The sequence below is a fragment of the Vigna umbellata genome, chromosome 1 (genome assembly GCF_029865625.1).
Source record: "Vigna umbellata cultivar VRB3 chromosome 1, Vumbellata_1.0, whole genome shotgun sequence".
NCBI lineage: Eukaryota > Viridiplantae > Streptophyta > Magnoliopsida > Fabales > Fabaceae > Vigna > Vigna umbellata.
In genome coordinates, this window is record NC_142165.1 from 41,896,143 (window position 1) to 42,039,990 (window position 143,848).

General features: G+C 31.5%; 13 protein-coding genes across 24 annotated transcripts in view; 7 read left to right on the forward strand and 6 right to left on the reverse strand.

Annotated features, from left to right (window-relative positions):
* NAP7 (non-intrinsic ABC protein 7) overlaps window positions 1-1,924 on the forward strand; it is a 3,872-nt gene extending 1,948 nt beyond the window's left edge. The window contains exons 4-6 of one of the 6 annotated variants that reach the window (XM_088103160.1): window positions 489-592; window positions 1,026-1,114; window positions 1,609-1,924. In XM_088103160.1, coding sequence (XP_087959286.1) covers window positions 489-578 — 90 coding nt within the window. In that variant the 3' untranslated portion in view covers window positions 579-592; window positions 1,026-1,114; window positions 1,609-1,924. Of the gene's footprint in view, window positions 1-488; window positions 613-1,025; window positions 1,115-1,608 lie in introns of all 6 variants that reach the window. The other 5 variants (XM_088103157.1, XM_088103161.1, XM_088103156.1 and 2 more) reach the window with 5 other exon arrangements.
* Window positions 1,925-3,520: 1,596 nt separating this feature from the next.
* Window positions 3,521-13,047, reverse strand: LOC124846935 (Homeodomain-like transcriptional regulator). 2 transcript variants are annotated; one of them, XM_047324308.2, is made up of 17 exons: window positions 12,889-13,047; window positions 12,336-12,659; window positions 11,599-11,654; window positions 11,281-11,511; window positions 11,086-11,163; window positions 10,790-11,006; window positions 10,566-10,666; window positions 9,327-9,413; window positions 9,087-9,218; window positions 8,795-8,935; window positions 7,442-7,564; window positions 6,898-7,350; window positions 6,318-6,686; window positions 5,531-6,148; window positions 5,034-5,138; window positions 4,727-4,928; window positions 3,521-4,049 (listed from the first exon to the last, which is right to left on the reverse strand). In XM_047324308.2, the coding sequence occupies exons 2-17, from the start codon at window positions 12,631-12,633 to the stop codon at window positions 4,027-4,029; spliced, it is 3,234 nt and encodes a 1,077-aa protein (XP_047180264.1). In that variant the 5' UTR covers window positions 12,634-12,659; window positions 12,889-13,047; the 3' UTR covers window positions 3,521-4,026. The 2 variants fall into 2 exon arrangements, with proteins under 2 accessions (XP_047180264.1, XP_087959288.1); XM_088103162.1 differs by lacking the exon at window positions 11,086-11,163.
* Window positions 13,048-16,399: 3,352 nt separating this feature from the next.
* On the forward strand, window positions 16,400-16,917 carry LOC124846937 (mitochondrial import receptor subunit TOM7-1-like). Its single transcript, XM_047324310.2, has one exon. The coding sequence runs from the start codon at window positions 16,496-16,498 to the stop codon at window positions 16,712-16,714; it is 219 nt and encodes a 72-aa protein (XP_047180266.1). The 5' UTR covers window positions 16,400-16,495; the 3' UTR covers window positions 16,715-16,917.
* A 4,657-nt stretch (window positions 16,918-21,574) lies between these two features.
* HEN2 (RNA helicase, ATP-dependent, SK12/DOB1 protein) lies at window positions 21,575-33,494 on the forward strand. Its single transcript, XM_047324309.2, has 16 exons — window positions 21,575-22,677; window positions 23,916-24,230; window positions 24,311-24,415; window positions 24,506-24,574; window positions 27,395-27,562; window positions 27,651-27,722; window positions 27,816-27,932; window positions 28,187-28,369; window positions 28,476-28,634; window positions 29,557-29,646; window positions 29,744-29,836; window positions 30,152-30,305; window positions 30,396-30,544; window positions 30,622-30,717; window positions 32,647-32,739; window positions 33,058-33,494. Exons 1-16 carry the CDS (start codon window positions 21,706-21,708, stop codon window positions 33,166-33,168), a joined length of 2,946 nt encoding a protein of 981 aa, XP_047180265.1. The 5' UTR covers window positions 21,575-21,705; the 3' UTR covers window positions 33,169-33,494.
* Window positions 33,495-35,144: 1,650 nt separating this feature from the next.
* On the forward strand, window positions 35,145-44,414 carry CAC2 (acetyl Co-enzyme a carboxylase biotin carboxylase subunit). Its single transcript, XM_047324313.2, is given in 18 exon segments — window positions 35,145-35,352; window positions 35,456-35,515; window positions 35,671-35,999; window positions 36,101-36,242; window positions 36,791-36,889; window positions 36,992-37,048; window positions 38,447-38,518; window positions 39,146-39,235; window positions 40,310-40,369; window positions 40,821-41,006; window positions 41,110-41,202; window positions 41,271-41,352; window positions 41,581-41,687; window positions 42,271-42,346; window positions 43,115-43,161; window positions 43,280-43,342; window positions 44,034-44,054; window positions 44,056-44,414. Coding segments are annotated over 17 exon segments (1,620 nt in total). The 5' UTR covers window positions 35,145-35,352; window positions 35,456-35,458; the 3' UTR covers window positions 44,095-44,414.
* A 138-nt stretch (window positions 44,415-44,552) lies between these two features.
* LOC124846938 (U-box domain-containing protein 35-like) lies at window positions 44,553-49,720 on the reverse strand. The gene is made up of 10 exons (XM_047324312.2): window positions 48,559-49,720; window positions 48,231-48,349; window positions 47,950-48,071; window positions 47,495-47,706; window positions 47,338-47,398; window positions 46,676-46,970; window positions 46,469-46,567; window positions 45,938-46,345; window positions 45,021-45,800; window positions 44,553-44,943 (listed from the first exon to the last, which is right to left on the reverse strand). Exons 1-10 carry the CDS (start codon window positions 48,734-48,736, stop codon window positions 44,875-44,877), a joined length of 2,343 nt encoding a protein of 780 aa, XP_047180268.1. The 5' UTR covers window positions 48,737-49,720; the 3' UTR covers window positions 44,553-44,874.
* A 133-nt stretch (window positions 49,721-49,853) lies between these two features.
* LOC124846273 (Pseudouridine synthase family protein) lies at window positions 49,854-57,145 on the reverse strand. The gene is made up of 9 exons (XM_088103164.1): window positions 56,856-57,145; window positions 56,657-56,762; window positions 56,309-56,490; window positions 55,791-55,936; window positions 54,481-54,572; window positions 53,285-53,568; window positions 52,692-52,755; window positions 51,447-51,509; window positions 49,854-50,339 (listed from the first exon to the last, which is right to left on the reverse strand). Exons 1-9 carry the CDS (start codon window positions 57,047-57,049, stop codon window positions 50,148-50,150), a joined length of 1,323 nt encoding a protein of 440 aa, XP_087959290.1. The 5' UTR covers window positions 57,050-57,145; the 3' UTR covers window positions 49,854-50,147.
* Window positions 57,146-60,154: 3,009 nt separating this feature from the next.
* Window positions 60,155-66,534, forward strand: RPN13 (regulatory particle non-ATPase 13). 3 transcript variants are annotated; one of them, XM_088103170.1, is made up of 14 exons: window positions 60,155-60,344; window positions 60,521-60,580; window positions 60,944-61,036; window positions 61,123-61,182; window positions 61,699-61,737; window positions 61,817-61,891; window positions 61,982-62,048; window positions 63,284-63,362; window positions 64,561-64,676; window positions 64,767-64,790; window positions 65,279-65,373; window positions 65,448-65,525; window positions 65,613-65,695; window positions 66,223-66,430. In XM_088103170.1, the coding sequence occupies exons 2-13, from the start codon at window positions 60,542-60,544 to the stop codon at window positions 65,673-65,675; spliced, it is 828 nt and encodes a 275-aa protein (XP_087959296.1). In that variant the 5' UTR covers window positions 60,155-60,344; window positions 60,521-60,541; the 3' UTR covers window positions 65,676-65,695; window positions 66,223-66,430. The 3 variants fall into 3 exon arrangements, with proteins under 3 accessions (XP_087959296.1, XP_087959294.1, XP_087959295.1); XM_088103168.1 differs by having other exon boundaries at window positions 60,157-60,344; window positions 65,613-65,667; window positions 66,223-66,534; XM_088103169.1 differs by lacking the exon at window positions 60,155-60,344 and adding an exon at window positions 60,719-60,781 and having other exon boundaries at window positions 60,566-60,580; window positions 65,613-65,667; window positions 66,223-66,534.
* Window positions 66,535-67,379: 845 nt separating this feature from the next.
* LOC124848880 (Protein kinase superfamily protein) lies at window positions 67,380-72,954 on the reverse strand. 3 transcript variants are annotated; one of them, XM_088103165.1, is made up of 6 exons: window positions 72,581-72,954; window positions 72,229-72,515; window positions 71,035-71,170; window positions 69,995-70,131; window positions 69,263-69,386; window positions 67,380-68,313 (listed from the first exon to the last, which is right to left on the reverse strand). In XM_088103165.1, exons 1-6 carry the CDS (start codon window positions 72,654-72,656, stop codon window positions 67,913-67,915), a joined length of 1,161 nt encoding a protein of 386 aa, XP_087959291.1. In that variant the 5' UTR covers window positions 72,657-72,954; the 3' UTR covers window positions 67,380-67,912. The 3 variants fall into 3 exon arrangements, with proteins under 3 accessions (XP_087959291.1, XP_087959293.1, XP_087959292.1); XM_088103167.1 differs by having other exon boundaries at window positions 72,229-72,497; window positions 72,581-72,953; XM_088103166.1 differs by having other exon boundaries at window positions 72,229-72,503; window positions 72,581-72,948.
* A 1,297-nt stretch (window positions 72,955-74,251) lies between these two features.
* Window positions 74,252-79,638, reverse strand: LOC124848881 (lupeol synthase-like). Of its 2 annotated transcripts, XM_047326698.2 has the most exons (18): window positions 79,261-79,638; window positions 78,962-79,147; window positions 78,051-78,140; window positions 77,683-77,880; window positions 77,380-77,464; window positions 77,094-77,260; window positions 76,797-76,985; window positions 76,584-76,697; window positions 76,337-76,456; window positions 76,110-76,232; window positions 75,845-75,943; window positions 75,703-75,759; window positions 75,561-75,607; window positions 75,332-75,475; window positions 74,957-75,134; window positions 74,780-74,860; window positions 74,600-74,683; window positions 74,252-74,509 (listed from the first exon to the last, which is right to left on the reverse strand). In XM_047326698.2, the coding sequence occupies exons 1-18, from the start codon at window positions 79,453-79,455 to the stop codon at window positions 74,384-74,386; spliced, it is 2,283 nt and encodes a 760-aa protein (XP_047182654.2). In that variant the 5' UTR covers window positions 79,456-79,638; the 3' UTR covers window positions 74,252-74,383. The 2 variants fall into 2 exon arrangements, with proteins under 2 accessions (XP_047182654.2, XP_087959289.1); XM_088103163.1 differs by having other exon boundaries at window positions 74,600-74,860.
* Window positions 79,639-99,437: 19,799 nt separating this feature from the next.
* On the forward strand, window positions 99,438-102,564 carry CYP716A1 (cytochrome P450, family 716, subfamily A, polypeptide 1). The gene is made up of 4 exons (XM_047322291.2): window positions 99,438-100,031; window positions 100,283-100,701; window positions 101,322-101,509; window positions 101,907-102,564. The coding sequence occupies exons 1-4, from the start codon at window positions 99,496-99,498 to the stop codon at window positions 102,204-102,206; spliced, it is 1,443 nt and encodes a 480-aa protein (XP_047178247.2). The 5' UTR covers window positions 99,438-99,495; the 3' UTR covers window positions 102,207-102,564.
* A 5,359-nt stretch (window positions 102,565-107,923) lies between these two features.
* On the reverse strand, window positions 107,924-127,034 carry LOC124845222 (SH3 domain-containing protein). The gene is made up of 27 exons (XM_047322292.2): window positions 126,877-127,034; window positions 126,523-126,777; window positions 126,215-126,274; window positions 125,782-125,874; window positions 125,171-125,399; window positions 123,817-123,923; window positions 123,183-123,245; window positions 121,221-121,321; window positions 120,981-121,075; window positions 120,828-120,848; window positions 120,437-120,532; window positions 120,229-120,349; window positions 119,987-120,124; window positions 119,667-119,857; window positions 118,524-118,795; window positions 117,795-117,896; window positions 117,167-117,343; window positions 116,879-117,067; window positions 116,366-116,607; window positions 116,139-116,285; window positions 113,001-113,217; window positions 112,074-112,202; window positions 111,848-111,985; window positions 109,771-109,830; window positions 109,250-109,429; window positions 108,447-108,506; window positions 107,924-108,316 (listed from the first exon to the last, which is right to left on the reverse strand). The coding sequence occupies exons 1-27, from the start codon at window positions 126,880-126,882 to the stop codon at window positions 108,242-108,244; spliced, it is 3,564 nt and encodes a 1,187-aa protein (XP_047178248.1). The 5' UTR covers window positions 126,883-127,034; the 3' UTR covers window positions 107,924-108,241.
* A 12,241-nt stretch (window positions 127,035-139,275) lies between these two features.
* The window catches only part of LOC124845218 (serine/threonine-protein kinase STY13-like), a 6,065-nt gene continuing 1,492 nt past the window's right edge, over window positions 139,276-143,848 (forward strand). The window contains exons 1-2 of the mRNA XM_047322288.2: window positions 139,276-139,464; window positions 140,196-141,190. Of these exons, the coding sequence (XP_047178244.1) occupies window positions 140,280-141,190 (911 nt within the window). The 5' untranslated portion in view covers window positions 139,276-139,464; window positions 140,196-140,279. The remainder of the gene's footprint in view (window positions 139,465-140,195; window positions 141,191-143,848) is intronic.

The window sequence follows — 143,848 nt, forward strand, 5'->3', positions numbered from 1 at the left end:
ATGGTAATCATGAACTTTAAAAGGAATTTCTTTAAGCTGAAATCCCTTTTTTACCTAAAATTACCTCCACAAATGACCCTCTAATGTTAATTTTGGTGGGCAATCTTAGGATTGTGAACAGTTTTAACATAACGGTGCTATATAACTGCTACAGAAAGTGCAATGCCATGGTAGTGCATATGGCCTCTATGAGCTGTTATAGCATGCTATTGGCAACTCTTGACACTGTTAAGAAAAATATATTGTTAAATAGTTGTGATCTTGGGTATTTTGGTAGTTTAGAGCTGTTATTAAACATTTGATTTGTATCTTGTTTGAGTTTGCAAGTTAATAGACATTTACTTGTCTTCTTCTGATAGAATATTGTTTATCTTTCTTAGAAAACAGTTCTCAACCATGTATGAGAAACTGAATGTGCATTATGTTTATGCTGTATGCTTTGTGAAATAATATGAATGGACCTTTTCTTTCTTTTTCTCAAAAATCAGGACAATGGAAAAATTGCAAGAACAGGTGACATATCAATGGTAGAAACTATTGAGGCAGAGGGATATGAAACTGTCTCCACTTCAACATAATACAGTGTGTATCGGTATTTTATTTTACTTCAGTGTAAATTTCCTGATCCTATTTCAGTTTAAGTTCATTTTCATTTATAAATAGTTGAAGAATATCCCTTGCAAGAGCATAGTGGGGAATTGACAGTATATATTATTGTGAAATGAAGAAAACTTTCTTACCGGTTGTAGTGAGATACATAATAAGGTGAACTGATTTGTACTGAGTTTGGGAAATTTGTTTGTTTAACTGCTGCAAGTAGTTGAATACTACCTTGTCCTCCTATATATGAAAAACAGACATATAATTCATCAGGACCAATAAAAGTACTTAAGTTGACTAATCCTAATAGGGAGGCTTTTAGCAATAATCTTTTATTTCTGAGTACCTTAAAAATTCAAATTGTAATTGCTTCCAGATATGCCTTTCTCAGTAAGATAAGAAAATCTTTAAATGTTGAATTTCAGTGCATCTACATTAGTCTCAAATATCATCAGTTCTTGTAAGGAGCAGAAAAATATTTTCAACGCAGATGTGAGTTCGGGTGCACTACCAGGTAAAATTCATTCACGTTGTTTTTAAAGGTCTCGTCCAAGTGCTGAGCATTTCAAGTCATTAGTTTGATCATAATAATTTTCAAACCCATTAATATTTTTTAAATATTGTTTCAAATCCTTTATTATTTATTGATCACTGATATGGGTAAAATATATTTGAATTGACTGTAAGATAAATGACGAAACTTTGTAGTTGTTAGTCATTGATTGACCTTATCAAGCAACTTAGTATCAGGTTTTGTAGATTCATTTGCTATAGAAAAATTGTACATTTTACCATTCAACTTACTATGTTTTTGCACATTTTTCCATTTGATTTTTTAACTTCTACTCATGTTACCACTTTGTTGGTAACAAAATGATGCTTTGTTTACAAAAATTGGTAGAAAAAGCATACTAAGTAAAATTCGCAGAATAATAATATTTGAGCAGTAAAATGTACTTGTAATTCTTTCAATTAACATGACATGCTCGATAAACTTTCTTAAAATAGCTGTTTGTGTTGCAGATATGTATGCAGTTGCAGTAATGTTTTGATTGCTCCTTTCATCTTTCTTGTATCCATTTTCAAAACGAGGAAGCTTCTTGACTTGACTTGGGGACATTTTCTTCTGGGCATTATTTCCGTAGTCTTTGGTATAGAAATTTCGAAACTATTGAATGGGAGGTTTTGAAGTTATGCTTTCGCTTTTGTTTTAGATTTGAGCACTTTTGAATTGTTAAATACCTACTTTAGGATCACACAGCCAACAAGGATTGGAACATATGTCAATTCAACGTTAAATGCTAGCCAAATTTTAGTTCCGGTATTTGCAGTTTACCTTCCTTTTTCTTTGGTGGGCATATTAAAGAACTTAAATTATTGCATTTGGAATCATGTTTATCTGTACTCGTGCTTTGTGCTCTGAGAACATTTATGAAGAATTATTGACAAGTTTCATCAACATGCCCTTTTTAAAAGCTGGAATAAAACAGGGTAAAATGTAGCGTAGCATCTATGTCAGCAGACCAAACAATGGTCTTAATATTATAATTAAGTGTTCCTTTGTACCTTTTCTGTTTAAATTGTTGGAAAGGGGTAGTTAGGAACTATGTGATATGTATAAGAAGACAAGGATCACCATTAACATATGCTTTGGACTGAGACCAGGATACTGGGACTGTTTTTTCCTGCATCTCTATAATTTCTCCCTCACCTGCATATGAAAATAATTCTGATTTTATTGGATTATTGACATGTACATGTTTGTTTTAGAGGGACAAAAGAAAGACGTGGGTTAACATAAATGAAAAAATAAAAATGGATAAAAAGATAATAGAGAAGGAAACGTCAGTGAAGTACTAGGAAAAAAATTACATAGACATGTATAAAGGTGTGGAGATACACTTGTGAGAAAAATACATTACAAAATTTAAAGATACTGGAAGTATTAAAATTGCATTTTATGATAAATGTCGATAATGAAACTTTGATATTTTAACCGAGTTAAAACACCAAAATTAACCTTATAGCTGAAATTGCGATAAATACACGATGTTTTAAGTATGAACCTCAATGTCACTAATATATATATATATATATATATATATATATATATATATATATATATATATATATATATATATATATATAAATAAAAGGGTCATATAGTCTATATTATTATATATGATTGATAAATATTTTTTAAATTAATAACAAAGTTATTATTATTCGTATAAAAATGTGATGAGAAATAATTCACTATTGTATTTAATATATTTGTTATTCAGATGTTTTGAATAAGATAGCAAGTTTAAAATTTATAAAAAGAGAACAGTTAAAACATATTATTAAATGAAGATTAATCAACAAAATCAATGAGCATTTTATATAAAAAATGACTTTTCATGTTTTTCACTCCATTTTCGAATTTGCACATTATCATAAATTTAAATTTCTTTACCCCAAATTCTCACCCATTTGTTTATATGTTTTTCTTTCAATCATAGTGATGTTTTTTCCAATTTTATTTCAAAGATCTTTCATTCTCACTCATGTACATAACTTTCCTGCCAGTCATTTAAATAATTTTTAATTTTTATTCACTAACTTTGTTGCTTGTTTGCATAACTTTCTCACTTATTTTTAGTATTCTCATTCATCTGAATTTCTCGTCTGTATATTATTCTGTTTCTGGTGTTGTAATCATTACAGAAATTAAATTTCAAGAACTTTAGAAGCGTGTGGAATGTAAATAACAGGCCGGGTTGACGCCTTTAATAAATGTTATTTGTGAGAAAATATGAATATTACCCAAACATTAAATATAAAAATTCTTTCTGGTGTGTATTATACTAATAATTAAACTAGATCGCGATCAAACAATTTAAAAGGTTAATTTTTAAGAACTTTAAAGCAAAGAAAATTGCAGTGAAACTCGCATGTCGTTTTTACTTAATAAACGGCCTTAAACTCTGTAATCCTCTCATAATACAAATTATTTTCAACCAGTACGACATTATTATTCTGTAAGATACAGACAAAATTGATTTCTCAAACGAGAAGACCACAAACATGAAGCAATAAAAATGGGTGACCTTGTAGAAACCGAGTGGGACTACGCACCGAAAAACTAGAGCTACCTAGTAATTTTTTATATAAAAAAATATAAAGCTATACATGTGACCACTAAGATTGCTTGTATAAGGGAAAAAAGAGGGTAAAGGGGAGGATACAAGAAAAATGAAATTTGACGTGTGCTTAGCCTTGGCGAAACTGTTTGTATTGTAGTCAATCTAAAAATTCGGAACCAAAGGCAGCGCAAGAATGTTTGACAAGTAAGATGAATCCACCAGGGCGTCCAGGAGCGGAACAGCTAGTTTCTTCATTTCAATCACAATATACGAATGCATTAAACAAACGTAAGCACACCTATCGCCAAGGACCATGTTGACCTGAAAGAGAAACCCAATACATATCTTATGGCCACAGTACATAAAAACATCTGGAACAACCCCAAATAAACAAAAGGAGAAAACACTGAAAAATAAATTACATTCCATCCTTTTAAGTCGTCAAATGACACACTACCAAATTTTTTGATTAACGACCTACACTTGCATGTTTGTCTTGGTATTTGATAATATTTCTTTTGAATAAATTATTAACTAAAAAAGGGAGAGGGAACTTGAGCGGCCTGAGTTTGGCATATCCTACACCACCAATTTGCAGATCGAATATGCAAATTTCAATTCAACTATGCATCAGCAAGATGTTGGCACATCAGCACGCTTCATACGTGTGAAACTAAACTAGTTTTGGATATCTAATGATTGGTGGAACGAATAGATTTGAGGACATGAAGTTATATGAAATGAATTATCACACTGGGTATTTTATAATGCAACAGAATAAAAATCAGAAGACCGAAGGGAAAATATGATATACCCTCAATTATCAAGCAGATAACCAAGAATTTATTATTTCAAGTAACCAGATACCGTAGGGAAAATATATGATATACCCTCAAGTAAGAAAAATTGCAACCAAAACAAACTATAACAGCCAGAATAATTACATCATGTCATGTGATTTATTATTTCTAATAACATAGAAGTACTTTAAATCTCACCGGTTCCCTGCTTTTTCAGAGGATGGACTCTGTCCAGGTAGGGAGCAATTATGACATCTAGCTTCACTAACCACAAACCTAGGGCGGATGATGTACGGGGCATAGATGCAAACGATGAAATGATTTCTTCAAACACATCATCCGGAAATTTGCATTGAAACAACCAGTCCTTATTGATGGCACCAACAAAATCATCAAGAACCTATAACATAAAAAATTCATACGAAAATAGATTTAAGTTAATTTAAGACAAATAGAATTTCAGACACTCCAGAAATTCTATCAAACATAAAGTTAAAACAATAACCTGTAAAAGCTCCACTAAAGTTGAGGTGCGTCTGAGTCGTTTCACCCATAGTTTATGAGCAGATTTCCTCCAAGCACCAACCAGGGCATCCTCAGGCATAACAGACTGTACAAAAAGTCGGGTGAGAGTAATGGAAAAGATTATTAATCTTCAAAATGTCCACGTGCTTAAAATAAACAGTAAACCATGTCATGTTTTCAACACAGAACATCAGAAAGTTGGACAAGCAGATAAAAGTTAGGGCAACACGTTTGAAATTAATTTACTGTCATGCTTATCTAGGATTAGAAGTAACATAACTAAAATATTTTCTAGAATTGCAGCAATACTATTCAAACAAAACTAAGTAGCCCAAAGAATGAAATATCAATTTTCCCGCAGAAACCCCAACCAATTGCATGGAATTTGTGCCTTAAAAGGACCAATGTAACAAGACAAGACATCAATGCCAGTAAGAATAAAATGATCAAAATTGAAGGAAATGAATGCCAACTTACCTCAATAGCATAAACTGCAGCTTTCAGAGATTGAATCTGTGATGGCAGCACTTTGTGATTAGGAAATGTGTTGTTGTCTTCTTTCTCCCTGCATGTGGCTATGTGGATAGCATATTTTTCTTCTAGGTCAAAATCAAGCTCAAATGTCATATGGCAAATTTTACAGTGTCTCTCATCTCGCCAGTAAAGATCATGACAACTCTTGCATTTGGCAAGAGAGTCCATGTAAGACCTTCTACCATATTTTACAACATTGAGATCTGAGTAAAAAGAATTCCAAATCCAAGAATCGTATTCTTGAACACGGATCCATTTTTTAATTAGATCCTCTACTTTCTTTCCAGCTTCAATTACCACAGCCCCAGCTGAAGGAAAGGTGTCTTTAGCTGTCTCGGTCATGTTCAGGTTGTCTACATCAGATGCAGGAGAATAACTGTCATCTGTGACCATATCCAGTTCAGACTGATCAGAATGTGACATAGAACCCATTCCAGTACTATTAAGTTTAATCCTGGCCATAGATCGGCATAGTGATGTTTGTCTCCTTTCCAATGATTCAATAAGAAGAGCCTCCCGTTTTCCTCTATCGTCCAGAACTGACATCAATGCACATAACGCCTGCATAGATGCAGGTTAACCAAATGCAAGTAAGTAACACTAAAATAGTAATGCAAACAATAGACACACGAGACTATGAAACATATGCCTGTTTGGTTGTTTACTCCCATGTTTCCAATATGTGTAACTAAATATATTTTCTTACACACAAGAAACAAAAGAAATTCACCTCCACAGTATCAATAACCTCCCAGTGACCATCTTCAGAAGATTCAAAATATATCCTCCTGTGACCAGGATCATCTACATTACATGGGCCCAAGAAAAGCCAGTATCTATTGTACCGACGATCAGATCCCAAAAACACTGATTGAATGGGATGTGACATAGATGGACCGTTTCCCTTTTGGAAGTAAGCTTCATAACTGTGGAATCTTGAGAATAATGATGAGGAGTCTACACTACAGGGATCAGAATTCAAGTGTACTTTATGGTTCAAAAGGGACCCAGGTTTCTTTACTACTGATCTCTTTATTTTAGCTCCAGATCCTGGTAATTGGATGCTAGAATTGCAATCAGCTGAGACTTTAGAAAAATCCTGCATAAAACACATTCACAATACAACCTAACATGATAAGATTACTTCACAAAACATCTCAGAGGGCGGTTTTAAGTTGGGAAGGGATGTAAGAGAAATGGAGACAATACAAAGCCTGTAACTTCAATTTTATCAATTTAAAATTCAGGCTTAATTTGAAGGGAGGGGCAGACAATTGAATGAACCCTTTGCCTAGAAGTTAATTATTTACCTTCATCCTAACGCTGGATCCAGATGAAACAAGATCAGTTAAAGCTGCCAATGCATTCAATTTTTCTTCAATTTTTAAGTTCGAATATTCACTCTCCATCAGTCCTAACAACCATGCTTCTCCGGAACGGCTCTCATCAATTTCAGTGTATATTTTCCGCATATTATTTTTATGACTGTTTACACTCTTCAATTTTCTTATACTGGAATTAATTGAATCATTTTCAAAATCATCAGCACTGCTGCATGTATCAGTGTCATCAAGTTCATCATCAACACTACCAGAGTACTCCGTATCTGAATGAGATTCATCACTGTCCTTCGTAACTGTGCTCATTCGCAGTCGGTAAGCAGTCGATGAAATCTTTTCAAATAAAGTAATATCACTTGACAGAGTAGAACATATTAAAGACTCAAGTTCCTCTCTAGTGCTGGCAAGGTTTAATTCAACAATCTATATGATATCAAAATACAGATGAAATTCATCAGTAATATAGGTAAAGGATATAATTTTAAAAAAAATGAATTAGAAAACAGTTAGTTGCCTGCATTGACTTTGCCAGCTCAACCACTTTGCATCCAGTGTTTCCTCTCTCTGACAAAATATTAAACAACTCACTCTTCAGGGTGCCAGGGCATAGACCATAGTTTACAAGAAGATTCAATTCCTACAAAACAAAAGCGTAAGACTATACCTTAAAACCTACACATTCAATACTGAAAACTTGGATGACATCCAATAAAAGATTATTGACTGACTCAAACAGTTTTCTAACTATTGTAACTTAAAAAAGAAATAGGTGGCAATATATGTTTCACTGATAGTACATCTTTTACCCTATCAATGGATCAGAGTTAAATCCAGAGAGAAACACAGTAATCTAAAAGATAGGTTCAGATTAAGCACATGAAAAGGGTAATGCTTATTAAATAACAAAATTCACTGGACATTCAAGGCTTCTAGCCACAATGATAATTCACCCACTAACTCCTCTTCAAATGTATAGTAGCATGCCTTGTTTCTTCAAACTATCAAAGTTTAACTAACCGTCTAAGGCCCTAAATCAACAGATCTGTCATGATCCAAGCTATATCAATTGAAACTGCTAAAATTTCATATCTGAGATGCCAAAGTCAGTGGTTTATACATTTGAGAATCGAGCAGAATTTGTTGAAATTACTTAAAAGTTACTTTTAAGTTAATGTTGAAAATTATAACTTTTAACATTTGAGAACCTGAGAGATATCAGAGCCAGCTTATTTTTAACTTAAAAGTTACTTTTAAGTTAATGTTGAAAATTATAACTTATAAAATCAAGTATGAGGTTGTTTGTTAAATTCTATTTTTTAAGGGGAAAAAAGGTTAAAAAAATATGTACGGTCAAACACAACCAAAGTACATGCTAAACAACTTCATCACATAGTTTAGTAGTTTCTGATGATACTGAAGCTTTTCAACAAAGGTTACTAATACAGTCAAGGAGTGGCTAGTAATTAGTAAATCATAGAAGACGATGATGCTTTATTTTTTAGGGGAAGGGGCAGGGTACTCTCCCTCTCTTAGGGAAGCTGTGGGTGGAAGAAAGACAGGCATTTTTGAAACCTAATTTTTCCATGACTACGTGAACACCATGCATGTATTGCCTTCATCTACAACATATATGATATAATCTAAATATTATTTTACCTCAATCTGTCAAAGAAGACAACATACCATAAAACAGATGTTCACCATTTAGGATGTGTTGTAGTATGGCAGTTTATAAAAAAAAAAATACACACTAATAATAGTTAAAAGCATCTAGAATGTCTGATTTATGTAAAAGAACACATAATAACAAAAACATATTAAAGTCAGGTCAGATGGAGAATAGAGGTTCATTTGGACTTTGGAATACCTTGTTAAGGACATCTCTACGTAAGGACCCTTGTTTCGAACCAAATCCAGAAGCAACCAGCACTTGACGAAGTATTTCAATCCAAGTAAGAGAATTTAGAGATCTTCTCCAGAAGTCCAGGGAATATTCCTGACTTTCAACCTGCCAAATCATTATAAAAGTAAACATGTAATGAACTTGTACCTAAAACATTATAAAACAATAAGTCATTCTATAATTAAATTTTGCAAAACAATAAGTACTTAATAATCAATGACCTCCCAAAATGAGGTAAAGAAAATAAGCAACTCACCGAGTGAAGCAATGCAAGAAAGTTACATGATTTATTTAAATGAGGTGAAAATCCATTAGTTAGCTCCACTTCAATGTCAGATAGAAGAAGTGTGAGAAGGGCTACATGAATCTTGCCAAGTAACATTGAATCCTGGGAAACACATGCAGTAAAGAGATAGATACTTTGGATGCTAAAATTAGAATTAAACAATAACAATTGGAAATACTTCCAATGCATGGGTCAGAGATGGCTTATAACCTTGTCATGAAAAGCTTGAACAAGCTCGTCAAGAGTGAAGGGACAAATATCAACAATTATGGCATATGTATAAATGAAATGGAAAACCTGCCAAAATAAAGTTAGTTCCATGTCAATATCAAGTTAATCATAAAAAAAAATTCCAAAAAACTTAAAATGAAGCTATATAGTAACTTCAGTACACCTTAAAAATGACAATGATTAACTAATTAAAGAAAGAACATTTTGTCAAATACAAAATAAATCCAGCAGGCTGTAACTAATAAATCCAAAATTCAGCAATAGTTTATCCAAACTTAAACAAAAACCCATAATGATCTGTCTGAGAAATAACAAGGTACTAAAACCAGGAAGAATTTCCTTCACTTTCACATTATATAACCTATAATGTCCATCACATGTTTAAATTCCAGAAGCATAAACAAAATATGTACAGAAGAAAGAATGTTGACCTTCGAGACTTAGGTAGGTTCTGTTAAAACAATAATGGTAGAGGGATTCAAAAGAGAACTAGGTATGGTCTTAAATATAAAAAAAAAATAAAAATTATAAGATATTTTTTTATTTTCTCTCCTCTTGCCTCTTGTGTTCATCACCCTCTCTCTCTTCCATGTAGTCTTGTTTCTGAAGAAAAAAGGAAGTAAACACAAACTTATTCGTTATTTCTGCACTCATTTCTCATCTGTTCTAATTGGTTGCTTAATTCATCTTATTTTAACTCTTCCGGTTTATCCCGCTACAATAAAAAGATCATTTTTTGCAATAAAGATTATTAAAACAAGATTGCAAATTAAAATGAAAGATGAATTTCTTGCTGACAATATAGTTATAGTTATACTAAATTATGTGCTCCTTCTTGTTGTATTAATGATTAAATATATAATTTTAGCTCCCCCAAGATTATTGGTCAAGATTCTTCATGAGAGACAAATATATTCACGAGGAGAATCACATGGAGAGCACACCAGTACTGAGTAAATTTGATTGAAAACTTACTATATTCATAATTCTTGATATAAACTACTACATGTTTCCATTTACTTTTATGGCAATCTTGATTAAATTTGAAACTTTTCTAGCACGGCAATGTTTAGCGCTATTTGAGTAGTAAAGGTGCATTTTATAGCAGAGAAACGTTAGTGGATGAGAGTAGAAACACATCTGCAAGAAAGTACCAATAACAATACACGTCCATTAACATAAACATATCTGAAGTCAGAACTGATTGATTGTATGCACCTTAAATAATTTCTTCACAATTTCAGGAGAGGAGTCCCATGGTTGCAAATGGATAGGTTTCTTCATCTTGACAGTATCTGGTGGAAACTTCACTAGCGCATCTGTATAATGCCACGCATTAAATGAATTAAATTAATCAGAATCGGAACATTCCAACTCCATAACATCATTACTCATTTGAATATAACAAGGAATACTGGTCAATTTTTGTTCCTCCAAGTTACCTTTACAAAGTGAGCAGACAAGCATTCCACTGGCAGCAAGATGATTAGAACACCTAAACAGATCAGTTTCTACTTGTAACTCCCTCAGCTCTAGCTCTTCATCATCAATTAACATTGAAACTCGATCAACTCCCTCCTCGGATATTGCATTATCAAGAGCTAGTCCACAGCTTTTATTTGGTGACTGATTCTGAGTCACACCTAGGTTCAGTTCCCCCTGCCAGACAAGAAAAATAAAATCTTGCCAAACCATTCAACAGTAGTAAACACAAATTCACATTTAACTTTTTGGTTACCACTCTTGTTTGCATGGAAATTTTCCTCTTATCCTGTGATTTATTTCTCTTATTCTGCATTTTATTTTTTGGCATTACCTGTTCAGAAAAAAAAAAATCCAGACCTACTATTATAAACCAGAACTAACAAGCTTATTCATATATTGTATAGGAAGAAGACTAAGTGTGCATATATTGTGGGTTTATATAGCTTACATTCCTGTTTACTGTTTTCCGTGATCTGTTGTTTTCATGGATCAGCTTCGGTCCTATAGAATTTGAAAGTAAAGGAACTTCTTGGCCATCAACGCCAAAATTAATTGGAAGGTCTCCAGCATCAGGATTTGTTGCCCTCCAAACTGTCATCAGACCTTTGCCAATACCATGCTTCTTCACAGGTGCTGTCCTATTACAATCGGTGAGACTTCGAATTGCACTCTTGGAACCCTGATGAAAAAGGACTTGTGATAAATAAATGTAAAGGAGAGTGGCAAGAGAAACACCACAGATATTTCTTGGAATAATAGAAGTCACCTTCCTCTTTTTTGAGGATCCTTGGTCCTCTTGACAAGCAGAAGTGTGTCTGGGTCCTAATCAATCAAAGAGGAAACGGAAACAAGGCTCGTTATGAATACAATAGGTAGGTATAGAAGACTAAATAGATTTAAAGGTATACTTAGAATAACAATAGAAATGGCCAAATGGGAGAAGTAAAACAATGTTATTTGCTCAGTAAAAGTGCACAATGGAAGGAATTAAAAAGTAGGGTGTTTTACGACTCCATGTTGAATTGAGGCCAACAAATTTATTTCTTCTGTCAGAAAGAAAAAGTTACAGAACATTGCAGTGATTAATAATCAAATCAAAAATAATATTTTGTTTAACTTCATATTTCCTATGAATACAGATTCAAATACGATGCTTAACTAATGACTATTATTTACTCCCTTCAATGTTCACTCCAATCAACGAAAGGGATGGTGTTAATTTCGAAATCAAAGCCAATTCATCTAATACAAAGTTCTTTACTGAAATAATCATATTCCATCTATACCCCATTTTCTTCAAAAATTTAGTAAACTATCCACGCACTCATGTACCGAAATATACAGTATTTAACAACACAAATCCACTGAATCCGATCACCAAAAACCACTGCCTTATACTCCCATCTAATATCATTGCTCCACAACTACCGGATACAATAAAAAAAAAACAGAGCACTAAGCACTCGGCACACAGTAGAATAACTATGAATCGTTGAAACGCACCAGAAGGAAGAAAGTCAAACTCCTGACCAAGCGAAGGACCGTCCTTCCGCAACACTCTGTTCACAATGTAATCGGCTGTGAACAGCTCCTGAAGACCTTTACGCTTTTGTGTTTTCTTGACGTTCCGCGACACAGCCATGTCATAATTTGAAACAGAAGAACCGTTTCTAGCAGCCGCGACAACTCGCAATGATCCTTTTCCACCGCCAGACGCGCGAAATTCTTCTCCCGAGCAAGTGCAGGGTGGCACCGCCACTCCACTTCCACCATTATCCCTCCGTGTATCATAGTCTTCCATTACCCTCAGTATTCAGTGTTTCTCATCTGCGTCACACAACAAATGGAAGAGACTCGAATCAGAGTTCAGAAATGACGCTGAAACGCAACGCGAACCGAATTTGCGGAGAAGATGCAATTCGTTATTGCCCCGATCAAATGTTCGCATTCGTTGAATTCGTTTAAGACGGTTGAAATCAGTGTTATGGCGGTGTTTGAAGAGATAATGGAGGGAGAGAAAATGGAAGGAAAAAGAAGAGTGAGGCGTGAAACGTACCGCGATTGGAGCTTGCCAACTATGCTTGCATGGAATGAAATGAAAGAGAATAGGAAGTGAGTTGAAGAAGTGAAAAAAGAAGCAAAAGTGAGGATAATATGACAGGAGAAGTAGGGTTTTGGGTTTTATGGAAGAAGAGAAATATCTCTCTTGTTCAACCAAACAACCCCTTTCCAGCCATTACTCGAAAAATATCATAACAAAGCTGTTATTTCCTTTGGGCTCCGTTTCGGCCCATTCCATCCTCTGTCAAAAAAAAACATCAATTCACTTTTTTTTTTTATTTTGACATTTTTTATGTTTGAGAAAGTATGTTGTCAAAGTGACCGACCTCGCTTACGTTTACAACGTTTAATCTATCATGGATTTATTTAAAAATGTATTAGTTCAACTTTGTTATTTTTTATGAGTTAAATATTTTATAATCAGACTCAACCTCAGATGGATGGAATTGGTAAATTAATGAATTGATTTATTAAATATATTTGATTTTTTAAATTTATTTTATATATTTATTGTTATACAATAAAAAGTAATTAACTCGATTGATATTTTATAAGAGTATAATTAAAAAAATTATTGATTATTTTATCGAATATTATTGTAAACATCGAAGTTAAAAATTAATTGATTATTTGATGGAAATGATGGTTGTATAAGGATTCTGAATATTATGTGATATCAATGGTTACAAAGCTTGTCACTTATTATTCCACAAATGAGATATTTTTGTGATATAGTTAATTGTTGGTGATAGTGTTAAAATTAATTTTTAGAATGATTTATGGTGTTTAAGTATATGCATTTCTCTTTTTATAAGTGTTCCTTGTGTTGTCTTCTTACGCTTTTTTGCCATTGTTTGTTTGGATTATATCTCTTTTTTAGTTGGGATTTATGAATTGCAATTTACAGAGTCTTCCGATCATTTCCTTTAAATATGTTCTTAATTAAATTTTTTAAATATTATACGATTCTAAATCAAAAGGGAGCTACCTATAAAAATTTTCTTTATTGTTATTACTCAAAAGGATCAATAGAAGTTAATCTGGTTTGCTTTTATTCATCTCTCAAAATCCTTGTTTTATGAAAATTCTTACATAATAGCCTTTTGATGGATAAAAACGCATAAGGTACATGTGGAATTTATTCTCCATGTGTGTTTCTTACAAGGGACAAGAACAATCCATTCGACATATTTTTTTCGAAGATCAAATCGTTGTATACATTTGATTTTCATTGTGGGACATTTTTTTCTAGATCTTCAAAAATTGTCTACCACTCGTTTAATTGTTTTTGAGTAGAAATGTTTTGTTGAACTTATTCAATTATTTATCGTAATTTATATTATTTGAATGATTTGGAAAATGAAAATTTTCAAATGTTTTATTGCAAACTCTAATGCACGAGGTTAGAAGATATGCAATATTAGTGGTTAATTCTTTTATAAGACATGAAAAATTATATACATGATTTTCTAAATTTAAAACATTTGCATATAAACACTAGATTGGGAATATTTATACAAATCTTTTTGTAATTTTTCACGGTGACTAGATTAAGATGAATGTTGATGGTGTAACTTGTGAGAATCTTTATCTTAAAACTTGTATTGACTATTTCAGAAATAATATATTGATGGCTTTTTATTTTTTTGTAAGGATGCAAAATTCTTTATATTTCAAATTTATGGGAGCTCATTGAGTGACTTTATAGGTGTTTTATTAGAAAGTGATTTTGTAATGTTGTCAAACCTTTTTCTTTTCTCAAGTTGTTCTCTAATATATTGGAGGAAGATGAAAAACAAAATGTTTAAAAACATGTAAAATAATCGTGTTCAAGTGTTACCGTGTCTAACAGAGAGAAATCACATTAATTGACATTTTTTTTAAATTTAAAAATGAAACTCGTTATAAATGTTGTGATATTATGTTATATATTATTGTTCTTGATTTTTTTTTCAACTTTTTATGTTTAAAGTTTTTTTTTTAAGTTTGTAATTTTGTGTGTATAAGTTTGGTTTGATATTCCATATTTTTTTGTTATTATTATTATTAATAATAATTCTCTTGTGATTATAAATGATTTCAAATAACGTGATTATATCAATTTAAGCCAATCGTAAATTGATTTAGTGGTATAACCTTCTATACACACAAGTAGCATTATTAAAAACATGTTCATTCCATGCCCAATAGTCATTGATTTATAACCATTAAATTCACATATTATATGTTTACATCGTCTTCCAAATGTTGATAGAAGAAATTGTCTACCAAATAAAAAAAAAATGTAACCCCATATATCATCATAATCTCAGCCTTCCAAAATCTATGTAGTCTTAACGTATATGAAATCCACACGGAGGAAGAATTTCGGATAGGGTTAAATATGTTTTTAGTCCCTAAACTATTGGCCGTTTCTGGTTTTCGTCCCTCTTCCAAAGTAAGGTACAATTTGGTCTTCATTCTTTAGAAAAACGTTCGTTCTCAAAATTTTGTTTTTAGTCCTCGTTTTAGTCCTCAAAACGTTCGTTTTTTCGACTAAAAGGAACGTTTTTTAAAGATTGAGGACTAAATTGTACCTTACTTTGGAAGAGGGACGAAAACCAGAAACGGTCAATAGTTTAGGGACTAAAAACATATTTAACCCTTTCGGATATATAAATCATAAACAGAAAGTTTTATCATAAGTACCTTAAATAAATTTGTTGGAAATTATACTTGCCATACATATTTACTATTACCAACGTCATATTCATTTACATAGTGTTCCTAAAACCTAACCTCTAATACATTTTCTTCAAATATTGGTATTTTTCAACAATTTAATTATATTACGTAACACTTATACAACATAATTGAAATAATTTTAGTCATTTAAAATAATGTAAAAATAGTGAAAATGACATATATAATATATAACGTGTTCAAACCTTTTGCAAAATGTCATCTTATTATCAATAATCACAACATTAGCAGCAATATTAGTAATTAAAGTAATTTAAAGAAAATACGTGACAATAAATAACCATCAACAATATATTACCCACTTTAATATTAATTATAAGTTTTAAAAGTATTTCATAAGCACAAACAAATAAAATTAATTTTAGAGTGCCAATAATGTTAGTTTTACCAATCAAAATCAGTGTCTTAATATTTTGCTGGTCAAATTTTGGAGTGCAAATCATGTTAGCTTTACCAAAATTTAACTTTTTTTAACAAAAAAAAGTGTCTTCTTATTGAGTACGTCCAATCTACGATTATATTAAATATTTTTATTGTTTATAAATTCATAAATAAAAAAAGTAAAGATAGTTAATGTGTTAAAAATATAAAATATATACTCCTGCAAATATAAAGCCAGCAGATTGGTTAAAAAATATTCAGAATTACTATTTTATATAACAGTAACTTTTTGTAAGCCATTTTCATCTTAAACGACGCAACCCTTGTTGTCGTTTATAAGAAACTGATATGGTTGGTTCGACAAGTGTGCGAGCAATACGACAGGAACACTATAATTAGGGTTTATGGTATACCCCAAATAGACCAACTGGGAGGCAGAGAAACCGAGAGAACTATAGAGAAAAGGGTGTTTAGTTTCAATGGCGTCAAGGGTTTCTCTGAAAGCGAAGGGTAAGAGTTCGAAGGGATCGAAGGCACAAGAAGACCGATCCGTGTGCGAGTCTCTGAAGGAGTGGACGACATGGACGATGCGAAAAGCGAAGGTCATCACTCACTATGGTTTCATCCCTTTGGTCATCATCATTGGTATGAACTCTGACCCTAAGCCTGCACTTTCACAGCTTCTCAGCCCCGTCTGATCCACCTCTTGGATTCTCCATCATTAATGCGACGACGTTTCGTTCTTTTTTTTTTCTTTCCCCTTTTTCATATCTGTAACTTCATTGAATCAGTTTTCAGAATGGAGTAGTTTTTTTTGTTCGAGACAATTATCGAAGACGCGGTAGTAAATAATGGATCTTTTATTATAATTGCAATATTCAAATATCGTCCTTGCTTTTTATTTTGTTTTCATCTATTGAGGATTGTTTTTCTGATAGTTGGTAATGGTTTGATCAATGGAATTGAACTTGTTTTTTTTTGTTCTATTTAACTGGTATGTGGCTTCTATAGTATCGTGTTTGTCTTTGGTTGAGCAGGTGGGAAATCACTGTGTTTGTTTCTTTACTATATCTAGGGAATTGGATTTTGCAGTCATGTTTCATGCTTAGAGATTCACATGGTTTATTTGGGGGAAGCACTGTTCCTGTGGTTTTATAATGTCAATAGTTTGACGGTGTTTGATTTGTATCAAACCAAACCCTGTTTTCGCAATTTACTGCCAAATTAAGTTCATATGATATTTCAGGGCCAAATTTGGGGTTTTTTCAATTGTGCTACTTCTTCTGACTACCCGAAAGTGTTCAAATATTTTTTCATTTTGAACTTCGGTTTGGGTTGTGCCTCATAGCATTTTAGCAAGAAAGATTATAGGATTGAGAAAATTTTATGAAACTCTTTTGTAATAATTCTAGAGTCTACGATACTTTGTAAATTTTATGCTGTATTGCGTTGAATTTATGATCATGAGATTTCTTACTGGTGATATGAGAACCTTGTTTCCACAGTTAACAAATTGGTATATCTTTTTGTCATTTCCACTAAGAAAAAATTTAGTGAAACATTTCGAGCATTGTGACTTATTTTTTGTGTTTTTTATGTAGAAAAACAAGTTGTACCAAACAAACACCTCTGTTCAATTTATACATTTTGTTTTAGCTACAACAAGTCGTAAAAAACACACATCTCTGATTCAATTTATACATTGCTGTCAAATTTTAGAAGATATAAAGTTTGTTACCTTTTCTTATAACTCAATTTCGTTTGTAAACTTTGCCCGGTACTTAAATCATCTTATTGCTTCAGAAAACATAGACGTGATTAATTGTCTTGTCATGAAATTCTAGCTTTGCAGTAGCAGTTTCTATACCAAATTTTAAAATACGGTACTTGCACCTTAAAATATGATATTTCATAGTTATGGGCATTATTTTAAACACATTTGAAATTGATTCTTGTTCTAACGCAATGTTTCATCATGTTGTTCAAGCTCTGTCAAAATGACTGTCAACAGCTATGCATGCAAAGAATAAAACGTTAAACGATTAACTTTGTGTTTAGAACCAATCTTGATGAAGTTTGGCAACTTCTCAATAATCAGGTTTAATTCTTCTAGATGTAAAATATTAAAATAACTCTTTTAGTATGCCCATATTGTGTATGAAATTCATACAAAGATTTTAGGTAAACTTGTGAGAGGGAGAGTTAAGCAAAATATATTTTTTGTATTAGCATATTTGTTAGTTTTACCATGACTATAAACAAACTGTTTCTTCTTCCAATTTAACATTTTACGAACATTCCAATAATGAAAGGAGACATGTTAGATGTCACGGAATAAAACTTATATTATTGGGGTTGCATCTTCCTGCACCCTCCAAGTGGACTGATATACTTTTCATTAAATGGAAAAAGAAGGCAGGTAAAGAATAGGTACTGTCATTTAATTCCACTATTATATATTTACTGCATCCTGTATCCACAAGTTCATTTCGTTCTTATGCAAGTTTATTTTGTTCTTTTGATTCTCCTTCGTGGTCCCTCTTGTGGGTCTTCTGGTTTTGTTTGTAGTCCTTTTGTGTTGAGTTTTGGTGATGGTCTCTATCATTGTCCTCTTATGTCAAAATTAATCTTTTTCAAAAGTTAAGTAAAATTATTTTTTCGTGTGGTAAGAATGCTAAGGTTGTTGAGTCCTGAAGATGTTACTTCAATTATCTAAAAAAAACAACAATAGTTATTATTATAAAAAAACATTAAGTGCATTTAACAATTTTATTGTGTCAGAACGTGTTTAAAAGATATCACTTGTTACCTTAGATTTGTCGACAGCATTTACTTTAGTCTAATTGATGTACTTATCACGATCTAACGTAAGTTATTACAATTGACCATCTCAATTATCATTTGTAAGTATATCCTGCATGGTGTGTTTGTTTGATGGTAATGTGCATTATATGTTTGTTTGATGGTAATGATATTACCATAGTTGTTTTTTTTATAGTAAAATATTTGAATACTTTACTTGACTATTAGTCATGTTAACAAATAATGTCTTTTCAATGAGATTTAAACTTCCAATAAAACGATGAGCAACTAAATTTTGTAATTTTGTGTCAAATCATGGTTATGATACTCGTATATAACCTTTGATGATACGTACTCTCTTTATTAAAATTTGGTTTGCTCCTCAACTTAAAATAACTCACATTTTTTTTTGTGTTTGTTATAATCATGTTTGTATTTCTTGTATTTTCTACCACTTTTACACTTTAACAAGACAAACATCTTTTTTCCAAATTTATTAGTAACTTTATCAAATCTTATAGTTATAACAATAAATTCAATATGAAAAACAATTGTTCAAACTCACTCAAAGAATTTACATTTTTTTGTGTCGAACATCATGTTTATATTTCTTATACTTTTTGCCACTTTTATATAGTTTAATAAGACAAACGTTTTTCTTTTAGACTCCTTTGTAACTATGAAATCTTATAATTACAACAACAAACTCAAGATGAAAAACAATTTCTCAAAATCCATTCAATTAAGTTACCATGATTGATTAGATTTTGAAATTTAATGCCTTTTAAACTGAATTTTAAAATCTTATGATTTTTCTCACCAAATTTCAAAATTTGGTAGTCTTTTAAACAGGCTTTCGACATCCAATTTGCTTCCCAACAATTTAAAATATAGAGTAAATGAAAGAAACTTAAATGAATGATTATACATCATGCCAAACCAAGAGATGAATATAGACAACCTTGCACCACCATCAAAAAGTCATAGGATTATTCATTTAGATATTATTATTTACCCAATAGACATTCTTCATATTTTTTTTTACATTTATTTTATTTAAAGTCATAGGATTATAAGAAAAAGATATTAAACAAAAACTTCAAATCCTTCAATTGTAATGATTTTAAGAACTTTACTTAATGAAATAAAATGTGTCAAAAAGTGTGTTTATTTCATTTAAAATATATAATTTCAGTTTGATTTACATTATTAATGAAGTGTATTTAATATAAAAAGTGTTATAATTTATAAATTAATCTTATCCATATTTATTTGAGATAATACTTATATTTAAATTAACTCGATTTATCTCAAGCAATGGTGAAATCAAGTAAAATAAAATTAGTTAAAATTTATTTATTATAATTTTATGACATCCATTATTTTATTACATTATATTTTTGGGCCTCTCATTCCATTCCAAGCCCACAATCACAGTGAAGCAATTAAACTGAGAGTGTTTCATCCTACACCTCCAAGATCTCATCCTGCACCTCCAAAAATTTCACTTTTAACCTTCTGACATCTCATCATTATCCTACACCTTTAACTTTATAGAAAATTTTATTTTTAATTTTAATAAATATATTTTTATTTTCTTCTTTTTCTTGTTAAAAAGACTCTATATCACCTTAATAGTAACTAAATTTAAAATTCAAATATTATTTAATATAATTTCATATTTTAATAATTATTAAAATATGATTTATGTTATAATAATAATTATATTAAAAATATAAAAATAAAATAATTAAAAATAAAAATAATAACAAAAAAATAAATTATATTAAATAAAATATTTAATATATTCAAATATATTAAATTATATTAAAATATTAAATTAAATTAAATAATTATTAAAATTTAAATAATAAACAAAATTTTAAAACAGTTATTTAACAAATAAAATTATATTAAATAAAATATTTAAATATACTAAATTATATTAAAATATTAAATTAAATTAAATAATTATTAAAATTTATATATAAAATAAAATTTTAAAAACTCTTTATCGGATATGGATATCCGATTTATAACTTATCGGATATCTATATCCGATTAACAAATTTTTCAAAATTTTGTTTTTCTAAAATTTTAATAATTATTAAATTTAATTTAATATTTTAATATAATTTAATATATTTAAATATATTAAATATGATTTTAAATATTGTTTTTATTTTTATTTTTATTCTTATTTTAGTTATTATATTATAATTTTTATTTAAGTTTAATATTTATTAAATTTTAAATAAAAGGTAAAGTATTAACATATTTTATAGATTTTAATATATAAATAAACTTTTTAAAATTTTCATTTTTATTTAAAATTTAATAATTATTTAATTTATTTTAATATTTTATTATAATTTAATATATTTGAATATATTAAATCAAATTTATTTTTATTATTATTTATTATTGTTATTATTTTATTTTTATGTTTTTAATATAACTATTATTATAATATAAATTATATTTTAATAATTATTAAAATACAAAATTATTTTAAATAATATTTAATTTTTAAAATAAATTAAATTAAATTATTATTAAGGTAGTGAAGATTATTTTTAATAAAAAAGAAAAGAAAATGGAAAAATATTTATTAAAGTTAAAAATAAAGTTTTGAAAAAGTTGGAGGTGCAGGATGATGATGAGATGTCAGAAGGTTAAAAATAGAATTTTTGGAGGTGCAGGATGAAATCTTGGAGGTGTAGGATGAAACACTCTTAAACTGAACAGGCACAGAAAATACCAAAATTGTGGACACGCGCACAAGTTAGGGTTTCGGCCTGAAAATCAAACACAGTTACACTTCCCCGCGTGTTCACAGTTAGATTCAAACTTCGCCAGTAGCAGCACTCGCCCAAGCTCGAAGGAAATGGAGAACGAGAAGAAGGAATCACCGTCGTTGGGAAAGCGAAGAGAACCCGAACTACCAGTTACAGTCCCAGAAACGGCATCGAAGCCGAAACGAGCTCGCAGCGCTGAGCGCACGTGCGTGCACGAGGTCGCCGTTCCGAGCGGTTATGTCTCAAGCAAGGACTCCGAGCTCAGCGGAACTCTCTCGAATCCTCTCCACAAGGGTCCCATGGCGAAGTCGTATCCCTTCACACTCGACCCCTTCCAACAGGTCTCCATCGCGTGTTTGGAGCGCAACGAGTCCGTTCTCGTCTCCGCCCACACCTCTGCTGGCAAAACCGCCGTCGCCGAATACGCCATTGCCATGTCTTTCCGGGACCGGCAGCGTGTCATCTACACGTCTCCGCTCAAGGCCCTCAGCAACCAGAAGTATCGGGAGCTCAGCCAGGAGTTCACCGACGTCGGCCTCATGACTGGCGACGTCACGCTCTCGCCGAACGCCACGTGTCTCGTCATGACCACAGAGATTCTCCGCGGGATGCTCTACCGAGGTTCCGAAGTCCTGAAAGAAGTGGCGTGGGTTATATTCGATGAAATTCACTACATGAAGGATCGAGAACGAGGCGTTGTATGGGAAGAGAGTATAATTTTTCTGCCTCCGGCGATTAAGATGGTGTTTCTCTCCGCAACTATGTCTAATGCGACGGAATTTGCTGAGTGGATTTGTAATATCCACAAGCAGCCTTGTCACGTTGTGTACACTGATTTTAGGCCTACGCCGCTGCAACACTATGCGTTTCCCATCGGAGGGAGTGGGCTGTATTTGGTTGTAGATGAGAATGAACAGTTCAGGGAGGACAATTTTCTGAAGCTGCATGATACTTTCGGGAAGCAGAATTCGGCTGAAGGGAGGAGAGGTGGGAAAGGCGGTGGAAGAGGTGGGAGAGGTGGCAATACTTCTGGTGGTTCTGACATTTACAAGATTGTTAAGGTTAGTTTGACATTATTGTTTGTTGTTGTTTTTTATCAAATGATATGTTGTTCAGCATGACAATTTTATTAACCATAAATGAGTATATCTGCATGTTAAGTCTTGATATCCTCTGTTATGTTTTCATAGTTTTTTCTTTTTTTAACTTTTTTTATTTACGGTGACTTTGGAGAGGTCATTTACGACTTATTTGGGTTTGATGAAAGTTCTTGGTCGACTAGAGATAAAACTATAGTATACAAGGGGATGCAAATCTTACGGTTTTGTAGGGTTTAGTTACGCTTAAAGTCTATTTTTTAACATCATATCAGAGTCCGGATTAGAGTATATCATAGTGATATTTGTTGTTTGTTGGATATATCTTTTCACTTTCTATGTGAAAATTCCATATCAACTAAAAATAAGATTAGTTTAAAATATATAAGTGGATGCAAATCTCACCTTACAAGTTAATTTTGTGGGATTGGGTTGTGTTAAGAGAAGGAAGGAAATGGATTTTGACCAGAAATTATGTTTGGTTGAGTGGAGGATAGGGATACTAAGTAGGCATTTGCTTGTTTGGTTCTCAAGAAGAGGGTAGGAGATTTAAAAAATAATTTGCTTCTCTATCCGTACAATTTTAAATTGAAAACATCAGTAGGGATTTTTCTCCTATCCATTTCCCTCTCCTTTTACAAGTTGGACTTACGACAAAAGTTTTAAAAAATCCTTTCCCTCCCTTCTATTTCCCTCAAATGAAACACTGTAATTTAAACCAGTTTTTTTAAAAATAAAATGTGAAAGCCTTTATAACGTGTTATGCATAAGCTTATTTAACCCGTGAGAAATATTGATTCATTTAGGAAGTCTAAATCTCCCTCTAAAATTAATTGCATTCTTGAGAAAGCCTTTTTTAGTGTAAATAATTGTTTTTTATTTTCAAATTTCTCTTAGAACGATGTAACAGAATAAACATTTTGATTTTAAATAAACTATCCCAAACATGCAAGTGATTTAAGTGTCTGGCTTCCGGCCGTATGGTTTAAAGCACATGGCCTTTTCAAAGGAATGTTCTTCACAAAAATGTTGAGAGATTTAGTAGCTTTACTACAATGGTGCCTATTGTTCCTAGATGTATTGCGTTTCGTTTGGAGGACTTCTTATCCTCATTTCCCTATTTTTCTTGTCTCAATAAACTACTCAATTAAAAGAACTAGTGCTTGGTCTTTATTTGAGCTAGTGTGTTTCTTATTTTCCAGATGATAATGGAACGGAAATTCCAACCTGTTATCATCTTTAGCTTCAGTAGAAGAGAGTGTGAACAACATGCAATGTCTATGTCCAAGCTTGACTTCAACACCCCAGAAGAAAAGGAAACAGTGGAGCAAGTTTTTCGAAATGCAGTGCTATGTTTGAATGAGGAAGACAGGTGCTTACCTGCTATTGAGCTGATGTTGCCTCTTCTTCAGCGAGGGATTGCTGTCCATCATTCTGGACTTCTTCCTGTTATCAAAGAATTGGTTGAGCTTCTTTTCCAGGAAGGTCTTGTAAAAGCCCTATTTGCTACTGAAACTGTAAGATTTTACCCAGCTTCTGATTTCTTTCTTTCTTTTTCTGTTACTACTAGAATGAGTCTCTTGCATTTTTTTTTCAGTTTGCCATGGGTTTGAATATGCCAGCAAAAACAGTAGTATTCACTGCTGTTAAGAAGTGGGATGGTGATAGTCACCGATATATTGGATCTGGTGAATATATACAGGTGAGAGATGATATATTTTTGAGTGATGGTTGTTGTTAATATATTCATTCTGGTGCCCACGTTATTATTATTAGTGATTTGTTCCTTCAGATGAGTGGAAGGGCTGGGCGTCGAGGCAAAGATGAGCGGGGAATCTGTATCATAATGATTGATGAACAGGTGAGTATTTCGGTGATCAAATTTGTTCTGTTACCTAAACTCGAGAGCTTTTGCATGAGATTCCACTATTAGATCTCTTTCTCTTTGTTGCTGTTTTGAATCCTTCCTTCTTTTTTTTAGCCTTGTGGTGTGGTGTTGTGTTCTATCACCTAGTTTGGGATAAGGCTTTTGTTGTTGGTGTCCTAGCAAAAAAAGAAACAGTGTAGTTCCTGCTCCTCCGCCAACATCTGAAATCATACACATCTATTCTCTTATGTCCAACACAAGTTGGCTTACTTCAAGTATATTCTTGAAAGCCATCGTCCTTTCTTTTGTTGTGTAGGAGAAGGTTTAAAAAATAATGATGTTATGTAATAGGAAAAGGTTTAAAAAATAATGACATTGTGTAGGATTACGTTGATTGACTCACCTCTCAACTAGGACATGTGTCCAGTCAATGTTTTAAAACCCAGATAGCCACCTCCTCACATATTCCAGCTATATCTTCTCTCAAAAGCCTCCTTCAACCCTAGACATAGTACTGCAGAGTGGTTGTGTGCCACCAAAGATGACCACAAACTCACCACCATAGGTGTCAGGAAGATATTAGTTTGAGAGATGGGTCAAATCAGTCGCGGGTGACACATTTTCAGGATAAGGTGCTCTCCTGGCTGCTACAGCTGGCCACTACAGTGGCAACTGTGGGACTGCTATGGAAGCTCTCATCACAATGAGTGCGGGCCTCTCTCTGCCATGGTGCATTGTCAACCTGGTACTAGTTCTTGGTGTGTTCTTGTAGCAGTTTGTTTTTGCATATGAATTGTGAAACTCTGGAACTGGACACACATTTAGATCATTGGATTCATAACTTGGAGAGGAAGATACCGCATCTATGCAGCTGTTGCCTTGGTCATAAAATCTGGTGAAAAAAGATAATACTTAATCTGAATTAAAACCCTATCAATATGGCTTATAGTTATTGAGTTTTGGGTAGTGGGAGCAGTTTGAGGGTAGTTTCTGTGTTTGGTCCAATTAAATTCATTCCCAAGTATATGTAAGTTACAACTGGTTTGTATATTACTGAGAGCAATAGGTAATAGTTCCCAACTGCTGTAACAGTAAAGTAAATTAAAAGCAGAGTAAAACTACACCCTAATAGCTCTTAACAAAAGTTTCTCCTGTAATGGGAGGCGACAAAAAATCCATTAGATTCAATTTGCTCCATTACTGGACTGATCCAATCCATTATTATAAGAGCAAATAATTGGATTGGAATTTAATCCAAATGCATACTTTCTAAAATAAATCAATTTTGAATTTTTTTCGATCTAACTTCAAACAAATAAATGGACCGGAATCCACATCCATATTTTCTAAAAGAAATTATTTGAAAACTGTTACTTTTTCAAAATTTTATCCAAAATAATTTAAAATAAAAGATAAGTAAATATTGAGTATATTACAGATCAAATATGTGAAAACGCGCAGAAAGTTTAGTGGACTCCAAACTCTATTTAGCATAAGAATAGCTAATATGATATAATAAAAGAAAGTAATGATATTCAGTGTGGAACATCTTTAAATGAAACTCATGTATAGGTGAATAAAAGTCATTTGTTTAAATGAAGATTAGTCAAAAATTTATAAAGTATGCATTGGCAGAATATGCTCTCTATGTAGATTTCACATAATTTCATTATTATTAGCACTTTGAAATAGATACCAATAATAGTATGTGTGTCTATATATTTATATGTCGTTCAAGTATTGTACTCACTTTTTTTTACATAATATTACGTTTTGTATGTCTTTTGAGAATAAAGAAAATAAAATGAAATTATGCACACCATTGAATGTCTTTCTTGCCACTAGAATAGGATTTTTTATAATTGGGAACATGGTAAAAATAAAATTTGCTTAAACATTATCGCAAAATTAATGCAATTTTTATATTCAAAATGATAATTTGAGTTTGACCAAGTATGTTCTAGTGGTTTTATATTTTCATTTTTCATTACATTTAAAACCGGAATTAAGCTAACTTTTTTTTTAATTTGTATTAAGTATTAAGACTTTACAATAGCACACTGTGTCTACCCCTACATATCGCACATTGGACAGAGTAATGTACTGTGTACCCATAGCTGTATAAAAAAAATATTGCACACCGGGCAAACTATTGAATGGCCGAATGCATTTCATTTAGAAAATACCCTTTTTATTACAAATGCATATGCAGGAAGGTAAAAAGTTCTATCTATTAAGTTGGTCTGGTGTAGATTCAATGCATAGTTTGAATTCGTTTTGAACCAGCTTTCAATTGAGTGTTTAAAGCAACAATGCGATTAAATTGTTAAATGTGAAAGTTCTTCACAGAAACTAATTAGCTAGTAAAGTATTTTGAATAAATCAAGCCATTGGTTAGTTTGTTTGTTTTTTTTAAGGAAGTCATTTAAATCTAATTTAAGTCAAGTAGTTTATTTAATGTTATTTTTTTGAGATAGAACAGGGTACTATTTAGTTGTGTTATTTGTCACACCCTATGAACGAGGAAGTTACTGGGTTGGTTAGTTGTGACATGTATATTTTTGTTTCTCTTCTATTTTCCCTTCATACATTTATGAAAACAGAATCTGTTTATTTTTGGTATGAAAATCGATTAGTATAATTTGTGTTCTGTTTTGTTTATAACTCACTCATGTGGCATGCCAATGAGACTCTAAGTTTGTTGCTGTATATCTTCATTTTTTTCTTATCTGTTATCTATACAACAGTTCCTTATTTGATAACTAATTAGTTTTACGTTGACAACTTACATTTTTATATGATTATTTTATGTAGATGGAAATGAATAACCTCAAAGACATGGTTTTGGGTAAACCTGCTCCTTTAGTTAGTACTTTCAGGCTTAGCTATTACTCAATTTTAAATTTGATGAGCCGTGCTGAGGGTCAGTTCACTGCTGAACACGTAATACGAAATTCATTTCACCAATTTCAGTATGAAAAGGTTTATACTGAACCGTTTCCTTCAAAATCTTATTAGTATTTGTTGCACTGAGATATTTATCTTACTTGCATTTCTTATTCTTGTTCAGGCCTTACCAGATATAGAGAAAAGGGTGTCAAAGCTGGAGCAGGAGGTAAACTTGCTTGATGCTTCAGGGGAGGTAATTTCTGTTCCTCAGCATTCAGTTTAGTTTTCTTAATTATGTGTGGTTTCCTATTGATATTGGTATTTTGTTTTGTTATGATTTGTGTAGGCTGAAGTGTCTGAGTATCATAAGCTAAAATTGGAAATAGCACAGCTGGAGAAGAAGATGATGACAAAAATAATTAGGCCAGAAATAATCCTTTATTTTCTTGTCCCTGGTCGATTGGTACGTCATATTGTATTATTATGCATCAGCATGGAAATATTTTGAATTGTTTTATGCTTCTACAGTTTTCCTTTAGCAATAGTGTAAATTTGGTTTGTAGATATATTATATATTATATATCTGTTTTTTTTTTGCGCCCCTTTAATGTCTTTGCCTACAATTTGTCATTTGTTATGTTCTTGTTTACTTTGTCTTGTACTCCTTTTCCTTATCTTATGCTTTACTGAGTTAGAATGCACTTTGTAACCTTTTAGGTCAAAATCAGAGAAGGTGGAACTGATTGGGGCTGGGGTGTTGTAGTCAATGTTGTTAAAAAACCTTCTGGTGGTGGTTATATAGTTGATACTTTACTTCATTGTTCACCTTGTTCAACTGAAAACAATTCACGGCCAAAACCATGTCCACCTCGTCCCGGAGAGAAAGGTGAAATGCATGTGGTAAGTTGGTATTTCAAACTGTTGCATGATTTTTTAGTGTCTTATGAAACTTTTCTTTAATCTGAAAAACTTGTAATTTTTTTCTTGGTTTCTCCTTTTGTAATAGGTCCCTGTTCAATTACCATTAATATCCACTCTTGGTAAACTGAGGGTATCTATACCTTCTGATCTTCGACCCTTGGAAGCAAGGCAGAGTGTACTGCTTGCTGTACAGGAGCTTGTCAATCGTTTTCCGGGAGGTCTTCCAAAGCTTAACCCTGTAAAGGTAATTATTTTCCACACACAGACGCTGCTAGTTGATTGTATGATATTGTTTTGTTTTTTAATAAGAGTTAGAATAGTTAAATTATTCAGCAATGATCTTCAAAATTGTTCACTTGGTAATAGAATCATGCTATTTGCGTGAAATATGTCAGAGAAGCTTTTATTAATGTCAACTAAAGGGAAGAACGAGACATTAAGCTGAAACAATGTTTATGAGACAATAGAAATGCTTGATTTGTATTGGGAAAAAGAATCAATACAATAAATAGAGAGTTTGATATCCTAAAATAGGAAAGATATGATACTGAAATAAATAAAAATATGTGCTTAATAATACATATATATTCTAGATAATCTTGATTATATAGGATTTGCTATTATTTTTCCTATAATTATAACAATCCCATCTAGATGGAGTCTAGTAGAATGAACTTAGCTTGATGCAAATATGATTGATCCTTGGTCTCTTGGAGACTTGGTGAATACGTTAGTCAATTTTTCACAAGCGTTGACAAATCTAATGGTGATGTCTCTAGACTTCAGCCTTTTTCTTATGAAATGACAAGCTATCTCAATATGTTGTTTGGTCATCTTATGAAAGAAATAATTGGAGGCAATGTGAGCTTGTTTTTGTAGTTGATCTTGCCACAGAATAGCTAAGTACATTCTCTAAGAGTCTCCTTTATTGCATTTACCTTGTAACCTCTCTATTTCATTCTCCCTCTGAGAGGTTAAGATTCTTTAACCTCATGATTACTACTAAAATAAAATATAATATTTTTTTAATATCTACTCAAAGGTTTAATGGGTGCATTATTTTCAGATTATTATAGAAAGCAAGTCAGAGGCGTTGAGCTTCAGTGGTCTTTAACTCTACTGAATCAAATATTATTTATGTTGTTTCTTTAAAATAATATTTTTAGGACATGGACGTACGTGACTCAGAGATAGTTGAACTAGTTAATCAAATAGAGGAAATTGAGAAGAAAATGTTTGCTCATCCTATGCATAAGGTTTGCTAATGAGCTCCATTTTTCACTATCCTTTTTGTTATAAATATGATTTGCCTTTCCTTTGATTTTAATGTTACCTTAATGCTGTTACAAGTAGCGCCAAGATGTGGATCAAATTAAATGCTTTGAGAGGAAAGCAGAAGTGAATCATGAAATTCAGCAACTGAGGACAAAAATGCGGGATTCTCAGGTATTGACTTTGCGAAAGTGTCTTTCTTTGCTAGATTTACTTATTAATCCAGAACACATATTAGAAGTTTGGAACCGAATGTGAATTTACTCGATTGTGTCTCCTATCCATTTTTGTGTGTCCAGTATCCATGAGGCTCCATGCAGATTATCGGTTGGTGGATTGTTAATGAGAAGATTTTATTGATGACAAATTGAGTGGACTATTACTGATAACTATAGTCCTTCATTTAATTTTTTGAATCACCGTTTGCATGATTTAGTCGTTGTTTTGATGGGTTCAATGTTTATAGAAATAAAATTGTTAAATTTTCAGCTACAAAAATTTCGTGAAGAATTAAAGAATCGCTCCCGAGTCTTAAAGAAGCTTGGTCATATTGATGGTGATGGTGTAGTACAGTTGAAGGGACGGGCAGCCTGCTTGGTTGACACGGGGGATGAACTCCTTGTTACTGAATTGATGTTTAATGGTGAATTAATAGTTGTTTCCTCATTCTGCTTTCTGTATAATTTGTAGTTCATTATGTTTGTAATGCGTTTTTCTTCTTTTCCCCCATTAGGTACTTTTAATGACCTTGACCACCATCAAGTTGCTGCTCTTGCAAGTTGTTTCATCCCAGGAGATAAATCAAATGAGCAGATACAACTAAGAACAGAGCTTGCAAGGCCCTTGCAACAACTTCAAGATAGTGCAAGAAGGATAGCAGAAGTAGGTGTTTGATCACTTAACTTAAATCTTTCGGGAGTTCTGAACTAAAATATAAATGAGATTACCATTTGTCACAGATTCAACATGAATGCAAATTGGATATAAATGTGGATGAGTATGTTGAATCAACAGTAAGGCCATACTTGATGGATGTAATATACTCGTGGTCAAAGGTTAGTTATACCATATTTTTGGCTTGAATGCTTGCCTACTTTTAAGTCATTTACTTGGCTCCAAAGCCTCTTATGGTTCAAGTGGGAGTTTGATCCTGGTTGCCCCCTTCCTCTAGTGAAAAATAGTTTAATTTAAACACCGAATTGGTGGTTGTGTGTATTTTCCGTGTTTCAAACCCAAAGGTTTCCTGCATTTGGATTGATGGTTCGGCGAGAGTCTGTATTGTTGGATGTTATTGAATCTGTGCTTATTGTTGAAGTTATAATTAAGAGTTCTTTTCATGGAAGAATAAAGTTTGGGGTCAAAAGGCAATGTCACATGTAAATATGAAAAATTTAATTTTATTGTTATTATCATGCTTATTTAAGTTTTAAATATCTGATAAATTTGGATATTTTCAATTTAGTCCCTATTAATTTTTGTGGTATATTGAGTATTAAAACTTGTTATACTTTTATGTTGAGTCCCTGCCATTTAATTTTTCTATTAACTTGGTGATGTGATTGTTATCTTGTTCCATTACCTTAGTTATTTTGTCCCATTAGGTTTTCTGTTAACAAAATGTTATTTTGTTGAAAGAGAACCTAATGAATAGTATCTCTCTGGCGATTATTGTAGTCAGAACTTAATGTAAAGAGTCATGGAAATTGTTTTCAGTCTCACTTAAAATTATAAATTACAAATTATAAAATTTTATAATTTAATAATTTATAACTATAATTTTAAGTGACTCTGAAAATCATTTCCTTGACTCAACATTTAGTCCTCAACTACAACTAATGCGAGAGAGAAATATTGGTCATTAGGATCTCTTGCAACACAATTAACATGCAGAGATCTAACCAAGGTAACATGGTAAGATAGCATTCTTAATTGAAAAGTATAAATTTTTTTTACTAAATAAAATTGAACGATAGGGACTCAATTGGAAAGTATAAAAAAGATTTTGCTATTCAATAAACCATAAAAATTTAACAGGGACTCAATTAAAAATACCTAAAGTTATCAAGGACTTAAGATTTAATTAAGCCTTATTATTATTATTATTATGGTTGTTATTAAGATAAAATTTTCTTTCTGAATAAAAGTTGTCACTTTTGTTTCTTCAGTTTTTTTGCATTTAGTCTTTTCTGGTTTTGGGCATTTTCTTATTGTCCACTTGTGTATACTAAATATTTAACTTCAAGTTGTGCTGACGTTGATTTTGCCACTAAATAAACATTAATTTTGTTTAGGCTTTGTTGGGGTTTATGACCGTCGTTACATATTCGAGCATCATTAAATTGTTACATTTCTTCATTAATATGGATTTTAAGTTTCAAGAGTGAGAGCTTCAGGAAACTTGCCATTTAAATCTTTTCATAATATATCAAATTGTCACACAACTTGTCAAAAGCCTTGCCTAAGCCTGACCGGTTGCATTTGTTCTCTTTCTTGCTGCATGGTTGGATTTTCGTCTCTTGGTTTACAAAATGTGAGTATAGGACCTGTAACTATTTGTTGAGCATATCTTTATATATATATATATATATATATATATATATATATATATAGAGAGAGAGAGAGAGAGAGAGAGAGAGAGAGGGGGGGGGGGGGGGGGGGGGGATCTTCTAAGCTTGAACTTTTGATCTAACATTATTGAGTAAACAAATCCGCTGAATATGTTAGTGACAAACTCAATGGTCTACTACTAGTCCACCTTAGTGAAATACTAAGTATCTACAACATGAGCTCATCTGCATATATTGTGTCTCTAAAGTTCATTTTATACTGTAATGCAAGACATGCATGCACATCTCAGCTTAGTAAAAATAATGGTGGTTATGTTCTCTCTTGTATTAGTGGGAGAAACAAAAATGAAAGATTCACTTGTTTTGGGCATATTAATAATAATTTCTCTGGTATATCCTTTCAAAATTTTCTCTCAGGGAGTAAATTTTGCCGATATTATACAAATGACTGACATCTTTGAGGGAAGTATCATTCGGAGTGCTAGAAGGCTTGATGAGTTTTTGAACCAGGTAAACAAATGTCCAGCTAGAAATTGCCTCTTAAATATTTAGCAGTCTTTTTAAATTCTTTCACTATTGATAGCTTGGGCAGACACTATAATGTATGTATGTATTTGGGACAGAGGAAGTCATATTGCCCTGACGCAGTTCTTTAACTGTTTCAAAATATTCAAATTTTATCTTCATGGGCTTATAGAATATATAATTAGTATGCTGGATTATTCTCTAAGTTATCTGAACATATTTTTAGTCATTCAAATTTGGAAATCAAAGATAATACAGTGGCATGACGAATCTTAGAGTTCTGATTGTCTTGCTTCTTTCCAGTTGCGTGCTGCTGCAAATGCAGTTGGAGAGGCTGACTTGGAGAAGAAATTTGCAGCTGCAAGTGAAAGCCTTCGAAGAGGCATTATGTTTGCAAATTCTCTGTATTTATGACGTCGTTTTCCTATAGGCCATTCGTTCTATTCATGGTTATTCCGGCTGGCAGAAAGTTTACTTTCAAATTCAACCTTGGGGGTGTATCCAGTTTCTCTTGTAAGCCTTTTTGTGTAAATATTTCATTAAACTATTAGGGCATGTTGTAAGGTTAGATTGTGACCAATAGTGAAGGTAGTCAATATAGAATGATATAAAAGAGTATTGCCTTCAGAACCCCTTGCCTGCCTTGGGGCTTGGGGAGTGAGGTGCTGAAGATATTTACCTGTAATTGCGGAATTTTTTTCAATATAAATTTTGATCGACAGTTCATTATTTTACGTTTACTCAAGCTTCTCAGATGAGTGAATGTGTACTAATTTCTTTTACGGAATAAATGGCTTCTGGATATTAGTAAGCATTCACCAACCGAATATATGATAACCCCCAATCCTCCCCCTGGTCCTTGTGACTGTTCTGTTTGAACGTTGTGTGTGTTTTAGTATATAAAAGAGTCTGTCAAGAGATTCAAAGTAATTTGATAACTTAATTGCATTTGAGGTATTTCTAGCATGGATGGTCAGAATTCGTGACTCTTTTTTAGCTGGATCAGTCTCAACTTTTGCACTTCAATTGGGGATTGAAATGTGAAATTATTTTAAAATATAATAAATGAAAATGTATTTTAAATTAGGTTAAATATGTTTTTTTTTTCATTTAAACTATTGACTAAAATTGTAATTTGTACTATATTTTATGAAAGGAAAATGTCTTCAAGATGGTAAATGTAAAGTAGAGATGTTAGAGTTTTCATTTCCTACTATAACTTCCTCTCCTTACCGCATTGTCGCCTGGCTCTTTGATAGTATCCTTTCATTTCTTTTGGAAGTTGTCATGACATGTATCCTTTTACAAACGAGGTTCTTGACACCTCCAACAAGATTCTAATAGTACACATTCTTTCACTTATGAAATTTCTCCACTGACGGTCTCTCTATTGTTAACTACACAATCATCCAAGTCTTCATCCCTCAACCTCATTGCATACTCCATGTCTGCCTAAGCTACCTTTAACACTTGAATCAGTGAAATTTAAAGTTATGTAAAAAGGAGAAATACCTTAAAGATTTGCATGAATTTTGTAAAAGAAAAATAAACAAAACAGTTGAGAAAAATGATAAAAAAGTGTGTAAGAAGAAAAACACAATCATGAAACTAAAAACTAATATATATATATATATATATATATATATATATATATATATATATATATATATATATAATAATTTAAAGAAAATATATAAATATTTACATATCCATATCCGTTTTCGTGTATAATTTTAAAAGTTAAATATTAATCCTATATTCACACTCAATCAATACAAAATTTTTCTATCAACATAAAAATAAATTCAAACAATAACTAAATTCATTAACATGCCATTTCTTACCATACAAAATACATGAACATACAATTCCTTAACATGTCACAAATCACTAAATACAGTAGCAAGAAAGTACTTACATTATTGGAAAATAATGATTTGGAGAAAGGATGCATATTAAAAAATAGCAGGAAAATTGACTTTTTTTACTGGAACATTATTAAATCTATTGCTTAATTTTCTTGGTGGAGAAATTTGTTGTACTGAAATTGCTTACGGATACAAGGGATCAAGAAGAAAAAAAGTACAGATAACAATCATGCAAATATTGTATCTTACTATGATGTTACATGACTATATTTTTTAATTAACTTATGTTTTCACCCTAGTGATTATTTTTTTATCAGGTGCCTGAGAGTAATTCATCACTAACTTCTAATACAAGTAATAAAGATAAAAATAAGGCCTTAGTTATACATATAACCAAATTTTTACTTTAATGAACATAAAGATCCTAAAGTGAATCAGGCTTGAAATCAGAAAGAGATCCAATTGTTATGGACCACGTAGCAGTCCATTTTTGTAGAATGATAAAAGTTGAACGAAGGGTTGTGATGCAAGAAGTTGAACACCCTCACCTTCCAACTGCCAAAGTCCAACTAAACCAGCTTTTGCATTTAGATTTAGATTTAGGCGGAGCTTTCAATTAGGCACCTCCCTCGTTTCCATCGCCACAGGCATCAAAATTCACTCCCATCACAACACAACACAAATAACACATTCTCTCTTACACTCACACCATTGCTATCATCTCAAATAGGTAAACCATTACTCGCTCCATTCACCACCTCTTCACAACCATTGTGTATAAATATTTCACTCACACGCCATTCGCCACTGCCTTTCTCTGTTTCTTTTCACAGGAAATGGAAGTCACACTCTCCGCGTGCAAGTCCGTTACCTCGCCTTCTCTTCCCATCTCAGTAAGCACTCTCTCGTTTTCTTCCATTTCCCTCGCAAAATCACAATTCCTAATCTCGTAGTAACAATGTCCGTTGATTAATTTGTTCCTTTAATATCGTTCCATTGCTCTAAATCTGAATTTCAATCTGATCTGAATGGAAAACAACGAACCTAGGGTTTATCTGGGAGGAAGGGAGGGATTAAGAGTTCGCAATGCAGTTTCATAGCTGGAACGAACGGAGTGAGGTTTCCTAGACAAGTAAGTCAGGTTAGTCACGTTCGCAAACAGCGCCAAACGCGTCACTGTGGTGCTCTTCACGCGACTTGTAGCGGTGAGAAGATCCTGATCGCGAACAGAGGCGAGATTGCGGTTCGAGTGATTCGAACCGCTCGTGAAATGGGGATTCCTTGCGTGGCTGTGTACTCCATCATTGATAAGGACGCGCTTCATGTCAAATTGGCTGATGAAGCTGTTTGTATTGGCGAAGCGCCGAGTAAAGAATCGTATGTTAGGCAGCCTTTTCATTTTTTTAGTTTCGGTTGATTGTTTTGTGTTTTCCTATCTGCGTGTGGTTAATGTAATTTTTGTTGTTCTTTCTGTTCAGGTACTTGCTGATTCCGAATGTTCTGTCTGCTGCTATTAGCCGCAAATGCACGATGTTGCATCCTGGCTATGGTTTTCTTGCGGAGAATGCTGTGTTTGTTGAAATGTGCTGGGAACATGGAATCAACTTTATTGGGCCTAAAGTGAGTAGACTATGCAGCGTGTAGAATACATGTTTGTTTGCCTTTTGTCTTGAGATTTTCCTAATTTAGAGTTTTACGATTGACTCACCTGGTTTGAATGAGTCCTATACTATCTATCCTATAAATCTTAAAACTTGCTTCTGTTTAAACTATCTTGAAGCCTGTAATTTGATTTCTAATTACTATAAATACACTAAGTCATAAAAATATTGAAGTTTTAGAATATATAGAAACAGTGAACTAGTGAGCTATGCTTGCTGAAAGCATTACATGGCTAAAATAACAGTAGTTTTAACCTGTATGCAAAATGTGCTTGAAGAGTTCAGATTTTAAGCATTTTAATAGTTTAGGCCAAGCCAAGGGCAGCTTGCAAGTTATATATTGTTCCAAATTTTATTTTATTTGAATGTATTGATCTTAATTTTTAATGTTTTCTCTGTTTAGTATATTTAGATAATTTATTTCATACAGCTGTAAAACAAAAAATGATTTTATTATTTCCCTTTCAAATTATATGGTAATGCTGAATATTTAGTTTAAACTTTCAGCCTGATAGTATTCGGGTTATGGGTGATAAATCAACTGCCAGAGAAACAATGAAGAAAGCAGGTGTTCCCACTGTTCCAGGAAGCGAGGGTCTTTTACAGGTATTTTATTAGAGGCTTGTTAATAAGTAGCTTGAATGTTAAATTTGGAGGCCAATACCAGATTCTGTGACATCAATTTGATGAATTAAATTTATGGAACAGAGCACAGAAGAAGCTATCAGGCTGGCAAATGAGATTGGTTACCCTGTGATGATCAAGGTAGAGATTGCTTTATTATTTTGTATTTATAGTTTCGTGCCTATTTGAATAATTCAAATTTTTTGGATTGACGTAGATCATTGAACACTTGCATTATGCATACAAAATAATCTCGTGTGTGAATCATAAAAGTAATATGTCTGAGTTAGAGGTATCTACTATGTTGGCACACTTTCATTTGTGTTTGAGTTGTCTTGTATTTTTCCAACAGTGACAATGAGAAAAGTAATTTTCATCTCCAAGTATAACCCTCCATTTCTAGGCCTTAATTTAAGTGTTGGGTTATGAGTGGTTAGGCAAAAGTGAACTTGTCTGAGTTTCCTTTTCTTTACTCTGCCTTAAAATAATTTTCAATTTGAAAAGTTATAACCATAATAGGGTGAGATTATATTGTAAAAGTGGGAAAAAAAGAAAAAAAGACTTTCTTCTGCAGACTTTTGTAATTACAGCCTACAGGCTGAAATAGCATATTGCATCCTGTTTGGAACTCTACTACTTTCTTGAAGTTCTTCTATATAGGGTTTCATGTATATAGATTCAACTTTTTAGGCGTATGCTTGTGTACATATCCCATTTTCAGCGAAATTTAAATAGGAGAGTTTATGATTCAGGAATATTTATTTCAAAGTAATGATTGCCAATTTCAGTTGCTTAGCTGTGTTATTTATTCCTTGCAGTGTTTCTAAAAGTAAGTTGAACATTGTTATGGTTGAGTCTTTCTTTGGCCAAGTGTACACTTGGTGTTGGGTTATAGTTGACTCAATTAGACTCGCAAAAAATGGAAAGGGCAGTAACACATTGATCTTGATAAAAGTAGTAATACTCATATTCATTTGTATAAATCAGCTTTTTTTTACATGCTTCTGCTTTCCTTTATATATTGCTATAGAACCCTAACGATTGAACTCTATGCTCACTTGTTGCTTAGGACCACAATGTGTTCTTGTGGTTATTTTGTAATTGTTTGTGGCCATGGATAGAGCTACAGTGATGGTCAATTTTGATTTTTTTTTGTTGGAAATCTCACATCAACTAGAAATGTGATCAAATTTTAATATATAAATGGGTAAAAATTTTATCTTGGAAGTTGGTTTTGTATGGTTGAGTTTGATTTAAATCCATTTTCTAAAGTAGTATCAGAGTCTATTCTTGCAAAGTTTGTTGAGTCTATTGGACCACCCTTAAATATCTAGTTTAATGCTTGAGATGACCAATCTTTAGTGTGATGGTACGTGAGAGATCCCTGTATATTCTAGTTTGTGGTGCATTGAAAAGAAAATAGTTTTAGTCTCTACAAGTTTCCAAATGATTCATTTCATTTCTGATTAAATGAGAATTTTGAAGTTTTTCTTTAGAGTGTTTAACGTCTTGTAAACTGGCAACATTGGTGTTTCTTAGGCAACAGCTGGTGGTGGAGGACGTGGCATGCGTCTTGCTAAAGAACCTGATGAATTTGTGAAGTTGTTGCAGGTATTTCTTTTTATATTGTCTGCACTATGGAACTAGTTACAATCTTTAGTTTCTTATCTGTTGTAATAGCTATAGTATGGAAACTTTGATGATCAAGAGTTTGATTTTTTCAGATTTTTTAGTGTGTTTAGTTTTGAAATCAATAACACTTTAAAATTTCTTAGTGTGTTTAGTTTCTTTTTTCCTCTTAAAAATGTCAAAATCTTAATCAAATTTCTGATTATTTTGAGAAGCAGCTTTGCGTATCTCCTAAAAACCCTTCAAACCACCTTATTTCTGTAACCAGCTTTTTGCAAAAATCTGGTTAAGGAAAAAAAACTGAAGCCAGAGGGCTTGCACCTTGAGGACAGTTTTTTACCACATCTATTTTCCAGTTATGTAATGGATCAAGATTTCTTAGTAATTTGCTTGGGGCCAATTGGTAGAACAAGGTTTTGTGGAGTTTCTTTCTTGCAGCAATTGTTCTGAAATCTGCTGTTTTATTGTAGACCATCTTAATGGACTCTGATGGAAGGGAGATGATTTTCTTAATTGTAAATAGTTGTAGGCTAGTAGAGCTTATCCCGTTGATGTGGAGTAGACATGCATATTTGGTGATTTTCTTTTTTCAATTTGATTTATTTGCAGCAAGCTAAGAGTGAAGCCGCCGCTGCATTTGGCAATGATGGGGTTTATTTGGAGAAGTACATTCAAAACCCAAGGCACATTGAGTTCCAGGTAATGCTATCTTTAAGGGAATCTGTGGAAAACACCTGAATTGGGATTTACTTAAGAACTTGAACTTTTGCATTTGAGAAATGTAATCATTGATTGATTTTTTTTACATCAAAATACAAAGGTCCTGGTTATCTTGGAGGCCCAGAAGTAGATACTATTAATGTCATTATTCAATTTGATTTACTAAATTCAGTCAATAATGAAAGTCTGAAGCCTAAAAAATTCCACAATTTATACTGTTGTTAACCTTTTAAATTCCTTATTTTGTGTTTGTTAGTGTTAGTATACTACAGTTAAACAGTTTATATGTAATATACTATGGAATTTTCTCTGTATTTTGTACAAGTTTTTTCTGTGTATTTGTACAGCTGTCAACATTAGACAGCTGTCAGTAAATGACTCCTTTATAAGTCAGTGCACTTGTGATTGATTAAGTAATTGAATAATACACAGATTCATTCATGGTTATTTTCTCCCTTCTAAGTTCCATTTATCTTAGATGGTATCATGAACTATTTTTCGTGATGATCCTGGTTCTGCGCATCTCTTCGTCTTGTTCTCCTTCGCGACTCTATTCTTCTTCGTGATTGTGATTGATGTGTTCATTGTTTTGTTTCGCAGTTGTAATTGATGTGTTCGTTGTTTGGTTTTGCACTTGTGATTGACGTGTTTGTTGGTTGGTTTCACAATCGGTGCTGGTTCTTCAGCCAATTCTTGTCTCTGTTCTTGTTCGCGTCTTTGATTCTCGTTTGTGACTGTGATTGACGTGTTTGCTTTGATTCATTCTTGCAGTTTGTTCTCGTGGAAATTTCATGGATAACACAATTAATTATTTAACCACATATTCTGGCTATATGCTAAAGCTGGTTGGAAAAAGTTGTGATGGTCATTGACTAAGCAGTCAGTCTTATAATTGATTTGACAAATTCCTAGTGTGATTTGAGTTACAGATTACAAAATTAATTTATTATTGTTAAGTGCTTAAGTCCTGTTGAATTACTTAAAGATTAATACTTTCTGATTGTTGGTGATTGTTTGGAGTTGTAATCCACCCCTATGCTTCATGGATGACAGGTTCTTGCAGATAAATATGGTAATGTTGTTCACTTTGGAGAACGTGATTGCAGCATCCAGGTACTGCAAACTGAACTTCATTTCTATCTGTCTGCTTAATTTTCCAAAATTATGTAAAATGATATTGAACATAATTACTGTATTTTCAAACTTGTAATTTCTGACATAGGCGAACTAATGATAAAAAACTGAACATAAAGTAATTAAAATATGTATGGCTTGCATTTCTGACTAGAGTATTTATTTTGTTTTTATAACTCTGCACTGTGAAAAACTAAAGTAATGTTATAGGCAATAATTGAAGCAACTGCCGTCACTGTCACAATGATTCTTTTATGGTTTTTTCAATTATACTTTTGTTCACTATGGAGTTTCCTATGTATATCTCATATTGCTTGATAATAAATTGCAGATACGTGTGACAAATTGTTTTGATTTAGTTTCTATTTTTATGTTTATGTTGTACCCATAATGAATTCTGTTAATGGTGTTGTTGTTTTTTTTCATGCAGAGGCGTAATCAGAAACTGCTGGAAGAAGCACCATCTCCAGCCCTGACCCCTGAGTTGCGAAAGGCAATGGGAGATGCAGCGGTTGCAGCTGCTGCATCTATTGGTTACATAGGTGTTGGAACAGTGGAGTTCCTTTTGGATGAAAGGGGTTCCTTTTACTTCATGGAGATGAACACTCGTATCCAGGTTCAAACTAATTTATGTCATTACTTGTTTTATATGAAATGAAACCTAGGAAATTTTCAATATTTTTGTGAATAATTTCCATTATTTTATTCTTTTGAGTCAGGTTGAGCATCCCGTGACAGAGATGATTTCCTCAACAGATTTGATAGAAGAGCAAATTCGTGTTGCAATGGGAGAAAAACTTAGAGTCAAACAGGTAATACATGTATATTTGACTTTTAATTCTTTAGAATCTTCCTCTTATTTTATTTTTTTTTTCTACAGGAGGATATTGTGCTCAGAGGACACTCTATTGAATGTCGTATCAATGCAGAAGATGCTTTTAAGGGATTTAGACCAGGGCCAGGTATCCTAGTCTTGATGTATTTATGCACGTTTATGTCAGAAATAAACAAAATCACAGCTTAATGCTTACTTAGAGTGCAATAGATTTCATACATATTTTAGATCATTTGGTCAATTAACTTCTCCATCATTTGAATTTTGTTGTGCCAAGTGCTTGCATTTTATGGTTTTTTCAATCTTTTATTTAGAAAGTTTATTGATTGAAGGAAACTTCTTCCTCAAATAACAGGTAGAATTACAGCATACTTGCCATCTGGAGGTCCATTTGTCAGAATGGATAGCCATGTTTATCCTGATTATGTTGTTCCTCCAAGCTATGACTCCCTTCTTGGAAAGGTGAGCCTATTTGTTCTCTTTTATAGCTTTGATTTATCATCCTACCCTGGATTGTTATACTAGATAATTTATGTTTGATCCCTATGACATCAAATATGTGTAAACCTCTTTCTGTCCTGTGTATATAAATTTCTTAGCTATACTTTTCAATGTAATTAATAACAACTTTAATATATAATACAAAAATATATTTGTCATGCTCTTTTCCTTGAAAACCCAACTGCATTTTATTCGGGCTTCTTTTCTTGATGTCTGGGCTTTTGGATTGAAGAAATGACACGTTATAATAAGTATAAATTAAATTTACTGAATTTGTTAAAAGGAGAATGTATTACCTATTGGTATGTGATTTGTAATTGGTCATTTTTCCCCACGGAAGTGGAGAGTGTTATAATGGATTACAAAAATAAAAGAGGCTCAAAATATCAAATGAACGGGATGTAATACATTCTAAATGCCAGTTTCAATTTATATTCAATTTATGTTGTGAGGAGGCTTAGATGTGATACTACCCCGAACTATATGTAAAGTGTGCTATTTGTTTCAAACTCACTCTTGTCTTGGCTTTGTGAACTTTTTGTAGCTGATTGTATGGGCTCCAAATAGAGAAAAAGCCATTGAACGCATGAAAAGGGCTCTTGATGACACAGTTATCACAGGTAAATTAATTTGATTTTTATGATTGTGAGTATTCTGTCAAATATCTATACTTGGTGTCTGTTGCATCCCTGAATCCGAAAAAGACCCAAAACAATTAATTACTTTTCCTTTGCATCATTAAAGAACTAGGTCCTCACCCTCTGTAGTTTGAAACAAATTGCAGGAGGTGCAGTTTACTAACCCAAAGGATATCATTTGAACTTTGTCATAAAGATTGCCAAGTTAAAACACTTCAGTTTTAAAAAGAATCTGAAGATGATCTTGATTCTATTTTAAACCAAGTTCAATTTTGTTTTAAATACCTGTGCTTGCTGTAGGTCCATTGCATGCTGAAGCCTAAATAGGCTGAAACAATCTAATACTTGTCATTTTCTCCCTGGTCAATATGCTTGCACAAAGATAAAGAACCAAATCCTCGTTTTCTGTTGTTTGAAACAGATTCATGAGGTGCAGTTTTCGGGTTCCAGAAATCAATCCATTGAACTAACTCTGTTTCAAAGATCTCCAATTTTAAACCCTTGAGTTTTAAAACGATGCTGCAGTTCTTGCAATACTTAATTTTTTGGCTCGCAGAATCTGGGTTTAGATGGAAATATATTGTTACAGTCTAGATCCTTTTACACACCAGATGCTAGTCAGTTTGGTGTGGTAGGTCATGGCTCAGAGCAGAGGCTCTTGTGTGTGTGATGTAGGATTTATAACTAACCTGATTTTCTAGATCTTTTTTTTTAAGTTCGATTAAATTAACAATTTGTGTCTTGATACAGGAGTTCCTACCACAATTGATTATCATAAACTTATCCTCGACATAGAGGTTAGTGTGCCTTTTATGTACTTTTGGTAGCATGTATCCTTTAGCAATATTTTCTGTTGGTCAGAAGTCTGTTTAAACGACTAAATTTACTATATGTCATTTTTTCATCGTATTGCAGGATTTCAAAAACGGAAAAGTTGATACTGCATTTATTCCAAAACATGAGGAAGAGTTGGCAATGGTAAGAATTTATTAATCTTGAAAATATTAATGTCCCTATCAATGGGCTTAAAAATTATATTCCTTGTTGGTTGGAGTTGCTTCAGAACAATTTTGGTACGAAATACTTTTAGAATCATGATATAGAAGTTGAAATATCTACAAATTTTGGCTCGTAGAATCAGGGTTTGGATCACATACAGAAATGTAGTGTCTAGTTCCTTGCGCTTCAGTTGTTAGTAAGTTTGGTGTGATAGGTCATCAGATGCTCATGTGTGTGATGTAGGATTTATAATTAAGCTGATTTTTGGGATATAGTGCTCAATACTCCCATGATCACGAACGAAATGATTGGTATAAAACTAATTTTTTCCCACTGCTCATGAGTACGGCGACACTGTCATGGAAGACTTCTTATTAGACTGTAGTTAACTAAATCATTAGGTGCTTGCGTTATGTCAAAATGCCGTGTAGAAGATGTAGGGCTGCTGGCAAGTCTGTAAACAGAGGCATTCCTCAGTGATCTTGTAGAATGCATGAAAATAAGAATAGTCCTATTGCTGATAGCATGGGGCATCCTTGCTAATGTATTATGGGAGTTTCTAAACCCACACGTTAAGGAAATATTCTTGATTTTCCTGTCATAATAGTTTCTTTAAACATTTTTGTTTGATTTTGTAAGTTATTTGATTTGCTGTCCTCTTCAAATGCAGCCGCCGCAGAAGTTGGTACTGAGCTAACAGGTTGAATGAACTAGTTGGCTCAACTGCCTGAAGGATATGATTTTGTGGTGCTGCTTAGTTGTAATCACCTTATCGTCAGTGCTTGGAAGTTAAAAGTTTGAATGAAATTTTGATAATTAGTCTCGTACATTCCTATTTCTTCACACAATTTTATCGTAAAATCAGTTAATCTCATTTGATTTTATCCCAAATATCAGTGCAAGAAAATGGGAGTAGCTCCTTGCTTTTAGTCGTAGTTGCTACATTGGTTATTAGAGGCTTGTTTGTAATTCTTGTATTAAGAGCTCGTGTTAGATACAGTAATAAAAACTTGACATGATTCTAACCGGCTTGGATTGTTATATGGATCAATTGGTGTCGCTAGCTAGATTATCTTTTTTCCCACGGTTCTTATTATTTTATTACTTGTATTCAACGTGAATGAGATGATTTAATGCTGTCCGTCCTATTCGACTGTTCGTGCCCTTTATGCATTTGCCACTGAATATGAACTATGATTTTAGTAAGGCGCAATTTAAGGAATAAAGTAGAGGCAACCTTCACCCAAAAAAAGAAGCTAAACATGACTTGTGTTTATTCTGATTAAAACCCTAACAAAATTCTTTTTAAGTGTTTTGTCCTTTAGTACATTTAACGAGGTTAATCCTTAAAAGAACTGTAGTTGTGCATTAAGTTGAATCAAATTGTAAGCTACATAGGACAAGCCACGTATTTTATATATTCACAAAAATCGGCTGTGACAGACATGGTGGATACACTTGTAAGTTTCTCTAGGATAAACTAAGATAGGCGTTGAAGTGCATATTGCATATTAATCATGTGAGCTTGAGTGGGTTTCGTATCCGGACATTCCTGACGTTGAGCCGTCACTCATGGAGTTCTACGAGATAAACATATGATGTTAGTGGCCATAATATAAGCTAAAGAAACAAAAAGTAACTAATGACAGTGACTCACTTGAGCTGAGGAAATGGGGTAGTTTGAGTAGTTGTAGTTGCTCCTTTGACCGAATCCTGTGGGAGCACCGAACATCATCATCATGGGCATGTTATCTTCAGCAAAGTCTCTGAGTTTATTGAGCTCGGGCAATACAACCTTTGCAAGATCAGGTCTATCTTTTCTTTTCATTTCTGCACACGCCAAGGCAAGCTTGGCAAAACGCAAGGCATGTTCAATTGGCCAGTCCTCAACGGCTGGGTCAAGCATCTCCGCAAAAGTCCCCTTCTCAATAGCTCTTTCGACATGGTGAGTCAAACCCATTGGTGGCTTTGCTGTTATTATCTGTAGAAGCATGATCCCCAATGAATAAATGTCAGATTTGGTTCCCAGCATGCCCGTTTGCTGATACTCAGGGTCAATGTAACAGAAAGTTCCCGCAGTTGATGTCATTCGATACTGTGTGACACTATCTTCAACTGAAGCCGGAACAAGCCTGGCCAATCCCACATCACTGATCTTGCTCACGAAGTTACGGTCAAGCAAAATATTCCCAGGTTTCAAGTCACGGTGCACAAGTGGTTCTGGCTTTGTCTGGTGTAGGAAGAGGAGCCCAGTTGCAATCTCTGCAGCAATTCGGAATCTCAGCTGCCAGGGAAGAGCTCTTTTGTTGCCCCTCCGAAATAGGCAATCATCCAAACTTCCATTAGCCATATACTCATACACCAAGCAGCCAAACTCTGGGCACGCTCCAAGGAGAAGAACCATATTTGGATGCCTTATGCTACTTAGCACTTCAATCTGCACGCACCAAATTCAAAAGACATTCATTCAGCCATAGTCCATTGATTACCTCAAATGACAAGGGATAGAAACACGATAATAAAGGTTCTATTGGACATAGATCATGTACAAGTTTCTGTTCTCGTTTTCCATACCTCCTGCTGAAACTGTGCTTGTCCCTGAGCTGCATCTGGTTTCAATATCTTCACTGCAACTGGTGTGTGATCTAGTTCGCATCTATAGACTGGCCCATAACCACCTTCACCGACCTTGAGAGAGTTCGAAAATAAATTCGTTGCTTCTTCTATTTCCTCTATAGTGTACCTTCTGTACCTGGCGGGACAGTGTGAAAACATATCTGTAGTCTTCTTATGCCCAGATTCTACAGTCATTCTCTTTCGTGCTTCCAACTCTGCAATTTTTCGAGATGTTTCTGCTGCTTCCATGGCAGTTACGCATTTTGCTTTCTCCTTCTCATCCATTGACAATGCTGTTTCTTCAGTTAATCGTGCCTCTTCCATTTTCCTTTGTTCTTCCACTTTCCAACGCTGAAGTTCTAGTGCCTTTTGGAGAATAGTGCTAATAAGTCAGTACATATTTAATAGATTACATTTATCAATTCCATGAGATGGCAGTCGTATTCTTAGAATTTGCATGTTTGGACTAAATAAAAATTTGTAAGGTACCTTTTGCTTAGCTGTCATAGCTTCCTTGCATGCAGTACTGTACATTTCCATCTGCTTCAGTTCTAGCTTCAGTCTCCTCATTTCAGCTTCCACTTCATCCTATGGTTTAGTGAAGATATTTGTCAAATCTTGGTCTTGAAACAGTTAGAAAACCAATCATGATTGTTTTGGCGTATTGATTATAATATATATATATATAGTTCTTACTGAGGCTGAAAATATGGACGATGACATTGATGTCCCACTGTCTTGTGAACTGAATGAGTAGTCACCATGATCAATTGATTTGGCTCCTGAGAATGAAGAGCCATAGCTTCTCATATCAAAATCTGAGCCTGTTGAAAGCCGGGGATTTATACAAGAGTCCATATCATCATACATTGAAGGGAACATCCTATCAACACTAGGCCTTCCACTGCTCACGAATGAAATATCAGAGTCAGCGATGGAGGACTCGTATGATCTGTAACTTCCTCCTCTACCAGGTCTTGTAAAGGGTGATCTGTCAACAGAATATCAAGTTAGTCCTCTCAGTAAGCCCTGAAATCTTTCTGAAGCTTAATAATCATCAATCTCAAACTCTCATGTACATCTCCATTGTAGAACACATTGAAGTTGGTAATTAGCATTCTTGTTCTCCTTAAATGGAAATGAAGTTATTACAGCTTATTTGATTTTGAAATTTGAACATGCAAGGTTTCTACTCCAATCACATCATGAATGATTTCTGGTTTTCTTTTGTACTGTGAAAGAAATTTCCTAAAATGGATGGGTTGCTTGTGTATCTATATATTATGAAATTGAAGTGTGCTATGTTTTTTTCATAATAACTTTATGTCACTCCAACTATGGATTCACGTGGTACTTACATTATATCGTCTTCATCTGCTGGTTGCTGGCGGACAATGTAGGGTACCTTCTCCATTGATGCTGTCATATATACATACGAATCCAGTGTTTTATGAACAATGTTACCAAAAATTAGAAAATTTTAGACAAAGAGGATTAAAAGAGAAATTCGCATACGTCGTGCTAGGGCAGGATTGCGTGTTAGGTGTGGGTCCATTCTGCCAGGAGTTTGAAGAGATTGCTGCGGCTGCAGTGTATTGTTACGTGGTGGAGGTTTAGCAGTAGCAGTTTTCACCGATGCGATTTTTCCTTTGGAAATTATGTACACAGTACAGAATGGTGGTGCCCCTTTCGACACAAGACTTGGAACATCCGATGTCCTAAATCTTCTGCAATAAATAAAATTTTAAAATATTAGAATTCTGTATTATTATCATAGTTGTACCTAATCTTCTTACGCCAAAGTCTCTCAATAAGATCTTAAAACAAAGTCAAATTCATACAATGTGTTTTTCCTCTTTATCCAATTAACCATTGCTGTAATTGCAATATTGTTTTGCTAATGTTTGTTATATTGGTCGAGATCAAGCAAACTCGTTTGAATTAGTGTTTGCTGAGTAGGGAATTCTTACCTTACAAGACCACTCCTTGAAGGTGCCCCAAGTACCAGAAGCTCGATGGCGTATTTAGAAATACCTTCTATTAATCCCTTGGTTATATCTACGTCATCCAGTAAGATCTCTTTGCATTGTATCTGTTTTGAATCGAGAAGAAAAACATTGAAAACGAAACGAATTTAGAGTAAAAAAATCAGATTCCGAACAACAAAACTGAATCTCATTTCATTAAAAGCAAGTCCTCTTAATGGCATGAACACACGAAATGAAAGGAGCAATTATGTGTCAGAACTAACACTTTTTCTATTGCAGAAGACCCGAAACGAAGCGAAAAGTTCTTTAGATTCGTTGTCCATCTGTTGCATGTATGCTCTAGCCACATCATCGTTGCCATCAAGAGGTATAAGATTTCCCGCTGTATTCAAAATCATTCAAGTCACCTATGTGTCACAAAATATCTCTTGCAAAAAGAGCAATTCATGGTGCACATAACAATAAATTTGAATTATATTAAACCACCAATGCACTGTGCAGATATTGTCACAAAATTGGCCTTCTATATTTCAGACAAATACATATAGGCATAGAGCAATCAATTATATGAAATTTAGGTTCGATGATTACTTGGTGTAGGAATGGAAGATGCTCTCTGTCTAACATGGAGCAGTAAGAGCGCTTGTTCTTTGGGAAGAAGATTATCAACAGCCCATTTTGCTGCATATTGGCTTGTTTTGTTATTTTCAATTGCCACTGCTACCACACGTCCTGCACCTATCTTCTTCTCCTGAACCAACCTTGACATCCTTTTTTTTTTCCTTGTGAACACTTCAAAGTATTCACCAGCTCAGAAAAAAATTGATGTTCAAGATAAATTCAATCCAACTTCTTGTATTGGCCCCCAAGTTTTCTGTTTATATAGTTGGTTTTGATTCTTTCCAAGAGACAATTTAGTAAACCTAAGTGTACATATAACTATAACGAGATGTGACTATTGTCAGCGCCATTTTAAGCATTGTTCGAAACTCTAATAGAAATTTTGTCTGCTGTTGCAGAGTGTCAAACCCTTTATTAGTTTGCGTTTGTTATTACCTTCCAAAATTAGTGAATTTTGACGACTACAACATCTTGTACATGTTCCATCACAAGTCATACCACATACCGATAATCTTAGCAAGCGTTTGACACTAAAAAAACAATAATTAGTTTTAGGAAGTTAGACATGGCTTTTATAAAACAAAAAAATAGTTTATACAGACTAAGTTACAATTAAAACATATACTACATATAGGATTAAAAATACAAATTATTATTTATTTAGTTTTATAATGTTATGTTGTTTATTTGTTACTCAAAAATATATGTGCATTTTTTTCTTGTTTAGACATTAATTTTATGTGTAATGTTTTATGTGAAGAAAAAATATATTATGTTTTACATTATTATTCCATCAAGAACCACCTATATATATAGTAAATAACTATTTTTAATTTTTTTTTATTTGTTAACATTGTTAATTTGCATTACCCTTATATGAGATTATATGTATTTTTTACATGAGACTAACCCAATCCCAGTATGATCAATAAGAGTGACAAATTTGTCCTTCTGAGTTGCATACCCAGAATTCGAGCTTGAGACCGATGATTAAGCTAGAATCGTTTTTATACATGTTTCAAATGATTGGTGGTAATGAGTGAGTTTTATTAAATTAAATTTTAAAAAAATGAATTAAAAAAATTAAAATAACACTAAAAAAAATGTTTTTATTAGAGGTTTATTCTTTTAGTTATATATTAAACCGTTAACACTCGTGCATTTTATCAAGTAGACTATCCCAGCTATATATATATATATATATATATATATATATATATATATATATATATATATATATAAGAGGCTACAATTGCAGCTGCATGTGTAAAACAATAATAATAAAAAAGTCTAAATGTATAAGAAAGTCGAGCCAAAATGCCAACTTTTAAAAGTAATCTAGTGCAGCTTCATGGCGGAGGATCTAGTTGCAAAATATTGCATTAAAATGCAGCTTCATGGCAGAGGATCTAATTGCAAAATATTGCATTAAAATGCAGCTTCATGGCGGAGGATCTAATTGCAAAATATTGCATTAAAATGCAGCTTGGATTAAAAATCAGAAAGTGTGACTGACACTGTAAATGTGATTAGGAATGGGAAGTAGAAGGCACAAGGCTTTACTCTATCAGAATGAAGCACTTTTGAGGGTCAAATTCAGTATACCCAACATCAACTAGACATAAACCATCAGGGGGTGCTGGAGGAGCAGTAGCACGCCTACACGTGGCATCCATGAGCTTTATCAAGGCATCATCTTCAGCACCAGCAGCAGCTTCTCTAATTGAGGTTGCCACAAGCACCCGAACCATCTATAATAATATGATTAGCTCCAACCAAGCCAGCAATTGAAAATAAATAAATAAAAACACGACACAGAAGTAGCTAGTTTTAGCTCAAATCTAGCACGCCAATTATTCTATGAAAGGAACTAAAACTATGATTTTTACAGGAAAACACCAGAGAATGATACTTAGCAAGCACTATGGGGCATAACAGGATTATTGAAGACAAGCTATGTGCCGGAAAGCAGACCCATGACATTTTCCACTATTAGGGAATTAAAACACTTTTATAGGCAGAAGTATATATATATATAAAGCAGGGTTTTAAATAATGTTAAAGCTACAGTATGTCTAAGATATTTAGGCTAACTCCAGCCTACAAAATCTTATAAGACATGTTAGGTGGATTATCTCCATTTATATATTTTATTCTGAATATCTCTAGTCAACCGAAATTTAATTTTTTTCAATACCACGTTTTAAAGTAGTTTAAGTTCAATTTAATCTTACAAAATTAACTTATAAGGTGAATATTGTCTTCACCAATATACTTTATTTTCACAATACCTCTAGCCAATATGAATTTTTCCTAACGTAGCGCTATGCATTGATTGCAAAATTGAAATATATAGACCTAATAATAGTGAAAATGATAAAGACTTTGATTTTGATTTAGAAGATGATGATTGATAATTCCAATATAAAATAATTGTATTGAATTTTGTAGGTACTTACTTGACTTGGAAACCTATGACTTTTTATTGTTAAATATGAATGTTCTTAATTTGGAGTAATTTTTATCATTTTCTAGTATATATTTATACGTGTGTGTCTATATATGTCTGTATGTATATGTATGGGTAGAACAAAAGTGTTGTTCTCCTTTAAATTGATTCATTTGTGTTGAAAATCAACACGGCAATATTTAGAACGATAAAGGTGTTACTCCAAGCTATGCTATCGTCTCAACTTCTATTCATATTAAGTTACATTAACGTTGCAATAAACTTGTGATGCTTTACTTTTCATATTTACATCAATAAATTTGATTATCTACATTTTAGTGATACATATGAGAAGCCAAAACCATTCACATGTTTCGTAAATCGAAAGCAAAATTTGCACAGCAGTTACCTTTCTTAGAAAGCGATTAGCTACCAGCTCAACACACATAGCCTTTGTTTCTTCACCACAGTCCTAAAAATACCACGAGTGAAATCAAGCATAAATACAGCTCTGTTCTCAACAACCAAAGTACACAGTAAAACTAAGGACTCTGAGTAAAATCATAGCTAGACGTGATTGTTGAATTACATTTTTGACACTAAGGGGGACAAATGATTTGAAAGAGATCTCAGAAGATGCAATATGGACACATGTAAAAATCACAGGAACTCAGCCAAACAGCATAAAACTCTACTCATTGGTACTTTTTGACATGTTTAATATATTTATGGGAAAACCACTGGAAACCCATATTTGCTAAAACTACATACATGCTTGAAAAGAAAGTGAAGAGAAAGTCAAGGGCATATTAATCATGTGAGTAACTAAATATATTCTGAACAAATGAAATCTGTTAATATTGAAAGCCATAGATAAAATTGCATAACTTGCATGTTACAGTAAATCCAACCAAACGGATATCCTAGGAAATATTAGCACATTTAGTAGGAGGCTGATTGACCAAATTAACATTTTTTTAGTTGATTTCACTTCAATTCAGAATGAGCTAAATGGCCAAGACTTCTAACGGAAGTAATATGATACAGTCTTCAGCTGATTAACAAGATTCCATTATATATTTCATAGTGTGTACTTGAAGGAAACGTTATAGAACCATTGAGAACCTGATGAATGAACAAAAGGTTCTCAAGTCCTTTTCTAACATTTCTAGAAGATATAAATCTGATTAAAACAGATAACATCTCAGAAGATTCCCATATTATATAAAATATTATAAAAGGATTTAATGATGCCTATGCCAAATATAGTTAAAACTCAGCTCGCCCTTATTTCCCATACACTTTCCCTGGCTATTCTGAGGAATAATGTGATGAATAATTGATTTTTCATGACATGGTTAATGAATATGATTTGAATTAAACTCTGTTTCTCAAACATGTTTCTTCCTAAATCACTTTAGAGAATAAATCCAAAGCTAAGCTAGAAACCAAATGAATTCACCCCTCCTCTACTCTATTGGAGCAAGCTTTATGCCAAGCAATATTGCCAATCAGGAGCAAGACACATCCACAAGCTTAACCACGCATAACCAACAGCCACAAGAGCTGAAATAATTTCACTTAAGTATAACAATTCTAGGCAACAAAAGAAAGAGGTAAAGGAAAGACAAAAAAAAGGTAACATGGCACTCACAGCTGTTGGCAGTTTGACTTCCATAGCTCGAGCATGGTAAACAAAACACTCAGTCGGTGGACCACTGAAATGGAATGACAGTCATCAGCCAATTCAATGAATGGCAATTCCCCTCTTATAATTCATGGTAACCCCAGGCAAATATGTAAGTCGTCTCATGAAACAACAATCACAAGCTTAAACTTTTGAGGGAAGACACGTGAATGCTTTTTATATTATATTTATAACAGGCTCCCTCTTGCAAGAGCCCTTTCAACCTTGGTACATGGACAATACATAGACCCACCTACTTAGTGCTGAAATGAGACTTATTTTATAAGAATGAGAAAAGCAAGAATTGAATGCTAGAGATCTTGGCTATAAAGGCTTTGATGTTAGATTGAAAAGTTCTCACGGACTAAAAGCTACAACTTAAGTATGATTCATCCGAAACAATAAAAAAAATTTAAGACTCAATGCCAAATAATAGTTACACGACCATTAAGTTTTGCCACCCTCCCCAAAATATTATGTGGTAGTTTCTATAATGTGCACTGAAGACGAATGAGATGATGAAGTGAGCTGTGTTGGAAATTCAAGGATTAAGCTCTTACTCATTTCTTGAAGCTTTTGTATCACGAGCAAACATCTTGTAGGATAGCAATTTTCCTTCTAATTTTCGCAAAAGCCGGTTTACCTTGCTTATGCTGAAGACATAAGATTTCTCTTGATTTTCTATCTCGTCCTTTCTGGAAGAATCATGAATTTCATTATATCTAGAAATGTCACGTGACTCCACATTGTCATTACCTTGGTCCCTGTACCCATCAGTGAGTGGAAATATATAAAGGTAACGCCTCCATTTGGCAGAGAAATTCGGATGAAATGCGCGTGATACCTACAATAAGTCATATCTTATAAGAATAACTATTCCATCAAGTATGAACAACAAAGAACTCAATTCAGCAAGCCATGTTTTCGCTTGGTTTCTTTTTCATTTGTGTTGAATATAGTGAAAAACTATATTTAGATTAATCTCCCTTGTGTAAAATACATACATAGGGTTCTCTATTTATAATAGAAGAAATATGGGCTAAGCCCAAAATACAAATGAGAAATAATAACAAACTAACTAAAAGATAAAAGATATAATATATCTAACACTCCCCCTCAAGCTGGAGCATACAAATTGTATGAACTAAGCTTGGAATAGATGAACTCAGTATTGAACTAGATGATTTGTCTTCAAGAGTGTGAGGCAAACATAGATGGACTAACAGCAGCTTGTGAAACTTCAACTTCAAAAGTGGATGAAGAAGAGCAGTGGTGGACAATGACAAACTACAAGGACTGATTCCCAATCAATGATGGATGAGTGACGGGATCAACAGTGGTAGCTGAAAGTTAAGAGCTACAAAACTGCAGGGACTACACTAAATCCTCATCAATGATGGATGGGTGCTGACTGTGGCAGAGATTTAAGAAGAAAAATGGACTGCCCAATGAGATTTTAGGGGCTGCCGGCCGCCGGCAGACAGCAGAGACCCTGGAAGAAGATCAGAGAACCTGCTCTGATACCATGTTGAATATAGTGAAAAACTATATTTAGATTAATCTCCCTTGTGTAAAATACATACATAGGGTTCTCTATTTATAATAGAAGAAATATGGGCTAAGCCCAAAATACAAATGAGAAATAATAACAAACTAACTAAAAGATAAAAGATATAATATATCTAACAATTTGGATTCAAGGCAACTGATATCAAATATTAGCTTCACATTGCAGATTTCCCAAAAAGGATATTACCTCAGAAACTGATACGACTCTAAGTTTTCCTAGAGCTGCTTGATTGATAGCATCTTCAATATCTCTAGGCTTAACATCCTTCTTCCAAGTATCTGTGTATAATGAACACTAGATCACGGGCAAAAAAGCTTAACCAAAGCCAAAGCATGCTAGAAAAGAACCCACTCACCCACTACCCTGCATGCCTCACTATTTCGGAAAAAGATCATGTAACTTCCGAAAGTTTTCTTTCCTTACATGGCTTAATACTAATTTAATACATTGAAAAATATGGCTCAGCATGATTAGCGCTATTTCCTATAATCCTTTAAATTGTGCCAATGCAAGAATTTTTCAGTGTTCTTCTTACTTCTATACATAAAGAACATGATATCACTGAAAAATTTAAGAAAGGATTTCTTTGGTCCTTTCAAAATTCGATATCAGGCATTAGTTGTATTTATGTTATAAATGATTTCAATCAAGGTTCTTATAGTCCCTGTCTACCGTTTGACTTGATGCAGGTGATAACTTCTTTCTTTCTTCCTTTATGGTTTCAGTTAAGCTTCTGGTGCACTTGGACTTGCGTCCAAGCTTGGTATTCATTAGAAGAACCAAATTAATAGATCTCGCATAACCTATAAAGAACTATCCATACTGTAGACAACAGACTTACAAGAACCATATCAAGCAGAAGAAATTTCCACAAAAATTTAAATCTTCACCAGAAAAAAGTAAAAAAGAGTATCTCTAGTTTCAACTATGATTTATTTTGCCTCTAGAAAACAGAGTAACCTAACCATCCAAGTTCACACAGCGTACAAAGAGTTTCCCATATCACTGGAACCCACTGTGAGGAAACAAGCAATCCAATAAAATTCTGCCAGACCAAGGCAGAAAGTACCCAATCAGATTGGACGAAGAACAGAATCACACTCAGTAGTCCTTTTGGTGGTCCCAGATGCCGCTTGTTCAGCAACAACACGTTTTGAGTAAGGACGTGTGAATGTTAAATTTAACCAACCAAAGACATCATAGACATCTAGGCATCAAAGAGACGGTATCAAATGAAGTCAGATATTAACATATTTGATGTAAGAAATTTACAAATCAAAATGCCTGCTGCTATTTGTACAACTATAAGTGCATAAACATGAGGTCAAATAGTACCAAACAATCTTAGACACAAATACTGCACTTATAGGAAATCCTTTGGGCCTCCAGATTTATCTTCTTAGTTCTTGCATACTGAAATGAGAGTGTGCGACAGTTCATGTTTACAAAGTCTTGGACACGGGAAAATAATTGCTCATAACAGAGAATTTACTTACAGAAAGAACAGACTTGTTGAAGGCCTGTCACACCTTTGTCTGTACGACCAGCAACAACAGCACAACCTTCAATAGGCAAACCTTTATCCTTGAGCAGTTGTGTTTTCTTTTCATCAACAAATTTACCAAGTGACACTTCTACAATGCTGTGTGAACAAATGAGTACAAGAGCAAGAAGCAGAATTATCATCCAATAAAAAGATAAACTGATGGCGAGCATGAAGCAGTAAAGGAGAAGACAAGGAAACACTTTTACCATGTTCAATTGTGTCACGTACCTATCTCAATATGCATTCTAAAGATCAACTAATATTCATGGATATTTTATATACACAGGCAACAAAATACAAAAAGAGAAAGCTAGTTGTTAAAGGCATCTTATATGTGACAAAAGCCGCAAATGATATACTTCATAAATCTGTAATAACAAAAGGTACTCCATCCAACTAATGGTAAGACGTTCCATTTGCAATAGGCACAAAACTTCAGAAGCTGTAAATGTAAGAAGAGCAACTTGCCTTTGGACAGTGTTCAAGCCTGGTTGTTTTTGCCACCCATCAAATGAACCCCCGTGATACGAAAGAATAATTTTGAACGTCGTCCTCGCCCATCTCCCAGAGCGATCCTCAGATGCAACACTTTCCAACTCACTCTGATCAGAAAGTGCTGCAATTCCAGTGTCATTGTGGTCAAGAATTGTCTGATAGAAAGCCATGAATTAACATATAAATGGTTAAAGACAGTACTCACACATACACACCCCTAACCATTCATAAGATTGCAAACATTCCATTTTACACTGAACCTATCAGAATCAGAAATTAGGGTTCAGATACTACAAGTAGTAAATTTTCAAAATTGCCTACCTGGGGTCCGAAGAGAAGTGAGAGAGACAAGTTGGCACGGACAATGTCCAAGTAAAAATCATTGACTCGTTGCCAAGGCCTTGCATACAAAAATTGGAAGCTCTCCCTGAAACCCAGATAACATCACAACACATCAATTGCAGTTAAATTACAGAAATGTAAAACAGAAAATGCAATTACAAAGAAGAAAGTTGCATACCTTGCAGTCCATCTTGCGTATTTGGAGGGATCGGTATGGTTATAATGCACGTGACTTTCAGTTTCACTTTGAACTTCCCTTTGATTATTCATGGACATGCAACAAAAGAGTGACTTCTGCAAGCGATTTTGATGGTTTCTGGGGAAGCTGATGAACATATGCTTGGCAACACCAACCGTGTAAACACTGAGCATGGAAATACCAAGTAGCAGTGAAAACGAAAGAGAATGCTAATATTCAAAAGGAATTTCGATCCTGAATCAATTTCGCTATTTTCTTCGTTCACTTTGATTTTGAAAAAATTTTAAGAAGGAAAACATTAAGAATAAATTAAAGGATAATCATACACGGATTTTCTTTATAACATTTTAACGTTGTGTTATTTTTTTATTAGATTTAAAATATTTTAGTATAATAATAAATTAATAAAAAATAATATGTGGGTTTTGTTAAAATATTATTAAAAAATCTATATTAAAATATCTTTTTCCCAAATTAAATTAACACTTGTTATTCTTGATAGCTCTTCCTATTATTTCAGACTGGAACATATTTTTATAAAATTGTTTAAACAGATAAATGCAATGTACAAAAGTTAAATATTTATTAAATAATTAAGAAAAGTAGAGTGCATATACAACAAGGAGAGATGTTAATGTGTAAACTGAAAATTTCTATGAGTGTTCGTGTAATTTAACTTTAATAAGAAAATAAAAGAATATAAATTATAATAGATAGATTAAGGAGATGTATTATTTGAGATCAAAATAAAAAACAAAATAAGTAAATAAATGTCTGCGTTAATAAGAAATATTAATAAAACTTAATTCGTTTAGTTTTAGGTTTAATTTGCCTTTTAAACAAAAAGGCATATAAAACAAATTTTAGTTTTTTTATTTAGTCAAGTGTTCTCCAACCTAGTTAAGTAAGTTTGTATATACAAATAAAAATGAGAAAATGAATTAGTATTGTCAAATTTGATCTTTTATTTTTAAATTTCTCTTATTTAAAAGGATTTTTTTTAATTATTTCTAGGTAAGAATATACGATGTATTGGTCATTTTCCAAAATAATTTATCCAACCACGTGTTTCTGGATCGATACTTGTTTACATAAAGAGATTGGTGTTCGATTTGAAATTTGTTTAACGATGAATTTCAAATAAATTAAAAATGTACGTAGGAAATTTAATATGCATATCATAGAAATAAAATTAATATGGTTGCTTCATGTATTAAAAAAACATTTTGTTGTTAACATAAAGGAAAATTCGCATTCTTCATTTGTTCAATTTTGTATTGAAAGATATTTTTATGTCGAAGATAGTTATTAGAATTTTGATATAATTCACAACATCAATGATTTATACTCAGGTTTAACAGAGGAATAAAAGATTTCTACTTTTGTTTTTCTTGTTGTAATTATTTATGTTTGATTTTTTTTTGTATATATAATTTTTTTTTGTTCCCCTTTATATTGATCTCTTTCTCTTTAATGATAATAAAAAAATTTCTTTTGAAAGTTCTTCTTTTGAGTATTCTATCAAACTTTATCATGTATCAAATTGAATATTTCTGATTCTCTCATGGTCACTTTGATCTCTTTTTTCGATCATCTTTCTAACCACGTCTATTCTTTATTTTTTTATCTCGTAAAAAACTCAACCTTAATTATTGTTATCCCTCCTCTCTCGGACACCTTGGAAGGTTAATCTATCTCACAAATACGATGTCTCGTATTGCTTTTGTTGTTCAACAACTTAGTCAACTTATCTCTTTTTCACGACAACCTCATATGCAACAACTCATGAGAGTTATTAGGTACTTAAAGAATGCTTTTGGTTATGGATTGTTATATGTTGCTGATAATTCTTCTAGAATTCAAGTCTACTCTGATTTTGATTGGGCCACTCATGCTACTACTAGAAGATTTATCTCTGGCTTGTGTATCTTTCTTGGAACTGCTCTCGTTTCTTTAAAGTCAAATAAACAAACCATCATTTCTAAATCATCATTTGAAGCTAAATACACTTCTTAACTTCTCTAACTTGTGAACTACAATGATTGTAGTACCTTTTAAAAGATTCACATATACCGCGTCCTACTCCCTCTTTAGTTTATTGTGATAATAATTAGGCTATCCACATTACAAAGAATCTTACCTTTCATGAGAAAACCAAACATATACACACGGATTGCCACATTACTAAACAAAAGTTTCAAGATGGTCTCATCAAACTTCTTCACGTACCTTATGCCAATGAAGTTGTTGATATTCTTACAAAGTCTCTTTATCTTTCTTCTTTTAACACTATTATGTTCAAGCTGAACATGCATAATATTTATGTTCACCTTGAAGGAGGGTAATATAAAGATAACACATCTTTTTATGTTTTTCTTGTGGTAACTATTTATGTTTGATTCCTTTACTAGGAATATAATCACTTTTTTCTTTCGCTTTCTATTTATTTTTTTCTCTTCAATTATAATAAAAAATATTTTTTTAGCATTCTGTCAAACACTATTAATGTTTCATAATAACATAATATAATATTTTCCTTATACACTAATAAACACCTAAAGTGATTTAGGCCAAGTATTTATATATATATATATATATATATATATATATATATATATATATATATATATCAATTATGTCTCTTTTACAACTTAAAAATGAATGACTTTTTTTTAACGGGACACTATTTGTATTTGGTTTGTTGTACTTTTATTTCTAGTTTATGCAAGTATCACGTATTCTCTATGTAGTGTACATTTTGGATACTAAGTTATAATTCGATAAATGATCTTTCTTAAACTTTTACATTGTCATGTTTTCTTATTACAACAGTTTGGGGAATGCATCATTATCTATTAGTAATAAAAGAGACATGATGAATATCATAAATGAAATTGCTATCTTAAGGAAATCGATGAAAAAAACACAAAAATATAATCAGATATAAACTCAAATAACATAAATAATTAACATAATTTTCAATTAAAAATGTTAGATAGTTTTCTTTCTTATATATTATTTAATATTTTCATTATGTAACATGATACTCAATTGTTTTCCTTTTGTTATATTCGATTTCCCTCTTTATATATTGTATCAGAAAAGCTCGAGTTATGTCAATGTCTTCCCTTTAAAATCTGAAATCACTTGGATAAAATTCGAACTTAATCACACTATTTTGGAAAAAAATATTCCTTTATTCTCTTATTTTTAAGTAAAGAAAAGGAAATAATTATGAATTGATTAATTAAAAACAGTTTATTTTGAAGAGGAAGGTTGAAAGGGAAAGGAAGCGTTACTGAACAAAACAGAACTGAACAGTGTGAAATAAATTAGAGGGAGGAACCCTCGATTTGTGCTTTCGCTCTATCTTTTACAAATTTTCCCTTTTTCTTGCTGTGCTGAGTTCAGTAATTCCAGAAACATTACGCAATTTTCAAGCCGAACCCTACTATCAACTAAGCACTTGTAAGTTCGTTTGTCTTCGTTTAGGGTTTTGGTTCTTTTTTCCTCTCAAAATAATCACCAGAACTGATATTCGCTGCTGATTAGTAACGGATACTATTCATTGCTTAGAATGCGTGTTTGCATGTTATTTTGGTTTTGTTTTTGAAATTCGTTTGGAATTGATTCATGTTGTGTAGCTCGGTTTACAATCTGGAGGTATGAGTTCGTCTTCGGCAGATGTTTTTCCAGCAATTCAGGTAATAATGCTCCTTTTGTCTTCTAATCTGGATTGAATTTTTTTTTTCTTCAGTAGATGTTTCCCTCCCTTTTATTCGGTCACGAAATCTTCTCTACGTTGAGCGAAACATAATCTGGATTGTTGTGAGAAAGCTCAGGGTAGTGCTGTGCTGGGATGCTTATTGCATTAAGGATTCAGAGTACTTTAAATGTAGACGATGGTGTGTTTGTTTTAGTTGCAGTGTATTGTTTACCATTTGATATGACGTTAATGATAATTTTGTTTTGAATTTGATGAATAAAGTAGGTTTGGGATCAAATTCTCAAGTGTTTATCATTGTATTTTTCCCTCTGTTTTTCATTGGATAAAATATATATTACAGGAAGTTATGCTGGAGTTCCGTGCTGGTAAAATGTTTCTCGAGGGAAAAAGGGTTGTTCCTGATACACGAAAAGGGCTTGTTCGAATTGTTAGGGTATGGTATAGTTGAATATTGAATAATAATCAATATTTTTCCTGGTATTTTAAACGCTTGTCTCAAAGTACTTGCTTTTGTCTCAGGCTGAGGAGGGATTAGTCCATTTCCAATGGCTTGATCGCACACAAAATATTGTTGAAGATGTATCCTTTGTTTTCTGTTTTGTTATTCACTTCAAGGGAGTATCTTTTGTTTTCTCCGTGATTCAAGTATTTGTAATGATATATAAAGTTGGGAACAGAAGGAACCGAATGCTTATTGGAACAATGACACATTTTTTAACCACATGTTAACATTGTGAATATTTAAATAGTGGAACACTAACAGTCTGCTAGAAGCAAATTAATAGTAACTGAAGTCTGGAGATTGAGCTGTGAACTTGTTAATATTTTACATTGTGCTAAAAATGAAATAAGTTGGCCTCTTACAACTAGTATAGGAAGTATCTTGTCATGTTCTGGGAGTTCATTTTTTTAACATCCGTAATTTTAAGTTCAATTTGATTGCGGGACTCAAATCTGATGTCTTCTGAGTTGTTTTTCCTGTTCCTTGCTGACCATTATTCTGTTGATTATTATCATTCTCTTTTTTACAGTACCACTGTGAGTATAATATTATGTTGCTTTTCGCTGGATTTTTCTTGACCCAAGCTAACACAGGATCAGATTATATTTCCCAATGAGGCTGTTTTTGAGAAGGTTCCATTGCTTTACTGTAAATAATTTTGGTTTTACTATTTTTTGATGATTATAATGACTCCAATTCTTGGTTGCATAGATTAATCAAACATCTGGAAGGGTTTACATATTGAAGTTTAATAGCGATGACAGGAAATTCTTCTTCTGGATGCAGGTAGTTCTACTGCTTAATTTCCTCTTATTCAGTAAGTGTTGCCTGTATTACTAGTTTTTACATTTCCGTATGATCCTTCATTGTATCCAGGAGTCAAATGCAGACGGTGACTTGCAACTCTGTAGCTCAGTGAATGATTACATCAATAGACCATTGGGTAAGTTGCTCTGTTTTTACTTGAAGATAGAAAATGCCATACTTCCTTTTTGTTAGCTTAAGCAGTCTTTCTGTCATCAGTCTGCTTAAATGCCATTTGTGAAATTAGTCATGGCAAATATTTTCCAAGTCAATTTTTAAGTAGTTTTGGAAAATATTAAAGTTTACTTTCATTTTGAATTATTGATTTTTGGCTCTGAGAAATTTAGTAAATTGGAAATCACTTCCAAGAAGTATACACAGTCCATTGTAATCCAACTCTATTATTGACAATTCTTTTCAGAATACAAGAAAACCACTGATCATGTTACAAGTGGCTCTTAATTATCATCTAAGTTGTGTGATATGGGTATGGGTGCTTTTAAATGTTCAGGTATGGGTTTGAAATAATATGAACTTGCACATGCTTGGGGGGATCAGTTACTACAGGATGTTATATAAAAGATACAAAACCATAAAGTATGGAGGGTTAAAATCATTTGTTAAACGCAGTATTCTCAACATTTTAACCCATGCCAGCAAAAATATCAGAGGAAAACACACATTTGGAAAGTATCCATATGGTTCATTAACAGAAAATCGAACAACTTAACTACAAAACTCGGTGCTTTGTGTGGACCTTTGTACTCAAGTGATTAGTGAATATTGGTTACATACTGATCTGTGATAAGTAGTGGTAACATATATATACCTGGCATGGCTAGCTACAATAATATTTAGAAGTACCCATGTCTCACAGATTTTCATTGATTGCTTAAGGACCGTAATTGACTGACCCTACAGGCATAACTTCAAATATCTGATGTTTTTGTATAGTTTGGTTATTGTTTTATGAGAAGATATAAGTATATAACTAAAGCATTTTATAGTTGTTTATTTTTTTGGTTATTTGATCCTTTTGATTAAGGTGGCTCATATTTTCTTGTAATTGGAGCTATATTATCACAAGAATAAGTAGTCTGAGTTGGCTCATTATTATCTTACACATGCGAATATCAAATTTCATCAGTCCACTGCCTAATAGGTGAGGTGATCCCAGGCACTATGATTATTAATTATTTATGCAGATGTGTTTCTAGCTGTGTAACAACACTACTGAAAAAAATTGTAGTTGGAAACCTTCTGTTTTGTTTCGGCTCTTGGATATTGTTTTGAATAAGGTCTACAGTTATTTCATAGTGGCATAGGCAAATAGATAAATTTATAACATGGAAATAAATATATACTGATTTACAGAGTTAGGTGAAGAGGAGCCTGAGGGATCTCTTCCACTTCAAGTGTCTGAAGACATGGCTGAGGATGACATCACATCTAGGTATTGATGTATTTTGGATATTTAAATGTTTACTGATGCTTGGGATCACAATTAATGATTTCTTTTTCTTGGTTTTGTTTTTCTCTTTTAATTGATGAAAGTAATTTTCACTTCTTGGTACAAAATACTTTATTTCTAGATCAGGTGAATTCTGGTGAAGTTCCAATGAAAGTGGGAAATTATGCATGCTTATGCGTTTTCTGTTTCAGATCATCTCACTATCTACTATCTACTTTATTTACTTCCCATTTTTGACCCATTTGCTAGATACCCGTGTTCTGTTAGACTATTTTAAGACACTGGCAAACCCACTTTGACTAGGGTTCTTAATGTGGCTTTCCAGCATTCATTATAAGTCTGGTGCTTAGAATAAAAAATAGATCTGATTTGGATGTAGTATATGCTGTTTTTATGACAAATAGTTCTTTAATGAAGAGTCTTAGAGAGTGGAGTTAGATCAGATCTAACTCAACTTTACAAAGTTAGCTTATGAGGTAATATTTACACCCAATCACTTGTATACTATGATTTAGTCATATTTTATGTATATGTGAAATCTTTGAGAACCCCTCATGTGAAGGACTCATATTTTGAGTGTGAGACTAGATATTTGTAGGTAGTTTGACATCAAATGTCATGATATATCAAACAAACCTTGTTAGGATAGACTCTGATACTATTATAAAAAGTAGTTTTGTCTAACTATCAATCCTACAAATTTGACTTGCAAGGTGAGGTTTGTAACCATTTATATATACTGTAATTTGATTATATTTCTAGTTGATGTATGATTGCCAATAAAGAGAAAGAAAGTATTATTTTGTTTAACAAATTCTCTCATCTCAGCCAGCCAATGGTCTATGTTCTAAATGACTCATGACTTCATTATTCATCTCCTGCCAAATATCTTCAATTTTTTTTCCAAGCATGAGGTTATGTATTTGAGGTCGTAGTGAGTCATGACCATTCTTCTTTTGAGATTTGGTCAGTCTAAAATTAAGGGTACATTTTATAGGGAGAACTGTTTAGTTATGCTTTTGATTGGAAAATCAATAGTTGGGATGGGATTTATGATGGAACATAGATACATGTGTGGCAAACTATGAAGTTGTTAAAATCTCAATTTGTTTTTTTAATTGCTTACTCTTATATATAACCAACCGGACACTAAATGTATTGGATTTTTTTTGTTGAAAAGAGCTGCAAACTTAGGTATCCCAAACTTGCGTGTGGAAGCAACTAGTGATGTACCGTCTTCTGGTCGGGTTAGATTGGAAGATCTCCAGAGAATATTGAGTGACATTGGGCCTGCAGGTAACAAATTCACTTGAAAGAAATATGTATTTTATGTATTTTAAAATTGAGACCTAACACGTTATATTTTTTCTGATGAGATGTTTGCAGATAGTATTGTTGATCCTGATGGAGGTAATCTTTCCATACTATATTCCATTCCTTTTGATTACAAGGATGAATATGTCTTCGATATATAATATTCCATGCTATTTTTTACATTCGAAGTTCAAAACTAGAGACTGTATGGCTCTTACTGAAGTGCATTTCTCAGCACGATGATGAGAGAGGAATAAGTATGAACTAACCAGGATACACTATTTTATCTGCTTAGTTATGGGTAACACAATCTTTGGTTCACCACTTGAATGGTATTAATTTTGGGGAGGCTCCACGGGTGCTTAATATGCATTAATATGCATGCGTAATATTATAATGTCCAAAGTTTCGTGTTTAATGCCAGTTACCATTGCTGGTACCATCCTTTCTGATTTGGAACTTCTGATTGCCAATTTACAATGTGGTGGATTTTTAGGAATGAGTTAGGCTCTTTATTTTCCTTTTTTGGGGCAAAATGTTGGTAAAATAAATATACTTTTGACAGTTTTCCTGTATGTCTCTAGGCTTGGGACTTGGCGATATATTGAAGCCTGATCTAATAATGCCATTGATGGAGACATTACCTTTGGAGCAGCGTTTAGCTCCCTACTTACCTGAGGTAGATGTCAATATGGTAATTGAGTTTTAGTATTCCTTAAGTTACAGATTCATGCAATATTATTTTTGATGCAGGGTAAGTGGTCTCCAGAAGAGATATTGGAGTTGTTACAGAGCCCACCTTTCCGTCAGCAAGTAGATTCATTTACTTATGTGAGAACAAAAGGGCCTCATTTATCTTATTTTACATTTATTTTCAAAATATACTCAATAAATGTGTTTATTTATTTATTGCTATAGGTACTTCGTACTGGGCAGATAGACTTGTCTCAGTTTGGAATTGATCCAAGTAAATGTGAGTAGTACTTGGTCTTTTAGCCCGGGTATTATTTAGTTCTATTCACATTTGTATTTTCTTCTCTAATCTAGCTTCTGGTGAGGACCTGTTTTAATGGGTGCTGATGGAATCGTCATGTTGTTCCCTTTTTCCCTTTGGTATGGTAGGGGGTTTAGAATAAACTTTTTTTTATCGAGTTTGAAGTGAGTTGTGGGAAAAGGGGCTTGTCATTGAACACCAGCCTTTTTTAGGGTTAAAACGTGTTGTATGGTTGTCTTGTACGGAATTGGGAGTTTACTATTTTATGCGTTTTTGAGAAAGGTATGGTAGGGGTTTTAGAATAAACTTTTTTTTTATTGAGTTTGAAGTGAGTTGTGGGAAAAGGGACTTGTCATTGAACACCAGCCTTTTTTGGGGTTAAACCTGTTGCATGGTTTCTTGTACAAATTGGGAGTTCGCTATTTTATGCGTTTTTGAGAAAGGACACAAATGAGAAAAAGAAAGGCTAGAAACTAGTATCGAATTATTGGTTTGATAATTTAATATTGATGGTAATTTTTTCTTTCATGGCAGACAAGTTCACAGTTTTGTCTTTTCTTGAGGCACTTGAGGATTCTGTTTCCGAGTCGTTAGAGTCTGAAGAAGCTAGGCAAGATGATCAGGATTTAAGATCTCAATCTTGTAATCGTCATGACGCAATGGATGAATCTCAGTAGAGTGGCTTATTCAGCATCGTTCTTTTTTTTTTCTATAAATACAAGAATCATCTCATGTTTTTATATTTTTGGACATTTTCTGCTTAAAAGAAATTTAAAATGCAGTAACAAGTTGCAAATGTCATTTGAGAATCTTTAAAGGTTATATAGTGAAGTATTGATCAATAAAGTCTAAGCAATCTGCTTCCCGTTTCTTCAAAAAACTTTTTTCGTAAGTTAACATGTATTAATAAATCAAATTTTAAATATGTTTTCAGTCTTCTAAGCTTGAGTTTTATAAATGCTATGGGTCTCTGTCAAATAGATGAGCATGAATTTATTATTTATGGTAGTGAAATTATTATTTAATATGTAATTTAAATTATTCGCAAATAGGCATTAGTTCAGTCAGCCCCGTATCAACCTTGTGTAGCTTCTCTGGAGCTGCTTCTACGTGGGCAGTGCCACCTTTGTGCAGGCTCTAAACCTGAGATCTTGTATTGCTCTTGTAAAAATGTTAAAGTAGTGTTGAGTACTGATTGATTTTGGAAAGGTTGATAGAAAAGTGTTGAAAAGTGGTTCTTGATAAGAAAAACGTCATTGTTCAAACTGTAAGCAAACGACCCAACTTTGACCGGTTGGATTTGGTTATCGGCATTTGAAAATTTTGATGATAACTAAGGTGAATGCAAATTAGTTTTAGGCACTAAAAATATGCTTGAAATTGTTGTCCTTAATGATTTTTCACTTTTCACATAGAGATCATGGACAGAATAATTTTCAACTATTGACTTTTAATAATGATGTTTGACTACCAATATGAAAAATTAACCCCAATAGTGTTAACTCTACAGGTTTACACCAGACAAATATTCTCAATTTTAGATCGCAATTTTTACTTTAAAACGTTTTAAATCCAGTTTTCACCTAAATATTAGTCAGTTCTTTAATTGGTAGTCTTACTTCTTTAAGTCTATTTTTAGACTTTTCCCAACACCAGCTATACTGCAAACTCGCAACTAATACAAACAGCCATTAATTTTAAAAGAAATATTTCTGAATAATTTAATCTTTAATAAATAAGTGTAACCCAAATTAAACTAAATGTGAGTTACGCTGATAGACCGACCTATTCACATACATCCTCACCTATAGGATTTGACGCACAACATATGCTTTTAACGGAATGCATTTTGAGTGCACAGATGTTAAAAAATGTTTTACAACTACTCTGTAAAATATTCCAATAAACAGCGTCCTGATCACTAGAAATTGGAATAAAGACAACAGAGGATGCTTAAGCCACATAATTGCCTTCGTCAATTCTGCTCAAAGCAAACATCTCATCTGGAAACACCAACCGGACCCACCTGCTCAACATTTTGTAGAAATTTTAATTGCCATCCACATCGGTGAAATTTCAACTTCTGGAAGAGAAGACAACTTTTCGCGAGCACAAACTTTGGTGAAGAAACTAGATGAATTAGAGTCATACAAGGCTGGTGCAGCTTTTTCTTCCAGTCATGCTTCACACGTGCAAACCCCATCAATTTTAGTTTCGTTTTGCCTTAAGTTGGAGTGTCATTGCTGCCCTTGGGAACCTCGTAAAGGGTTATACTACTGCTAGCACCAGTTTGAAGCATTTGATCTTCCTCATTTTCCTCCCTTGACTGAAAGTTATCGAGAATTTCAACAACCTGGCTCATTAGAGGTCTTCCTTTCGGGTTTTGGCTAAGACATTGGTATGCTAAATGGGCTACCTTTAATGCAGTTTTACTTGAATATTGTCCCTCTAATTTTGGGTCTAAAATTTTCAGAAGTTTCTTATTATGATTCAGAAGCGGGCGGGCCCACTCGACCAAGTTGTGCTCTCGGCTAGGCCTGCTCTTGTCTAATGCCCTTCTACCAATAAGCATTTCAAGCAGTACCACCCCAAAACCATATACATCACTTCGAGCTGTCAAATGACCTGTTCACGATGACAAACAGGTTGGTTAACAGATGTAATCTCACAATTTAAGGTTTAAAGAGCTGTTGTAAACAAGAAAAGAAAACATTGTTTTTTTTCTTTTTCTACAGCATAAATAGTTACTTAATTTAGAAATACCAAAAGGACAGTCCAGATCCAGTGCACAAGGTCTCACCTATTAGGGGCTGAGAAGGGTAAATGTTCCCACTCATAACCCCGCAAAAAGAGAGCCAGCTTACAGGTTTTGAACCCGTGACCTATATGTGATCACATGGCAGTAACCTTATTGGCTAAGGCTCACCCCCTCGTATACTAAATATTAGAAATAAAGCACTAAAATTTGACTCGTGAAATATGCTTCAAGTAATTACACGTGTTCGTAAATGAGAGACCAAAAGAAGTTGATTTATGTTTTAGAGACTAAAACGAACGTACAAAAACATATTTAACCGCTAAAATTTAACCACGTCTGGTGCAAAGTTACTTCTACCTTTTCATTTATCATTAAAAATATTACCCAGACCGAAAAAGGGAATAAAAAAAGAAGTTATGACATATTATGACCTAATTCAAAAACAAAGTTCAAATATGATATAATATAAAATACAATACCAATTCCAAATTTCCAACGTCACAAAACTCCAACAACGGACAGAAATCTAGAATCTAAGAAATGACCTACTTGTTTCTTTGTCTTAGTCTTGATATCGAACAAATTTAGAGAATCCAATTTAACACCTATCGAATATGTTTTAATGCAATGCATGCAGGCTTTCATTTCCAACAATGAGTTCAGACATCTCCAATAAGAGTTGTTTATGACAATTGTTTAAATCGCATAAAAAAATGAATATTTGCACTTTACTTTTATCATTTTACGAATTCTTAAAATTTTGGAGAATTCAGGAGAAGGAAAACATTCACCCATCAACAGCTTCTAGTAACTCACCAGTCATGACATACTCGGGAGCAGCATATCCATAAGTGCCCATTACTCGTGTTGAAACATGGGTTTGGTCCCCCATTGGGCCATCCTTTGCAAGACCAAAGTCTGAAAGCTTCGCATTGAAATCCTGCAAGTTTATACATACCTCTATTTATTAGCAGAAACCTAGACAAACTTCACTGGTTTCACAGTGACTCACAAATAAACATTTTGAAAGAGTTATAACCCGTTTTTCCCTACATTACTTTTTCCGAATTTGTTTTTTAAGAAAGGAAATAATTTGGTGGAAGATCTGTGATTTGATCGAATAGGACGGTCTTCTATTTATCAAACCAACAAAATAATAATTTGCTAGAAAAGGGAATTGTGCAATAAGCATCTTAGGATAAAAATCCTCTAAAAAGAATCAAGAAAATAGAGACCACACATTAGAACAAAGACATATTGATAAGCAATGCTCATCAATCGCTCTGCATTTTAGCCATTGAAAGCCCCGAAAAGAAACCATTATCAGAGCACCACAGATGCAAAAATAAATTTTTATCCCGGCTCCTAGGTTGAGTAGTTATGGAAGACCAAAACATGGTTTTTTTGTCCCTTGCACATTTTGCTGAAGCTAAGAATATCTATTGATGTTAAACAAAAGAAACGGGTTTTGAGAAAACTACAAATCCCAGTTTCTAGTAAAAAGTTGGAAAGAAAAACTTATTTTTCAGATTAGAATAGAAGACAAACCTCGTCTAGCAAGATATTTGAAGTCTTGAAGTCACGATATATAGTAGGTCTTTCTGCACCATGAAGAAAAGCCAGCCCCCTCGCAGCATGTAAAGCAATCTTCATTCTTTTTGACCAAGTCAATGTTGAGCCCACTCCTAGCATCAATAAACAGTATGATGGTTAGGATGGTAAAGTAGAGGCCATTTCTTTACCAGTTTTGTCTTTTATAGTTACGCTACAAGTAGAGGTAATGCACTTATGGAATAGAATGGTAAGAATTATAAGTTTACTCAAGGCTTCCGTGTCAAAATGGAGCTTTGACAAAAGATGGAAAACTAATTACTACATGAATTGCTGACAAAACTGGGGGCCTTATTAGGTTATTAGCAGGTGAAATTTCAAAGAAAGCATTTACAGACAGATGGATCAATTTTTTCCCTCTTGTTTGTCAGAATGAAGCTTTGACAAAAGATGGGAAACTCATTACTACATGAATTGATGACAAGACAGGGGGCCTTAGTCGGTCATTATCAGGTTAGATTTCAAAGAGAACATTTACAAATGGATCAATTTTTCCAACATCTTGTTTGATCGTGCAATTAACTCATCATGCTACAAGCCATCTAAAAGATAGAAGGCCAAGTACTTCAGAATCATGCAGAAGGTTAAAAATATTGAAGGTCATTACGACTTTGGAACCTTTGCTCCCCCAAAGCAAACTACATCCGAAAAACAGCCACTACAAAAAGGGGATAAACGGGCAGAGAGAGAGGACAATAAGGTGGTGTACACTGTACACCAATTTGAAGCCCAATGAAGGCTTCGCACTTCAAATCCACAAGATGGGTGTTAACATAATTGAGCTACTCTTTTAGATAAAGAGATAATTATGTACCCTTCGTCAACAACATGAAAATTCAAAACACAACCTCCTCCCCTGGGTACAAACCCAATTACAGATAACATATTAGTTAAGAAAATAGGCTGATCCCAGTACATAAATAACCTTAGTCCAATTTGAAATTTAAATACATTAGCAAATTTCATGCAAAACTTACTGCGAAAAAGATGTTTCTCCAAGCTCCCACTTGCCATGTATTCATAGACCAATAACCGGTGTTCGTCCTCACAGCAATATCCAATGAGCTTCACCAGATTAGGGTGACTGAATTGACCTAAATAGTTAACTTCGGTCTGCAAAGTAAAGAAAACCATAAAGCTAAGTTCAGTCCTGTACACTCTTTACTTGCATAAACTCCTTTCCACTCTAACCATCAATTCTCATTATCCAAACACCAAATCAAATTCAACTAACAGAATGCACAACAATAAATGGTCCATTATTTACTCTTTTCAACTTCCTCAACTCCTAACGATGGCAGAAAAACAACCAATTGCAAAATGCACCTCACATAACACGTTGGGATTATTTAGCCAGCATATGTTAACAGAAACAATTAAGATAGAAAAATGGTAATCGTAAATGTACTGCTGAGATTCTATACCCAGCGTTCACCCGTCATACTAGGCTAACTACGTGTGTAGATATAGTTAGTAAGTGCTTAATAGAAAATGGATGTAACTGTATACAATTATCAATGTCTACCAGTGGCACCAATGGTTAAATATATATTACAAGTAATTAATAATGTCATAAGATTACTAAATTATCTAATATTTTTCAACTTTGTCTTCCAGGTAGTTGCGTAAATGATGCTTGTATTATACAATTACCAATAAGTATTTGCTGCGCTAAATGTTAAATATGTCCCACAAGACCACTATAGTGCTTCATAATTAGTTGAAAATTTTGTTCGTTAAACATGTGGTCAGGGAATGGATCGCAAGTTCAGCATAAGAAAAAATAAATAAAAACTGTTTAGAGATGAGATTAGTCCTTAGATTGATTTCAATACCCCATATTCACACACACAAAAAAAGTCTCACAGGTGTTTAATACTTTCATAAAATTATTGAAATATGTAACGGTCATGTTTATAATAAATGAATATTTCTGTGCAAATATGAATGTGTAGTCAAGACACAAGTAATAGATTAATATGCCTCTCTCAAGTGGTTAATATGTCACGACCTTATTGAAAAGGTGTGATGGTGGTTGACTGATCATTAAATTCATTTAACATGGCGGGTGAACACTGAGCGCACGTTTTTCAGCGGGAACATTACACTTTTTATTCAGATAAAAGGAGTTCAATGTTAAATGGCAAGAGTAGGAAAAGTAAGTTACGTACGAGCCATTCCCTGTCTCCTTGAAATCCTTCGCGATTAAGTTCCTTAATTGCGACCTCAGTGGTCTTGTAACCCGACCTCACACCATGGTCTATGACGCCTTTATATACAACTCCGAAGCCTCCTTCTCCCAAGATGAAATCGGGACGAAAATGCTTCGTAGCAAGCCTCAGTTCCTCGTACGTGAAACTATCCACATTGCTGTATCCAACACCTTCGCGGAGATCTTTGATGTTTATGGAAACAATTGGAGCGGCAGATTCATGACCTACTGATCCTATTTCAGACGCTAATGAACGTCAACCGATGAATACGACGAAAATTGGATCGGATGGAATCGTAAATCAGAGTTACCTTGAGGCTTTGGTTTAGCGTTGGAATCGGAGACGGAGAGGTTGCTCTTGTCTTCAATGCTAAAGCAAATCCCCATGAATCTGGATCTGGATCGAAATCGCAGAAAACTGCATTCACGTTCCTTTTCGCTTTGGAGTCCCCTACATTATTTCATGGATTTGAGATGGTTCGAGGGAAAATGGAACCAACTACCAAGAAATTGGAATTGCAAATTGAATTTGAAGAGAAAGATAGAAAGAGAGAGAGATAGAGAGGTTTGACTGAGAGGAGTGAAGAATGATTGATGGTTCAATGGCGTTGAGTTCACCAATGAGCGTAGATAGCGCCAAAACCAAGGGCTTCTCTTCTTCTTTCGTTTTGGTCCCGTCTCTGTTACACAAAATACCCTCTAATCCCATACTATTTACACCTTTGCCATTTCCGTTAGCAACACTTTTTCTTTTTATTATGCAAGAACGATCTTATTTCAAATCAGGGAAACTTAAAAAATGAAAATTTAAAATAATGGAAGTCAAGAATTTCATTGTGTAGGTAAGAATAACAGTAATATCAAGATTCAATTTCACTATATTATTAAATATATATCAATTCATTTACACAAGTTTTAATAATATACTTGAAACATTAAAACAATAAATGGTTTGATAAATGATTAAGTAATAGAATATGTTTCATTAATAATATTGATATGATAATTCCTTTTTGGAAAATATTGAGCACTTTAAGGTCTAGAAAATAAATATTCACAAAAATTTATATTTCATTACTAAATGTTATTTTATCTTAGCCAACATAATTTATAATTTTCAAATGAATATCTCAAATTATAATAGTTATAATAGTATTATAATATAAATAAGACTTAAATATCAGTCTTTATTTCTGTTTAGTTTTTTTTATATAGTATTTTTTTTCCAATCAAATTCTAATTTTTATCAAATTTATTTAATTTAATCTTTTTTATAACATTATTTAAATAGTTAATATACGTGAATAATATATGTTACAGTTCATGACATACATTTATATGCTATAAATTATTTAAATAATATTTATAAAAATCTTGATTGGAAAAAAACTAGGATCATAGAAAAATTTAACAAAAACGGAAATCAAATAAGTATTTAAACTTGTAATAAAATAAGATTATTATTATTAGAGATACAACTATTTTATTTTCTTACTAAACTAATTTTTTTAGAATTCTTCATTGATTAAATTTACTTTTTCTCTTAAAATATGATTATTTTATTACATTTACTTATTTTATAAATTGGTAGCCTAATGGTTATGAATAATAGATGAATTATTGTAAATTTTGTCCACTAAAATTGAGACGTTACTCATTTCGTGGTCCACAGATCCAGAGAAAATACAAAATTTGGCATTTTAGTATTTGACGTGTTTTATATGACTAACCGTCTAATTCCAATAGCCCAACGACATTACCATATTTCATTGTTTCTTACGGTAATCATATTACGTTTGTCACGTCCAGCATCAGTATTTATATTTCATTGTTTATTACGATAATCATATTACGTTTGTCACGTCCGGCAGCATGAGTATTTAGAATAGTCCTCTGAACAAAAATTGACAGAATTTTCTAAAAAAATCTTAAAATAATTAATTAATAGGTTTTTTATCTTAATATAATATAGTGTTGTAATTGTAGAGCTTAGGCTTTCATTTCCAACACAAAACTAATCTGATAAATACATTATAATTTGCGTATTATTAAGCCTATGCTAATGAAGATGATCCATGATAACGCTGACGTATACAATGGGTGCATTGAGAGCACTAAAGCATTTGATTTGTTTGAGTAAATACACGACGACGATACTCTCCCAGAACCCATATGGGAAAAATGTTTCTGTATGAAGAGTAGTTTAGAGTACAATTCCTCATAAATACACCAGTGATCTCCTGTAGATGGATAAGGGAAAAACACATTCATCACAAAGAAAACACGTAAATCGTTCATTTCACTTCGCATGAGATCAGAGTATTTTTCACCTGTTGGGGGAAGTCTCCATCTTCCATCTGTGAATTGATCAATAACCTTATTCCACGCTCTACTGCTGTTGGATCTATCTCAACCTTTTTCCCAGCAAAAAAAAAAATCACTTTTAACACAATAGCAGCTACGAAATTGAACTCTATAGCAGTAGCATATCTAGAGATCTGTCTACTGACCTGTCCTGCATCAATAAGGGACATCAAAGCCCATGATGTTTGAACCAGGTTTGCTCTGTTGCCTTCTAGATTTGTATATACCTGTTTGGAAAAGATAACATCTCATAGTCTTAAGTTTACTTTTTATACTTTTGTTCGAACCATTCTTGTGTGATGTACAAAAAGTAATTTTTATACCTTGTTTTGGCTTGACAGGTAACTCTCACCCCATCCTCCATTAGGAAGCTGCTTTGACAGCAAAAAATCGCAAGCTTTGCGTAAGGCATGACTGTTACGGTAGTTTTTTCCACAGTCTGTTAACCCCTTTACAGAAAACCAGGTGCCATATGTGTAGCAAATTCCCCAACAACCAAACCTGAAAAGTTGAAAAGTTGAAAAGTGTAAGGGTTTGTTTGGCTATGGTAAATGAACTAAACCTTGTACCTTTTCAACCAAATATAGCTCAAGGAAATCAAAACACAAAATCTTATTTATTGGAAATAACAGTTGAAACAAACATTTGCTAAATAAGTAAACATAAAACTACTGATACGAGAAAGAAAAGAAAAATACCATGATCCATCAGGATTTTGTGCCTTTTCAATGTAATGGATTGCTTTAGAAATGCAATAATCGATTTCCTTTCTTCTGTGTTTTGGATATAACTTTCTAAACAGAGCCAGTCCCTGCATTGCCGATGATGTGCACTCAACATACCTATTTCACAAACATTTCACACAGTAAGCAGAGAGAATTGGAGAAAAAAAATACTGCATGAACAACAATGACAGCGTAATCTTACTCCATCTCAATGAGAGTGCCTTCAAAGATTTCAGTAGGATTGAATTTCTGCAGCAGTAGACACGAGTATATCTCTCAGCTATAACAATGTGGTGAAATATATATAACTCAGTTTCACAAATCAGAAAAACTCATTTTCTTACCTCTAACCAACGGTAGGCTCTTTGAGGCTCCCAAGCAGGGAATCCTCCATTGCTGCTCTGTAGTGTTAAATGCAGTTAGTATTACAAAATCAAAATTACAGTTAAAAATTTCACGGTGCATTCTAACTAGAGAAAACCACACCTGAAGAGATAGGATCACATTCACAGCATCGTAGAATCTATCATCTTCCATTTTCTCACCAACTAGTTCAACAGGCATTTGTGACAATAGAAGTGCAGCCTGCAGAGAATGTGTTTGCACCATGTCAAATTCTACTAAAAGTTGATAGACGAAGTTCACTTTAAGCATGGATTAATTCAAAGAATTCATGAAAAATAAGCAGTTATATTTTCTTAATAAGTTGGACCAAACATGCATTAAATTAATCAATTGAATTTATATGAACCTTTAATCCTTCTGCTGTGCAATCAGAGACTTGCCAACCCTGATCCTGCATTGAGAACGTCCATGCTCCTTTGGATATGTGTCTATGCATTGCTTCGAAGTCACCTGATGGATTTTCACGTACCTTCAATCAAGAAAATGAATGGTATCAAATTTCTCATTATGGTTCTGATTCTGAGTATTCTTCACGTTTATGCAAGCAAAATGCTTATTAACACGTAATGTAACCTGGGAAGCCTTCACGAAGTGATGTGCTTTCTGAAGTGTAGATCCATAATCTTCACTCAAATCACATGAAAGGATTGCTTGTATGGCTAATGCTGCATCCCACAGTTGAGACCCAAAACTCTGCAATTTTTTCAGTGCATTAACATGGTGCATTGTGTGACTAACAGTAAATTTTACGCTTTTCAGATTTTGATTATTCACAAAAGTTTTGTCCAAACAAATCCATGTAATTTGTACTGATGCTAACCTGAATTTTCAAGCCATCTTCTGCAAGCCAGAAGTAATCAGGGATTCTGGCTAAATGAAGTTTGTATGCCTCTGAGTTGGGATTTTCGACCCAACGTGCAATCAAACATAGCACCTGACATGTAGAAAATTCCATTCAGTAACCAACTTCAATGTTCTAATTGGCAATAATACTGTTATTTAATGGATTAAGCAAGTTTGTTATTAACATTACCTTCTCTACACTACCAATGCAAAGGTATCTACTATTTTCATCCTCGTAACGTATGTGATCAATTGCAACTTCTAGTGCCTTCTCTCTCAGCATGGAAAAGGGCCAGCAGTTCAGAAGAGGCTCTGCCACGTGATGAAGAGATGCCCATAACATATCTTGAATCAGAGGATGAGGGTAGTAGAGATCCTCCTGAAATTTCGTATTTATTAGAGTTTAATTCATACCAACATCAAACAGTTTCCTTAATAAAGACAGAACATCACTAAAAGTAACTAAAAAATTGCATCTAAAACAAACCTTGGCAACCCTGCTACGGCATTTATTCCAATCGATTTGACCATAATTCTGGTTGTACATTTCTTCTCTCAGTGATATGATTAAGTTGGTAATAGGACCCACAAACTTCTTCCCATACAAATATGACATGGGCATGTAAACTAAGCGACAGTAGCATAACATTTTTCCTGTATAACATTTGCAAAGAACTTCAATAAGCAAATAATTGTGGATATAAAAGAAGCATCTTTCATCACCCTTTCCCTTCCCTGATTAAATTATATGATTATGAGGCAAGATAGTAAACCTGGATGAATTGGGGTGTATTTGGGCAAAAGCCATATTTCTGGTGGGAGAGGGTTACACCCTGACCACTCATAAACTCCAAGGACCTGCATAATTCAAAATATACGTTTGTTCAAGATGTTAAAGTTCACTTATTAGATGATGCATACTATAAGTAGTAAACTATAAGCTTCACTTAACCCAACAAAACAGATTTGGAAAACAAAATTTGCATGTATAGTCTAAATTAGTTTCATCGACTACATTTATATAGTTTAAATTAATTTTATCTCTAGTCGAGGTTGGAGTAATATATATTTGTTACCGTAACCCAGAACTTTCCCCATGATGGAATAGCTTCTAAACCACCATGGTCAAGGATCCATTTTCTGCCTCTAGCCATTGCCCTATCTTCACCATCTTCAGGTCCTTCTCCAAGAATTCTCAAGGCAATGTAGCTCAACGCTGATCCAAACATTGTGCTGTGACCCTCTATATGGAATCCCCAACCTCCATCTTTGTTCTGTCACATGTGACAAGACCAATAGGTAATTAACTCAGTTGGAACCAGATTGCATGCAGAAATCTTACTTTTATGGTTTATTTTCAATTCCAGTCTTGCTTATTGTCCGAGCCTGTGTCAGGGTTATTTTCATTCTTATATGCACAAGTTCAGAGACATGATAAACATACCTGGTGATTATACAAATAACGAATAATTTCCTTCTGATGTTCTGTTCCTAAAACAGCATTCAGGGACCCTGTAATATAGAGTGCCATAACCTGAAAATATATATAGTTGAGCACATGTGACGTGAGCTACAAGAAAGAAACGTCTAAATTTTATAAATAGAATATGCACAATTAATTTATAAAGAACTTTAAAACTATATATACTAAAAAATATGGCAACAAACGAATGAAACCCGTTTTATAATTTAAAAGTAATGAAGTTTAAGAATGATGGTCATTTGTAAGCATAAATGTATCAAGAAATTAATCAGTCTAATTAATTTACGAATATAAATTAAAAATTAGTTATTTAAAAGATAAAATATAAAATCTAATAATATTTAAAGAAAATATAAAATTTTAAAATAAAAAAAGTAAACGTTTTTAATAATTACCTTTCAACATTAATTAAAACCACATGATAAGAAAAATGACACTATATATATATATATATATATATATATATATATATATATATATATATATATATATATATATATATATATATATATATATATATATATATATCTTTTAAAACTAATAAATCTTTATGGCAAGAGTCCTAATATAGGATCTTAACTTCCTTTTCTTTACATACCACATTATTTTTAAGATCCCATATTTAATTTAATTTTAATGTAAAAAGTTTATAAATCTTCATTTATTGATATTAATATGTTATTTACATTTCAACCTAAAAATATGTATTATTATGAAATATTTCTACGAAACAATATAAAAATAAAACTTTTATATTCATGTCCTAAAATCTTATTTAAAATAGAGAGTTTTAAATCTATAATCATACCAACATGAGTCATGAAATAGAAATACAACAAGAGCAAAAACTAAAGATATGGAGAAATGCTGACCAGAGGTTGAATGAAAAACAAAGGACCAGCAGATTCTGCAGGCCAGTGGCCATCATGGGCTTGAATTGAGGAATAAAAACTGATTCCCCTTCTCATCGTATTAATCAAACCTTCTTCTGTAACTTTCTCTCTGTCTGTCACCTTCACTCTCTCTGGAATCCAACCACACGTGTGCTCCTTCCTCAGCTGACACATTTCAAAGTCAACATAGTTGCATTTAAAACTCAAGAATAATGGACTTTGGAAAAGTCAAACAATAAGATAATCTCACTGGGAATATTGTTGCAGAAAAACGGTACCTGCATTCTGAGTAGAAGATCAGCACTTTGCTTATTGGAAAACCGATTTTTTCTGTATTCCTCTCTCACTCTTTCGATCTCAGCACGTTCTTCTGGAGTTCCGGCATTCGGATCAAACTCCCAATGTTGTCGTCCGATGAAGTTGTTCACGGAAATTAACCCTTCTCCTCCTTCTGCAATCTTCAACTTCCACATCCTAAGACAAAATCTAGTTACTAAGGGAAGATGATTAATGAAGCTTGGTTTCAAACTTCCAACCCCGACAACGTCATGTTTGATTCAAGTGTTCGGCATTAAATATATTGCCGAATGAAGCTCGGCGTGCCACGAGTTTAATTTTGAGTCCAATCTGGACAACTTATAAAGGAAATAGGCAATTAATTTACAAACAACAACCCACTGTACTTACCCACCCACGAAGACTCTAAATAATTCAAGCACGATTTTTTGTTTGCTATAATAAACAGTTTCAATCTTCGAAAGTCTCTTTTCAATACGCATTTTCTAACACATGGTGGAAGAAACTCAAGCACCAAACGAAACAAAAGCTATGCTTTATAACGAACCCACGACACGTCTTTGAAATAATATATTCTGGCACTTTTCAAATCTCACGTAAAGAATCATCATAGTAGTATTTGAAGAAACCACTAAAACGTTTTCGACAACTATAATAGCTTTTATAGGATAGAATAATCTCATTTTTTATTAGGTAATCAATCATTCATACTTACTTAATTTGGATTTTGAATGTGCTAAACCCTAGACCTAATTAAAGATCAAAAGTTCTTGCTCTATTATTTCATTATTAACAGAGAAAAAGTGAATTGACTAAAACTCCGTCAACATTAAGATGAATCAAAAGCAAAACAAAAAAAAATAAATTATAAATAAAAAAGTAATAAAACATGATTTGTATTCGTAATAAAATATGATTAACATGTGCTCTAATATTAGTAAGTTGTGTTCCTTTTTTCAGAAAGAGGGTTTTTTCGAATCTATAACAAGTTTTGTAAGGGACGAGACTGAATTTTAAAGTTTCAAACGCTTTTTCTCTTATTTAAAACATGAATTTTTGTTACATATCTGATGGACTGGGAGATAGAGAGTGTTAAAGTTGTCTATTTTAATAATACAGCAGACTAATATTTATAGAGATGGCTTAGGTCTAGTTGCTTACACACGCATATTAAAATTTAAATGTTATTATATCGTAAGGATTGAAGTTATTACTTTATTTTTTAATATTATGTGTTCTTATAAATCAGACTATATGTTATTACTATTTTATTTTATGCAATTACTTTCTTTATTATTAATATAGAAATTTATATGTAAATCGAAATTAACTAAATTTATCAATTTAAAGTATTTTTGTGAAGTGAAAATTTTAAATTTGTTTCCTAATTTTCTGATGAATCGACCCTGATTATTTTTAATTATCTTTCAATTTATATTTAATTTTTTCATTTAAATATGTTTTTATAACTAAATTGATAAATTATGAAGAAAAAAAATACTATGTAAAAATTAAAGGTAATTTTGAGATATCAACTAGTACTATCTTGGTAAAACTGTGATCACAACCTCTCAAACCATTAGATTATATGATATTGTTGAAATATAGTTTTCTACTATCACCGATGAGATTAATAATGGGAGGTTTATACTAAGAGAAATATTTTTTGCATTTTAATATAAAAGTTAGGTCTTTATATTGTTTAGTTGTGATATAGTACTTCATTTTGATCCCAAAGTTCGTGATTAAAGAAAAAAAATTCATAGTTTAATTAACGTTATTTATTTCCTATTTTGAGTTATTTCAGTAATAATTCAGTTTTAGCTTTATTAAAAGTGAATTTTTTTAATGTTCTTAAGATAATATTTTTGACCGTGATAGTTCATGTTTACATTTAGAGGTCTTTAATAAGAAATATCATTTTACATTTGGGAGTGAAGAAAATTTCTTTTAGAAAATCAATAAGTTTTAATTACCATAAGTTACCAAATGTGAAATACTATTATAATATTTAAATATTAAATATTGATTTTACTATATACTATTGTGATTAGGAAAAAAATAAAATTAAGAAATAATATAAATTTTTTATATAATGTTAAGAGAAGAAGTGAAACAAGATAGTTTTGGTTGTTGTATGCATGAATATTTTTCCATATTCTTCATTTTCAATTTCTTCATCTGTTGATCAAGATTTTAAAGTAATTTCAAAAAATTATTCAATTAATTGAAAAACAGAGTTTTAGTTGAACAAGTTATTTTGAAGTAAGCGAGGTATATTTATTTTAATAAGTTCTAAATTTATTTTAATATTTATTTATTTTACTTTGATGTCTTTATTTTTTTTTTGTTTTATTTATTTATTTATTATTATTATTATTTAGTGAGGTGTTTATAATCTTATTTTTATTTATTTAATATTATTAATTTATTAGTGATGTGTTTATCACATTTTTATTTTTTATCGTTACAAGCATGAAATTAGAAAAAAAAAATATTTTTGTGTCGGTACAAGGCATACCAAGATATACCGACTTTTTTTTGCAATAAAGAAGGATCTGAACTCAACCATTCCTAACTGCAATAATATGAGACAATATAAACATTATAAAGCGGGGAATAATTCAATTTTCGCGAAGACAAGGATTATAATTAAAATTTATTTTTTAGATTAAAATTAAGTTATATTAGCTTTATGTTTTATTTGATACTATAATTATTGGGTTGCTAGAGATGGAAATAGCCCAAACAGATTTTCCTGGTAATAGGTTTAGCTTTTTAGAACAAAACACTTTAAGAAAAAAAGTTTGTTAAGCATCGCAGTGTGTGTTTATATAATAATAATAATAACAATAATAATAATAATAATAATAATAATAAATATTTTTTCTTTTAATTTAAACAATCTTATTTTTCATTTTTTAAAATTTTCTCTGTTTTTTCACTTCCTCAAAATCACTAAACAATCGAAATACATCCTTAGTAAAGCGAGTTAGAAAAAGAAAAGTGGGTCAGATCATTCTCCAAAATACAAATAATCACGTGGAGTTAAAAAGGAGCAAAGGAAAAAAAAGGTGTTACTGTTTTCTATGACTGTGTTTGTGTTCGGCAAACAGAAAAAGCTTGTAAAGGGTAGCGGCTGTGACGTTAAAGTCGACTGTTAGGTTAACAGTGTTACGGTTTTATTTAATTTAGACTTCATGTAGATTCAACTATAAAGGAATTAATTAATTTGAATGTCGATTACGAAAGTTAATCAATACAAAATTAATTGGTTATATTTCTTCTTTTTAAAGAAATGTTCTTAACTTAACATTCCAAAAATACAATCTAAAACTATATAATAAAATTATATAATAGAATAATCACAATTAATAATATACACATCAGTCTTACATTAAAGAGAACGTACGGTCTTGGCCGAACGATATTACAGAAAGACCAGAAATTAAAATCAATGTCATAAGCAAATTCTGACCGAACGGTTTACAAAAGCCTATACCGAACTGTCATACTAACAAAAAGGGCAGGTGATCGAACGACCACCTTTCAATCAACTAAACTACTGACCGAACGTCCTACTGTTCGGTCTTCACCTCTACCTCGACCAGGTTCTCTTCTTCCTGCGCATCTTCCAACCGCTCGTCTCCTCCTGCTCACATCCACATGGATGATCATTGCAATGACAAAGACGAACGAAACATGACAAGACAGGAAACACATGGTAAGTTTATGTAATTTAATTCATGTATAAACATACATTTCACACAATCAATCAAACAAGATAATTCATCATACGTTTCATTCAAAGCCTAATACTAGACTGACTGTCCGGACTGTATGAAATCTGTGTAGCAACGACGTTCGTGCACCCGGGTGATGTAGTAACTGGGATACCCTCAACAGTTGCCACCCGAGATTAGTCCTATCTGTCCAAATTAACCATAAGGACTAGAACCTCCTGTCATTCCCACACATGACCTACCCTCCTCTACGTGAGGACGAGTACTCACGGAACATCAGGATGAACCGCCAGCTTAGCATGACCACATTCATACTTTACCAATTCCAATATTCAACCATGAGTCGTTCCTCCCCGGAACGCTCGTCCATAATCCAACACATTTCATTCATATCATATTCTCTTCATCTTTCATTATTATTCATATCTCTTAAAACATTTCTCACAAAATTAGTAAGGATACCAATTTCCAAACGTTCAACTTTCACCTTTAAATAGATCGAACACTTAGAGTGTGACCGAGAGGTCTCCCGTTCCAGAACAGACTAAAGCCGGGAGGTTTACTATCAGATTGAGAAAGAAACCGAGTGCAATAGATATCGCAAGAAACGAATGGAACGAACGTTAATTACAAGGTGAGCCAATTAGATGAACTGACTCTTGAGAGCTCCAACCGAACATCGAAAGACCATGCCAAGTACTAAGACTCTAGGCTGAAACCAATGGATACAGACACTTCAAAACATTCAAAGAATAATACTTAGAAGATGTCACATGAAGAAACCGAACGCTTATGAATACTTAGCTTATTTGAGTTTAGCATCAAGAAAACCGAATGTCAGTCAATGACCGAACACGGTAAAGAGAAAAACTCTATTGAAGTTGGACGAACGCTATTTTCATCAAGATAGATTATAAAAGAAACGAGTACGAGCGCTTGGTGTAAGACCGAGCACTACTAAACTTATATTGGAAAACTTGATAAATATAATAAGATACTATTGGAGTAGTGTTTTAAGAATAAACGAAAATATACAAATATATGTATATATATATATATATATATATATATATATATATATATATATACACACACACACACACACTTAAGTTTATAACCGAACGTCAGGAACCAACTATGCTTGGCCGAACGCTCATGCACAGTTTCTCGAAACGAAGACGCTCGTTCTCAACTAGGATTCTTCCCAAATGAAAGAATCCAATTATAACCAAGTTTGCTAGAAAAACCGAACGGTCAATGACCATTCAGTGACGAACGTACACTTTCATAGGGGAAATTTCATATCAGAATCATTTATATTCAAACTCATTTCTCAACATATATCTTCATAATTTCATATATTCATATCATAGTCAATTTTCATACTTCATACAATCCATATCATAGAAATTTCATATATTTCATACATCAGAACATAGCACAATCATATTTCATTTCCAATCATCAAATCAACGAACGTTCATGCAACACAGAAACATACAAATTAAATTAGATAAGCTTCCCTTACCTCTGAGCGTGAACGAACGTTCCTAGAGACAGAATACGATTCGCCTGACTACAATTTCTTCTACCCTCAATGCTCAACAACTTTTCAAACCAAAATCAAACAACAGACCAAAATGGTTCAGAATGAGACTATGAACTCATGCAACCAGAACTTGGTTTGCATGTGCCAGATAACGAACGGCTAAGGAGAAGAAAACTTACCAGTTCAGAACCCAAAACCGATCGGTTCAAACTGAAGCTCTTGACGCCTGAAGTGCTTCTACGGTGCCTGAACGAAGATCGGATAAGAGAAAGGGTGAGGTTTCGTAGAGAGAAGGGAGAGCTTTTTAGTGAGAATGAGGAGAAATGAGATTTTCAGAATTTGGGGAAGAAGGTGCATGCAGAGAGTGTGACGTGAATTTTCTGAAAAATCAAGTTTTACTTCCCACGTCAAACGAACATCCGCTCATCTGCCGACACCTGCATTCCACTATCTGATTTCCGGATCCTCTTCGCTTGACACCTAGCGTCCGTCATCTGAGTGTCGAGCCCCCTTTTAACACGTGAACTCCACTAAAACGAATCCTGATGCGTTTTAAATGGTTCTGACAAATTATATATTGAAACTTTTTTACAAAAATAGATTGATTAAGAATACAATTTCAACTAATTAAAAGCTCTTTTGAATATGATATTATTAAATAACATGAAAATAGTCAAAGGGTTATTTTGAAAAAGCTACTTCATAAAGTTTTTTAGGAGAAAAAAATAAAATGAAAATTTTCAGCAAAATTTAAATAAATTATTTTAAAAACTTTATACGATTTTTTTATAATTAAACTTTTTCTTTTTTTCTCTCATAAAAATCTTAATAGAAAAAAAATATTTAATTGAATTTAAGTTTAGAATTCATTGATAACATTTTAATGTAAAATTTTAAGTGCTTTACTTTTTAATAATTCATTATTTTAAATTTTAATTATGAAATCCAATTTTAATTTATTAGATATATTTATTTTAAAAGATAAGAGTTAACATTATAATTTTAACTGTTTGGTTATTTATGTAACCATCTCATCATCCTTTTAAACTATTTCTTCTTAAACTCTTCAAACTTTTTTGTAACATCCTATATGTGTTTTTTTTTTATAATTTTTTTCTTAGACAATGTCAATGAGTATATAAAGTATTGCTTCCGATTGATCATAAATTTTATTAGACTACATGCATTTATGTGTTTATAATATATTTTTTTAAGTATTTTATAAGTTTTATATTCTCACAAGTTTTCTAAAGATGATGAGATAATGCTTATTCATCAAGATTGAAGTTTTTGTATTTTTGAGTGTTTTATGGGTGATTAAAGCTCATATATTTATTTTTAACTATTTTTTATTTTCAAAAAGTAGAAGATGAGTGTCCACCAAATAGGGAAAGTTTTAACTCTATTTTAGTTGTATATTTGTTCAAAATGAATGAAATTGAAGAAAATTAATTAATTCAAAGTTGTTGGTTAACCTATAAGTGAGATAATTTATTAAGTTCAAATGAATGAAGTTGAATAAAGTTAATTAAATTGAAGTTGTTGACTATCCTAAGTGAGAATATTTATAAAAGGCATCTTAAATTCAAAATAAATGAAGGTGAAGAAAATTAATTAAATTGAAGTTGTTGACTAATCTAACTGAAAAAAATCTATAAATAATATCTTAAGTTCAAATTAAATGAAGTTGAAAAAGTTAATTAAGTTGAAGTTATTGAGTAGTTTAATTAAGATGATTTATAAAGAATTTTAGATATAAAATTTTGATTAATTATATGTAGATGATATTATTCATAATTAAATTAATTTAAATTTCTATACAAGTAGAATATACCACATGCAGTAAAGTAAAGGAAGAATATTGTGTTACTTTTTAGAATGAAAGATGAATCACGGTCTTCAGTCAAATCCAAAAATAATGTAATCAATTAAGGATTTGCCAGAATTTGTGCTTTTCTTTCTTCATGTTCTTTTTCATTGCTAGGTCCTTTTTGTTCAACCTATATGTATCAATTCAATAATAGGGTTTATACTTTTGGTTAAAAATATAACTATACGATAAAGAAATTGTTGCAATCAATTGATGTAAAATGAATAATATTTTATTTTATATTGTAACTTTTTGTTTTACTTTTACTTTTAATTACAAGTTATCACTTGTAATTATGGTATCATATGAAAAGATTAAAAACTATTTTTAAGTAATAAATACTATTAGTATTATTACTATAACACGTGTTAATTTAAAAACAGTTTTAAGATATGTACTTTTTTTTTATCTATTTTAGAATGAATATAGAAACAAAACAGTGATTTATAAATTTAGAGACATAAAAATAAAAAATATATAATAAATAAATTAACATCTAAATTCATACATTTTTAAGAAAAAGTATAACAAATGATTACAAGTTTTATATATTGAGAAAAATTACAAGAATCAAAGTTAAAATTAGTTAATTTTACAAAGAATAAAAATATACTAAAACCTAAAATATGATATTTCTTTTACAAACACGGTTGATTATGTAAATATGTACTTATATTTTTTATTTATAAATATGATTTTCTTTGATATTTCTTTTACAAACACGGTTGATTTATGTAAATATGTACTTATATTTTTTATTTATAAATATGATTTTCTCACACAAAAATAGAAAAAAAAATTATTTTATCATTTTTAACAATCGCTCCAAAGTTGTCTAAAATTTTTAAAATTAATATTTTCAAATATTAAATAAATAACCTATATTTAAATAATTGTACTTGATGTCAGGATTAAAAATTCAAAATGAACGTCTTATTATAAATTATTAATGACGCCTTTTTTTATTTCTAATACATTAATTTTTGCGAATCTCAATAATAAAGGTTAATTATATTTTTTTCCCTAAATTTTAAAGATGAAATTGAAATTTTGAAATAGTTTTAAATTTTAATATATTTTTATTTTTAAATTTAAAAAATGAATTTTAACTCAAACATATTTTTGTATAAACAATTTAAACGTTGATCTAAAATATTATTTAATATAAAAAATATATAATTAGATTAAAAGGAATATATTAATTCATATTTTAAATGTAAGGAACAAAATATATCAAGTTTGAGACATATACAAATTACACTTTCGTTTCGTATATAAATTTAAGAATTAAAATCATATTTCACTCAATAATAAAATAAACATATTTTGAATTCTTATATCATGTTTAATTCAATAAAAATATCCACGTAAAATATCTCTAATTTTTTTTATTATATTTTTTAAATTGACTATTTACAGTTCGAAATTTTATAACAATGTATCCTATATAATGGTTCAATCGACCACCACGTATGAAATTTTTGTTTCGGATGTGAAGGGTTGTGTGGTCCAATGTCTTCACGTCCTTCTCTGCTCGTATTCCGTATGTTCGACCCTTCGTTCTCGCTCCTCAATTTCCTTCTCAGTGCGTGGGTGGGAGACCTGCGAAAGATTCTCTCATGCCAAAGTCAGTTTGAGAGCAATGGCTTTCTCTATCAAACAGTAATAAATGCGCAGTAAATGCAACCTATCTACCACTCACCCTGGATCTGTATTTATAGTTTTCGCTATGGGCTTGGGATTAGTGAAAAGTTAATCACGGCCCAAATTCAGCCCAATAGCTTTTAACCACAACTTACCTTAAACCTGGATAATTAGCGACATAGTCGGCCGGTATCCCAAAGTTTGGTCTTTCGGCCGGTTCCTATAGGCGGCATGGTTAGCAGGCGGTATGACCGGCCGGCCTCATAGTTGTTGTTTATCCGGATGACAAGCGAAAGGGTAGCGTGGTTAGACCGTTATGGTTTTGCGTACGTCTCGATGTCCCGTCACCATTAGTACAATTTTCAACTAGAAATATTAATAATAATACTAATAAAGAAATTTTAGAGTGACATTAAAGTTTGAATATCAATTTTCACCTCTCAGCGGTAAGAGGTCGACGAGCGTTCGTTCACTGGTGGACGAGCGTTCGTTCGCTGGTAGACGAGCGTTCGTTCGTCATCTCAGCATCTCACTCATCAATTTTTTTAACGTCGTCCAGCCAACTTAACGGAAAGGACTTAATTGATATAAATTTTCAAAATTAAAGACCATTTTGATACACTTTAGAAAACGAGGACCTATATGAGACATTCCTACACAAATAGGGACGTCAAAAAGGATTAAACCTATTATAAATTTCTTATCAGCTAGATATATATGAGATGAACTTCAATATATGATATGGTGTAAATTTTATTTTAAAAATCAATAGGTTAAATTATATTTAAAAATAATTTTTTAATATGATATTAAAGTCCTCTAAAATTTATTACGATGGATAAATTACAATGGACATAATAAGTTGTTATAAAAACTTATTTTTATACTAATATTTATTGTTTACTGAATTTATCACATCATTTACTATCAAATTATTATTATTATCATTTATTAATTTATAGTTTCATACTAAAAATGCATTAGAATTTTACGTTAACAAGAAATAAAATGAATTTGTGACTATAAATCTCGTCTTCTTGATTTGATTTTGTAAAAGTAAATTTTTAAGATGTGATTTTGGTTGATATTATAAATGTTATTAATTAAAGTGTATGTATATATATGGATCCTAAAGCAGTCTGTTAAAACTAAAAGGTTACGATAATGTTGTAATTTGCAGGATGAGTTTCAGTGGAAACAAGCACATGAATACACGCAAATGAAGACGTGGACGTAATAGTTAATTAATTTTATAATGCATCTAAATTTCCAAGTTATTTATGTCTTTATTCTAACTAGCTAGTAACTATCAATTTCATACAAATGTTTCTAGCATGTCCCTTAGTGAGTTAACGGAGTAGTTTGTTTCTTGTATGTATGGATAAATGAAAACCTCGAAAGTCGTTCATTGTTATTGTCTTCTTTTTTGACAAATAAAAAAATTTCTAACTTTGTTATGAATTAATTAAAATTGGATTAATCGTGAAAACAAGTTATTTTGAAGCTGAATAAAGCATTTTTTTTCCAGCAAAAATATGAGACCCAGATTTAGATTATCTAACTAGCTGGTTTGTTAATTAATTAATTAATTATATATATATATATATATATATGTATATATATATATATATTCTAGGAATTATAGTAATACACTTATTTTCATTATTATTATTATTAATATTAATTTTATTATATTTTTAATCTTTATTATTACTATTTTAAAATAATTTACACATGTATTTATTGTGTTGCAAGGAAAAATGAGTAAATCAGAAAACTCTGTGACCATTTTATTACAACCAGTGTATTTATTGTATTGCAGAAGGAAAAAGGAGTAAAATCAGACAATCTATAACCATTTTATTACAACCAGTGAAAATACATCTGCAGTTACATTTCTATTATATTAAAATATATAATTTTCTCTTTCTATAATTTTATTACTTTTATAATTAATTAATTAATTAAAAATAGAAAATACCATAATTTAAAATATGCGAATTTGTAAAAGTAGTATCAAAAAGTTATGTAATTGTTATTTTTTTAAAAAGTTGTTTTGAAAAAAACAGTTATTTAGTTTTTTTTAAATAAATTTTATTTTGTCAAATAAACAAATAAATTATTTTTTATTTATTAAAAGGTTAAATAGGTATCTTCTTGTATAGTGGTATAGATTAAAAAACTATTATATTATTTGGTTCTACAATATAACCTTTATATATATATATATATATATATATATATATATATTGAAAATGAATAAAAATAAAAATTATTATTATTATATTATTATTATATTATTATTATAAATAATAGAATTTTTTATATTAGATAAGACCAATTCATAATATATAAATATCATTTTATAAGTTATTTTTTTGAAATTGAGTTAAATTTTAAATTTACATTTTTAATATAATATGATATGTGAGTCTTCTATTAGAATTTATCATAGGGAAATTTGTTAGTTGTTGCATATATGATTTTATATATTGTTGATATCATTATAGCCTCACACACAATATGTATATAAATAAAATAAATTCAAAATATATAATTTAGTGCAAATCTTATCTTAAAAAGTTAATTTGTGTGTGGTTGGATTAGGCTTATTAAAGTTTAATTCTCATATGAATTATTTTTCTATTCAAAGACTAATGATAAAATATTTTACTAAACAGAATATAGTGATATACAATGTATATGGTTATAGATATAATACAAAAGTAACAATACATATATTTTATTTATTATGTGTAATGTATTTAAAACACATACTCTATTTAATATTATTATTGCACACGTAAACGCAATGCAATTCAATTTGCGACTAACTCACTCAAAACATGCTAATTTCAATGTTTTGCCCCTTCTTTGCTTCCAACATTCCTGTCAAACACAAACTATTTATTAACTACTCCACCACAAGCTCACATGCATCATTCACTGTTTACACATCTAGGCTTTGCCATCTATACGTAAAAGGTTTTTAAATATAAAAACGGAAAACATATTTTTCAAAAATATAAAAGCACATATACTTGATAATGATATTTTGATAACATTTTTTTAATAACATCTTAACATAACCTACATGTCATTCGGTGATTGATTCACGTTAGTGTTTATCATTATTATTACTGATTGTGAAGTAGTTTTGAACCAGTCAAAAAATAACACATAAATGATGTTAAAATGTTGTCAGAAAAATATTGTCAAATTAACATTAAATTTAAATTTTTTTCTCTAAAAAATTAGGTATTTCTTAAGACATAAGTTCCATAATTTCTTAAGACATAAGTTCCATAAACATAACGTACACTATGTATTAAAAATAGAATATAAAAAGTTAATTTTATTTTGTGGCGTTTTCTTCTTTTCTACCCATTGATTAAAAAAATGATATACATGCTTTTTTTTTTGCATTTTTTATTGATAATAAGAATGGTATTTTATTTATTTATTTTGTCGTAGAGTAAGTTGTGCTACGCGAGTGCATAGAAAAAGAATAATAAAAATGATTAATAGGGATAGTGGGTGACACGTAAAGAGGAATGTGGTACGCGCGAGTTGAATTAATTAGAGTTGCATTAATCGTGAAAAGAGGGTAAAGAAAATAAAAATGCGTGGTTGCTTTAGTCATTGACTTTATCTATCAAGTTCAATTCAACGTACAGCTATACTTTTATTTTTCCAAAATTCAACGAAATTTTCTGGGTCTAATTTTTTATTTTATTTTATTTCATTTTATTATAATATTATATATATATATATATATATATATATATATATATATATATATATATATGAAGACGCGTAACTGCTGTTTATATGATCACTCATTCGACCAAACTTTAGTTTTGAAACTCTACAATGATACTTCTATTATTAGAATTAAAAGTTAACAAACGGGCATACTTTTTTTATAAATGCAAAGGAAAAATTTTCATTTATTAATTAAAGGAGTAAATCGAATTTATAGTGAAAGGAAAAATATTTCATTTATTGAAGGAGTAAATCGAATTTATAGCAAAAGGAAATGTCAAACGACCAAGGAGATAGACTAAGATAGGAAAAAGATGTCAGTCGGTAATGGAGTGGCTATTGTAACAATTAAGAAAAAAATTTAAATAGCAATTAATTTTAAAAATAAAAAATAATATTATAGTGACAAATTTAAATACTAATTTATAAATTAAAGATTATTGGTATCCAAAATAGTTTATATTATCAATAAAAAATTATAATTTAATTGTGAATTAGTTATCATTAACATTAATTATCAAAATTTTGACTATTAAATAAATTAGTGATTAAATTAGTCACTAATTAATAAAATATTAATTTAAACACTATTTTTTTGTAGTCAAAATCTTACTAACTAATTTTAATGACTAATTCACAACTCAAATATATATTTTTTATTATAATACAGACCATTTTTAAATATCAATAATGTTTAGTTTAAAGTTTGGTATTTAAAATTGATCAGTATACTGACTAATTATTTTTTATTTATATGAAATACATGAATAAATATTAAAATATTTAAGTAATGAACGATAATTTTACTATTAAATTTTAAAATATTTAAATAATGAATATCAGTTTTATTATTAAATGTTTGTGAATCTAAAGAAAAAAATAATAATATTAAAATAATATTATAATAATAATACAAATTTTCTGTACAATGGTAAGAAGAGAGTGAAATTAGAAAGTTTTGCAGTTGCATCCATCAATATTTCTTCTTTCTTTTCATTTTCTTTCTTCTTTTCAAAAGAAATTTTCTATTGATAAGATTTCAAAATAATTTCGACAAATTATTCAATTTATTGAAAAGTGGAGTTTTGTTTAGAGGGGAAACATATATAAAATTATTATTATTTTTAAATTATTTATTTTAATTAATGAGATGTTCTTCGCTTTATTTGTTATTATTATTTGTATGTATTTTTTTGTGAGATGCTTAAAATCTCATTTTTGTGAGGTGCTTAAAATCTCATTTATAACTTTATTTTCATTTATATTATTAGCCTACACATTTTATTTAGGGAAGTGTTTTTAATTTATTTTTTCATTACCTGTCTTTATTAATTATGATTATTTTATTTAGTGAGATGTTGTAACCTTATTTTTTATATTTACTTACCTTTTTACTTTATTTAGGAGGTTTTTTTAATCTTATTTTATTTATTTGTATCTATTATTTATATTTATTTTAATTGGTGAAGTGTTTATAATCTTATTTTTTTATATTTATTTACATAATTATGTTATTGGTGAGGTTTGAATATTCTCATTTTTAGTTATATGGGTGAGGTTTGCATAATTGTTTTATATTTATTTGAATGTTATATTATATCATAAATATGTAAATAGAATGTATCTTTTATATTAGACACGCTTCAATAATGTAAAACTTATATCCAGAATACCATCTTTCTTAATAACTTTCATATGTAATGTACTTAAGAGTATGTTATAAGTAGTATCATAAGTTAGATCTGACATATTGATTTAATATTTTTAATCCATAAGTCTGTTATTACTTACCAATTCACTTTTTTAATTAAAAATCAAAGTAAAAAATAACTATATTTTAGTATTATATTATCTAAAAAATATAAACATATAATAATATTATAATTTAAGTATAAAATATTTAAATGATTAAGTGTTTATATATATATAATTACTAGAAAGAAAAGAAAGTCTTGGAAAGTAATTACGTTGCTTAATTGAATAGGAGATCTGTTATACGAAAAAAAGAAGATAGAAAATAAGTGAAGAAGCTCTGAAAATTTGAACGGAACACTGACTCAGTAATAAAAGCATATTTTTCATGACATGCATGATCTTCGTTCAACTTTGATACTGCAGATTCATGAATCAGTAACGTAGCTATGAAAGCCATTTGTCTTCTTCTGCACAAAAAATTATGTGAGAATGTTTTCCAGAAAGATTATTTTATCTCACTCCCTTTTTCAGAGATACGTAGATATTTTTACAACACATGCATTCAGTCAGCTTTATCAGATTTTGCTTTAAAAGCAACGAAAAGAGATTGCAATTCTACTTAAACAGTCAAGATGCTTAATTAATCTTCAAAAGATGTCTATGCATTATGGGAAATTACTTACAAAACTCACTTACTAATAAAATTAATTTCAATTTTAAATAACTATTCATATTCAAATAATATTTTTAAATTTATTTATAAACAAGTTTATTTGAATCCGTACACAAATTTATGTCAGCAAAAGTAAATTGTAATGGAAAGTATATCTATATATAAAAACTGTATTCTTAAATATAAAATCACAATTTATGATATCACTTTTATTCTTTAAAAAAACACACCTAAGATAACTAAATATATTAATTAAGAAATATATAATAAACATGTAATCTTATAATATATACCTCGATCTATTAAGACAATACAAATTTTATGTAAAAGATTCTCAAAATAAACTAGATATATAAATATATATATATATATATATATATATATATATATATATATATATATATATATATATATATATTTATGCAGTTATTCTTTTACTGGATTGTATCTCTGTATTGCTTTATATAAAAGTATTTGTTTTCACATTAAATACTACTAAAAGAATCTATCTTTTTCACACATGCATACATATACATATGTTACAAACACATCAATATAATTACCATTTCAAATTGACATAAATATATAATCATTTGATAAAAATATATTTACATCTCAAAACAAATCTCACACATTTTTACGGCAGATAATAAATTACTAATGAATACCTTATACCCAACGTATGGAAATCATTTGCGTATGAACATCTATTATCTATAAAAAAAAATAAAAGATAAAATTAGTTCGTATATAAATTAATCTATAAAATTAAACTAGTTATAGTTTATGAGTTTTTTTTTATACGTACTTACAAGAAGCTTGTTGAAACAGGGATGTTAAATTGAGTTGGATTTTGCCAAACGCGGATGATAATGTCGTATTTATTGATAAAAACAATAATTATTTAATAATAGAAAAAATAGAGTAGCATGAGCTTTCATTAGTTGACTCCGTCACGAACAGTAATTTCAATTATTATCTCTTTCTTTTTCTTCTTCATTATCTGTTTCAAACATATTGCGTAAGTGCTAAGGCTGTTTCCGTTCATATTACATTTTCATGAATACCAAATATTACTAAAATAAATATTTTTTTAACAAACACCGAATTTTTGTAGGTAAGAAAAATAACCAAACAACTACATGTTCTTTTAATACAATAGAATCAATTACGATAGTGATAAATACTTTATTAGATTGAAAAATATTATAAATAATTTATGAGTGAATTTAGCTTATCCGCGATAGTACGATTTAAAGAAAATATTTTTATTTTATTTTATTTTATTTCCTTTTGTTTTGTGACTTGATAAATCTAAATATATTATTAAAAGATTTTGTAATGTATAGAACAATCATAAAAAATATTTGTACGAAAGAAGAAAGATATTGAAACTGTTTTTGAAATGTAAAAAATAGAGTATTCAAGAAACTTTCCCGAACACAATTATAATGTGTATGTACATTCCAATAGGGAAATATACCATTATACATAAAAATGATATAAACAAAGGACTTTCAACTCATTAGTAGTGTCACGATTTTACAAATAAGGGAATTTGTTCGTTATAACAATCGGTTTCCTCCTGATAAAAAAATTAATTAATTAGTGGGAATTATATATAGTTACGCAGTGTTAATTAAAGTTTGTCCATTTCACCATTTTTGATAATTTTTATGGAACCTAAAATGCACACATATTCGAGTCTTATCAACTTGGGAAAATTAAAAAGGAATTTAAAGGAGAAGATATAGTTGTGGGTTTTGGTTTCATTTGAAAATCTCAAACCATTTGAAAAGGATGTTCCTTTCAAGTTTTGGTAGACATGACCTCAAAATCAATAATTTTGAATCATGAACCTAAATTTTAGTGGAAAAAATTTTCAAGTCCTCAAAACAAATTTTATATGCCTCAAAATAAGATTGTAAAAAGTGTTTGAAATGAATCACTTTTAAGTTTAAATGGACCTACATTATCGACAAAATATTATCAGTGACAACAAATTGTTGATAAATTTAAATTTATTGATAGATTTTTCAAATGGATTTCACATTTTAATATATCAACGAATATTTTTGTTTGTATTAAATTTGTTGGAAAGATCCTTTAATAAAATACAATTATTATTATTGATAGATATCTTTATCCATCACTTATAATTGTAATTATCGTTGAGAAAAGTCATCGCAATTGTCCATCTTATCATCGATGATCAATGACAAATTTTTGCATCACTAAAATTTATCGACGACCACTTTAATAATTAATTTTTGTTCGTAGGTAGTCCGTCAGTAAATACAATTCATCGATAATTTTTGCTATTAATAACATATTTGGTTCATTGGTAATATGCAATTTTCTTCTGATTTGAAAATTATCATTTTGTAGTAACATTTTTTCCTTAAGTTCAAATTCTTAAAAGTTACCTTAATCACAAATTCTATGTGTTTCTTAAGGATTTGGATTTGATGCTTTTTATAACGTCACACAATGAACCCAATCTACTTGAGGTGGACTTGTACACAACAAGTTAGGAAATTTATATGTTTTCCAACATGATTTAAAGTGTTTTAATGTTTTTGCACAAACTGTCGAAATGAATTTGACGAAAAACTTACTTATATAATAAATCAACAAAGCCACAAATATCTCTAAATTATTGAAATTTATTTTAATATGAATTTCAATCAACCATTCATGCATTTCTTTCTAAAAATCACGTTTTTTGATATTTTTATTTTTTTAACAAATGGGATTGCGGATGAACTAGAAATATAAAATGAAGAATAATAGATGAAAAAGATAATGGGGATGAAGGGTTTGCAGGAATGTAAATTGTAGGAAAATAAATTATCAAGGTTAGAACACAAACGAGTAAAATAAATCAACAAAAACAGTGACCAAAATTGCTTCAACCAACACTGAATTATTCATTTTTCTTGTTTGCGGTGTTATTAGATTGTGTAAAATTGTATCCATAATTTGTTACTAATTTTGTTTATATTTGAACTATATATATATATATATATATTCTTTTTTCCCCTTCTATAGTAATTACTTGACAACTAAATTAAAAGAAAATACATAAATTAAAGTAATTGTCTTAAACTACATGTTATGTAACAGCTTCTGGTGGCTACGTTGGCTCACAGCTTTCACATTGGGATATATATTTCAACAAAACTTTTCCTAAATATTTTTAAGAGAAAAAATAAATAAAAATAAAAATCATAATCTATAAAATATACAGGATTGATTGTTTGATAGAAGAAGAAATTAATAAAATTATTTTTTTATCACTAAAAAAACGATAAAATCTGTCTGCATATAAATTTCAAAACAATTAAGAAGCTTGTTATAATATAACAGGGATTTTATAACGAGTTGAGTTTTGCCAAACGCGGATGAGAGTTTTGTATTTCTTGCGGCTAATAATACCGACACAAACGATAACTGCAAATGATTGCCAAAACAGATCAGAGTACCACTAAATGGAATCTAATATTCCTCTTTAATTATTTCTTTCTTTATTTTCTTTTTTCAACATATGGGATAAGTACGTAACTCGGACATTTTAACGAAGGATATATATTCACTACATTTGATAGATTCATATTATTTAATACTCTAAATATATTTTTCTTAAGACTTCTTTTAAAAATAAACGATAACAAGAATTTTAAGTTCTAAAACAAACAATATATATTAAATAAAATATTTAATCATAGTGATATTTTGTTAATGAACTTGAAGTTAAAACAATTTTTAACTCATTTAAAATGAAAATTAGTATCATGTAAATGAGCATGTAATACTATAATAATTTAAATTCCAAATACTTATTGATTGTAATTTAATGCTAAAAATAATATATATTTTTTAAAATTATCTAATTAAAAATTCTAAATAATTAGTGAAACTTTTAGAAAATATTTATATATCTAAGTGTAATTTAAATAGTTATATTTCAAAAAGTAAAATTAAAAAAAATAGAAAACTACAAAAATAGGGAAATTTATTATCCGTCTTTTGTTATTTAGTAAGACATTGAAACTCTGTCCATCTCGATTTATTCTTGAGTAGACAGAATGTTAGGTGTTGGAAAGCAATTCCACTATTAATGGATTAGTGTTTAAACTTTTATAAATAAATATATGTAATACTAATATTTTTTAAACATTAAATTACATAATTATAATTATAATTAATAATTAAATTTATAATTATTTATGAATCAAATTAAAACATTATTACATCAATAAAAAATACTACACAAACATTTTAACTTTTAAATAATTTTTATTTGATTTAAAAAAATGATCACCAAATCAATCCGCGACACCTCGACTCTAACATGCCTGATTGGCGTCCTTCGGAACTAAACACCAATTTGTTCATATATATATATATATATATATATATATATATATATATATATATATATATATATATATATATATATATATATATATAGTTACAAGTTTTGTGATTTTTAAAATTTATTTAATAATTGTTATTATTATATATATATATATATATACACTTAACACTTGGGTATTAGTATATCCATGTTGTTTTATTTTAAAAAATTTGAGATAGGATCTACCAATTGAAGTCATGAACTAATCTCCCAAAAAAAAAAGAACAGTTTGTACTTAAAGAAAACAATTCCTTTATTTATAAATATTGCTTTATCATCAGATAAAGAAATTAATTTTCGAGAATTCGAAGTTAAGATATTTTTTTCATATATAGTTTATATTTTTAAAAATATTCTTTTCAATGAACTTGAAATTTCCTTTTTTTTTATTATGTTTCTCGGCGTGACTCGTGATGGAAGGTAGAATAAAATTTTCTCAACTTCAAAAAGATTTTACTATGATAAAAAAAATATCACAATACTCTAATTACTTTAGGAATTAAAACTATCTATATATAATTTCTAATTACTTTAGGAATTAAAACAATTATCCGGTAATCAAACTTGGTATTAAATGCTTGATTAGTTATTAGATATTGTAATGAATCATCATTATGAGGAGTTTTTCAAAGATTATAGTCATTAGATATCGTAATGAATCATCATTTAGAAGAAGAAAAGTTAGGATGAAACACATTTTTTACTGTGCAAGTTTTTTATTCTGATGTTGAGTGCCATATACAGTACATAAGATCATGATGCACTCACGAAATTTTACATTGTGTCTATAAATTGGCAGCCAAGAGAGAAACCAATACTGTCACTCACTTCAACAAGAAACACATTGAGCCAAAAGCATGGAGCATTTCTATCTTTCCCTCCTTCTCCTCTTCGTTTCTCTCGTCACCTTCTTCTTCTTCCTCCTTTTCCACAAGCACCGATCTCCCTTCTCCGCCCCCAACCTCCCACCGGGAGCCACCGGTTTCCCGGTCATCGGGGAGACTCTCCAGTTTCTCTCCACCGGATGGAAAGGTCACCCGGAGAAGTTCATTTTCGACCGCATGATCAAGTACTCCTCCAAGCTCTTCAAAACCTCCATCCTAGGGGAACCCGCCGTGGTGTTCTGCGGCGCCGCCTCCAACAAGTTTTTGTTCTCGAACGAGAACAAGCTGGTGGCGGCGTGGTGGCCGGAGAGCGTGAACAAGGTGTTCCCCACGACGGTGCAGACGAACTCGAAGGAAGAATCGAAGAAGATGAGAAAGTTGCTCCCACAGTTCCTAAAACCCGAGGCTCTCCAACGCTACGTTCCCATCATGGACACCATCGCACAGACCCACTTTTCTTCCCTTTGGGACAACCACACCCATCTCACTGTCTATCCCTTGGCCAAAAGGTTCATCTTTTGTTTCTTCATCTATCTCCATTATATTCATTTCACAAACTCAAATCTTTAATAATATGTAGAACAAAGTCTTGTATGAAATTATCTTATTTTTTTAGTCGACAGTGAAACTTTGAACAGATACTAAATAGTAAATGTATCTGGACATAGAAAAAAAAAAGCTTATTTACCTTGATCTCACGTTGTTTCTCAGTCATGCAAATTCTGCAGTCTGTTGCGAGAGCTAATGGGTATTGTAACAGGTACACGTTTATGTTGGCGTGTCGTTTGTTTATGAGCGTTGAGGATGTGAATCACGTGGCGAAATTTGAGAACCCTTTTCATCTTTTGGCGGCCGGAATCATATCAGTGCCCATCGATCTTCCCGGAACGCCGTTCTACAAAGCTATCAGAGCAGCAAAAAGCATCAGAAAGGAGCTGTCGAAGATCATCAGAGAGAGGAAAGTTGCTTTGGGCCAAGGAAACGCTTCGCCAACACAAGACATATTGTCTCACATGCTGCTCACGTGCGATGAGAACGGACATTTCATGAGTGAATTGGACATTGCAGACAAGATTCTCGGACTTTTGATCGGTGGTCATGACACTGCAAGTGCTGCATGCACTTTCGTCGTCAAATACCTCGCCGAACTCCCTCACATTTATGATGCAGTCTATCGAGGTAATTAATTAATTAATATTTTTATTCATTTGTTAATTCATATATACAAATTCATTTTATTTCATTATTCTTTATTCTTTGTAAATATATACTAAATGTTATACCCACAAAAATCTCTTATTTAAAGTCAACTTTCAACTGAACAAGTCAAAAGCTTCATTTTTCAATCCTCTTAACTTGTGTCAAACTTCACCGTTTGATTTACATAATTCGGTTGATGTTTGAATTACGAACTAAAATCCAAAACAAAGTATCAAAGGATGATCTCATCATTATGCGTTTGTTTGTTGCTCTAATTTCGTGCAAGGTAGAATCCCACCTCATAATATTTTTTTATCTTAAAAACACAGTAAAATTTAGCTTTTTTATTTTATTTTTTATACAGCTCCACCAGAAAGAAACCTTTCTTTCAGGGTACTTCATCCTGAAATAAGCACTTGTAACTAAGTCAAGCCCAAAACCAAAAACTTAAGAATTCTCTACATGAAAAAAATACATTATTGTGTTAAAAGAGAGAGTATTTGTAAATAAAAAATATATATATTTATTAATACATTTTAATATAAGACGTGACACTTTAAGATTTATATATACACTTATTTTGGTATTCCTTTGTTCAGAGCAAATGGAAATTGCAAAGTCGAAATTGCCGGGAGAGTTATTGAATTGGGATGATATAAACAGGATGAAATATTCTTGGAATGTAGCTTGTGAAGTGATGAGAATTGCTCCTCCCCTTCAAGGAGGTTTTAGAGAAGCTATCAATGACTTTACTTTCAATGGCTTCTCAATTCCAAAGGGATGGAAGGTAAGAAAATTGTATACGAGTTTCCTTAAAATTTTCAAATTACAATTACCTGGTTTAACATTAACAATGCCATAATAAAACATATTATGATATGTCATATATACGTGGTATTTTACACTAATAAAGGAATAATAGATTTTAATTAAATAAACTTTGAAAAGCCTGAGTCAAGGAACAACACACTTAGATTTCCATAATGATAAAATATTGTTTGTTCTGGATTAAATCTTCGTAAATTCACTTCTTGATAATAATTCAAAAAATTTCTCACAAATAAAAGTATTATTATTTGTATATAAATTTATGTGTATTTTTTTTTATTTGATGTGAGACTTTGTTTATATCTATAGAGTCGTATTATAAGTTTTTTTTTGTGTGATGAGTTTGGTTCTTGTAGTTGTACTGGAGTGCAAATTCAACACACAAAAGTACAGAATACTTTCGAGAACCAGAGAAATTTGATCCAAGCAGATTCGAAGGAGAAGGACCAGCTCCTTACACTTTTGTGCCATTCGGTGGAGGACCAAGAATGTGCCCTGGAAAAGAGTATGCAAGGTTGGAAATCTTGGTTTTCATGCACAACTTAGTGAAGAGGTTTAAGTGGGAAAAAGTGATTCCAGATGAAAAGATCATCGTTGATCCCTTACCCATTCCTGCAAAAAACCTCCCAATTCGTCTTTACCCTCACAAACCCTAAAAACATACACAAAAACTCTTCTGTGCTTCCTACAAATCAATCTACCATACGCATACATATATATACTTATACTTCAAATGTTTTCTCTGCTTTATATTTATTCTTTTACACTTTTAATTTCTTGTATTCGAGGGACTTGTCAGTAAAATACTTACACAACTTCTATATTTCCAAGTGATTATTGTTTTGTATTAAAATATCAGTTGGGGTTGACGGGATAATTTGCATTTTACCCCTTTCAGTTATATGAATTATACTTGTTTACTATACTTGGGGCTTCCGTTTTCACCATTTAACTTTCCTTGTTTCATCGAAAGATACTATAATATACCAAAGAATGTTTGTTTTCTTTATTTAAGTATAAGCCTTGAAATTTTAAGAAAGAATAGATAAGTAACTAAATTTGATTTTTGTGCACATATATGTCTATTCATGACCAGATTCTGATAGAAAGAAAAATTAGGTTTAGATTTGCTTAAAAGTTTCCCCCATGAGAAAAAGTAAGGGCTAGTTGAGTAAGACTGTGCTTAAAAACTGAGACTTTAGGCAAAATTATTAAAAGATGTTGAATAATAATATATATATTTTTTTATTGAACCTCTGTAAAATTAATAGTAAATAAAGAAACAATTTTCTAAACTTAAAAAATTGTCAATGGAGATTCCCGAATGCAAACCTACATTGTGGCTTTAATTTTCTTTCTATGCCTTATTACATAATTAATTAATATTCTCAACTTTTTATTTAATTCTAGTGTGCATCAGAGGCTTATGAAAAATTAGAAAAAAAAAGGAAAATTAATATTAGGTTATACATAAATCAAGCCACAGGTCGACAGTTTCAGTTTTGGACTCTCTTATACAGCTTGCAGCCACATTGTGATAGTCTGTAACATTTTTGTGCCCCTCAATTAAGGGTACCAAATCAATAAAGTGAAAAAGTATACAAAATATTAGAAATTGTTTATAGATACTCTTAATATAATTAAATATTAATTTACTAAAAATTAAGATATCCTTATTTGTGTAACCTATTATTATATAGGTTCACTTTATATATATAAAAAAAGTATTTTTCCTTGTAATAGCCTACCAAGAGAAAAGGCAGATATGATTGTACAGCTTTAACATAAAGCAAAAACAATGGTTTCAAATTATTATTTTATAAATAATGAGAAATCATATTATATATGTTCAATGCTAAATCACGTGTCCATATATTTCAACCTTCAATTTTAAAAAAAAAAAAATTCAATTTATCCAAGTTAAATAAATCCCATTGTGATGAAATTGATTAAATAAATCGGTTTACTGATAATTTTGTAATATATTTTTATTTTTCTCATCCATTAATACATATGAGGGTCTCTCTAATTCTCAATCAGAGAATATTCTGAACTCAACAAAATAAATCTACTTTTAAGGACAAATATGAATTTTTTAAAGAATCGCCTAGAAAATAAATCCAGCGTAAAACTAACAGATTCCATTTAATTGAAAGGAAAAATCAAGTAATAAAAATAGTTAAAGTATGTAAAAAAAATTAAATTCAAATGTAAGGTTTCATTAATATGTTTGATCTTGTTAGTTTTGATCGAAATATTTTTATCGAAATGACGTCACTTTATCCCCCAAACTCAATATGATCTAGGTGAGAGTTTCGATATATTCATATTTTTCTTCTATTTTTATATTATTTTTTTCATAAGTCATGTTAAAATAACACTTTTTTCTAACTAGAAGAATAGCATAAAATTTATAGATACTCAACATTTTCAATAATATAACACAACATATTACTTACATATTACACTATAAATATTTTAACCCTTGTTATAAGATATAAAGGCCTACATTATTACTTATTTAAATTATTAAACTCAATTTTCATATTTTAGTCCTATTTAGTTCAAAATATCAACTTTTTTTTATCAGCAAAGAATATTTTTATATTTTATAGAACATTTTGGATGTTCAAGTCTTATTACACTTATATACAATCTTTGTTTGCTTAGTGACCCCACTTAAATCAATCATACACACATGAAGGCTTTCCAAAACCTTCCTACTTATAGCCAGTGACGTATCCCATCTTTATCCAATAATCAATTACCATTATATATTTGTCTTAGATTACAAAAGGAACAAATTATAATAGGACAGGTTTGTGTGCACAAGGTCTTTTTCGCTCTTTTGTGCATTGCATTTTGTTGTGCATGAGCTTAGTTCCTTTCCAACATTGTGCCAAACATTTTTCTTAATCAAATTTTAAAATTTGATAATTTTTTTCCTTAGATTTTGAAATTTGATAAAAGATTTTTCAGAAACTTAAAGAAAATAAAAAATCATTTATTTAATTTTGAAATTTGTTGGAAAAAAAATCATTTATCAAATTTCAAAATTTGATAAATTTTTTTTATTGAATTTCGAAATTCGATAAAACAGAAAAAGTGAAGTGTAGAATTTTTTGAATTATAGAAAGTAGTTTTGGAATTTTAAAAATATTTTGGAGGTGTAAAATAAAATAATTGGAGGTATAGGATGAGATGACCTTTTACGCTTTCTCTAACATCCCATTTTGCATTCCTTTTTCCTTCAAATTGAACCGATGAGTTTTTTTCCTTATTCATCTCCTTGTTGTTTGAGATTAACACGAAGGGTCTCCGGTTCACCGTATTCTTTATGTGCTTCTTCTCCAATTGCTTGAGCTTGACATATTTGTTGGTTTGTACATGCAAATTCAAGACACCCAAATGACAAAGTAGACTAACATAATCATAAACTCTTATGACCAACTAGGTTATAAAAAGGTGAATAGAAAAAATAAATGAGGCCCAATAAGAAATGATAATGAGGCTTTGACAATATTTTTTTTATAATATTTTAACATCATCTATGTGTCATTCTGTGATTGGTCCATATTGGTGTTTATAATTATTATTGATTGTGAAGTAATTTTGGACCAATCACAGAATGATATATAGATGATGTTAAAATGTTGTCAAGGAAATATTGTCAAAGTATCAATATCAATAAAAAGGAAAGAAAGAGAGGAGATGAACATTCATAAGACAAAAAAGAAATAATAAAAAATTTGGATAAGCTTTAATATTTACCTTTTTTTACTTTATATCGTTTAGTGACAAAGATCCTCTCGTTATCAATAACCTATATAAAAAACTTCATTCAAATAATATAATTATTAATTTTATAACGTTAAAAATTAAAACTAACATAAAATTATATATTTCTAACATGAAAATTATGTGAACAAATTAAAATTAAATATATCGTCATATTTTAATTAATATTTCAATAATGTTTGGCAACTTTTATGAATAACAATACATTCATGCAGAATAAAAAAAGTGACGAATATTGTAGATTGACTTTTTTTTCTAAAACATAACATGACATTATTAAATATCTTTTAATTAAATTGACTTAGACCGTCTTTTATGTTTTTACCAATTTTCAACTAATTTGTTTGCATTTGTATTATAGTGTCTTTGAATTGATTTTCCGATCGATTTACCGGTTCATGGGTTTAACAAGTCGACGTAGTCTGATCTTCAAAACAAAGTTTCATCTTGCATTAAGTGTCATGGAGCGAAAAATAAGAGAAAAATGTACATAAAAATTGGCATGAAATAACAAGTAATGTAACTGAAAGAAAATAGGTTAGAAAATAATAATAATTATGAATATGTTTGAATAAATATTCAAGGCACGTGAAAGAAAAATATAACGACAATGTTGATTTTTTTGTTAAAAATAATTGTGTATAAATTATTTTTTTAGTGTATATATATATATATATATATATATATATATATATATATATATATATATATATATATATATATATATATATATAAAAGTTTAAATTATTAAAAAATACTTTATGATTTTATTGTCGGACATAATGTATGAATGATTCTTTGACAAATACTTTAAGAAAACACTTTAAGAAAGGGTGTTAGGCAGAAATGAGGAAGAGAGAAAACGTAAGTCATTACCTCCTAAGGCGGAAACTTAGCTTATCACTCTTAAATCATAATAGTCCATGCATGCACGCACCCATCAATTCGCTACCCCTTTTTCTAAGAAAAAACTTTCTTTTCTTATTTATTGGATATTAGTTTAAAAAATATTTACACAACTTTTATACATCTGAATAAAGATAACTGTGCGTTTTATTCGAAGATATTTGATGCATTTGCTATTAGATGTGTAGAGAGAGAAAGAGAGAAAATAATACATATTACATATATGTAAGTGTACAATCACATAACAAAAAAAGAAATAAAAAAAGTTATGAATATTAATAGACTATTTGCAAAAGTACATGTATACAACTGTTTTATGGACGGTTGAATCGAAACCTGGTAGTTCTTGTTGTCTGCTAGCAGATCACCAGAGTTGTCATTTTTGTTTTTCTTATGAACAGAGATCATTTATGATAAGAATAATAGTGAATGATTATGAAGAGAAATTCTATGATTTTTTTATTATTATTGAATTTCTAAGATTACACACACATATAATTTTAAATACAATATTACATTTAAATTTTGAGTTGGTAAGACTGTTATTTAAATGTTCATACCACAGCTTTTAATACTTGACTCAATTAATTTTCGTTTCATATTGTAACTTCTCAAATCAAGTTAAGGATAGGAATTTAAAATCAGTGATAAGAGGAAAAAAGATAAACTTATAAGTTTTATTTAAAATAAAATAGATTAAACTATAGTATTACATACTAACCTCTTAGGCTATTTAAAATTTGTTTGGATAAATTTCTTAGTAAACACTTTTAAGAAAATAAATAGATATTTTTAATTTTCATTCCACTTTGCCACTTAGTTATGCATATTTAAATTTGGGATAAATAGTAAATTGTTAGATTCTAAGCTTTCTGAGTTAGAAATTGTCTTAATGTTCAGCCACAACATCACCAACTTGTTGAACGTTTCATTTGTATTTGGGAAGGAAGATGTAGGAAAAGGCAAGGGTATAAAAAAAGTTAAAACGGTTTCTTCCTATGGGCTGTTATTCTCCCCATTCGGTATACATGTGTATGCGTAATCCTTCATAATTTAAAGGCATATTACACAGTATATAAGGGAAAACCACAATTTAGTCAACTTTGTCTACACTCGATTTTTATAATGTTTCAACTTAATTGTGAAATCTTCATTATTGCATTTACGTTGCTCGGAGAAAATTATTGACCATAGTTCAATTGTTATACTGTGTGTTGGATAAGTGATTGCTATTAGGAGAACCTCTTAGACTTAATAAAACTTCAGCCGCTTAAGGACAATGTGTACACTATATTGGATAATTGTATATTTATAATCATGTTTAATTCTCGAGAAGCATCTAAAGTGAATACTCTGCCATTTTATTAGAAATTACATTAAATCACATATCTGTCACTGCTTTGATTTGGTTTCTCGTGTAATTGAGTATTTTATTGCCCCATGATCCCTTACTTTTGTCATCGTTTACGTGTATTTCTAGTCTTATTCCATACTGTATGCCCCATGAATCCCTCCCATATTTCTGCAAAGTTATGACGTTTGTAATTTAACTAAATCAAGGATCAATAAAACTGTGACTGAAGCTCGAAAGGATGTTAGGAAGACCTGGACCTCAAAAGATTATCAGGAGATGTGATTATGAGTATTGAATAGATCCCAAGACAAGATATAATTCTGACCTCAAAAACATGAGACTTTCACTTGGTATATTTGAATTCCCTGTATAAGAATAAACACACATAACTCGAAACCCCTATACTGTGATAAATGACTAAACACTCGCAAGCAAATAGCATAGAAAATGATACATGGATATAGCATACAACTGAACAAATTGGGGAGCAGGATACAAGATATCGATGGAGAAAAGCCAGAATGGCATAGGACAGGAACACATGGAGACTTTGAAAGAAAGCAATAATGGATAAAATAAACCAAAAAAAGCCATGTACATGACTCGGATGTTACAACAGCTTACGTACATTATTCAAGATTGACTAACATATAAAACAGGGACCAATCCAGCCATCTTGCCATCCCTACCAGGGCGTTTCTTCTTAACCTGCACCGCAGAGTAGGCCATCAACAATTGATTCTCCAATGCAAATTAGAAACATGAGGAATACATGTAAATTCTACTTATCTACGTCTCTACTTCAGATGAAATACAAATATAAATCTCCGAGACTTACATAAAACCAGCCATCTACTTCATACTCGATCTCAACATCTTCTCCCGCGGTTAAACTCAACTGCCAGGAAAAACAATGAAAGTAATTACATCATGTTTGTATTTAAAATATCCATGCCTGCCTCTAGATAATACATCAATTCATGAACACAACAAGCCGAAGGCATTCTCCAAAAAAAATATCAAACATGCATCAAAGTGTCATTGAATATGTAAAGTTAAAGGTCTATGATTCATTTCAACTGGTTGAATCGGTGATAATTATATATTTTTTAATATTATATTAACGCAAAACTTAAATTCGAATAATATGAGCATACTATATAGGCTTGAGAGGTTAAAATAATCAATAATGAAAAGGCTAAATAATGGTCATCAACATGTGAACCTAATTTCTAATATTTCTGACCATTTTTTAAGTTTTGTATACTTTTGCTTTCCAGGTTCGAATTTGTAAACATACGTGCGAGCATTGTATTTCAGGTTCCAGATTTGTAAACACGTTTGTGAGCATTGCATTGGACAGCTGCATGTTTCTTGCCGCCATAGATCTTTAGTCTCAATTACCCATACCAAAAGTTGATTTCTAATTTCCAACATTACTCATTTTCTTTAAGTTTTGTGTTGTTTTTGTTTTTAGGTCAAGGTTCAAAATTGTGTTTAGTGGCATAGTTAAACTATTTTTGCATAAATTCTTTATTCAGTGTTTGAGGACTGTTTAGATAGCTGACCTAACCTATTCACAAATTTCCCAGTTAAAATGCCTGGTTCGATGGTTTTTTCATTGATTTTAAACCAACTTACTTCATCGTCTCCTCCTGCTGTGAAGTCATAAAGTGCACTTCCAAATTGAGGATTTCCGGATGGTACACGTTCGTCATCTTGAGACTCAAAACTCTGCGACCCATTTCCTGCTAGGGGATTCTCAAATGACTCGTGTCTTTGCATGACAGATGATGAATATGATGGAGGCTCTTCTCTTATCTGAAAATATTTTGGGATTTAAATATTAAAACTAGATCAGAAGAATAAAATGAAACCAAGTGTTTGTTTGGATAAATCTTTTGAATAGGCATTTCTAGGTAAAGAAAAAGAAGTAAACATCTCCATAAAATAAAATTAGTTTCATTTAAACATAAACTAATTTGTAAAAATTCTCTCATTAATTTCTCTAAAAAGTGTTTTTAACTATTTTTGTACTTATATACAGATTAATTTTAACTTATGGAGAAATTAATTTCGTTTTTTCTTTTCTTTTTTTTCCCTAACTGTACTTTTATAGAAATTCACCCAAATATAGTCTAAAACAAGTCAAGGGATGTTACCGGAGAACCAAGACCCTCATACATAGAGGGGCCACCACCTCGGCTTCCTGTTGCCTTATCCTGCCATGGATAATGTAAATTTCAATAAGTAATTTCGAATCCAAAAGTTGACAACGGCAGAGTTATGACTCAAAAAAAAGTTAATAAATGTGTGATAGTATTACAACATTCAAGGTAAGGTAATTAGATTAAGAACTCATTGATGCAAAATTTTTATTAGAATAAATGATACACAAACAGGGGAGAATGATGCAACAGTAAATTAGGATAATTCAAACTCCCATAATTCCTTACATTCATGTCACTTTATTATATATTCTGTTTATTCCTTTTACTCCCATAATTCAACGTCATATCAGTTTATTATCATACTTTGAGTTTCTATTATTATTTTTCCTTCCCTGCCTAAACTCCAAAGCCATTCCAACAATTATATTACAAAATATGGAGTAAAAGGCACTCACCATCCTAAAATATCACTTTGGTTGCACTTTCCACCCTCGTTCGTCAACTTACGCATAATACACCAAATGTAATACAATTTATAGTAAATTTTCCTTTTCAATCAAATTTATTAGTTAATTCGAACAGTTACATTACACATGCAATGCACATGCTTTTTGACTAAATATATACTTAAAAGACGATAAAACCCTTTATCAAATTTGTCTCCAAATCGGGTATATTGCTGACAAGAACATAAGCATGAGAGAATAGTGTTGATGACTTAATTGTTTGTTACTCTAGTTGGTTTGTTGTATCAGTAATGCAAAAAGGTGTCAGTACAACATGGCAATCTGGAATGTCATTTAAAATTACAAACCAATTATAAATGCCAGTGAAATCTGTTAATCCAAAATTCTTGAAGAGGCTGAAATCTACAAGACAAGTATACGCGTCTACTCCATATTTGAGTTCAAAGAATTGAAAAAGAAAATCTCATGAGATCAACAAGTGGTTTTTTATGCAATAATATGGGATGCACTGTTCAAGGGTTTATCTAAAAAGGAACAGTGTATACTAGAGAAGTTGTCAGGTAGAACGTAGGACCAACTTATATGATGCACTGTTCAAAGGTTTATCTAAAAAACTAACAATGAATACTAGAGAAGTTCTCAGGAAGAATATATGATCAACTTCTGTGTGCCACATGCAACCACACCATTTCTGATGAGGTAATGAATAAAGGTGCGGTTAAAACAATACAGTTAGTGACAAGCATGTATAGGGTAACAAAGTAGCCAATCTCTCTCAAATGTAAACTTTTCGTTTGTAAAGAACTTTTTTATCTTTCAACATATTTTCTTATTAGAAAACCACGTGAACTGAGCGTCTGCACTTGACTCCATAAAAGTTTTCTATTAAATTGAATAGAAAGGAAAAATTACAATAATTGTGTTAAATTGGGGTGCATAAAGCTTAAGTTGATATATAGGGTGGAAAGTGAAACTAAAGTAATATTTTATAGGGTTAAAGTGCTGTTAACCCAAATAAAATTATATTTGACCCTCCAACAATGGAGGCAAGCACTGGCATAGTGGTAAAGTTGTGCCTTGTAGACCAGTTAGTCATTGGTTCAAATCCAGAATCAAGCTCTATGCATATGCAAGAGTAACAAGCCTTCTAGAACCAGGATAAGTTAGTTTTCAGCGTCCCATGTTCCTTCACCAACCAACAACTTGAAGAGAATACTATACAGAAAGCTGACAATTATACTGGTTGTTCGTAAAGACTTAGGTCTAAAGGAAAATTGCCTACACACAAACATTGATTCCATGATCTTAATGTCAGAATCCATTTCCAAATGGTTTTCACAGATAAAAAATATATATATAAAATTCCCTTTGTACCTGTAACCTGATTTCAGAATGTTTAGGGAAGCTTGCAATCTCAAACTCGGGCAATGGAAGAGTTATGTTTCTAATTAACATTAATTCTAAGAGTTGACCATTCATTATTCACGTTGCTTAAAAGAATATGCATAAATTATCGAATATAGATCATTCAGAATAGCATCAAATTAGAAGCCCAGTGCATGTGGCAAAACAAATTGATACTTAATCTTAATATTTGGTACCGTAGTTTGTGAATATCCGGATGGACGCGAACTAAACAGTGAAGGATAGCTCATTCCACCAAAGTGAGATGATATTGAAGTCTCAACTGATCCTGTTGAATCTGGAGATGATGATCCCAACGATTTTGCGTCATCTTCCTGTTTTCACAAGTAATGGATGCAAGTCAAACCACAAAGTTCAAGACCCAATGCATCAGGGTTAAAAAGGATATGGCCTAATCCTTACCTCTAGCTCTGAAGGTTCTAGAAGTGTTTTTGCCCACATATCATCATAGCTAACTGAAGGCCTAGAGATCATATTCTCTTCATCAACTTCTGGGGCATCTGTTCCAGCACCTGCCAGAAATTCATTTACCTAAATCCAAAGAAAAAAGTGTTTTCAATTTAAAGTCAACTTAGTTTCAAATGAAAAGGCATATTATGCAAAAAATAAACAAATTTCTGCTATTACATTACACATCTACAAATGTTTAAATTATTACAAATTAGGTATACATAATCACCAAAATAATATCAGATGATTCAGTGGCTTAAATTTGACACTTGTCTCAATTGATCCTATCCTTTCCTATAACTGTGATTAAAAGTGTCTATTTGCAGAATGTTATCAGAATCTTACAATTCACTGCTCAAATTGTACAATTTGACTACCTCAGTTTATATCATAAGATAAACTTTAAACGATCTATGCTTTCTGTACGAATAAATATGAGCAATTTCATATCATCACGAGTCACAATTTAGGAATTGAGGATGCACTTTTGTACTTATCCTAATTGACTATTTCACTGTTTTATTTCCCATCCTCTCGTCCAATGAATGCAATCTATTTTTAATTGCTTCGTTTCCATTCTTCTAGACAATACAGGCTTCAGAAACTCATATATAGCTGATATTTGTTTTAAAAGACATCTAGTTATGTTCTATCTATTTCTAGTTAAAAATCTATTAAATTGTATATCCTCATTTATGACATATTTGAAGCAGATAATCGTTGTTGTTGAATCTTATGATTCAAAAGAGATTCACAATTTGAGAACCTATTATGTTTGTGTGTGTGCATAGAGTGAGAAAGGAATATACTTTGCAACCACTAGTAAATATCATATTATCAAATTAAAGAGAAGCAAAACAAAATAGATAAAAAGCACACCCTAGTCATTGCTGGTGCATTGTTTCCCCATAAGCCATCATCACCAAGGTTTGCTGCCCAGGCATTTACTAGGTCATCATCAAGTGCATCAGGCTCAGCAAGTGGTGGTTGGGATTCATAAACAAGGTCAGATATACCAGTGGCAACAGCTGGATCACTCAAACCAGTGGATGCACTAATATTGTGGCGAGTTCGATAGATGTCAATGAGTTTGGCACTATAAAAAAATTTAGAGTAAAATCATATTTAGAGAATAACACTAATAATATAAACTAAACAAATAAATTTTTCATTGTTTAACCAAAACATTATGACAAAATTATGGAAGCGAACTGTATAGTAGTGTCTGTGTCAAACTCTCAAGTTAACTCCTTCAACTTTATGAAACTAGTTAACCCTATTAAGTCCTTTTTGGATAGAATCTGATAAAACTCAGTAAATTCATATCAATTCACATAAACTCCCAAATCAGAAGAAAGTCCACAAATGTGAAACAAGCTGTAGATTTTGCTCATCATTGACTCTACAGCTACAATGAAGCATGTTACCATTACTTAACTGATATTTGAAGAAATTAACTCCTTTTTAAAATGTTTTATCTTGAATAACTTACATTTTTATGAACGTATATATAATTTAGCCAAAAGTACAGTTTGATCTTACTTAGTTATAATGACATTACACTTTATTATTGAGATTTATTATTGTGCTTTATCATCAAATTGAAGTGCTTCGAAATTTTACATAAACTTTTGAGTTTGATGACCTTAGAAGTGTCATCTATTATGGTAGCACTGCTACAGGAACAGCGGATTTCTGGATTGACGTTCACTCCCATAAACCAAAAAAGGCTTTTGCTTCAGTTTTGCATCTCCTTTTAAAATATATTTTTTGCTTAAGATATAACAGTGCCAAGTATTAAAATAAATAATTGGTAGAGTGACATTTTATATCCGGTCTAAAACTAATGGGTTAAAAAAAACAACTCAAATAGGACGGTAATCTTTTAGGTTTGAAAATTACTAAATAAATACATGGAAAATTGAAAATGATTCCCAAAAAGTATAGAGACTTTCTGTATAAAAGCATATACTTTTAATTTTAAGTGAGATTGATTGCTTTTTTAAGTTCTGTAAATCAAGAGTCACCACCAAACTACGGATTTGTAGTTAGGAAACGAAATAGTAAACCATGTCAAGAATTGAATCAAGAGGTGAATCATAAGATTTACAACTCCAATAAAGATTGTAGAGAAACTTTTTAATAATTAATGATAAGCTAATCAATTGTCAAATGTAAGAAATACAAATATAAGACAAAGAATGCTTTATAAATTTAATATTTAATATCCATGGAAAGATATTAAAATGCATATTGAAAAATTTAATTTAATAATATAAAAAAAAAAATTAGGACTAGTTTGTCACCACCAAAAATCCGTATGAAGTCTTGGTGATCAAGACTTCGGAGTTTGTCTACTCCTAGTTTTGAACTAGTTTGATAGAATTAGTATTGTAGTTCAGCAGTTTGGTAGGAATCAAAGAATTGGAGTGAATCTAGCCCTTCAATTTGTTCTTGCTATTTGGCCACAAAAATATAGTTGCTTGATTGTGCATGTTAACGAAATTGTTATTATAAGTAGTCATCAACATGGTTACATGTCATTGTACATCTGAAGCATCTTTGTAAACATTTACAAAACAAAAGATCTTGGTAAACTTTATGTTGTAATTAGAGGAAAATCTTCCTAATTAGAGAAAATATCTATAGAATCTTCCTACCTAGAGAAAATATCTATACAATCTTTTAGTTTATTTTTCAATATATTATTTCCTTTTTTTTGGAAGATTAGATTGTTACAAATAAGTGTAAGGAGAATGTAATAGATATGAATGATAATAATAAAAATCATTCTCTTTTCAAGATGGTATTAGAACTCCCGATCTTGGGAGCTCCATTTCTGCTACAACAGTAGCCATTGCCGCCGTTGTCCAACCACTACGGCTGCTGCCGTAGTCGTTGGGGTCGTTGATATGACAGAAAGGTGTGCCCAACTCCAGCGAACACAATGCCGAAAATCACTCTGGGAAAGATGTCGCCACGCGTCACCACCGTAGCTGACGTGTGTAGCCCACGTGCCTAGGTCTAACGAGACCCACTCGCTACCGCTGTCACAAAAAGGGTCTCTGGAGCCTCTTGAGTCTGTTCCACTTCCATAGGTCAGTGACGTCCCATTTGGCTCAGATTTGAGTAAATTTGAGTTTTGAGTTCTGCTCCGTTTTCCCTGTGTAGCCCACATGTCGTCGTCGTCTCAAATAGGGTCACCAGAGACACCTGATTGTGTTCCAAGGGATGTTTGAGATAAAAATTATTCCTTTGGATCCTAATAATCTTCCAAATGTGATGGGTGTCTATCGGTTGGATGGTCAGAATTTCTTACAATGGAACCGGTACAAGTTGTATAATTAGTACCGTTGTAGGTTTCTTTCATTGTATATGTCATTTTCTCTGTACAGCTGGCAGTTTATGACAGCTTCTTAGACATTTGTGTCTATATATACCTCTTGTAGATAACATTCAAAGTGTGAGATCAGTTAACAAAAATATTCTTCAGTTTCAGTTTTTCCCTCTATTTTTCTCTGTTAACATTCTTTAAGAGTGACAAATAGACAACCTATTATATTGCCTTTTCATAAGATAACCAAACACATTGAGATAGATAGTCACTTCATTAGGAGAAGATCTTATATAGAGACATTACCACTAAATTCATCAATTCAAATTATTGTTGGAAGATGTTCTAACCAAGACTAAGAGAAATTAGAAACACATACAGATTAGATTTACCTTTGAAACATGCCAAAGGTAAATGACTAAGCTACAAATACACTAAGGTTTTAATTTTTGCAAATGCCTAATGAACTTCAGGACAAAGTTTCAAAATAATGACAAAAAAAATCAGAACCACAAAAAATGTGACCACTCAAAAGCCAAAAAAAAAAGGTTCCTTGGCCCAGTTTAAAAACTTATCCTTCTGATGCACTACCCTGTAAGCAGAAGAGCCTACAAGTCTCTCTAGATACATGAGAAATATGCAAAACTAGCTCATATAAGGAATGCACTTCAATAAATCAGTACCTTATCGGGCCCAGAGGAAGATACTTTGTTCTTGGAACATAACAAAACAATGAAACAAGATCTAGCAGTCTTTCATGGGTTTCATATAGTTTCTTAAGTTCATCATCAGTCCATTCTTTCTTAGCATTGTCATGACTGCGTATTTCCCTGTTTATAAGTAATTCATGAACATTAGTAATCAGGATCATCAATTCTGAAGCAAGTATGGAATGAAGATTGGCTCTCACTTGATCAAATCATCTTGTGCTCTATACATCTCATCCAAAACCTTTATCATTGGACTTAATAAAACTCCAAGGCCTGTACCACTTGCTCCTTGATCTTCTCCATTACTAAGATGCATATCAGAGAACTGGGACTGAAGACCACCTTGCGCCAAAGTGTGCAGAAACTCATAAATCTGTAACCTGAAAGGTTCACCAGACCTAATTGCCATTGTTGTGAGAGCCTGAGCAGCAATAATTCTAATCTGCGTATTCATTTAACAGAGAATACTTAAGTTAAACAGCAAGAGAAAATAACCATGAGGTAAAAGTATGCAATAATACATATGACAAGCTGCTGAGTCAAACCAAAATTTCAGGAAGGCAAACCAACACTACCGTTTTCTAATGAAATATATCATTGTTCTCAAAGTGTAGTGAGATACCATCTAATAAATCATTCAAACTTCGAGATGGTGGTAATAAACAACCAAACAAGTAAAGAACGGAAAAACCCCTCAAATGGGTAATAGATACCTCCCAACTGCCATTGAATGCACACCTCTGGAGCCTCGTCAAGGCACCCGCTAGAGTAGGATTACGAGAACTGGCAGCAGCTACCATTTTATCAGCATCTAACATCATCAAAGCAGTACCAGGTGGGGTGGCAGATTCCCAAGCATATTCAGATGCAGCATAATTTGCATTTTCCCCAAGAAACCATACCTAAAAGCAGTGTCAGAAAAAAAAAACTTGATTCAACTTTTTTTTGGTTGTAGAAGCCAAAGAGTGAGTAAGATCTTCTGAATAAATAGCAATGCTTACTGCAGCTTGGACTAGTCTTTGTAACGCAAGAGCAGATTTTGGGTCAGATGCAGACACCTTGTCCACTGAAGTAAAACCAAGCATAGACCCAGGCTGCGGAGGTGGTAGATCAAGTACAATTGTGACTGCTTCTAAAGCTTTATGTTTCCCATCAGGACCAGCTCCAACAAGACAAGTCTGGCAACACATATTCCTTTAGTGGGTCACCATTTTAAGTAAAAACCATCAAGGAAACTCAAATTTGATCAAATAAACTGGGTATCTGTGTGTGTGCATGCATCTACTATGTAATGTAATGTGTTGCTTCAGAAGTTTTGCAGTTTGCAATTGTCTCTACTTATCATTATTTGACCACTCCATTATAAACATGTGTACCAAGCACATCAATTAAAAAAAAAAAGGCTATCAAGGTAAACTGACCTTCCAAAGCTTTTATAACTTTGGACTTATTTCATAATAGAGGTCTTCTTTCATGTATAGGGAAGTTTAGCTCATGGATTACCTTATAGCTAACTAGCTTGTTCTTTGGTGATGGGTTTTGGTTCGGTCCCCCCATGAGTTCTTTGTTTTTTCTTTTCTCATTTTTAATGATATCTTCATGAACTTTATCTAAAAAAAAAAAACTAACCTTCCAAAGCAGTTGTAACACATCAGCGTCAACCTTTCCTGGAACTTTAGTGGCAAATATCCTCGCAATTTCAAGAAGAGTAACAGCCATATCTGGGGAAGCCTTCAAAGCAAAAATGAAAAGACTAGTGAGCAAACTTACACTTTCTAGTATGCGTAAATACAAAAAAACACATTTACCCATTACTTGCAATGAGTTATACAAAGTTTACGAGGAAGACTACTGATAAGATATTGTTGTCACTTCAGCAAAGCATGACTATAAAAATCCCTGCCGTGCATGGGGGTATGGGAAAGCACAACAGACTGAATATTTGAACATAATTCACCATATGATCACTACAGAATCAAATATACTAACAAGTTGTTAAAAGAAAAGGAATGTTAGATATAAAATCATTCATGATCCTTTCACTTATCAACTTAAGCTTTTAGGAGAGTTGGTCTTTGACATGATATTAAACCCTACATGACCAAATGATCAAGAGTTTGACCTTTGCTTCCCTTTTTTTTTTCCAAATAACTGCAAAAGGAATGCACTTGACAGATTAAAATTAACAGAGTTAGCCTTTTAAAGCCAGATGATCAATCCACATTATTAGCAAAAAGATTGCTAAAATTCAACAATATTGGTTGCCAATTGCCTCATCATTTTTCAGGCAATGCTTTGTTGAACATATCCAAGTATGCCTAACATTGATATATCCTTCACAAGGGAAAGTCCATTTACCTTAAACCGAGCATGCAAGGTGAGTAGTACATCGTTCAAAAGTGCTGCTGACCAAGCTGGATCAGAAAGTTCTGATGCAATAATAGACTCTAGTTCATCGAATGAGTCAAACGGACCTTGCATCCAGATTAATGCCTTGAGCACCATGGCTCGTACATAAACACATTCACAGGCAACAGTCGTCCGTACCACTTCCATCAATGAGGCCAACAAACCAGCAACAGTATCTCTGCCAGCAGTTCCATTAGATACTGAAGAAGTCCTTCGAATGCCTACATCAAGGTATCAATTAAGTACATAATAAGATAATATTTCAACATACCAAGATATTGCTAAGACTGTATCTAAACTTGTGTATTAATATTGATTCTGAATTTAATATTAGGAGATTGTGACAAGAATAAAATCCCATAGTTATAGGGATTTATTCTCTCTAGGATTGTTTACTGTTTTATTTTTTAATTTCTGTTTTTTAATATAGGTCAGCTGACCTAATAATTGTGAGTGAGAAATAAAGAAATTCTTCCCTTCTAAATTTAAGAGATTCATTTTTACTACAAGTGGATGGAGAACTACCAGATGTCTTTACAGAAGTCTTTTTAGGTTAACTTATATTATCCAACATGAAAAGGAGTGCTACAGAAGAATCCTGTGAATGCTAGCAACATTATACAGAGATAGTAACCATGCATGTACTAAACCTAGCTTACAAGTTCAAACACAGACACAAGCAGCCTAATTAAGTGAATTCATTAAACAAGCACATACCAATCTGTCTTTCTTTCTAACAAAGTAATCAGAACCAAAACCATAAATACAAATCTCAAAATACAATCGGAAAAGCATGGCTGACAAAAGGAACAACTGAAAAACAAAAGAAACCAAAGGTGAAGAACATGAAGATAATACCATATAAAACTGAGCAAAAATATTATAATTGTCAAGGATCAACTGTCCAAAAAGCTTAAGTCGTTTCATGAAGACCAAAAATTGGTTTTATATCTCTTGACAATTCAATTTAACATTCAAGAACCTTTTAACTATCTGTATCTATATCTAATTACCTACAATAATTAAAACAGTTTAAGGCTTGTTTACAATGCTATGCAAGCATGACCACTAAACACATCAAATAAACATTACTTTCAGGATGTGTGCTCTCATCTGAATCATTGTAATCTGTAGAATCAGCAAAAGTATTGATATTTGCTCCTTCTTCAACATCCTGTATGCCCATTGCAAAGGCAGCAGCCCGACTTTTCCCCATCTCCTGTACAACTCTAGCTGCTGCATGAAGCACAGGTCTAGAAAAGCTACGGAAAGAACTCTCTAACCTGAAAAACATTAAATAATAGACAGGGTGAATTAAAATTAAACAGTTTCCACATCACCCAAGCCAATGACTTGATAATTCAACAAGAGAAATCAACATGCATCGAAAATACACAAATGAGTTTTTGAACCTTCTCATTACAAGTTTTATAAGAGGCTGAGGACGTTTCATCTTCTGAGATTTATCTTTAGAACTTTCTTTTGATGCATCTGGTAACTTGAGAATTTCCCTGGTCAAACGATACCACCCAGTTGCACGCTCCTCGGTCCTAGAATGTGTAAACAAGATAAGATTGCATCCCCAATCACAAGACAAAGTTAACAGTAAAATCAAAGCTAAAATTATGATTGGGAAGGTAGAGATAAATTGCACCTCTCAGTGTTATCATATTTTCCTAGTACACATAAAATTGCCTCAAAACAGACTCTTTCACTAGGATCCAACAGAAGCTGGTAGAGCACTGAATTGAACTGGGATCTAATATCTGGTCTCTCTGTATATGCATGCAAAACAGAAATTTAACCATAGCATATTTACCAAAGATCAATTTTAATTAAAAACAAGTTTTTAAAACACTAACCATCTAAAGCTCTAGCCCTTGATATTGTACAGCACAACTTTGCCAGAGAAACTCTAGCCAAAACATCGTGCAAATGAAGAATATCTTGTAATGCCCCTGTACATAGACCAAATAACCATCACAAAACTATTTGTTGCAGAACAGCAACAAGATAGTAAGTTATAAATATTCACAAAGCCTTATTATTTGCATAAATACACAGTAATTATGCAGAAATTTCCCTCTTCGTTTACACATGAATGGAAGTAATGCAAGTGTTTTGACATACTTTACTGACCAAATTCATAATCATTATCTTCTGTTTTTCACCAAATAAAGCTGACACCCCATCAATGTAAAATTCAAATAAAAAGTAAAGATGGAAGCAACAATGAAGATCCAATTAGCATACCTCCAGGCTGAACATGCTTTCCTGCAAAAGAATATCCAGGAAGCATTAGATTTAAGGAAATCTTGAAAAATTTGTTTCTAACATTATATTACAAGAGAATATGCAATCAAACACCATTTTAATGGAAAATATTATGAAGATTTAAACTCTTACCTAAGGCCATAGCAACCGCATAAGGATCCCTGGTAGCTATCTCAGAAACAATTTCAAGAGCATGTCTCACAGCAACTGGATCAGCAAATGAAATCCTGCATTCAACTTTGTTTAGTTTTGAGAACTGAAGACCGGAACTAAGGGAAGAATGCAAAAGCAAATAATAAAGTAAACAAAGTTGCTCAAAGAGAGGTCATGAACTATTTGCTCCACAAAGTTGTGTTTGTAGGAGTAACTTACCCTTGTACAGCATAATGCAGAAATGCTGGATTTCCAGGATCCAGAGGGAGCCTTCTCAAAGCACTTAAGGCAGCATATTGTAGATTGCTTCGGATGATAGACTATATGATCAAGCACATAACACGTCAAAAACATAGTATAATACCATTGAAGTGTCTTCATATAATAACTTAAGTTTTTTGGGACTGTTGGTCTGTGACAAGGTATCAAAGCCTCTATGACCAAGAGATCTAGAGTTTGATCTTTGTCACACATCAATCAAATAAATAGTTGATATCAGCACTAGGGATGTGGTCTTAATAGTGTAATAATAGAGAGTTCTTTTCGTTTCTGTGAGCTGATTGCCTATCTGCCACATCAGCATAGTAAGTTAGTTCACTGTAAACTAATTGGCTATTTGCCATGTCAGCACAGTCAGTTACAGTAGTTAGTTATTTTCTTTGTAAGCTGATTGACTAGTGCTACATCAACAGCTTCTCTTATACTCGCTCTCTATAACTACATAAAAAGATCTCTTTCCTTAAGAGATCAGAATATCAAAAACAATTACAAAGTTTCCTAAAATCTCTTTTCTCTTAGAACTCTAAATCTTTGTTTTCTAAATATCCATGGTTCTAGCCCAACAGGCTCTTGAATGAGCAGGTGTGCTAGTGATATAACATAAAATCATTCAAGTTGTTGGAAGTTTCACATTGAGTAGTGATAAGGTCAATTTACAGTATAAAACTGGGTACAAACCTCACCTTTCAATCTATTTTGTAGAGTTGACTTAGGCTAAAATCAACTTCTTAACATGGTATCGGAGTCATAGGTTAGAGTATATCATTGTGAAATTTGTTTTTGTTAGATCTATTGCTTCACCCGCTATCGAACCACCTATTAATACCTTGTCTTACGCACGAGATGTATATGCCTCGGCATAAGGGGGTATGTTAGAAATCTCATATTGACTAGTGATAAGGTTAGTTTATAGTATATACGTGGGTACAAATCTTACCTTACAAGTCTGTTTTCTGGAGTTGAGTTAGGCTAAAAGTCCACTTTTTAACACAAATATTTTCACCCAAAAACACATGTGATGTTGAGCCCTATTTATGTCAAACCAAGTTGTGTCTTGTAACTTTCAAAATCTAACATCCTCATATTTGTCATGTCATATATGCTAAAGTTGGTGCTTCAGTTATAGATTAAAGACTCAAGGAGTTGTGCTGATAAGTCGGCAAGTCTAGGCCTGGCTTCTAGAGAAGTGTTTAAATGGTATACGATTATGCCAGCTTTTTATAAGTTTGGACTTTTATCATAATAGGTTTCTTTTTCCTATGTATAGGGCTTCTTAGCTTGTGTATAGCTTTATAGCTTACCTGTTTTTTGTTCAAGGGTTTTGGTTGGGTCCCTTATAAGTTCTTTGTATCTTTCTTTTTGTTTTTAATAATATTTTTATGCGATGGTAAATGATACATGTCCTTGGGATGTCAACGATCTCCTAGAGATATTCATCAGTGTTACACCTCTATTTTATCTCTTTCTCATGCTGCAGGACATTGTCAATTCTCAAGTTTAATCTTGTTAGGAGTTGCCATTCAAATTCTGAAAAGTCTCTTTGTAGATCTTTTCCCACCTTGATTGGCTTTCTACTTTACATTGTGTCCTATTTTTTGAGGATCTACATATTTAGGAATATTTTTTGTACAAAAGCACGAATAGATTTATTGAAAAATGCAATATAAAGACTTGTTTGCTGTTTTCTCTCAGAAAAAGAATACTATATTATCAAGAAGAAAGACATGTATCACACTTGCTCTAATTGCTTGCTCTAACTAAATTTTTATGAGCCTTTAATTCTACATTCCTATGAGTGGAAAGAGGAAATAATTCCATTAGCTATAAAGAAAGATTCCCTAAATTTACAAAAAAATACAAATATAAGGATAAAAGAAAAATAGTACAAATCAATGATCTTACATCTTTATCACCACCTTTAGCCCCAAGTATGCCCCTCTTTCGCTTTTGCTGAGCATCACCAACCTAACAATCATTAAAGGCAGAAAAAGTGAAAAAAATATCTCAAGTACCATAATTTCAAAATTCTTTTCTGATAAAGAAAGAACACTTTTAAGGAGAAAGTGAGGAAAGGAGAATAACTCCAAATAGAAAAACTACATTGAAGCAGCAGAAGATACAAAAGGAATACAAAATAATGAAGCTCTTCAATCCTTACGTATGTCAGCCAAGGGAACTCTCTGGAAGAAACATGCATTAAACACCACTAATGAGGCTATGAAATTGTTTTCTACCAAATCATTATAGGGACAAGGATTTTCCTTTAAAGATACGTAACTTCAGTTTAGCCAAGGACACCGAATGACGGTATATACAGTGCACTTATACACCATGTTGCCCCCTTTGTCTGACCAAAGACCCCACCCAAATCTTAATTAAAAGGAAAAATGCAAACTGAGGTTACAACCAAGATTCACAAAAACACATCAAAAGATCCAAACAACTTATTCTGGATAGAGGTGGCTACAAGAATAATTAAAAATAAATGGGAAAAAAACAACATCGTACACAATAAAGACAACAGGAAAGCACAAACCTTCTCTAGTATGCCAAAAACAATTTCATACAATCTGGACAAAATTTCAGAGTTGGTTTCCGGAGCATATGTAAGTGCCTTCAAGGATTGCAATCTTCGAGCATGAACTTCAAAACATAAGTTGAATAGAAGTCACTAATCAACTCGTAATCTCAGATGAAAATTGAACACCTAATTCAAAAACTAAAATTTGTGCATCTCTTAACAATATGACCAAGTTAGTTATCAAAACAGAACAAAATTATGTTTACGAAAATAAAAAAAATTCATTGCATAAGCATAATTCCAATAATTTAATCAAGAGATTTAGATAATTATATTAAGACTGGATGCCATGTATTATTGTACTGTATTTCTGCATTTTCAAAGACAACATTGCCACAATGACATTCATACTGAGATTCAAAATCCAAAATAATGTTTGCAGTTTGCACCAATTACAATACAACTATGAAAAATTCAATAAAATCTCTAATCAAATAATAGGAATACAAGAAATATCCCGCACAAGATCAGCTAAAATTTCAAATAATTCTCATGCTGGGGGAGTTAATCATCCATACATTCATATAGATAATAGAATTGCTGAGTCCAATTCAAATAACATATCACCATCACAATATCGATATACAAATTACACAACAAAAAAGTTTGATTCAGACTCTATTTTTCCATCTTTCTCTTGTTAAATAGAGAATATTGTTTTACCAAATAGGAGGTCCCAATTCAAAGGTAACATTAACGATGGCTATGCTCCACAGTTAAAATATAAAAGAGTATATCAATATTAAAATTTTGGTACACTTGTCCAATTTTATTAGTCAGAGCAAAATCTCATCCAATTTTTTTATTTTCCCACCTGACTGGAATAATTCATTTCTCTGAATTTTCCTTCCTCTAATGTACCAATCTCACTTTATGCTTTAAATTTGCAACAATTTATCCAAAACTCTACACAGCCTTGAATACAGTGATTTCTCATCTCTACAAACTCTGCATACTTTAATGTATGCATCTTTTGTAAATGACACCAGACAAGGCAGAACAAAAGCATTTGCCTTGTCAACAAACAGTGTAATATGTGTGTGTCTATGCCAAAGCTTCTTGGACCAAAGTTTTTAAAATCTTCAGGTAAAACCATTTACAAAATTGCTGCAGTGAACAAGGAGAAATGAGAAAAAATTCACTCCACATGAGTTCTAAGGATATTTTTACCTAAATTGACCAAAAGAAACTATGACTCCTTCTCAACTCAAGGTAAAACATATAAGCCCATGCACAAATACATATACATGTATGCAACATTATGCTTAAAATTAATAAAACCATTAAATTAAAAGTCTGTAACACTCACATTCAGTTTCAGAGTTAGTGGATGCTGCAGTAAGCTGCTCTACTATTCTAGGCACAACATCAGCTCGAGTAACACCTCCAACTGCATCAATATCAGCCAGAGCATCCCAGTTAGGAGTGGGTATCCCACCACCGGTGCTCAAACCTTGGGAACCAGTGTCAGACAAAATTCTGGCCAGGTAGTAATAGACATATCGAAGAACACTTCTATCTTCACACTGCTGATTAAGCTGCAAAACAGGGACAAGGATACAAAATTTTATCAACACATTAAGCAGGGGGAAACAAAGTCCAATAGGAACATCATTAAGACATAATGATAATAATAGAAATAATGATGATGATGATGATGATGTACATTGTAAAATCAGCAGCAGGACTGTTCACTAAAGAAAATTGTCACTAGTGTGCCATAGGCTTACCAAAGACAAACCTAGGGAGTAGTAAGTTTCAATTTAGTAAATAAAAAGAACAACACAGGCTACACTGAAGACAAAAAATATTAGTACGAAAACATTCGAGCTCTATGGAATAAGGACATGCCACATACATAAGAGAAGACCAGAAACATATTATAAGCAAACATTTGGGTTCAAAGGAGTTGGAGAATACCATGAGAAGAGAGGGAGCCAATGAAGGGTCCACAGAATTATACACTGCAAGTTTCGGAAACACTTGATGCACTAATTGCCGTTGAGAACTTTTCTGAAGCCACATTACAATAATAAACAAAACATGAGAGAATAGAGCAACCACAGAAGCATGTTAGTGAACCTACTTGAATAAACATTATTGTGAACACTCATAAGAGAAATAAACAAAAAGATAAAACGGCATGTGCTAGTCAAATCAACTTATGCACTTAACTTTTATAAAATTATGAACTTAACTTCTAAAGAGGTTTTTTTTTTCTAAGCTTAAGTGCGGAAGTTGATTTAGCTTATTTAAGAACCTCAATTCCTTTTATTTACTTCTCCTCTAAGTGCTGGTAGAGAAGCCAAGGTTATCCTAACAGGAGTCTGGCAGAGAAAGTGCTAACACTCACCTGATCAGAAGTGGCAGCTAGTTCGTGAATGCTTCTAGCGAGTTGTGAATAAGAAACTGGCTGCAAAAGCAAGCGAGAACGAAGATCAAACGCACAGAATCACGCACCACCAATACTATCTTCCGCATAAGACAAGACTTCAATGTGCAATATCATATCAACTAAACTCTACTTGGTAACAACACCGAATTTCCAAGTACATATGCAGAAGCAATGTAGCTGCACTCAAAACTAACTGATCCACTACGCTCAACAAATTCAATTACGAAGCAACACAAATTCTTGCAGAAGAGGCGACATCTATGTACCTTTTTCTTTTGTTTTTGCGGCATGATATTGGTCCTAACTGGATGCAAAGCAGCTTTGGCAGCAGAAATGGTATCATTCTGGATCTGGAGCAACGCCGCTCTCTTCGATCTCTTCTCCGCCAGAGGCTTACCTAACGCCGAGGGCAGAGATGACGGTGCCGTCGACGCCGTAGATGTGACCGAAGACGACGATGACGTTGTCGCCGTCGTAGGGTCTGCCGTTATCAGATCCATGAGTGTTGTTCCCGACGAATCCTAACCAAAATCAAAGTTAAGAAAGTGAAGGTTGGAGTTGGAATTGCCAAGGAGATGTAATGAGTACGAATGAGAACTAAGCACAGAGTGAGGATTTACAGCCATTTGCTTGTGGTGTGATGGGAGGATCCCCTTTCGCTGTCTTCTCTATTGTAAGCGCTACGCTAATTCGTCACCGCGGGGTGGCCAACCGTGAGAATGGACGAGCTCCGCCATCGTTTTTATTCGCTTTTTTTATTAAACTCTAGTTGCCCTTCAGACAATTTTTTTTTATGATTTTTAATGTTAATTAATATGTTTTATTAATTAAAAAAAACAAGATTAGCCTTCTTATATAATAAACAAATACATGCGCATTTTCTTATTACGATAAAAAATAATGTGTATTAAAAAATTAGTTATTACAATGATACTAAAACAAAAGAAATATATATTATTAAATTTATATATAAATCATAGAAAATGTGTACATAAAATTAAATAGCTATTGTTTTTATTAATTTTAATAATATTTATTATTTTTTATTATAATAGCTAATAAAATTGATCATATTTGTAAAAACAAAATGAAAAGTGAGTATAAAATAATAGTTATAAAATATAACTTTTTTATAAATATGTGGAAAAAATCAGTTTTTTAATTTATATCATTAATTGTTTGTTTACGTGGATTTATTGAAGTATAGCACTTACTCATCATACCAAGATTTTAACAAATATTCAGAAATATTTAAAATAACATAATCCAGCAGTCTTGATATCGGGTGGTTGCCAGTTAAAATATAGTTTTCAAAAACAAAATCAATAAATGTAACATGTTCAAAAGTTGCCTAGGAAAATTTCCTTGAGAAAATTGAACTTAGAGGCGTTCTTTTTTTTTTTTTTCTTCTTGGAGACTTAGCATAACTTATATATTCAAAAAAGAAACTTTTAAAATTGAAAACAACATTCTTGACTCAAATGGTAAAAAAGGTCCATATAAATGGATGATATGGCTAAAATCTATAATTGAAATTACATAAATATCTCATACTTTTAGTAGAAACAATATTTATTTTTTAATAATTTTTAATAGAAATAGATATAAGAATTATGCTATCCAATTAGTGAATATTTACTATTTATTATTAATGAATTTTATTAAAATATTTATTTAAAAATAACTAAATAAAATTATTATTAAGAAAATTAGTAACAATAAAAATATGTTTATGATTTAATTTTATAAATTTACATTCTTATCTACACTTATAAAATTAAAAAAAGTTAATATTTTTAAATATATATTTTATGATATAACTTATTTTTGCTTTTCGAAAAAAAAATATATATTTATCTGGAATAACATTTTATAATACAATTTTATGTAAATTATGCTTTAAAAAAATAACATTTTATTCGAGTTTATATTTAAAAATTATTTAGAAATAATTTTATTCGAAATTAAAAAAGATGCAACTACTTTTTTTCAAATATCTTCAGTTTTTACATATAAACAAAAATTGGCAGGTTTTTTTAGATAACGTATTAATAACAACGGAACAAAATTCTTTTAAATATGGAAGAGTGATTCTTCCTACATCTCACTTACTTCATCCTGCACCCTCAAATTTACCTTTTTACCCTTCATTTAATAAAAAGTCAAAACTTAATTAATGAATTTAATTTTTTTAACCCCCAACCATTTTCCTAACTCCCAACCACAAAAATATTTGTTGGTTATAAACCCTGAGGTGCCCTGTTCTTCGTTTTGCACTGTAGCAAGTTATTTTTTTCACTTCACTTGTTTACTGTATATTGAATTGGATTGAGTTGTGGTTAAAATTCTCGGGGTGGTGGTAGTGCTGTTGGAAGATTTGGAGATATACTGTGTGACGGCAACGGCAAGAGGAAGAATACACTGTGAGGTCCGGCGAAGGAAGAAGACAGGTACGCAACCGCACTTCGAGGTGCAGAAAGACGCAGCCGCACTTCGAAGTGCGTTTTTTATTTTGAGGTCGCACTTTGAAGTGCGGTTAGTATTATTTTTTTTTTATTTGCAGCTTATTTTGTTTGATTTTTTTTGTTTATTTGATGTATTTTTTTTTATTTAATGATTTTTTTGTGTTTAATTTTTTTTTCTTTATTTTATTTCATGCATGTTTTTTTATTTAATGATTTTGTAGTTAAATTCCTGTCATGCTTTTTTTTACATGTTTTTTTATCTTTTTTTTTATGTTTTTTTATTATGTTATTATTTTTTATTTAAATTTATTGTTTTATGTTATGATTATTTATTTTAAATTTTTTGTCAATAAATCATTTTACATTAGTATCTGCTGGGTATAGTGTGAATAAAAAAACACTTGGATAAACAATTGAAAAAAAAATCATAAGCAATATATATATGCCAACGCAGATCAAAAGATTTCAACCACACATTGAATTCAAATGAAGAAACTAGTCAAAGCCTATTATTCTTTATACTGGAGATCACATATATTATTAATAAAGAGATATTTAATTAAAAAAACTAAGTTTCAAAAAGCATTTGAAAAAACGCAGTTTCTCCTTGCCGCCGCTCGAAATGCGGTTCTGTGTATGTGTGCTGCAGATCGAACTGCGGTTTGTGCTTACCGCAGTTCGAACTGCGTTTATCCTTGCCGCATATCGAAATGCGGTTCTGATCCGTTTCCGCACTTCTAACTGCGGACGTGCACCTCCAGCGAGCTCTGAACACGACCTACGAACCAAACCAAGCACATATTACAGGAAACAAATATAGTAGATGCAAGCTACTAACCTGGACGCCAGCTCAGATCTGTGAGGAAATCAAAGGAGGAACACGAGCAGCGTGGGATGGCAGAGACAAGATACACGGAGAGAAAAAGAGGGAGGAAGGAGGGGGTGTAGGTGTAGGGTTTCACTGTGAGATGCGGCAGGGAAGAAGAGGAGTTAAAAAACTTTTTAAATATCTACAATATTTTTCTCTCTCCTCGTTGACTATCACAAGGGCACACTTGGAATTAAATTTTTTTTTGGAGGTGCAGGACGAGGGTGGTGAGGTGCAGGGAGAATGACTCAATATGAAATAGGCATCAAGTACACCGTGGTCCGAACCGTGGTCCGTCCCTCTGTTGCCAATGCCATTCATAGACTCTAAGTTGGAGAATAATCCCAATAGGTATATAAATCAATAAAAAATTAAACAATAAAAGTAAGGGTGTTACTCCCTCCACCACCACAACTTGCTTCCTCCACCACCCCATTCCCCTTTTACCCTTTTCTTTATTTTTTAATTCCTATTTTACCCTTATTAAAATTTTAGGGTTAATATTATTTAAAATCTCACGTACATTCATTCTCTTTATCATTCTTCCCTCTTTCTCTTTATTATTTTTCCCAAGTTGTCTCTTACGTTCCACTATCTTTGGGTTGTCTCTCATGTTTCACTTCTTCTTCTCTTTTATAGAATTGTGACGTGAGAGTGTGGTGGACTTTGTGTTTAGTAAGATTGAAAGTGGGGAAAGTAATTCATGTTCAGCCGTGACTGTGATGGTGCTTCAAGGTGCTGGTTCAAAGGCGTGAGAGGGCGTGAAGGTGCGTAATAAAACCTAAAATATAAACCGTATAATCTTTAAACGAATGTGAGCATTCGTCAACGGATGTCAACATCCGTTTAAGGGGAAACGAATGTCGACATCCGTTTTCCCTTAAACGGATGTTGACATCCGTTTTTCCTTAAACGGATGTTAGACATCCGTTTTCCCTTAAACGGATGCTCACATCCGTTTAAAGATTACGGTTTATATTTTACAGTTTTTTTATATTAATTTTGAAGATATTTAAATAATATAATTTATATTTTTTGATATATTATTTTTGAATATATTTTGATGTATTTTAATAATGTATTTTTGAGGATCTTTATTCTTATTAGTATGTATTTAGATTTTTTTTTTTATTTTGCACGTTATATATAGTTAGGATTTTTGTATAATATATATTTTTATATGACTTTTTGTATTCTTTAATAATTTTATAATTATATAAAAAGTTATTTATTAGTTTAATTATAAAAGTAAATAATTAGGATTAAAAAGAAAAAAGGTTATTTTTGTAATTATAAAAGGTTAGTTTTGTAATTCAAAAAATATGTAATAGAATTGGGGAGGTGGAGGGAGAAAATGTGGTGGTGGAGGGAGTAACACCCTAAAAGTAACTATACATGTAACTTCTGTTCAACTAAATGACCTGGTTAACTTTGGAAAACGTTAGTTTGATAATTGTTAGTGTTTTTATTATAGTGAATTTGAAGTCTCTTACATTTTTTTTTTCAAAACTTTTCAAATTAATCTTATAAATTTTAAATATTAGTAGAAGAAATTAAACTTATAACTTTTTCTATCTTTCTTTCCAGCTTTATCCTTAAATCATTTTATAAATCCTTCAAATCATATTTTCTTAACTTTTCTGTAATTATATTTTATATGTGATTGAAATAGTGATTGATCATAATTATTTTTAATTAGTCAAAGGATTTTAAAGTAAAATGTTATGTTCTCTGAGTTTGTCTTTGTTGTTCATTTTGTTTGTTCTTGGGAATAGTGTAAGGTTTTATATCTATAAATTACTATCTCAATTTATTCAAATTTTGAATAGTATTTTAATTGAATAGGTGGTGTTTCTGGGTTGTTTTTTACATTAAAAATTGTGAAAGGTGATTGCAGTGTGTTATATCATTTTCATGCAACTCATTTGATTTTGCTTTAATAAAATGAATTTTAAGAAATTGTATTGTATTTATTTAGACTTAAATCTTATGTAAAAAATATAAGGAGAAGATGGAAGGAACGTTAAGAGGAGAGAAGAGGAAGAATGTAAGTGTTCGTTCACATGAAAATACAAAAAAGTTCCTATGATAGGTACTAATAGAATTGAGGTGGGAATGTTTCAATGTATGATTACACATAAATTATTTACAAAAACAAACCACACACACACACATATATATATATATATATATATATATATATATATATATATATATATATAATCTAACTATTTTAAAAATATATATTGTTTGTTACGAGCGATTAATTTATTTATATCATTTTATTAGTGTAGTGTTTTCCTAATGAATTATTTTTCGAAAAACCTATAAGTGATATTATAGTTGAATGTTTATCTCAACTGACTGAGATTACTCTAATTCTCACATTAAGTGAAAAAGTTAAATAATGATTTGTAAAAAAGTTAAATTATATATAGATTTTCTATTATTGAGTTCATTTAATAAAATTTTACTATCAAACATTTTTTCCTAATCTTTACTTGCCTCCACTCTAAAAGATTTAAAAATTAGTAGATTTGAAGGTAAGTGAAAATGAATTTGAAAGTAAAATTTATAAAAATTAGTGTAGGATTTGATTGATGTGAGAGATTAAAAAAAATTATTTCCAAATTTACTCTTACTTACCTCCAAATCTACTCAAATAAACAAAAAAAAAATTATCTTCAAATCTTCTCAAATTCATTCAATCATTTTCTCCCAAATCTATTCAAGTGAACAAAAGGTTAGAATATAACAATAACTCACATGATAGCACTTGGGATTAGTCTCAAACATGATTTATAACATGAAATGAACCTAATAGTGTTTAATAGGAACACAGTGAGAAGACTATATTCAATTTGAATTATTTAGATATATTTTAGTTTAAATATCAATTTGAAAAGTCATTTAAACAAATATATCTATATTTATTTATATTTAAATTTAAAAATTAAAATGTATCAAAGTTTAAAATAAATATAATACATATTTAACAATCTATTAATAACGTGTTGAATTTGTTAATGCTAAGATAACGGTTAGTTTGTCTCGAGAAATTCTAAGCAGATAATATACATTGTTTGTTTAGTAATTAAAAATATAAAATTATTGTAATAATTTTCTTAATTATCAAAAACAAATTCACTGATAACGAATTTTATCCATATTTTTTTTTGAATTTTAATTATTAATAAAAAAATTCATTTATAATAAATTATAATTTTTATTATTGACAAATAAATTTATTGATAAAATTCATCAATAAATTAAAATTGTAAAAATATATAAATAGATTTTATAAATTATGAAAATATATGTATACGTTTTAATATATAAGTATGTTTTTGTGTTCTTTTAATCATCAAAACATGTAATAAAAAAAAATTAACATAGATTGAGAAAATAAATAGTAATATATTATTAGTGAATTTTTATAAATATAATATTTACATTATATTCATAATTATTATTCTCATATTATAATATTAGATAACTTGTTATTTGTGATATTCCAATTTAAGCAGCTACCACTGATCAAATAAGATGTTATAAAATTGATAAAACAGAACAGATTTATCACCGCTTACAAATATATTATTATTGCAGTTATCTAAAATAAAATGATATTGTAATAATTATATCAATAAGAAATAAACTTAATCATTAGACAAACAAGAAGATGTTATGCAAAATCATTGTCCTCCAACAATTATACTTCAACACTTAATCCTCATATGTTCCTACCCATAAGGTGGCATCGCAGAAAAAACAAACAACACACTAAGAACAACAGGGTTTAATGATTTGACAGGTCCTTTTTTTTGGGAATTTGAAATAAATAGAGTCATGTCGTTAAATTGGACCAGCATCGTTAGACTGACGTGTACGTGACATGCTAATGGTGTTTTTTTGAAATGACATAGCATAGGTTATATGGTTACTAAGTGATTGTGACGTGTAAAATCATAATTTTTAATTAAAGAAAGAAATTAGGGGAAATTGAACTAAACTTAACCCCTTTCTTGAAGTTAAGAATTGCAAAAAGAAAATGGGAAAACTGTGAGTGGTCCTTTGAATTAGGGTTCCTTGGCGAAAAGAAAGCGAGTATTTGTTCGAATTTGGAATGAATCAGAGAAAGTGGAGAGTAATTTTGGGAAATTAAGGTTTATAGTAGAACCTCATTCTTGCAACCTGTTCATTGGCGCATGCGACTTCGCTACACCCCAAACAAGATGACACAGAGGGAGAAGACGAGAGAGAAGTAGAAGGTTTTGAAGATTTCGACCATGATTTGGGAGAGGCGATACTACACGAGGTTGCTTGGATTGCACGTTGTTGTTGCCATGCGCCTTTGAAGCATCTTAATGACACAAATGGTGTTTTTTAGAGTTCTTCTTGCATGTAGATTGCAATGACAGTGAAGAGCATAGAAAGATGCTCACATCATTGTCCATCATTATACAAAGGCTTTGTCGCAACTTGCAGGTTATAAGTGACAAGGAATTGGAGGAAGCTAACTTGTCAATTAATGAAATGATTTTTCTTGCAGATGGTGGATTTGATAGGACTGCAATTTGTGAGGAACTTCAACACAAAGGGACGGTTGCCTCATTGGATATTGAAGAAAAAATAAGTGAAACAATTGGTAGAAAGTTCTTTGACCCAAGGTAGCATCAAGAAAGTCCTATTTTAAAAGGAAACCTTGATTGTGTTAGGGAGTGTTCTACTTCTGTTCATGGTAACTTATCAAGCGTGGGAATGAGTAAAATCACTGTTTGATCATCACCATCGTGGCCCTTCCTCAAAAACAAGCACGCCTTATTGGTGACGGTTATTAGTAAAAGGTTTTCTACCTCTTACTCGTCGCCTCTGTCGACTTTCTTCATGAAGTCGAACCACAAATCACGAAAATTACCAAAGTCCTAAAATCGCTCAATTTGAAATTCGTATCAACCCTAATTTCCCAAAATGAATCCCCACTTATACTTATTGATTCCCAATTTTTTGTCAATGAACCCTAATTCGAAGAAAGAACTCTGACTTTCTTTTCGCAATCCCTAATTCGAATAAAGTTATGAGTTTAATTAACTTTTTCAACATTTTCTTTGATTATCCATTTTCGTCACTGATTCCTAATTCAAAAAAACAAACACTCACTTTCTTTTCGCAAACGAACCCTAATTCGAAGCACTCTCACAGTTTTCCCCAATTAGTTTTGGTAAATGTGAATTTGAAGGAAGAAAGGGCTATGTTGAATTAAAATTTCCCAATTTTTTAATTTAAAAATTACAAATTACACGTCACATTATGCCATATCATTAAAAAAAACACAATCAGCGTGTCACGTACACACAAGTCTAACAGCGTTTGTCCAATTTAACGACAGAGCTTTATTTTGTTTAATTTTTCAAAATTAAGGACCCAATTGAAAAAACAAAAAAACAAACAGGGGTCCTATTTGAGATTCTTACCCAAAAAAGGACTTGCCGAATCATTAAATCGAATTAAAAAAAAACACAATGAGCTAGTTTAAAGAAATTAGCATATTTTATCCATTAGGTTAATTTTCCACTCCCAAGACCCAAAAGGGTTCTGTCATTCTCTCTGCCACCCGATTCATCTCTACATGAGTTGAATGGTTGGTAAAATATCAAGATACATGTTTACTGAATCTCATTATCAAGCATCTACTATAACTTACTTTAATATAGAATCTCTCCTTGAGATTCTTCTCCTAACACATATTTTTCATTCCCCCTCTCCCCACACATATATATCATCCAATAAATATTGATAAAAACTAACATAAGTATACTTGAAAACCATTTTAGCAAAGCATAATTCATAAAGCATTTAAGAAAATAAGAGAAATAAGTGATACATAGTCAAAATCTCTGTTTCTTTTGAGATAATCGAATATCTTACTTGATAATCGACTGTTTCAGAGAACTATCAAGTAAATAATGAACCCTAACTGAAATTATCAATTGTTAGATAGGATAATCGATTATTCCAAAGAGATTTCAAGCCAAGAAAGAACTCTAATTGAGATAATCGATTATCAAATATGATAATCGATTATTTCATAGAGTCTTAAAGAGAGAAAAAAATTGGCTTACTGAAATAATCGATTATCCAGCTTGATAATTCATTATTTCAGTCAGTTGTTTTACAACAAACTTAAATTTGATCTAAATGGACTAAAGACATATTCAAATGGCCAATTTGGTATTCTTAGCACTGTAATTTTTACAATAACTCATATTGAATACAAATTTGCTCATTTAAACATGAATTGAGTTCATTACACCAAACCAAATACTCAGAAACTCATAAAAACTTTCACTCTATATGCAAACCAAATTTTATGCAAACTTAGAAACCAACCAAGTCCTAAATGACCTAAACACAGTCCCCAAACTTCAAACTTACCTAAAATATCATTGATCTATAATTTTATCTGTTAAAACTTTTATTCTGAACCAAAAACTCATCATACTTCAAACCTATTATCCAACCAAAGTTCAATAATAATTAACGAAATCAAAATAGCCAAATTAACATTCCGACTCATCAAAAATCAAGTACAATATCAACAAATAAACTACACACAATAATTCATTAAATTCCACTAAACATACCCAATTTCTTCAAGTAACTTAACAAATCAAATTTCACAAGGCAACTAGATTACTCAATTCAACTATCATACAAACATCATTTAAAACATAATATTAGTTAAAATCAAAGTAACTAGCCCCCTTACCTGACAGATGACCAAATAATTATAGGGTCCTAAAACAGCTCCAAAAGCCAAAGAAGCTCTATCTGCTCCTATGAATAACAACAACATGATTAGGGTGCACCTAGAACCATTAATCGACAAAGACTCAAACTGAAAACTCAAAGGATGCATACAAACTAAGTGGGACCTACATGCAACAGGTTCAAGAAAACACTAAGGAAAAATGTTGAAAACTCAACTTACTAAAACGAAAAAACTAATCATTCTATATTGAAAAGCTAGTCACAGATATCAATCTTACAGTCTCGGTTATTTAATCAAACGAGCAAGAGGAAGAACCCTTATAGATAAATCATAGAACTTTAAAAAGGTGATTTCCAGAAAGATTACGCGTTTTAAAATAATGAAACTAATTTATAACTATTTAATATTAACATAATCTTATCTCACTGTTTTTAAATTAAAAATATCACAAGTTTTTACATTATTTATAAAACGACACACATTAAATAATCATATATATATATATATATATATATATATATATATATATATATAAATAAAAGTTATTCTATAATTTATGTTAATATTATGATTTTGAAAGATATCTTATAAGAAGAAATATGCAACAAAAGATAAATTATTTTCAAACAAAAATGTTTAATTAAAATTGATTTAAACTATTTTGTATTTTTTAAATATCAATTGTCATCCATTTTCTTTATTATCAACAAAAAAAATTGATGATTTTTTGTTTCATCTTTAATTTATTAAGTGTTAAAATTTCAATTTATTTTTTAAATTAAAAACTTATATAAAATTAAAGTAATGAATTAGTAGAATAACATGAAAGCCTAAATCCAAATTCTTAAAAAAATTAATAATATAAATAAAATTTCATAGAAATTATATTTGTTAAAAGTTTATCAAGAATGATCATGTTAACAACTAAGAATCTACAACCAAATGGCTAAAATAAAAACTTGTACAAGAATGCACATGTTATACATTAAAATCACACAGACAATGAAGCAAAATATATTAATAACTATTATCAATTAATTATCTGTAGAGTGTATATATATAACAAGTATTAAATGTTACATTAATGTTTCTCTGCTTTGCTTATAAATATATATAAATATAAACTGATTAATTATCAATCAATGCACACACATATTTATTATACTTTTACATAAAAATTTATTACGTATTGAATTGTGTGAGAAAAAAAAATTTAAGTAACGTGAAAGAAAACGTAGCAGTTTCACAACTTTATTGTTTAAAATTTAAATAATGTATTAACTGATAATAAATGCACATTTATCTTTATATATATTTAATATTTATAGTTGTTATGTGCATTTATTCCCGTCTTGACGGTGGAAGAAAAAGACAAATAGTGGGGTTAGCAATGACATAACGGAGGTAGGTTTTTGTTCAAAAAGTCAAGAAACGTAAAAACGCACAGCGTACTTAACGGGATGCACAAAAAATGTGAGTGCGCCTTGGGTACTTGCTAACCCACATTGTGTCTCACGAATGCTTAACTTACTTTAACTTCTTTATATTCACAAAACAAAATTAATATTTTAATTATATATATAAATAATTAATTTCAAGAAATTATTGATGATTTATAGGAGTGTATTATTCTTCATTTATATTATTTTTTGTTATTTTTGTATTTTTAATATTAGTATTTAGTGCATATATTATTTAGTTATAATAATAATAATTTTATTAATTTTATATTAACATATAATTATATTAATGACACACTATACAATCAAGATTAATATATATTGTTAATTTGAAAAGTAAGATATCACAAAAAAATTATGAAAGTGAAAATTTCAATAAAAACTCATTTTCAAGTTACTCAAAAGTTTATTAGATAATTTTTAAAGAGAATGATTAAAAATGAAATTATTATTTTAGTGCAAGTTTCACTTGCTTAAAAAATAAAGGAATACTAATATATATATATATATATATATATATATATATATATATAAATTCATTAATCTAGCTATTGTTGCTAATACTAATAGTATATAAATAAAAATATTATTTTAATTTGATATCATACACATATATTATTTATACTGGCAATTTTCTTTAGTTTATAATCAATTTACTTTAATTTTAGCATTTCATAAGTACAAATTTTGTATTAAAATATTTATATTTGAAATAAATTACATTCTAATAATTTTTTTCCTAAATTTAAGTAACTTATATGTATTGCTAAAATTATTATATATAGTTTTGATTTAATTTTTATAGATTTAAATTTGTGATATCAATTGTAAGATTTTTTTACAATTTTTATGTTTTATTTTATTTTTTATATTTTAAGAATAAAAGGTCTTATTTAATACAAACTATATTAAGTTTTATATTATGCTAACTTAATTTAATGAGAAAAAATTTGTAAGATTTGAATTATATATTTTTTTAAAAATGAGTATGAACAATAATGAAAATAACTTAAATAATTTCCATAAGAAATATGTGTAAACATTTTTTAATTTTTACATATTATTCATTTAAGATTATTATTTTTATGTAAATATTATTTATAATTTTTAAAATATTTATATATCATAAGAAATATTTCTTTACTCAATTACTTGCATGACTTATAAAATAAGATTAAAGATCGTAAAATATATATTTATTTTAATAACTAAATAAAAAGCGCTATTGTACATATATTTTACAAAAAATTAAATTAAGAAAGTAATTGTAAGAATCCTGAGATGAACTGTGTTCAGAGGAGTGACGTGTAGAGAAGAGAGTTTATTTAATAATGTTACAAGTAAATAATAAATAAAAAGAATAAAAGGAGTGAAGAAAAAGAAGCTATGAAGACTTAGAATGTTAGAAGAGGAGGGGAAAAAGACTAGGCATATAAAAACCTGATAAATAAATAGAAAAATCAAAAGAAAGTCATCCATTTCATTTCCTTCTGCCTTCTTCTCTGGTCTCTGGCTTCCTTTGTACGGGAAGAACTCAATCTTGTCCATTTCCGTTTGTTTTTTCTCTCTTCGATCTCTCCACCTTCCTTTCGACGACTCTCTTACCACAGCTCGTGTAGTTAACCTGAGCCCTCTCCCTTGAGGTACGCGTTTCCGCGTCTTCTTAACCTTTTGCTTCTAAACCCTTTTCAGATTTTAGGGTTTGTTCATGTTTTCACTCTTTTCTTTCTTTTTTGTAAGATCAGTGACGGCTTCGTCAATATTTGTTTGAGATTTGACTGCAAAGCTGGTTTGGGAGGTTTTAGTGTTTTCTATATATAGTTTTTTTGATTTTTTTAATTATTGACTTGTTTGTGTCTTGTAGGTACTTTGGTCTCTCTGCCTGTTTGTTGTTTTGAGAAATTCTATTTGAATTTTGCTTGCTCTGTGTTTGATGTGTTAGACACGAGTAGCTGCTGGAGTTCCTTGCTTCTAATCGGTGGATTTCATTTAATTGTGGTTAATTTCTTAATTGTTGTCTTGGAAAGTGGTTGTGTTCGGGAGAAGTCTGGGTATGCCTTGATTTGCACAAGGAGAGGCTCGAAAATCTGGTCTTTGCGTGTTTGCTTCTGAAATTTGTTTTGATAGAACGTTATTGGATAGTGGAGGTGTTTTTTATTTGGTGATGATATCTAAACCAGCTTTTGCATGTTTATTTGTTTTCTTCATAAATCTGGGTTGCAATTGGAATAGCACTGTTTTTTTTTTCTCCTTACTGGCATGTTTAATTGATGATGAGGCAAATGCATTCATGAATGTTGTCATTGTTGCTGTTATTAAACTTTTTATGTTGATTGAGGTGCTAAATTCTTATGTGGGTTTGTTTTGGTTTTAGGGTTTCTCCAGGTGTGATTTGATTTACAATCTCTGATGCTGAAGAATAATAGTGCTTGAAGGCTTTGCTCTTCTGTGTGAAAAAATGTTGGAAGGCGGTGCGAAATTCCCGGGAATAATAGATCTCAACAAAAATAATAACAATTACTATGATTTCTCTCAGGGCTTCTACCATAAGCTTGGGGAGGGTACCAATATGTCAATTGACAGTGTTGGGAGCTTACAGACAAGTAATGGTGGCGGATCTGTTGCGATGTCAATTGATAATAGCAGTGTTGGGTCCAATGATTCCCATACTCGCATGTTGGACCACCAAGGGTTGCGGAGGCGTGCCAATGACAACTACTCTGTTGCACATAGTGCCAATCGTCGTGGAAGAGTTACCCATGCTTTGAGCGATGATGCTTTAGCTCAAGCTCTAATGGACAACAGCTCTCCTACTGAAGGGCTTGATAATTTTGATGAGTGGACAATTGATTTGAGGAAACTCAATATGGGTGAGCCTTTTGCACAAGGAGCCTTTGGGAAACTCTACAGAGGTACTTACAATGGTGAAGATGTTGCTATTAAAATATTGGAGAGGCCGGAAAATGATCCAGCAAAGGCTCAATTGATGGAACAGCAATTCCAGCAGGAGGTCATGATGTTGGCTACTCTAAAGCATCCTAACATAGTTCGATTCATTGGCGCATGCCGTAAGCCAATGGTGTGGTGCATTGTGACCGAGTATGCTAAGGGTGGTTCAGTTCGACAATTTTTAATGAAGCGGCAAAAGCGATCAGTTCCCCTCAAATTGGCTGTCAAGCAAGCTTTGGATGTTGCAAAGGGGATGGCTTATGTTCATGGCCTTGGGTTGATCCACAGGGACTTGAAATCTGATAATCTTTTGATTTTTGGTGACAAGTCAATTAAAATTGCTGACTTTGGAGTTGCCAGAATTGAGGTTCAAACTGAAGGAATGACACCTGAGACTGGAACATACCGTTGGATGGCTCCGTAAGATCATTTACTGCTCTCTTTTTTTTTTAATATTAATATGCTTCTTGCATCTTTGTTTCTGGATTTTTGTGGACATCTTCCCTATTATAGTTAACTTTTTAAAGATATTTAATGGAATATTGCTTATATTTCAAATGCTGCTAACAAACTGTTGCTCATTTCTTATAGCTTGTTTTCTTTGTTCCTAATCTGTTGTTTGTGAATTGTGATCCTGGACAGAAATGGCATATACAGCTGAAATAGTAATTATGCAATTTCCTTATGAGACATATGCTTTCAGTGTACAGCTTTTTTTGCTTGCTTCTGGCTTTAATATTGCCTGGCTCTGGTTAACCATGCTATTTTAATTTTAGCTAAATATTTTTCACTATAATTTAATTATGATATGCATTTTTTCTCACATTGTCTTCTTATTATACACTTTCATGCATCAAGAAATGGAAGGAAATCTTCTTCTGTCATTTTTGTTTTGACCCAAATGGTAAGGGCATCTCTACCATTATATCAGACTAACCCTACAGAAAGATAATTGCAATCAGGTTATGGAAGTGAAGCTTGAGTGTAGTCGTCATTTGTTTTAGAAGCAAACTTTAATGATAATGCTATTTTTTGAAAGTTGCCATTATTGGAAGTTTTAAAAATTAGTCTTGGTTTTGGATCCTACTTGTTTATATTCTTCTTAAGTTTTTTCCTTTTTTCTTGTGACTTGTACGCAATTATGGGCTTATAAGTTATTTTTAACAATGGTGCTGTCAATTTTTCTCTCATCCGTTGTCTGTTTTATTTGTGTACCCCAGCCTGCCCAAATCCTTCCTTGGAATATGATAGATGTATTTTGCATCTGTACTGAATAAACAATCAATCTTTTAATCTGACATCAGAAAATTTTGGCTGGATGAATTTGTGAATCTCAGGATACTTTTTTCTTTTGTTTAGTGTTCATATCTTTGTGGCTTGATTTATTTGTGTTGATGCATACACTCTGCTTGCTAGAAGCTACTAACCATGGTACAAATATTTTGGTGGCAGAGTTGGCAATCCTGCTTAGGGGATCATTGACCTTGTTTTTGATACCCTAGAACAATGCTTAAAACCTATTGCTCATTCTTCAGACAAATCCAATATTCATGTGCTTGTCCTATTAGTAAAGTCTTTCCAGTTACTACCCCCCTGTCAACAAGAAGTTAAATGAATCAAAGTGGCCACGGCTTGGTTTTCAGTTAGTGATCTTGTTGTGGTTTAGGGTAAACTGCTATGCCAGAGTGAGGCTAAGTTGTTTTTTGCCACTTTCAGGTATTTTGTAGGGAATTTTTCACAGGGTGAATTTTGTTTCTTGTATTTGAATTGGGGAAGTGAAAGTAGTAGTGTGTTGTGGTCTTTTATGTGTTTATTATTTTAATATAATGGCGTGATTTGGAGACTATGTGGATGATGCTATCAAACAAGAAAAACTAAAATGTCCATAAGTTCTTATTAATTGGGCAGAAGTATTTATAGAAGGGGGAAGTTGGGAAGAAGTGAAGTTGCAGTTTGCGTTTCATTTTGCATGAAACCAATACACTTGGTCTACAGGTGAGTGTTGGGTATGCATTCATATATATTCCCTATAAATACTGACGCGTATACTTACCTGATAGGGTTGTGGCACATGCATCTAGTTGCCTGGCTGGAATGCAATAAGGTAGACAGGATGGTGTAATCTTTAGATAACTTTCATATTCTGTTATGTTTGGTTCAAGTGAAGCATAGATTTTGGTTCAAGAAATATGCTATGGTGCTCTCCTTTAACTAATCCAGCTCTGGGTGACCCAGCTGGTCTGACCTATATTTTCCCATATAGGTTTACATTTGACCCTCCTAGACTGCATTATAAGCTTCATGCTTCATGTGTTGGTTTCTTGTCTTGCTATATTGTTGCCTGCGTAGCCCTGGGTTGAAGCTTAGCAGTTTAACAATGTTGTGGTATTGTTATGAAGTGTGAAACTGTTTGATTATGGGCTATCCTATTACATTCCTGCATTATCTCATGCATATCATGACGCAGGTGGTCATGCCTTGATGGGTCACAGTCATTGCATGATGAGTGAGTTATGTTTCTATTTTAAACTCTTTCATGCTCTCTGCCCCGAAATAGAACCTATTAATTATTTTTTTGGTAATATTTAATGACATGTCTCCCATATCTTTATTTGAACTGTTACACTGTTTGATTAGTTAATTTAACTGTATTGAGCGGTGTGATTTAGTCTTCTTATAGAAATGTTAACATGGAATCTATATGGAGGAGTATAAATAGATAAGATGATTGTTTCTTGTGTCTGACTCAACCAGGATAAAAGACGTGTTTATTGTTGTAATTCTCTAGGTGTCCTGAAGGGCATCTCTTCTATGAAAAGTCAAACTAAGGGGTCATGCTGACCCTTGTAAATGTCAATGTTTTAGTTTTTCTTTTCAAATACATTACAAATATTTTGTTATGCATTTCTAACATTATTTTGGTGTTGCATAAGAGATATTATTAAAACTGTTAAATTTGCTTGAATAAGCTTACTTTATTATGATGATTGTTTTAAGTTTTATTTATCTAAATAAAGAAATACTTTGTGAACTTAGTTGAATTACATTGGTATTGTAATAATATTTACAATAATAGTT

What these genes read in the sequence shown, in the direction of transcription:
- LOC124846938 (XM_047324312.2), bottom strand. Translation starts at nt 48,736, where the DNA reads ATGTCAAGGTTGGTTCAGGAGAAGAAGATAGGTGCAGGACGTGTGGTA. An exon ending in TCAAGGAGTGGTCTTGTAAG is followed by an intron (nt 47,707 to 47,949) that starts GTAAGAATTCCC and finishes TATTTATTGCAG; the next exon opens with AAGATTTAGGACATCGGATG. An exon ending in AAGCACAGTTTCAGCAGGAG is followed by an intron (nt 45,801 to 45,937) that starts GTATGGAAAACG and finishes TGGTGCGTGCAG; the next exon opens with ATTGAAGTGCTAAGTAGCAT.
- LOC124846937 (XM_047324310.2), top strand. Translation starts at nt 16,496, where the DNA reads ATGGCGTCAAGGGTTTCTCTGAAAGCGAAGGGTAAGAGTTCGAAGGGA.
- CYP716A1 (XM_047322291.2), top strand. Translation starts at nt 99,496, where the DNA reads ATGGAGCATTTCTATCTTTCCCTCCTTCTCCTCTTCGTTTCTCTCGTC. An exon ending in GTCTATCCCTTGGCCAAAAG is followed by an intron (nt 100,032 to 100,282) that starts GTTCATCTTTTG and finishes GTATTGTAACAG; the next exon opens with GTACACGTTTATGTTGGCGT. An exon ending in CAATTCCAAAGGGATGGAAG is followed by an intron (nt 101,510 to 101,906) that starts GTAAGAAAATTG and finishes TGGTTCTTGTAG; the next exon opens with TTGTACTGGAGTGCAAATTC.
- LOC124846273 (XM_088103164.1), bottom strand. Translation starts at nt 57,049, where the DNA reads ATGCTCAGTGTTTACACGGTTGGTGTTGCCAAGCATATGTTCATCAGC. An exon ending in CACTTCTCTTCGGACCCCAG is followed by an intron (nt 56,491 to 56,656) that starts GTAGGCAATTTT and finishes GCTTTCTATCAG; the next exon opens with ACAATTCTTGACCACAATGA. An exon ending in AAGTCAAACTGCCAACAGCT is followed by an intron (nt 51,510 to 52,691) that starts GTGAGTGCCATG and finishes TGGTATTTTTAG; the next exon opens with GACTGTGGTGAAGAAACAAA.
- LOC124845222 (XM_047322292.2), bottom strand. An exon ending in TGAGAGCACACATCCTGAAA is followed by an intron (nt 118,796 to 119,666) that starts GTAATGTTTATT and finishes ACCTTGATGTAG; the next exon opens with GCATTCGAAGGACTTCTTCA. An exon ending in AAAGACTAGTCCAAGCTGCA is followed by an intron (nt 117,068 to 117,166) that starts GTAAGCATTGCT and finishes CACTGCTTTTAG; the next exon opens with GTATGGTTTCTTGGGGAAAA.
- LOC124848881 (XM_088103163.1), bottom strand. Translation starts at nt 79,455, where the DNA reads ATGTGGAAGTTGAAGATTGCAGAAGGAGGAGAAGGGTTAATTTCCGTG. An exon ending in GTTATTTGTATAATCACCAG is followed by an intron (nt 77,881 to 78,050) that starts GTATGTTTATCA and finishes CACATGTGACAG; the next exon opens with AACAAAGATGGAGGTTGGGG. An exon ending in ATACACCCCAATTCATCCAG is followed by an intron (nt 77,261 to 77,379) that starts GTTTACTATCTT and finishes AATGTTATACAG; the next exon opens with GAAAAATGTTATGCTACTGT.
- LOC124846935 (XM_047324308.2), bottom strand. Translation starts at nt 12,633, where the DNA reads ATGGAAGACTATGATACACGGAGGGATAATGGTGGAAGTGGAGTGGCG. An exon ending in TGTCTGCTCACTTTGTAAAG is followed by an intron (nt 10,667 to 10,789) that starts GTAACTTGGAGG and finishes GGCATTATACAG; the next exon opens with ATGCGCTAGTGAAGTTTCCA. An exon ending in GATCCAGCGTTAGGATGAAG is followed by an intron (nt 6,687 to 6,897) that starts GTAAATAATTAA and finishes TGTTTTATGCAG; the next exon opens with GATTTTTCTAAAGTCTCAGC.
- HEN2 (XM_047324309.2), top strand. Translation starts at nt 21,706, where the DNA reads ATGGAGAACGAGAAGAAGGAATCACCGTCGTTGGGAAAGCGAAGAGAA. An exon ending in AGAAAGGTGAAATGCATGTG is followed by an intron (nt 28,370 to 28,475) that starts GTAAGTTGGTAT and finishes CTTTTGTAATAG; the next exon opens with GTCCCTGTTCAATTACCATT. An exon ending in CAAAGCTTAACCCTGTAAAG is followed by an intron (nt 28,635 to 29,556) that starts GTAATTATTTTC and finishes TAATATTTTTAG; the next exon opens with GACATGGACGTACGTGACTC.
- LOC124848880 (XM_088103165.1), bottom strand. Translation starts at nt 72,656, where the DNA reads ATGGGGATTTGCTTTAGCATTGAAGACAAGAGCAACCTCTCCGTCTCC. An exon ending in CAAATATCTTGCTAGACGAG is followed by an intron (nt 69,387 to 69,994) that starts GTTTGTCTTCTA and finishes ATAAACTTGCAG; the next exon opens with GATTTCAATGCGAAGCTTTC. An exon ending in TCCCGAGTATGTCATGACTG is followed by an intron (nt 68,314 to 69,262) that starts GTGAGTTACTAG and finishes CATCGTGAACAG; the next exon opens with GTCATTTGACAGCTCGAAGT.
- RPN13 (XM_088103168.1), top strand. Translation starts at nt 60,542, where the DNA reads ATGAGTTCGTCTTCGGCAGATGTTTTTCCAGCAATTCAG. An exon ending in GGCTTGTTCGAATTGTTAGG is followed by an intron (nt 61,037 to 61,122) that starts GTATGGTATAGT and finishes CTTTTGTCTCAG; the next exon opens with GCTGAGGAGGGATTAGTCCA. An exon ending in TAGCTCCCTACTTACCTGAG is followed by an intron (nt 65,374 to 65,447) that starts GTAGATGTCAAT and finishes TTTTTGATGCAG; the next exon opens with GGTAAGTGGTCTCCAGAAGA.